The sequence below is a fragment of the Zosterops lateralis genome (genome assembly GCF_965231275.1).
Source record: "Zosterops lateralis genome assembly, chromosome: 2".
Classification (NCBI taxonomy): Eukaryota; Metazoa; Chordata; class Aves; order Passeriformes; family Zosteropidae; genus Zosterops; species Zosterops lateralis.
Window position 1 is genome coordinate 64,956,777 of NC_139763.1, and position 137,686 is coordinate 65,094,462.

Consider the following 137,686-nt stretch of genomic DNA (forward strand, 5'->3'; position numbering starts at 1 on the left):
TCAGTATTATCTCAGGAAGTTGTTAAGGTGGGGACTGATACCATCTAAATGCTGTTTCACTGTATTTTTCAAGCAAAGGTCAAATCAGTGCTCCTGTATAACTTGCTTCATACATGCAGAACACTCCCAGAAATGAAAAGACCAGAGTTAAAAAAAAAATTGCAGGAGGATACAATGCTTCTGTGTGAAGCACTCTCTGTTTACAAAGAACAAAAAAAGCGAGCACAATTGCATAGAATACACTGTGTCTGTTGCCAGTATGGCAGTTTACTGTGACTGTTTAGTGACTCACATCATGTAGATAGAATTCTTTCTAAATGTTGCCTAAATATAACAGTATTCGACAGAGTATATGAGAAACATCTGTTGTTTCAGCCAGGCTCAGCAGTTGTGTGTGTGTGGCATAATTCCCCCAAGTTTCACTTAGCATTGGACGGAGAATTTGAGGTGTGTCCTTAAATTGCAAAGATCTGGTCTGATCCACCCATTAGATGAGAACAGCAAAACTCTCACTGACTTCAAACCCAGGCTTTGTTGTGATTATCAAATGTTGACTAGATAGCAACTCTGGAAATGGGTGTATTGGGTATGGCTGAGCTCTGGCAGGGAGAAAGGAGAGCTTAAAACACATTCTGGAGTGAGAATCAAAGTAGTCTTTTCAGTGCAAATATCGAACTAGGCACAACTGTTGCAAAGTGACTGTTTCTGATCTTTCTGCATTCTTACTGTTTAATCCACAGTGTTTTGGGAAAGTCCAAGATTAGGATAATTCTTTTTTTCCACTAGAACTCTAATCTATTTATAAGTTACAAGGCCAGAAGAGACTAATTATCATCTTGCTTGACCTCTTGGGTAACAGAAACTGTAGGACTTCCCTTATTTAATTTGTGTTTGAGGTAGACTAGTCTTTAGGAACAACAAGAGATTGATTGCATCTTCTGGGAAACCCTACTGCAGCACTTGGCAGATTATTCCAGTGACTGTTACCTGTTGGAAAAATGATTTTGGTATACACAATCAGAATGTTTTTAGCTTTGTCTTCTAGCCACTAGACTTAATATTCAATAAGTGCTTTATGAAGCATGAGTTCCAGTCATGCCCAGTCTCCTGGAATATAACGGTTTGTTAAATATTGATCATTTTTGCCCACCTTGTTGTTCTTTTTTCCTACTCTTCCAAAGGCTTTCCATAGTTACCTAATAACCCCCACAAATTGTGAACACCAGCACTGGGCCAAGAAAAACTACAGTAAAAGTGTTAATTGCGAGGTACTTTGTTGCCCCCGTTTTTATACCCCCAGCTATGCCCACAGAGGGCATTCCTGCACTATCAAACACGTGCTTGAACCTGTGCTCCTGCTCAGTTCACTCCCCATGCACATACCTCAGACTTGTCAAAGTAAGGTGACATCATTCTCTACTCCAAACCTGTGGGCAGCAAAACAGATTCATGGATGTGACAGTGGGAACTCAAGATTAGCGAACAACTCAGTCTGATCTCCAGATCTTTGTAAAGTAACGACTCCCCAGGAGGGAGCCATGCATCCTACAAGTTCCATAGTCTGTGTTCCTAGAGGTGTCATTTTATGGGAGCTATATTAAAACAGGTATTGTTGGCTAAAGCCCTGCTTAATCTGAGACTGGTAAATTCTAAAGAGAAGTCACTATCACTGAACATTCTCCCAGTCTGTGTGTTACCTGAAAACTTGTGCACTGGTGATGTTACATCTGCAGAGACTCTTTTAGGTCTCTAATTTTTTTTTTTAAATTGCTAAAGCCTAATCTATGTTTAAATCTTTAGACTAATACATCCTGCATGAAAATTACACATTAAAAGGACATTTTGAATTCGATTGGTGAACACCTAATCCTTTTAAAGCATAATGTGCTAATTCTACACAAGCATCCTTCAGGATATATCAGGTCTTACCAATCCAAATATTCTATTAAATGTTAAGTATTACTACTTTATAGCATTACCTCCTTTGCTCACCAAACTTGTAAATTTATCTAAAATATATTTTCCACCAACTTCTGTCAAGTGGTATTGGTGATGCTACTCTCTCTTATTATTAGCTTTTCCATTCCTGTTTCTGAAATCAGAGCTGTTCTCTCTTTACAAAGCAACCAAATCAGTGAAAACCCACACATGATAATTCATCTGGTCTGAAATCTCCACAGTATCTCCAGAACAACTGATTAGGAAAATAGTATTAAAAACTGTTGGATTAAAGTTTATCCAGAGCTGCTGATTTTAAGTTATTTAACTGGAGCTGCTCTTATTTTACATTCTCAGGCTTGCATTGGGTACAGGAAGTATTTTATTACCAATCTGGAACATGGCTTTATTGTCTGTTTTTCACCCCAAAACAGAACAGAAATATTTATTGAACATCAGTGTTTCTTTTGCACTCCACTTGATTAGTCAAATTTTTCACATAGCAGTAGAATAGCAGCTATTTTTTTTTTCATATTTATACTAAAATTATACAAATCTTTATCACTCAGCATTGCTGACTGCAGACCTCATCTTCTTTTACATTCTTTACCAGCTTTATGATTCTGATTTCAAACTATTTGACAATTTTAGCACTTTTTTCCTACTTATTTTTTATATTTTTTATTAATTTAGATTCTTATTTTATTTGAATAAGAATATCATATTTAAATTTATTAAATTTATTTTTTTATTAAATTTAAATTATTTTAAGCCTTTGGTCATTAAATTATTCATATTCTTGTCAGTTCTTCAACTAAGACTACAGTGCAACCTATTTTTTTCTTTTTTTTCCTTTTTTTTTTTAGAAATTTTCTTGAACAATGAAGAGATATCATTTCCAAAAGGACATGTTTCAGTTTCTCACTTTTTGCATATTTTTAAATTTTCCTCCTAAACCCCCAAATATTTATATTACTGTTTTGGCCCTTACCTTGATTCTCTGTAACAGATGACTCTCTTGTATCCCAGCCAGCACTGTTTTGGGGGTTTCACAATTAAATCTCCATTGCCAGTGTGGATGAGGGAAACAGATTTCTCTCCTTGCCTGCTTATTATTGCTGCTCCTCCTAGGAATCATGAGGTCAATTAAATATCAGCAAGAGAAGGCTTTTAGCATGTTTTGCACAGATAGAAATCACACACAATGTCACATCTCTCCCCGCTACACAGAGCAGAGAGAGAATTTAGTAGCCAGCCATTCTGCTTTCACACCTGGTGGTCTCTGGACAATATGTGCTACTACATGATCTTGTTTTTATGCCAACATAAGAAAAAGACCTTTTCTTCCCAGCTCAACTGTGTCAGCAGTGGAGACAGAGCCAGAAACCAGCACACCACCTTATGCCCACTGAAAACCACCAACACAGCCAATCTGGTGATTGTTCCCTTTATGCAAGTGCCCTTAATCTGGTTTGGCAAAATCAAGCAGACCGGTTTCAGCTCCTGGCTGCAGTCAAGTTGGCTGCTCTGGGCTGGCTAAGCAGAGACAACTGCCCACAGCCTCCAGCACCACCCATCACCACACGTGCAAGTGATTTCTGCACAGCTGCCAGCAGCTGGAAAACATGTAGTCCCATTTTTACAGGCCATGAAGCTTTTTCCTGTCTGACCTTCCTGCCATGGCTGTCTTCAACATTTCAGCCACAGGAGCTGCCTCAGCCCAGCAGCTACCTGGGATCTGTGTGCAGGTGGGATCCGTCTGCGCTCCCCGCTCGCTTATCACACCGGCAGCTGGTGCTAGAGATCAGCAATTAAAGGTTACTCTCTCTTTGTATCCTTCAGTGTCCAACTTAATTTAGATCTCAATGTTTTGGTTGGGGGCTAAATGGGTACTCGTCTGCTCCCTTGTTCTCCTGTCCCTTCTGTTATTAGTTTCTCCCTCTCCAGGGAGACCAACTTTAATGGCAAGGATTTTATCCAGCGCTCACCAGATGCCTCAGAGACCAGCTCGTTGAAGTAGTCTAATGAAAAATATGTTCTGATGAAATTTAGATGGCATGTTAACAAAGACAGATCTTAGTCCTCAGCATCACAGCAGGTGTATTATGTGCAAACATAATCCACTGTGCTTCAAAGGGTTTAATAAAGTAGCCTGTCTATTTATCCTGTGCTCATCCTCCTGTTGTCTGGGGTCTTTACAATTTCTACCATACAATCACAGGGGCAACTTGTGATTTCTAATCACCACATTTTGGACTCTGTCCTCTTTTGGAAGTGTGGACACAAAGGCGATACAGGTCTGAAAGAAGGCACTGAAGGGGAGTGCAGTGATCTGAGCTGCTGTCTTGGCTTTGTTTCTGACTTTACAGTTTGAGCATAATCTCAGCAAATCAGTTTACGCTGGCAGAAAAAAAAATAAGGCAAAGCCTTTTTCATCAGCATAGGGAAACAAAAGATCAAAGATCACTTGTAACTCATAAAATACTGCAAGGCCATTGGATCAAAGGCACTATAATAAGTGCAAAATACTGTGATACAAGTAAAACATCTTGCCATGTGTTCCAGACTCTTTCCTGCTGCATGGATTTCTTTACTTTCTCCTCGGCATTACAACAGAGGAAAGATTAATTTTTTTTCCTAGTGATTAGATCTACAAAAGATTGTGCTCATGGTGGAAAAAAGCCTGGCAATAGATTCACCAATGTAAGATTTTTCAGATGTTAAATACAGGCAGCAAGTGAGACTGGAGTTTCAGTCTTGGACTTGAGCAGACGTTTCATTCACCTCACTCTTTTTCTTCTGTGAGCTTTTCCATCATCTGGAATCTACTTACAGAATTGTTTTCTTTATTACCATGTGTGATTTATTTCCTGTTTCATTCAAACCAGACCCAGTGCCACAGTGCATTCACTTGTGCCAGCTGGTACCTCCCATGATCAATGGGAAAGATGCTCCTGGCAAGACTGCACACCTCTGCACTTAGCACCTCTACAGTGGCACTGCCTGAAGCTGAGCTCTCGCTGCCAGAGTCACACACACCAGGACCAGACATGGACACAGGAAGCTCCTCAGCATTCAAAGGAAGCTCAATCTCACCACAAGACCTGTTACAGGTCATGTAGTTGCAAGTGTCTGGGGAAAAAGTGCAGCATCCTTCACTTATTAGACTGAATACACACTTGTCTCTATCCTCCAAAACATCAAACAAAATCCTACCTAAAATAAAAGATAGGCCAGTTAAAAAACCCTAATTGTACACACTTAAATTAAAACAAATAAGGAGAATATTTAGAATTTGAGTATTTAGACTATTTTAGAATTTTCAAAAGAAAATGTTTAAAAACAGCTCATAAAATCTTTATTACACACAAAAATTCTCTTTTTGCTGTCCAGAATACAGTCTGAGTTCCCTAGCAAGGGTTTATATTGCTCTCCCAAAGGCTTTGTCAGTACTCCAGATGGCAGTGTGCCTGTGAAGCATTAACCACCACAGACCCCAGCTAGCATACAGAAAAGGGGTTTAGCAGCAGGTTGATCACAGTCCAGCAACAGCAGTGGGCAACAACCCTAAGCAGCTGTTTGGTCTCAACACCCACTTGGGGCAGAGATACCCATGTTGTGTTTTACCCAAATTGTATTTTCTCAGTCATACAGATGATACAAGTAAACTAGGAGAGACCTTTCAGTCTGTTTTTAATTATGAACACCAAAAGCTGATGAATCCTTCCTCTTGGGCCTTTATGTCATGCCCACACTTACCATTAATGAATAAGGGAAAACAGGAAAATTCATTACATGTAACACTGATATAAATGCTCCTTAAAATCCCTTCCTATCATGGGCATGTCAGTATCCATCAGTTTGCAATTAAATCACAGTCTTCATGCCATGCAAATAAATTTAACAACTGATTGAGATAAAATAGTCTGTTGCATTAAAACAGTTTGAAAGGGCTTTCCTTAAAGAAGTCTCTGCACGAGTACAGTTTTATCATGTAACAATAGCCCCTGAACATTATCCAAGAGCACTGGACATGACATGACAAATACATGTGACCTTCAGCTGCAGGCGGGCACATCAGGGAGCTGGTGCTGCTCTTGGCTGTTTGCTGCTCTGTCTCCATTCCTGCCTCCTGCCCGCCCGCCGCTCTCTTCCTAAGTCATCATCCAGCCTGGCCCGACGTGCCAGCCCCTGCCCGGGCAGGCTGCCCTCACCAGCGCCCGGCGGGAGGGGAGTGAACTTAGGGAGTGCTGAGTTGGAGGAGACTTACAAGGATCACTGAGTCCCACTCCTGGCCCTGCACAGGGCCATCCCCAGGGGTCACACCATGTGCCTGAGGGCACTGTCCAAACGCTTCTTGCACTCGCTCAGGCTGGTGCTTTAACCACTGCCCTGGGGAGCTGTTCCAGCGCCCAAACACACTCTGGACGAAGAACTTTTTCCTGACATCCCACCCTGACACAACCTCAGCCCCTCCCCAGGGGTCCTATCAGACAGAAGAGACCAGTGTCTGCCCCTCTGCATCCCACCGTGAGCAGCTGCAGACTGCCATGAGCCTCCCCTCAGTCTCCAGGCTGAACAGACCAAGCGCTGCTCGCTCTCACGGCTGCCACACAAACCGCGGGCACCGTGCGGGGATCCCTCACCGGGGCAGCCCCACAGGGGTCGGGGCTCCCCCCAGGGCGGGCGTGTTGAGGGCGGCGCGGCGGGGCCGGGCAGGGCAGGGCTGGGCTGGGCAGGGCCGGGAGCGCCGCGCCGCCAGGGGCCGGGCTGCCCTCGCTCGGCCCCGCCGCACCCCGCGCCCGCTGACAGCCGCCCGCAGCCGCCATCGAGCCCTCCTGCCGCCGCCGGGCACCGAGAGCCCCTGCCCGCCCCGGGAAGCGCCGGCGGCGTCTCCTCCCCGGGCAGCCGCGCTCTGTCCCGACCCGCCGCCGTGCTGGAGGTGAGCGCGGGGCGGGCACGGGGGAGCCGAGCCGGCGGTGCCGGGGCCGGGCGGGTCCCGGGTGCCGAGGGATGGGGCGGGGATGGGGCGGGGATGGGGCTGCCCCGGGCTCGGGGCCGGGCGGGCAGAGCCGTCGGTCGGAGCGAGCGGCGGGATCGCGCCGGGATCGCGCCGGGATGGCCGCGACGCGCGGTCCTGGAGGGGTTTAAAACACCCGTGTGCCGGCAGGTCCCGGGCTTGCCCCTGCCCTGGTGTGCCCTGGGGTGGCTCTGTCCCGGAGGCAGCGGGGGAGCCCCGGGGCTCTCCCAGGGCCGGAGCGACTGCCCGGGCTCCTCACCCGGCTCCGCGATAGGTAGGAACGATTATAGTGCTTTTTGTGTGTTTGGGGATTTCTGCCTTATATCAGCCGCTAGACCAGTCGAAACCGTGTGAGCACACGGCGAACTCAGGGTAAAGCATAGGAGAAAGGTTACCAGTTCTCTTTTTAATACTGATACTTCATGGTGTCTTAGACCTGCTTCTCTAACAAACTTCTGATTGTATCAGCTGTGCCATGTATGTTCTCCATACGGTGATTTTCATTATAAACTCCACCAAAAGGGGAATCCCAGGAACAGTGGACAGTATACATATATATATATATATATAAAAAATTTTTATTTTTTTTTTGAAACTCTGAAGGGGGAAGAAGGAATGGATGACTGCATTCCTTCCCTTATGCCGTCAGCTCTCATCTAATGTATTTAATTCTTTGCATTCTTTATTTATTATTGCTCAAACACCTTCCCAAATCTCTTTATGCATAAAAAAATGTATATTCACTGTACATTTTCCAAAGTAAATATAATCCCCATACTCTGTCTATTATCAGCCCTTCGGTTTAGAAGGACAGATTTTGCTGGCCAGCTTGCTCTTGAATTGCTATGTTAATATCAAAAGGAGCTGAGAAATCCCAGGATTTTGTGAGATCTGATCCCAAATATTAATGAAATAGACTTTACCAGCTAATTATTGGGTTTTTTCTTGCACACAGAGGATCTGGTGCTGTCGGTTTCAGCCTAGTGAATTTAGATGTATAATTTCAATAAAGTCATTACCTGATAACAATATGAAATTGTCAGATGTGTAAATAAGAATGAAAGATGCCTTTGAGGATGTCAGCTCCAGCCCCCTGCTGTGGCAGACATCACATAGACACTTTCCTGGCTAAACTCAGTATCTTCCAAGAAGTGGCATGTTTTTGGCCCTGACCACTCTGGCTGGTCAGCAGTGATTAGATTTTGATAAAATGTGATGCATGTTTGAGGTGTTCTCTCTTTACTTTCAAAGTGGAGCGATTATATGGGTGGTTCTGAAATTCCCAGCAGGTGGTAACACTTCAATTGCTGCCTAATCCCATTGCAATAAGCGTACGATGGTTGAAAATAATTAATCTCTTTTCCAACATACAGATAAAATATGAAGAAATCCTTAAATCTGAGGAAATGCTGCAGATACACATTTATTTTTGCTGTTAGTGCTGCTTGTGAAATGTAGGGAGGATTTAGGGACTTTCAGGCTTTTCTGTCTGCAGCCTATTTTGCCATCAGCCTGTCATACATAGCCAGAACTGTGCAGATTTGGGGTTGCAAATACAACTGAAAAATGTTTACTAGTGTACAGCTATAATGGATTTTTTTTTTTTCTCCCTAATTCCAATAAATATCCAGACCCTGGCTGGTTGCTGGGTCTGTCAAGAGTGCCTGGGGTAGGTGCTGCTGCCTGGGGCAATGCTTGGGGCAGGGGCAGATTGTTTCCCAAAGGATCACTCCTCAGCCTGACACCAAACCACCCCCCCACACACTCACTCCTTCCCCAAGCCCTTCTCCCCCCTTGCTTTCACATGTGCCCTAATTCAGGGGGGGTTCTGTGCTATGGCTGGGGCCACCTTCACCTGCAGCTGTGGGGTTGGCAGGACAAGGAGAGAGCAGGGCTGTGCTGGGGCGAGATGAGCAAGAACAGGCCTGTTACTGAAGGAGGATGGGAGCTAGGGCAGGGCAGGGCTCAGCTCTTGGTGGGGATTTGCAAAGAAGAAGAGGACTGAGGGCACTTGTGAGTAGGCAAAATATGGGATCCATCAGTGCCACTTCCTTTGTGTGAATGAGGGTCCAGAGCACAGAGGTTTTGACTGTTATAGATTTGTGTTCTCATTAAACTCCACGCTTGGTCATGGAGTGTCTGATTATTTCCCTTTCTTAACTACAAGGCTTATTTACCTCTCATCTCCCAAATGAAGGGAGAGTAGGCACTGAATGCTGTGCTGTTGCAGTTGGTGAAGGTGATAACTGCTAAATCAGCAGGTGACAGCTCTCAGAAAAGGTGGCTGGTGTCTGAAATGTCGTGTCTGTGCTGCAGCCTTGGATACTGCTGCAAAAATACTAGGAGTCATAAATCCAGTTGGCCTGGAGTTTTTTGTTGGTTTGGTTTATTTCAGGGTTTTTTTGTAAAACCAAAATGATCCCAATATACTTCATGGTTTTAGTGATGTAGGGAAATAGGGACTTTTTAAAAATAGATTAATATATGTGATTTTTCTAGGCAGTATTACAGCCTATTCCGTTACTTATTTGCAGAAAATATTGTAAGTACGATTTCAAATTTCATATCCGGCTCTTCCATGGTTCGTGACACTGTGGTGCCTGCAAACCTTGCAGCTGATGAGGATTTATTCTTGTAGCCCCCATACCAGATAGTGAGATACCATCTCCAGAGGAGAGCTATGCTACAGGAAAACGAAGAGATGTGACCAAGATAGCACAGGAAATCTGCTGCAGAGCGGGGACTCGAAGTTTTCCCGTGTCATTTGTGTTGCACACAAGCCTCTTGGTCTTCGCTTCCAAAGCGCTTTATGGCTTATGCCCTCCTCATCTGTCATTTCAAATTCCCTTTGGAAAAGAAGTCTTCCACTTCCAATCAGCTCATTACACTGTCTCTTGGAAGAAGAAAGCATCTTTTTATGTTGCTGTGCTTCTGCTGCATTTCGCACAATAGAGCCTCAGTTCATGGTTGTCCACGAGAGCAATAAATTAAAAAAGCCAATTATTTGAAGTCTGATAGCCTTCTCCTTTCCATCATTTTTCATCTCATTAAGTTAATGAACTTGAGGTAGAAGATCTGAATAGGGTAGAAACCATTTAAATGGTCTGCTTCTAAAAGCAAAATTTTATATGAGTGTGAAAAGAGGAAAAATATTTGAGCAGGGGGAAAATATATGGAGAATTTAGAAGAAGAGCTGAAAATGAGAAGAAATCTAGAAAGAAATTGGCTTAAGAGAAGACAGAGAGGAGAGGGGGAAATTGTGAACTGAGCTTAGAGGTCAGTGTAAGGCCTGACCAAAACTGAGATGAGGCAAAAGGAAGGAAAAGTAAAGGAGGGGAAAGGAACAAACCTATGCTGAAAGAGAGAAGTACAGGGGCACAACTACACCAGAAATGGGTTGACAATCCTTGCATTTAGAGGTGCTATTGGAATCAGCTATCAAAGGTGCAAAAGCTCAGGGAGGCTTCATTGGGCACTTTAATTGGAGCTTTCTTCAAAGGTAGGGGTGTACTGCAGCCGGTAGCCTGAAGTAGCTGTATGTATGTGAGGTGGGAGCGCTCCTGCTGCAATCCAGTCGCTGCAGAGCGTGCAGAGGGTGAAGTAGCCCCGGGCTAGGCTTCCAGAGGTACCTGATCTCACTAATTGGAAGTTAGTTTTGGTACAGTTTCAAATACTCCAGTTCCAGCCTGGGTGTTACCCGCACTGCACGCCGCAATCTTTTCCCAAGCGAGCCAAGATAATGCAGAAGGAAGGGTGAGTGGGAAGGAGGTTTTGGTGTGACAAATGATTGGTGTTACCGAAACACCCAAGGGCTCTGGCGCTGGGCTCCATCCACAAGCTTGGTTAGAAAGAGTCTCTGTCCTGAAAAGTCTTTACTATAAATACAGAGCGTGAAAAATGGGGTGGAAAGGAGGGGAGCAGATTAGTGCTGCAGCTTGCTGACATTATGTCTGGCAGTGGCAGGAATAGGAACAGAAGTCAGGTCTGGTCCCTGTGCCTCCCGCTGGCGCCCTGTCTCATGAACCACGCTGGTTTTTCCTCGGTTGGGCTGATGTGCAAATTAAGATGTAAGGCAACTTCTTTGAGAGTGCTCTCCTACACAGGCTTTTTTCTTTTTTCCTGAACATTTATTCTCCCTTCCATAACTTCATTTCCTCTGTGCAGTGTGTCGCTCATTAGACTGAAATTAGGATTATTTGAATTTCATCTATCAGTGTATGACTTTCTGAAAGAAGTATTTGTAAAAGCCATTTGAAGAATCTGCAGCTAGGAAAGCTAGGAGTGGAAAGGACCCATTAAAGTCATCCAGCACAATCACGGTAGTGGCACACTAATCAATTTCCCCCCACTTTATTTCAGGGCAGTTTACAGCACTGCCACATATCTTCTGTTTTCTTTGAGCAGTTAACGCTAGAGGCCAACACATCTATCGCAATTATCTTTTTTTTAAATGAAGCTTGATTTTTCTTCTTTGGACGACTTTGATTCTTTGTTTCGATTAGCTGATTGGTGATCAATAACGGTCCAGGCAAGGCATGATGTTCCTGCTGTGATGCTGCCGGCGGCCGGGGGAGTTGGGGAGCGGCTGTCCCTGGAGGGGGCTGGCTCCCCGCCGCCCTCCCTCAGCCTCTCCTGAGGCACAAGGTTTGTCTTCCTGTAATTTACAGCGTATCAAGTCAAATTGAGGGTGGTGGCGGTATCGCTGTCCCTATCTAATGCTTTCTGGAGCCCTGTCAAGTTCCTGGGCCAGATGATGATTATTCCTTTCAGATATGTGCAGCTATTATTGTAATGGGCTTTTACTGAGCAAGGCTGTGCTGTTAGTCTCTTCTTAGAAATTATTCTCTCCAGCCACTTGGCACAGAGAGCAGTTCAAAAGGCTTTCAAGTAACACATCTGCTGCCTCTTAGTTCAGCAAGCCAAGCAGTGTAATTGTCGAAATATCTTATTTGTGATTCCTAAAGACATACATGATTTTTGCCATACCTGGTTCCTATGTTTTACCATTATCCTCTACAGTTTTGCTCATTCCTAACTTCTGCCTGCTCCAGTGCCAGATTTCTCTCATAAAATTAGGTTGTAAACTTAATGGATCAAGATCTTTCTTGTGTGTTTGTGGGAGGGTAAGCACAGTGACACTGACCTAGAGGTGCTCCTGTGAAACTTGGGAGAATAATTCTTATATTTTGAAACGGTCTCTAAGTATAATTTCTTTTTAGGTTCCCTCCTACTTATGTTTCTGAAGGAAACTGTTTGGTTTTGCTGCTATCATTGTGCTTCCATCCTATTTTATCTAATTGTTACGAGACTCATAAAGACTAGTTTAAATCACATGGACATAAAACTGGGAAACTTGCCAAAAGAAGTCTCTTTCTATTGGCTTAGCAAAGGCTGTAGCAAATGTAAACTTAAAAAATTACAGAGGAAAAAGTGGAAGTTAGCACCTTCTCCATCTGATCAGTCAGAATGACATAAAAGGCACTTACAGATCTTTTGTAAATCTAGTAAGATCACTAAGTGTATTACTAGACCTGAATAACAGAGGAGTTCGATGACCAAAAAAGTAGTTTGCTGCTGAGCTGCTTTCATACTTGAATGCTGTTGACAAGTTATATGAATTGTGTACCAGCAATAAATCTCCAGTATTGGTATGTGCTGAGCTCAGAGTTATATTTTGTATAAAATACTCATTATTTTGCTATTGTGAGCCTTGGTCATAATGTAAGGTATCCACAGCAGCAGTTCCTGCAGTGCAAAGATAAATTTGTTGTTATCTGTCTTTGTTGTTCTGGCTCCAGTAGCTGTATTTCAAGATGGAAAATTATTGTACAGTGAGTTGTAGCTGTGCTTATTCAGATGCATTTGATACAGTATTAGTAATTGTTAAGTAAATGAGAGAAATGTTAATTATTAGTTTATTAATTTTTAGACTTATTAATGCTATGTCTTTATTTTTTTATTTTGTTTTTACATATTAATGATATGTCTTGTATTTTATGAAGCAAAGTTGACACAGCTGTAATTTTTTAACTTTTAGGTGTTCTTGGAAAACGTGCTGGCACTTTAGAGCTGAAAAAGGACATGAGGAGTAAAAGGACCCAGGATCTCACTGGTCAGAATGAAACAGATGTTGAAAGATTTTTCAAATCTATTGTTAGTAGTGCTCTGTGACTATGGTGAGTATTAGAGCTGTCAAGGGAAAACTGTCATGTGCGTTCACAAGGTGGTTTTGAATGGTGATGTTTCCAGGTGGTCTGTGGAAATGAAATGCTACAGAAGCCACCACTGATAGGCACAGAATTTAGTCTAGATCTTATGCAATAGTTAGGTGGGAAATGCAGCTTGCATAAGGTACCCCTTTAGATCAGTGTCAGGACCCTTTCCTGGTATAAATTTGCTCAGAGAGATGAATGAGATAAATTAACAAATTTCCATGAGCATCAAGGAACTGTCTGTGCTAGAAGCAGTAACTGGAACACTGCTCTCTTGTAAGACTTGTATTTTATAATATTTAATAAACATTGTGGAAGATAGGCCTAGTTTAGGTATCCATAGTAGGATGGGTGGAAACGTGCACAAAACATTACTAGGAAAGGAACCTGGGTGGTTGGCTTGTATGTAAGCATGTACAGTACAGCCAACCTCCTGTGGCTGAGTGAGCCCCCATCTGATGGATCTAAGCTGCCCCCCAGAGAACTTCTGAGTACAACAGAGGTGTTCTTTCCTCTGATTGTATAAGAAGCCAAAGGATGATGTTCATACTCATTCAATCTTAGTCACATAAAATTAGGCAGGTAGAGACAATCAGTCTTGTTCAAGTAGTCCATGCACAAGTCCATACATATTGAAAACAGCTCTTACCTATCTGCAACTGAGATGTGTAGAATGAAAAAAGCACCTCCTTCTCACCATCAGCTGCTAAGGAGGGAAGTTAGGCATCCTAAGTTCAAGTCAGAAACCTGCAAGATGTCTACAAGCTGAGGGGCATCATATGTATGGTGACTTATCCTTTCCAAGAATGTACTAAGAAGGGAGTAGGTTTGCAAATTACTTTCTTATTGCAGAGTGAATTAGAAATTCTGAAAATGGGACTCTTAATTCCTAAGCAATTCATATATTTCAGGAAATTTCATTCCTAGTTTAAAAGCCAGCTTTGTTTTGACAGCTGCAGTACATTGTTAAACCATGCTGAAGGATTAAGCTGTGCACTGCAGAAATAAGTACAATGTGGAAAACATGGGAAAAGAAATGGTTAATCCCCACTTATGGAATGAGCTGTAGCAGGTAGTTCTTGCATCAAACAGCTGAAGATCTCTTACAAAAGAGAGAAACAGAGAAAAATGTATGCAGTTTGCTGTCCTTGCATAAGTGAGAAAAATCTGATTTTAAGTAATGACTGAATAGTAAGTATGCTGCTCATTCCTCTGTGCATCCTCCATCTCTGCTGCAGAGCAAGGGATCCCTAAAAAATGTAGAGAACCTAGAATTGCTGTCTTTTAGATGAACTTGCTTCTAGTAGAAGTAAAGACTCTTGTCTATGGCTTTTAGCACCATTTCTTCTTTTAATAAGACAGCTAACCAGCCCAGGTAGAAACACTGCACTGAGTGAGTAACACAGTGATGGGTAAGTATTAAATTCACTGAAGCCAAGATGTGAGATGAATGATTGAAATATCCACAGGTTCTTGGTGAGCCAGTCCTGTGGATGTTCACAACTGGTTGACTCAGGGGTAAAAGCTATTATTCATGAACTTTATAGGGCGTGGCATAGCAAGTAATTACAAGGTGCAGTTAATGAGCTAAATCTCTGCCGCAAACTTTAGGTGCATCAACTTTCACCTTATTTCCAATGAAAGGGCAGCCCATAATTCAGAAAATTGCTTTCAAACAGTTCTGCATATACATATATTTGAATATTACTATGTACATTGATTTTAGATAACAATTTCACTTACATAGTTCTCTGTTTTTTAAGACTATTTTTTAAGTGATCCAGTATGCTCTGGAAAATTACTGAAGTGCTATAAAAAGCACTAACATCCAACTAAACTGTATCCTCATTTCTTATCAGTTTTACGGATGTTTTTGTTCTACTTAGCTCTGTGTTACTGGTGGCTGACAAGCCAACAGCACAACCCAAGCTGGCTTAAAAACACTTAAATAACTATCTGAATAGCACCCTCAAGTATTTCTTCTTGCTCTTCAGTGAAAACAAGGACTTTTCTTTTAATATTTAAAGTGTAAATTCTTACAAAGACTCTTCTGGCAGGTTATTGGTACCACAGCCAGACTTCTTTCAATGGGAGACCATTGTAATGACAACAAAAATTATACAAATGCATTGAAAGATGTCCCTGACTGGCTGTTCAAATGACTGGGGCCAAGCTTTGGCACGTGGCAAAGTCATGGGCATGTAGTAGTAGGCTGGAGGGCAGCTGAAGGAGCTTGCAGTGGAAGCTTCCTCCTTCTGACTGGTGTCTTTCAGAGCATTGTGAATAACTGCTATGTGGCCTGGCCAAAAGTGCAAAGTTCTTATTTACCAGACTGAGGGAAAGGATGCTGTGAACTGGGGTACACCAGCCAGAGCTCTGCAGTGCTGTAACAGCATCCTCCAGTAATGCTCACTTTCTTCACTTCCTGAGTGATCTGCACTTAGGGTTGATGGACTGCTCCACAGCAGAGCCCTGCCCTCCCTCCTGTCCTTCCTCCCAACATACAGAGTGGTGTTGCTCCTCATCTCAGCCATTCCAAATAAAAAACAGTGCAAGAGGGTCAAGATAGTTGTAAAAGAGAGGAAGGACAATAAAGCAGTAGGTACAAACATCAGTACTTTTCACAGCTATCGCTTGAATGTTTTTGTTGTAAGTTTAAAGCTTAAAATTGAAATTTTTCATGCTGGGTTTTTGCCATGGTCTGATTTCCTTTAATGTTTCAGCTACATTGAATCTAGCTGATTCCCATGTAGAGAAATGCATCATTTTGCCCACTATCAAAGAAACAAAACCCTGGCAACTCACAGCCATTTCACTGGGAAACTCTAACACAGCTGTGGGGAACTTCATCTTTGTTAGAGTGCTCACAGTGGCCTGGGACATGCTTTCTGCTGTCCTTATAAAGAGTTGCCTAGATCTGGTTCAGACCAAATCCTTGCAGATGACTTAGTGATGAGATTCTCTAAAGGGTCAAATGTACCTCAACTCCCACTGGCTCCTCTTGCCAGCCCTGTACAACACTCTGCATGTTCCAGCACAGGGCAAGAATTCCCCAACATTACTGGAGACAGGAGTCAATTGTCTTGTGCTCCCTGATGGAATGCTAGCACTGAGCAAGGAAGGTGAGAATGTGCTGGAGTTAATTGCAGACCCAAGGAACAGCAGAAGATGAAAGAGCTATAAGATAAAGAGATGAGGGGAGGAGTTTGAAGAACTGTGGTAACAATAATGGATTTAGGCTAATACCCAAGAGATAGTGAAAGCAGATGGTGGTAGAAACAGGACTGTAAAATATGGGCAGGTACACGTGACAGAGCCAAAACATGAAGAGCAAGGAGCATGTGTTGCTGGACAGTTCAGAGAGACATTTTTCACACGTGTTTAGGATTTGTCTCTAACTCTCTGGGTGTCCAAGTTGAGATCAGGTTTGCTGTGATGCCATGTGCTCACCACAGCCACGGCAAAGAGGATCCCGCTTTGGATGTCTGAAGGACCATTGTATTTAAAATCAGGTTCTGGCTTTCACATGGCACCACAATTAGTTGATACTTGACCTTTTTTACCTTTGTGCCTGTGCCTTGGTTCTTAACACACTAAACAGGAATAGTGACCTCCTCTCATTTTTCAGGGATTTTAGAAGGATAAAGTCATTAATATTTCTAATGCACTAATACAGAAGAGCACAATAGAAGAGTCCATGGGGGAAATGAATAATTCTGTGTTATCAGGATAGATTTTGGATGGTGTGCAGTCAATAATACATAGGACCACCAACAGAAGAATGAGAACAAAAGAACACTCTGGTAATGAGCACCATCCATCTGCCAAATGAAGCAGTGTCTTGTGGAAATGCAAATGAAAGGCTTGAGTTACAGTACATACATGTAAAAGTATATGTATGATTTATATGTGTAAGGCTGTGTGTGCCACCTTTACTTGGACTTTATGTATGTGGTTGGAGCTGGTTATTTTAAGGACATGTTATAGCTGGTGGCAAGTAATAGGCTCTTTTTTTTCTAGTGCACACTGCACCCCGCCCAGATGTAAATGTCTGTACCCAGTCAGATGAATTTCTTCCTGAAAATTTTTCCTGCTGAGAAGAAAGTGAATCCAAGGTGACTAACTCAAATTGAAGCTTAGTGTAGTAGGCGTCTAATATTATGTGAGATGAGTCCTGCTACTCCTGACTGCTGAGTGCTTGCCTTGGCAGTTGCAGTGTTTTTCCAGCAAAGCTTTCTTTGAGGTAATCTTAAGACATGTGTAACAGATTTAACAAGTCAAAGTATTGTTAGTTGATACTACTTATGAAAGGATTGCTTTAACTGGAGTTTTACACTTCCATGGCACCTTCCATCTAAGACTCAGAAGCCTTTCCCCAGACAATTAATTAAATAAAGATGTCTCACAGCACATTCTGTATCTGGAATAGTAGATGTATGTAGTTCCCATTTTTTCAGATGATCTTTCCGTGTCTGAAATCCTTACGGTTCAAGCAACACAGAGAAGGTAGCTGAGCTAAGAACGGAAATGTGATCTTCCCAATTTATTGCTTTAGATATCATCACTAGTTACAGCATGTCTCAGGATAATTTGGTAACTTGCACAAACATGGTCATGCAAGAAGTGAATTTGAAAAGACTGCGCCATTTATAATGAAATGATGTCATTTAGACATGTTGCACCACATCTGAGACAGGAAAAGTGCTGCAGTCACCATCACTGTTATTTTCAGCCCTTTCACTCAAGTGTCTGCGATGCAAATGAACAAAATGAAAGATTCATAAGACAGAGCAAGAGAAAAGGCTTCAAAAAGCATCATGCAGACTTCCTATTCTGTTTAACTTGGGGGACATTTTTCATCTGTCTGTATAAGAAACCACTGTCCTTTTTTTGCTAAATTACGGCTGAAGCTGAAAAACAGCTGGCCTCTGTGGAGTTTAAAAATCTGTAAGTGAAAGAAGTTGAAAAGTTTGAGAATCTATTCTGATAAATTAAATTTTCTGTTAATCCTTTGGGTGGTCTGTGGTTTGCTTTAAAATACTTGTTTTTACCTTTCTATATGCATTACTGCAGTGGACTTTGAGCTGCTCCAAATCACATCCCTGCATGGAACAGAGCTGTTGAGCTCTAACTTCTATTGCTAGGACCTTTTCTTTTTTTGTGATCTGGTTCACTTGAAAAAGATTGAGAACCCCTTTTAATATCCATTTTTAAAATATTTGTTTTCTTCCCTAGGAATGATCACTTGTCTGTTTCTTAATACTGTTGTGGAACTTTTCCTTTCAGTTCTTGGTGAAGTGGAGAACCTCCTTTTGGAGCACCCAGATCATGTAGCCTTCAGCAATGACACAGTGTCTGTGGAATATCAGTACTACAGTGGTGGTAATGTGACAGCAGAGCATGTGTCCATCCTTTTACTGGATGCCAGCACCAGTGAGATAATTGGAAGAAAACAGCTTCCAGCAAATCAGTCCCAGGGGACGGTGGTATTTGAGTGTTTCCATTTCAAGAGTGCTGGTGATTTCTTGTTCAGAATGGTTTCTCCCAGTGACAACAGCAGTGCTGCCCAGTGGAGCAGAAGCAGCATGTCCACCCTCCGTGTAGAATGGCCTGTATTTCACATTGATCTGAACAGGAGTTCAGAGGTGCTTGGGAGCTCCCTTCAGGTTGGACTTTTTACAAATGAGCAGTTATGTGCCATGAACAAGACTGTGATTTCATTGGATGTGATATTCACCAGCACCCTTTACGAATTCAGAAGAGTAAGCTCTGATGAGACTCTGGGCATTAGAACTAGCAAAGAAATTCCCCTGTCTAGGTCCCAGTGGGTAGAGTTTGATTGCCCACCCGTTAGTGAAGAAATATACATCACTGTGTTACTGAAATCGTTAGAAACACATTCCATCATTGCCTCCATAGGACCTGTAGATCTCCTCCACAAATTTGGATACAGACTGGTTGTGGTAGCAGAAGACACATGCAAAACTTTGGTTCAGGTCTTCGTAATCTCTCCACCGTGCACTTCTATCAGTGGGAAAATTGTTGTTTATAAAGAGGCTCTCAAGCATTCAAGTCAAAGAACAACTTGGCTGTATGAAAACATCCTTCACCCAGGAGACAACAGGACAGAATTTAACTGCTCCTTGTTTGATGTGGGGAAGAACAAATACTGCTTTGACCTCCTCAATTTCTCAAACCGAAGCTATTTTCCAGCAAGAGTTAAGGAGTGTATGCTGATTCAAAGGAATATGGGTTTGTACTGATGTTTTTCCTCTTTTAGCCAAAATCAGCACTCTTCCCAGGCAATGTGGGTAATGATTTTGGGTTTGTTGCACCAGACAAAATAGTTGTAATGTCATACGCAGGTAGGACCAAGATAGACTTTTATGTAGAGAAATACACAACACATTTGGACATTTGATAACAAGTGCCACTGTGCTAGCTTAAGGCTGCACTAAGTTAATGTTGCTACTAACTAAAACCGCTTAGGGCATTTTGAATCATGTTCCTATGTAGTTGGGGTGAAAAATGAAACTTGTCCTTCTCAGTGAGGTAAGAAGCTACTGCAGTAGATCTGGCCCACTGGAGACTCTGAAGGTAGATTTAGTCTTACCTGCATCCGAGTGTCTAAAGGCCAGGGCCCAACATTAAATAGTTGTATAGTTGTATATTTTTGGTTGAGAGGCATCTTGCAAGGGTGATTCATGGGTGTTGAACATACAGGGGCTGAATCCTCACACAAGTGTCTTTTTCTGTACCCATTTGGAATAGAAGTTTAGAGCCCTACCTGTTAGATGCCCTGACTCTGGTGAGATGAGTCAGGATTTGGCTACAGTGAAAGGCACGGCAGTGTCACTCGGACAGCTGGTGGATTTTCTAAGCAACGTTTCAAGAAATGTGTCTGCTGCTTAGAACAGACTTGGGTGCATTTTCTGACCCATGAGGCTTTTTGGCAGATCATGGGCCATATTCATATAACCAAACCTTTCCTTATAGGAAAGATTAGAATAGTGCAATCTGCCAACTGGGAACAGTTGGTGGTCCATATAATGCTTTGGACCATGATCAGTCATGGTCTTGAGAGAGTGCTGGTTGGCAGCAGCCAAAACCATGTATATGTTATGCAGCTATAGCATTAGAAGTGGCAGTCCATGGTTTGACAGTCTACAAACCACAGTTGCATGGCAGAGGAAGCAGATGAGCCAAATACCCTTCTCATCACTCATTTGTGGAAGGCAGCCACAAAGAGGGATGGGCCGTATGTGCACGAGGGAATTGGGATTGGGTTGGGTTAGGTTGCATTGCTACACCCTGGAAGGTAAATATTCTTGTTTGAAGCAGGCTTGTGTCTATAGGTAAGGAATTAGTCTTTTCCAACTGCACACTTCAAAGAGTTTGGATTGAAGGGTTTAAGATGTGCATAATTTTCCTCACCTCCTAGCCTCGATTCCACTGAAAATAAACTGCAGGAACTCTAGCCAAAAAATGGCTGTTGTGCTTCATGGACAGGTATCTGAGAGGGATCATGAGGAGACCAGAAGTGTAAGACATGCTCCAGAGCACACAGTCCCAGACACAGCCTACCTTAATGAGGTTCCTAGCATCATGTGGTCTTACTTTGTGCTATTTCACAAATTCTAAAACTGTTAGCTATTTAATTAACTCTCTGTACTAAAAATGGCCTCTATTTTCAACACATTCCAAACCCAGTGCGTAGTTCTCTTCATCTTAACTTCCCATCTGCATTCTCTATTGGCACTCCCTCTCTTCCTTTGGCATAAGAAAGTCTACCTAAAAATGAAAGCATATTATTTTCTGAATGGAGGTAATTCTCAAGGAAAAAGGAAGACAGAATTTTAGTTTGTCATCTATACCTGGGTGGTATGTTACACTGATATGATCTAGATAATTACCCTGACAGATAAATCACTAGCATATGATATAGATATGATTCTGTGCCCAATATTTAACTGTTTTAATTGATGAGATCTACATTAAGCAATGGTTCCCTGCAGTCTGTTCTCTTTCCCTGGGCTCCTCAGTAGCCCCATCCTTACAACCACATTCAAAAGAATCAGGCTATGCCTCTTGAAGAGCAGAGGTAGGTCAATAGCTGCCAAGTTAAGAGTATCACATCTACAAAGCTGATGAAAGCGAAGCCACACCATGTAATCGTAAATAAAATGTCAACCTGAAATTAATTAGACTGCAGCACGTCTGACTTTGTGCCTGTATCTGTGAGACTTCAAAGCCTGCAGGCAGCGTTTGAAAGGAGCGGGGTGTTCTGGGAGGGGCACATCAGCCTGAAGCCACGACAGACAGAGCGAACCTGCACTGCCTGTGCTGGCCATCAGCCTCCTGACTCCTTTGGAAGTAATTCTCCTGAGCCCTTCCACGCTGCTGCAGGGCACTGTGAGGTGCCCTGCTTACAGCAGACCCTGATAGCTGATTGTGTACAGCATGCTTCAGGACTTCCTGAAGTTTAAGGCAAGGAGATGTGATAAATCTCTAGTTTGGGCTCCTGTGCAGTGTGGGCCATCATTTTTCATTCAGTTACCCTGGTGCTGAGCCCCACAGCTAGTCTTTGCATCTGACTGCCACTTACCCTCCAGAGAGTTATCCAGTCTTCTGCTGAAGACACCACAAAACAGACTTTTCTGGTAATTTCTCTCAATACTATGCTCTGATTTATTTGTTCTTTTGAAAAGGGAATCTTTGTGTGCTTCATAACTAAAGCTAATCTAGCTTCATCCTTTGAATGCTGCTGATAGCAGCAGTAGATAGCTGTTTCCTATCTACTGTCTTTGCTTCACAAAGACATTTGCACATCCAGGTCATCTCAATTCTACCAGAATTTCTCAGAGTTCTTTTTAATAAACTGAAAAGATTGAGTCTTTAATTGGAACTAATTTTCTTCAGGATTTGATTAATTCACTGATTCTGTTTGGTTCTCTTTTTGTTATTTTAAACACTCGTGTTTATTTGGCAACCAGGGTACCAGCTTTGTGTGCCGCATTCAGTCATCCATCTCACTGATGCTGCTTGATCAGTAGCACTCTCCCTGTCCCTGCCTCTGCTTTCATTCCACTGATTGTGTTATGCAATTTTCCTCAGCTTTTGCCCTATAAACTCCTCCTGAGCTATTTCAGTAGGGAGTCTACCATCCTGCAGGTACAATTTTCCTTCCTTCTTCCTACATTTTTCACTTTGCTGATTTAGGATCTATTTTCCTTTAATTATCCTAACTTACCAAGTACCCAATGTTGTTCCATATAACTGCACTATCTGCTTATGTCATTACAGGAGCAACATATTTTCTCAGTAATGGTTTATATTTGTTTTCATGTCAACTAGGGAACCACTGAGCCTTATACTAATCCCTTTGGAATCTCTCCAAATGCATTCTCACTCGGTGATGGTTTTCTGTTGACAGTTGCATATCCAATCTGTCACTCAGCCAGTTCTTACTTCATTTAGCATATGCTCTATTGTTATGAAGCAGAGATATTGTGTTGTAAAAGGTCAAAGTTCCTAAATCATTAAAATGATCTTCATCCAAACCACAGATGATGAGATAAAATTTGATTTTGCCACATATATTTTCCATAAATCAGACATGAGTTATATTCCTGATGCTTTGTTGATCCTGCTCTTTACTCCTCATTCAGGCCAAGTTTAGTACAGCCTTTTGGAACAGGAATCTGACTCGTGCTTGGAGTAGGAAGGAGAAAGCTCCCGGTGGCCCTGAGTGGGCCAGGTCAGCAGCTCTTCGAGCCCAGGCCATCAGCTTCAGATAAGTGTCACAAAAAACTTATGCTATCCAAGACTGTGAATATATCTATTCAAGGTGGGGAAGACATCCATTAATTGTGAGACAGCACTTGTGCAGTTTTCTGTAGACCCTAACTGGAGAATCTGTGAAAAAATTTAACAGTGAGATGTGAGTCACTTCATTCATCTTGATGGTCTCTTCACTGTTTCACAGGGGAATGTGCAGCTCATTTTTTCCCCAGCATTTGACTGGATTATTGGGATGTCTGAGGTAGGAAACTCTGTTGGATCATCTTATCCAGCAGCAGATGCATTGCAGGCTCATTCTTTTCTGTACTTAATCCTATGCTTTGTTCATCTGGGATTTAAGTGTTCCCAGCAGTGAGACTTCTGCTGTCTTTAGAAGGTTCTAACCATGTTCTAACCTGTATCCTGCTTGAAACATTCAGGTCAAGACTGATAATATTAATCAGTAATGTCAAAGCATAGAAAAAACCAAAAAGGTGGGTTTTTGTGTTGGTTGGGTTTTTTTTGGTGTTTTTTTTTTTTTTTTTTTTTTTTTTTTTTTTTTTTTTTTTGTTGTTGTTGTTGTTGTTGTTGTTGTTGTTGTTGTTGTTGTTGTTTTGTGTTTTTTTGTGTTTTTTTTTGTTTTGTTTTGTTTTGTTTTGTTTTGTTTTGTTTTGTTTTGTTTTGGGTTTTTTTTTTTTCTTTCTTTTTTTTTTTTTTTTTTCTGGTGTTAATTAACTTTCTCTTCCAGTTCTTAGTTACACTCCGGAGACCAATTTCAATTTTAGTGTGACTTACAGTGAAGTCACTTGCAGTTGCCTACAGCACAAATGAATTTTGTTCATCTGACTTTTGCTAGCTGTCAAAAAAAAGCTATTGGGATGTTGGCAGGCCATAAGAAAAACAGCTGTTGCCTGAAAAGGGAAAGAGGAAGGTATGGGAAGACCTTCTGAAGAGAAAAGTGGTCAGTAAGGGAGGAGAGGAGTAAATGGAGCATCTAGAGGTCAGGCAAGGATGTACAATTTCTGTCAATTTTTTGCTTCCTGAATAGGATTCTGTGAATCAGATCTGCTTGTTGGTAGGAAAGTCTGGGAACCAATTACCTCTGTTGCCTGAATCTGTACCTGGGTTGGGTGTTTGTTTAGAAACAGGGATATGCAGGGGATCTGGGTATGCCAGGGCTGGTTTGTACCCCATCCACTTTTCCTGTGTCAGTAAATGCTTCATCTTGACACATTAGGAATAGATGAGGTTTTACAGAGTCACTCACAGACTCAGCTTCTGGAAAAGAATTATTTTTAGGCTGTGCCTCCCCATTTCTTAACAATGCCTGTTTGTGGGGAAAAGACTCTAATTTTCCCAGAGTCTAGGATTTCTTTCTTCAAAGGGATCCTTGTCCTTTCATTGTCCAAATTAGTAACCTATTGGAACATGCCACCATTTCAGTGCACCCAGGCTTCATTTCCATGGAAGGGTGAGAGGTTGTTTGCCAAGGTCTTTTCTAAACACTGATACAATGTGTGTAAATACATTCTCAGGACCTAAAAACTGATCTCAGCTTCCAAAAATATCCTGCAATCCCCTAGGCTAGCATAGATATTTACATGAATATGTCAGTAATTCATGATTTTGTCCCACACCACTAGCCTGGCTGAAGTGTTCAGGACTGTCATGTGTGTCAGGCTGGAAGGATGATGCTGGGTGTCCCTTGCTGTCTGTGCTGATGGACAGCAATGCATGCACAAAATCTTGTGAACATGGAAATCTGAGGGGAGAAATTTATGCAGAGCAATAATTAACACAGTTAATTGCATTTATCTTTCATGTTGGCAGATCTGCCAACTGTCAGCTATTTCAAAATAACTCATCAGTTAGATGTCTTCACGTTGATAATTGATTCCTCAATTGTGTGTGAAGAAACCTCACGCTTATTAGAGCTAGTTTGCAGTGCATACCTTCTGGTTTTTCCCCTGGCACTTTCAATCTGTTTGTCTTAAATGAAGGTTAATCATTTCATTTCCTTGGGGGAGAATAAACTGTGCTTCATTTTCTTTTACATTCTGGTAACTGCAGAGGATTGCAGAGCAAGATGCAGGAGTTTAAATCTCCCATCTTTCATGGGAGCTGGAACATTTCTTGCTCTCCTGCTGTTTAAGGCACATTTCTTAGCCCCAAAGCTATGGATGCCAAGCGTTTTTGCTAAGGAACTCTATATCTTTATCCAAAGTCCAAGTCAGTGAAAAGTGTCCTGGAGCAATGGGCACATCTTAGGTTTGATGTCAGTGTTGGAAAATTACTCGTCATAAATGTTTTTGTGTGTTGAAACCCACAGACATCAATGTGGAGACTGTTGAGCACTCTCCACTATCACCAGTGTTAGCACTGGAGGCAACCAGAACCTTTCTGAGTCTGGCTCTGCTTCTGACTTTAATTAACAGAAGTTTAAATGAGCAGGAAATGTGGAGAGAGGGAAACAAGTTAGCTCACGCACTGGAAATTATGACAGGAACTCACCAAGCTGCTCACACAAAGAGTCTCTAGGTCTACAAGGAGGCAGCTCCTTCAACTAGTCCCTCTGCCAGTGGTGAGGATCACTGCTAAAGTTCTTCATGAACCTGATATGAAGAAAACTGTTGTGACATACTATGATATATATGATACTGTGACATCATGAAGTCTTTTTCAGAAGGTATCAATGAGCCCTTGACTGACTATTGATTATGAACATTTTTTCTTCCTGCTCTCAGTAATATCTTTGCTTGCTAACTGATGTGGTTTTGCAAACTGTCCATGGTCTGTACCTTTGTGGGGCTCCTTATCCCAACAAACTGCCTCAGTTACCTGCTTCTTGGCATCCTCTGATTCTCTTTTCCCTTGACACCATACAATTGCTCCATTTTGCACTTCACTAGGAATTGACATGGCTGCAAAGTGAAGGAGGAGTCTGAAAGCTCAGCCTGCCTTTGGGCTCTTCACCAGCTCCAGAGACAGAGGGGTGAAGGCAGAGAGGTCCATGAAGAACATGAAGTGAAATACAGCCTGGGATCCTGGATGTTGCAGTATTGAGGTGGAGATGGTGACAAACAGCTGGGGTGGTCACTTGATGTTGTATGGGCTTGGAACCACAGCAGCATCAGGGTGTCTTGCCATGCCCATCTCTCCTCTGCATTAGGCCAGGCAGATGTCCTGGGACATGCAGGCACACAGATGTGTGTGAGTGTGTGCCCACACACGCTCTGCAGCCGTGACTGGCAGCACACAAGTGTAAGCTCAAACTCTGAGGCCCCATCCTGCAGTGCAGGTGAGGACCTGCACTGGGAGGGCAGCCACTGGTCCTCTTAGAGTGCTCACATTAATGCTGACATGCTCACAAAACTGTGTAGGACAGAGCCCAAAGCAGTTACAATTTCATCTTTATTGAAACACAGCTGTATTTATTCTTTTTAGAGACATTTTAAAATAATAACACACTAGGAACAATACAGCAACCAATAAAACATGAAATCATAAAGCTATTTTCAGTCATGCAACACTCTAGTGCTTCGACATCATAACTTGGTTAAGGGCTCAGGGCATGCTAGCAGCAGTAAAAAAACTAAAAATCATGGCTTGTGTTGGCAGTATCAACACCATAAGTTATCTAAAAGAGCAAACTTTACCCTGGTCTACTTTTTAAAAAAAATCATTTAGGGGTTTTTCTACTTTATCTACGAGCAGTGAAATGGAGTTAAGTAGTCTGTTCTTCTTCTTTCTGTCAGAGTCATCTGACCCATAGGAGCATCCCCAGGGGATCTTTTAAGATTGTACCTGAACTCATGCATTAGTTTGGAATTTAAAGTTGTGGCCCTGCCTCGGTGTCACAGCTGTCAGATAGGGGCAGGAATGGTTCTATTTTCTCTCTCTGGGTTCCCACTGCTGTAAAGCTCTAATGTGGAGATCATAGGATGAGGATGTTGTCTAAGAAAAGGGAGATTTTATTACACGTTAAAAAATTATAATGTACCGTTAGAACCTGAGTCTGCCTCCACTTAAAATAAATAAATGAACATGCAAAATTTCATTGTGGGTTAATTGTCTAAACATAAGCAATAAAACAATAGGGACCTGTAAGCTATCAGATGAATAATTCAATAACACACTTGTGTGCTGAGAAGAAAATAAAGAGTAAACCAATGTTGCCATTTCATTAGGCCTTGTAGGCTTATCATCCTGTCACAGTCATCCAAATCAGCAGTAACTGTACTTCAGTCAATCAAGTTATCCTGCTGTAAAAGCACTGTTTGTCAGGCAGGAATTGGATTAATATATAAATTACCGCCCCACTTCAAAGATCTGTGGATTCATTTCCTTTTGTTGTTGTTCCAGGCAGAACCTGGAACTAGCCACTGTGTTGCAGGCTGACACTGGGGTGAGAAAAGGAAAACAAGTGGAAGCTTTGGCTCATCCCTGGATGCCACTTGCTTTTTTGATCTTGCTGTTTGCATTGTTTGGTTATTTATTGCTATTTTTCTCAAAAAGAGGACAAATGGCTGTGCCTTTAAAGGTAAAGAGGCAGACATGTTCCTCATTGCTGTGAGCTTGTGTATTTGTAGAAACGTGGAGCCGGTGGCAGCCCTGGAGCCCGTGCAGTGTCACCTGTGGGGATGGAATCCGGGAGCGCTTCCGAGAGTGCCTCACCTCCTCTCCAGCCAAACCCGGCTGCGCTGGATCGCCGAGGGAGACTTCCCTGTGCTCGCTGGAGGAGTGTGCCTGTAGGTAGCTCTGCTGTCCTCTTCCCTGGGTGGTGTGACCGCCCTGGCAAAAGCAAAGTGTAAAATGAAAACATCCCATCTCTCTTTCAGTCATACTCATTTGGGGGGACTGTCACATTCCTGGGGTTGATGGAGTAGGGCAGGAGCCTCTGTGCATTTGACTGTGGGACACTGGAGATAGGGCTCCAAGGTATAATATTTCTGAATGCCATGGGTGCAATGGAAGCAGTTTAAAATCTTCAGGATGGTCAGGGAGTGGAGAAGTTCTGAAAGAAAGATCTTGGGGCTATCAAAACATGTTCAGTAGTGAAAGTCAAAGACTCCAGTGGAAACCTATTAAACAGTTAAAGTCGGTTTAAAAAGGGTGCTGGTTCCAGCTGAGACCTGTGGTGTGAGGTTGCCATTCTGTGAGTTTTTTGAGGTGGCACTGCCAGGTCTCCCCCTGCTCCAGCTGCCACTGCTGCTGTCCTGTGACAGGGCAGGCTGGCTGTTACTGATAGGTAAGGCTTTATAAAGCCTTTATAAACCCTTACCTATTGGTAACAACTGGCCACTGCTGGCAAGTAGGTGCAGATGCAAGAGATCTGAGCCTTCTGTAAGATGATAGGTGGATTACAGCAGCCACACAGCCCCAGTGAGGCTGGATGAGGCTGTGCCAGCACCATAGTTGGATGCTGACAGCCACCATTGAGGGGCATGAGAAGTGCCCTCTTTTAGCAGGGTGCTGGTGGTCAGTCTCTGCAAAACTTTTGCTTCTTGCAAACTCCCTGCTGAAAAGGAGCATGTTGATGCCAAGGGACCACAGAGACCAGAAAGATGATCTGCAAGCTCCAGTATCTTTGTGTCCCACAGGTGCCACAGGTGAATTAGGGAAGGAAAGATGCCCAGGAACTGTGCAGGCTCCTAGGATCTCAGACTATAATTTAACAGATATTTTAAGCTATTACAAAGTGACCAGTGCCTTATTCCTTGCTTTGGCTGCTTGCAGGAACTTCTTTCTGCGTGCAAAAGTGGAGTGTGTAGAACTGGAATGGAGGCAGCTAAAGAATGGACAGTTTGGGGATGTGGGGAGTTGTTTAGCACATGGCCACTGTGGTGCTTGTGCCACTGAAAAGGAAAGGACAGCAGGGGGAGAAATGTGCAGCTGGAGCAGGAAGAGGGGAGGATTATGTTTTTAATGGAAGTGTTGACTTGAACCAGCTTCAAGGTGTCAGAGGATGAAGGCCACAGAAGTTTACAGGCAGGACTGAAATGTGTTGTGGAACACTGCAGGAAAGGGGTTATATTTAACAATAGTTTGGGTGAACGGAAACTACTAACTATATTCCATCAAGCCAGATATTGCATGTTGTCAGTGTTCATGAAGCACTGTTTAAACATTGGGAATGTTAAGCACTGTTAAGCACTGTTTTAAAACAGGGAATGTTTTAACAGGTCTAATATTTTTAATGACTTGAAAATGCTGGCCATGTAGGTTTGCTTATTTAGTAAAGCAGTGAGTGAAAGCAGAGAGGAACAACTCAGATGCTTTGGGCCCCCAGCTTAAACCAGCTCTGCTCTAGTTGTCTTCTCTATGCCAGACTCTGAGGCTGCTGTGGGCAATAATTCCACCACCAAAATGCCGTGGAGTTGATAGTGTTTTTCCAAAGCTGCTGTTGAGATGTGCTATCCCATGCCTCCTGTCTATCTGCTGGAGAGGTATGTCTGTAAGTATATAATTTGGTTTGGCTCCTTGCGAGCCAGTTTCACTCCCCACCTCAAGCTCAGAGAGCAGTCCTGGTGCAGGGAGCTCACTGGAGGGGTTCCCTCTAGAGCATGTGCTGGAAACACGATTTGTGTGTGGACCTTGCTTTGCTTGCATGGAGGTGACAGTCTGCTGGTGCTTCTGAGAGGGATCAGTCCTCCCGTGCAGGTGTGCAGCTGTAAAAGGTATATGATGGTTTCCAGCCATCCTGTGCATGCACTCTGCACACACCTGTGGCAGTCTGGTTGGACTCAGTAGGTCTGGACAATCCCCAGATTCCAGTGAAATCTCTGGGCTGATAAAGTGTGTTAATACATAGAGAGCACAGAGGCAAAGGAAGCCTGCATCTGCACCCATTGCTGTGGGATCATCTGGAGGAAATACCTCGCTTCTGTCTTGCACATGGTTTCTAATCCTCCTGCTCCCACATGGGGCAGCTTCCTTTACAGAATCACATACTTGATTTCATCCCATTGAATCTCAGTTTGCTCAAGAGGTGATTTGACACTGTGACTTTACAGTGTTCATCCACTGCCTGATCTCAAGCTGGGAGTGTCACTCTCACCCTTCCCACTCCGGCTGCCTGCAGCTTTTAGAAGCAGACAGGTTTTGTTTCCAGCGTAACTCTACAGTCCAGCAGATGGAGCAAATGGCTGAATGAGCAAGGCCAGCACGCGGTGCAGGGGCCAATGAGGTGCAGGGAGGAGCAAACCATAGGGACCTAGTCCTGTTTGGAAGCTTGCAGTTCCTTGCTGTTAGCTCTGTACCCCAAACAATGCAGCGCAGCGTGCATTACAGATAGAGAATGGAGTATTTGGAAGATATCCATAAGCAAACATGACTAAGAGGAGGATGAGAAATGAATGAATTCTCTGCTGCAATGGTGCTGAACAGAGCAAATGCTGCTTCCCTGAGGTCAACTTGTTCACTCCCTACTCAGGTGTCCAGAACAGCAGTGCTCCAGGCTCTGACACAGGAGCATTGGGGTGAATGCAAGTTTTAGAGGACTTGGGATTGTTAGGTAACCCTGAAGTAGGGAAGTGGATCTCCTTCCCAGCCCAGCACCCTGCATGTCTGTTCTGTAGCAGCCCGAGACATTCTGGCCTATGTTAATCAGTGCATTTGTGCATCCTGCCCACCTAACAGCTGCACTACCAGCTTGCTGTTGAGTGTGTGTTCTCCTGAATTATGGGAAGTACATGGTGTCCAGTTCTTGTTATTCTGCAGTCACATTTCCTATTCATGGCAAGTCACTGTGGCGCAGGCAGGAGCACCTGCCAAGTCTTACAGCTGGCTGTCTATCAGTCTGATGGAAGGCTTTGGGTTCTGGATAAAACTAGAGACTAGGGTAGGGTTGTTTGGTGGTTTCATCTGAGCTTAAAATTTCATGGCCAGCTCTTGCCAACTGCAGCTAACCAGTCCTGTCCTCCAGAAAAATCTTCATGGCTTTATGGAGCTGATGTCTGATGAGAAGAATTTGGGCAGTGCTAACAGATACTAAAATTAGCTACTGGACCAATTAATCCACTTTCAACCATGCTGTATTCTGCTCAAGATTGCCCAATTTGTCATTGGTTCAGCCATCTGTAATATGGTGGAATGGGCAAGTGACAGGTTTAAACAGTGCTCTGGACAGCTCTGAGATTGTCGCATTACAGGTTAGAATCATAGAATATCTCAAATTGGAAGTGGCCCATAAGGATCATTGAGTCCAACTCCTTGACCCCCAGGACTACTAAAGCTAAACCGTAAGACTGAGAGCATCGTTCAGACAGTCTGTGAATTCTGGCCATGATGACTTCCCTATGGTGCCTGTCCCAGTGGCTAATTATCCTCTTAGTGAAGAAAGGTTTGCAGAATATTCTTCCCTTTCTCAAGTCCCATCTCCAGTCCACAATAGAAGGGTGTCAATAGTAGAATGCTGGAGAAAGAGCAATGGAACTTTTGGTTGAAAGTTTTCTGTGGCATGGGAAGGTTTTGTCCTCTGGGACTATGGCACCAGATAGTGGTAGAAGCATCCTGAGACGACTGCTTAGAAGTTACATTGCCTCTCCTGACGCTGCCTTTCTCTTCAAACTCATTTCAATTCTCACACCCACTTAAGCTCTCCTTAAAATAGTTTTCAAGTGATACCTGAAGTACTAGCCTGGGTTGAATTATTTTTGCCCCCTTTATGTCACTTTTCAACAGGGAATATAAATGTATTTCATAAAGAAAGGCAAACAGAATTCCTCCTTTTTACAGATATTTAGGAATACTTTATGGAAATGGCAGAGCAGGAAAAAATAGTAATTACATTTAAAAGGTCTGTGGGAGCCTTGGTTTAAAGTAAATTGATGTTTGTGCCAGTTTGAAGGCATCATGTAGTAAGTCATCTCCAATGAGCAAATTTTAATGGCAGACAACTTCCTGTACTGTATTAATGGCTTACTTTCCTTGGTAGTGAAGTATCCATCCTCAAATACTGAAATACTGCCTCCAGTGCAACTCTGACAGAGGTGTGTGCTCTTTCTTACAGCTGTCCAGCCTCCCACCCCACCTTCTGTTCAGCCAGGAGAGGACCAGAAAGCAAATAATATAGTTACCATCACAGGTATCTCACTGTGCTTGTTCATCATCTTTGCCACTGTTCTTATCACCCTCTGGAGGAAGCTCTGCAGAGCTCAGAAATGCAGCACTGCTGTCCGACGGAACTCCGTCCATTCCCCTGGCTTCCGGAAAAACTCAGACGAGGAGAACATTTGCCAAGGCAACAAGCAACGGGACAGCTTTGCTGAAGGAGGGGATGCCCCTGTTAACATTCCCCTAACCTACAGGCGAAGCCTCCAATTTGCCCAAGAAGATGATGTCTCTGGAAGTGAAAACTTTCAGCCAAATGCCCAAAAAATAATCCCTCCAATTTTCAGCTACCGCCTGGCACAGCAGCAGCTGAAAGAGATGAAGAAGAAAGGCCTGACAGAGACCACTAAGGTGTACCATGTCTCTCAGAACCCTCTCACAGACACGGTTCTTGGTGCCACCACGATGCTTCCCATGAGTGGGGAGAACCAAGAGGAGGCAGGGGGAAACAAATTTCGGATCAAATCTCCATTTCTGGACCAGCCAACCAGTCAGCCCAAGTTCCTGGGAGAAGGCTCTCACCCTAGGCTGGATTTTCCATTCTCACAGGCTAATCCTGCAATGAGCCCTACCCAAACCTTGGTAAGAAGAGGTCATTTCAAGCACCAGGATAACAGGGTGGACTTGCCTGAGAGGGGCTGTCACAGAAACTCGCAGTTCAGAAGAACAGCCAGTTTCCATGAAACTAAAAAGGCCAGGCCTTTCAGAGAGAGAAGCATGTCCACTCTCACACCCCGACAGACTCCTCTCTACAGCTCCAGGACCAGGACATGGGACCAGGGTCTGGAGGAGAGGACACGGCCAAAATCAAGAAACACTAATCCAGGCTGTGAAAAGCTGGATCAGCCCCACAGCACTGTGCTGGGGAGTGAACTACAGGGCCATGGCACAAAGCCCCACCACAGGGCAGGTCCCCCGGTGAGGAAGCTGGACCCGATCATGGACCGCCAGCCTGCTGGTCAGGAGAAGGCAGCTGAGAAGCCTGAGCCCAGCCGAAGTAAGAGGGGCCCTTCACCTAATCCCAAAGGTGTGTGGCGGAAAGAAACAGGCTTAAATGGCAAAGATAATTCCCAGAGAGGCCTAAGTGTCAGCCCTGCCCAGTATCGAAGGGATAAATGCCAGAGCTTCCCCTTGGACCCTGAGTTCGCCTTTTATGACAATTCTACTTTTGGCTTAACAGAGGCAGAGCAGCAGATGATCGACCTCCCTGGGTATTTTGGCTCAAATGAAGAAGATGAAACGAGTACTCTGAGCATCGAGAAGCTGGTGATCTGAGTGACTCATTATGGCCCTGCAGGAGTGGTGTGCGTGGGAGAGGATCTGCGGGATCAGTTGGCTTCTGGTGGAAGAAAGAGCAGGAATCATGTTACTTTCACACATAGCAGGAGAGAATAATGCCCCAGGTCTGGCTTGTGGGAACATATTCCTTTCTAATTACTGAAAAATGCTTTCATATAATTATTTTTATGTATGTGTGCAGAAGACACACAAAGTACCCTGGGAAAGAACGTGTTAGTTTAGGTGTGGCGCAGGAATAGCCAATCGATTTTATTGTGTAAAGCAGTCATGTTTTGTGCATGAGTGCCACTGACATTTCCCACCTTGTGGGCTGTGTCCTGGTAGACTGAGATACTGATGCATCCACTGTCCAACACCCTCAGCCATCTGCCCCGATTCGTAAATCATTTCCCATAGAAAGCACAAAGCTCAAGCTGTGGGCAGTTTTCATAATTTTTTCTGATAGTCATCAGTGAACTGGGTTGATTCGTCATTGTTGCTCAAATAACTCATATGGTGGGGGGTTTTTAGCTGGTTGCATGAAAGTGCAAACAACTGATGCTGAATACTTGAGTGAATTTAAAATTGAGAAGGCATTTTCGTCATTCACTTTGGTATTTTCTTACTGTTAATATTTATATCAAGAGAACAATGTACAAATATTTGCAGGAAATTAGTACAGAAGGCATGCTACAGGGAAGGCAAAGAAAACAGATGATCAGATTTTAGTCCTCACAGAAATGTTATCGCAGCATGTTACCTGTAAAAAGCAGTGAGAGAACTGTTGAATTATGCATCCTTTCCATGGTCATCCTTTCCTTTATTAAAATTTTAAATGTAAATATATTGACAATAATACTACTATGGCAAGCTCAAAATAAATTATGAACAAAACCAGCAAACAGCAAGATTATTTGATTAATACCTGTTTTAGGAACAAAAATTAAAATGACTTGACAATATCTGGTGATTCACAGAGAATCTTATAGAATCATTTATGTTGGGAAAGACCTCTGAAATCACACCACTGTGTTCACCTCTAAACCATATTCCTTAACTGCCACATCCACACACCTTTTGAACACTCCCAGGGACAGTGATTCCACCACTTTCCCTGGGATGTCTGACCACTCTTTCAGTGAAGAGTTTTTCCCTTATATCAAATCTAAATCTCTCCTGGCACAACTTGAGGCCATTTCCTCTGGTCCTGTCACTTGTTACCTGGGAGAAGGGGCCAACCAACCCCACCTGGCTACAGCCTCCTTTCGGGGAATTGTAGAGAGCAGTAGCAGTGAACTACAGAAGCCATGATGGCCTTTTTTGTTGTGTTTTAAAACCAGACATCACAAATTTGCCATTGGATTCTGCTGTAAGTATTCAGAATTGGGTTGGAACCTCAATTAACAGCAGAAGCAGAGCTCAGGCCTTTGTGAATGACTTAAGACTTTTCTTGCCCTTTGTAAGGAAAACTGCCTCTCTGGGGACTTTGCAAAGGCCAGGGGAATGCTAGTGGGCAAAAACAAGAAAAGAGGAGATGCTGCCCATGGAGGTTGGTCTAAGAGAAGAAGGGTTTAGGCAGTGGACTATTAGTCTTAAATCAACTCTCCCCTAAGGAGCCCAACCCTACATGCCCTTTAACCTGCCTTGTGGGTGTGAAAGCAAAATTAGCATGTGCTCCAGTCTCAGGAAGTAGGCTGCTATCTTTCTCAAAACTGGCTTTCTGAGCAGAGAGATTTCCCAATCCCACACTTCTTCCTCCCCCGGTTCCCCCACAGGCCAACAGCAATTTTAAAGGAAGAACAGCATCTCTGTGTGTTAGCTGCCAGTTCCGATGGCACCCCACTGCAGTGTCCAAAGCTGGCACAGGTGGCCTGACAGGCACGCGGTGTTACCTGCTGTGACAACATAGGAGGAGCAAGCCTCAGCCTTTGGCCACCAGAGTTAAATCTGGCTGTTTGAATGGCCTTTTTGATGAGTAACATTTTGCAGCTGCTCCTGGAGTGAGGGATCCGATTCACAGGGTGACATGAGCTCCCTCTTTCCTGGGAGCCGTGCCAAGATGTCAATGTTCAGCCCTTGGCCCAGTGTGGTGTTGGTGCCAGTGATGTGTTCCTATAAACTGTCACCTTGAAAAGCTGTTTAAAGCGCTTAAGAACATGTTCACACTTGAAGAGTTATCCAAAGGCAATTAAATTTAATGAGTCTTTAAATTGACTTAAATGAGCTGGAAATGAGACCTCTGAAGCAATTGCTGTTCAGGTTACTTGCCCTGTCTGTACTAAGGTAAGGTTTGTGGTCTGAAGTACTTTGACCTAAAGCAGCGATCCATCATCATTGGAGCTGCAGGTTTACAGTAGCTGTTTAAGCTTTGTTGAGACTCTCAGCGTGGGAGAGAGAAGCTGGAGAAACGGGAGATCAAATGTGGAGTGCAGCAACATTCAGCAAGCATTCCCCTAGCCTTCAGTGGGAGTGATTTGAGCTTGGTGGTAGTCCTCACATCCAGTAAGTACTCAGCTAGTGGCATTCTACCCTGTTTACTAAGATTAAAGGTGGTTCTGAAGTGCTTCCTGGGGTTTGCTGTGGGATTTGCAGGCTCCTGCACAAAGCACTGTGACCCTTGCATCTCAGAGGGGATTTCCTTTGCCACAGGAGGGCAGAGAAGGGGAAACGTTGTTCTAAATGAGATGCTGCTTTCTGCAAAGTTGTCCCAGTGTTGGGCTGTCTTATGCATTAAATGTACTTGGGTACATTTTATATCAAAGAGAGCAGGGCGGAACCCTGCCCTGCCAGCTTGTCACACTTTGGCCCCCCTTTCTCTCTCAGAGACAGGAAAAAGCACCATAATATTGATGCTGGCTGAGGGCAGTCCAGCTGCAATGCCTGCTCCTCCATACTGACACACAGGGAAACAGGCCCCATAGTCTGGACTCTACTTTGCTCATTGCTCACTTACTGAGGAACTGGACTGGGTGCTGGTTGTCTGATTAGGCCCTGCTGATTTCATTTCCAGCTTGATATTCCATTATCAGATGAGTTGCCAGCTGCTTAATGAACTGCCAGACCACAAATGCTGTCCCCTAAGTCTGTAGTTTCCAGAGTCTTTACCCTACTTCCTTAGCTCTCTTAGCTCTCTAGTGAAGAATGGGATTGATCATCACCTGCCAGAAGGCATGAATTTATTTCACTCACATTTCTGTGTCTTCCACCTAGTCAAAAATTATCCTTTCTGCCCTCAGTGCTGCATCAGTGGCCACATAGTTATAATGTGTGCAAAGTCATTCCTTATGTCCCAACATGCAGTTACAACCTTGCACTAAGATTTTACTGTATCAAAATATGGAAGTAGTGATCTCCCTTTCGGACAGAAAAGAATAAGTGCTGCCTTTTTGCATGCCTTTCTTTACAAAGGTAATCTCATTTCAGACATGTAGGTGCAAATTTCATGAGCATGCTTGAGAAGAGGGCAGGGGAGCAGTCTGGCCAAGGGCTTTAGGAGTGCAGCTCCCTGGAGTGCTGCCCATTACACTGGGTTGTTCATGTTTGCAGTCACTGGGATGTCTAGGAAGCAGAGGAACCAAACCAAGTTTTAAACTGAACCTTCACCTCATGCCTCTGCATTGTCTCCAGGACAGCTTGAGCCATGAAAATTAAACTTACCTTGCAGACCCTTTCAATTACCCAGGAAGTGAAAAGTGAAAAAACGCTAACACTGAAAGAATACATTTCTCATATTATGAGCTTTCCAAGATTTTGATCCAGATTTCTGTTCCCGTTCCTATTGTTGAAAACTAGATAAAAATTATTAAGTCCTACTCAGATGGTTTTATTTCACTCTTTATCGATATATATACAAATTACAATAGGTATGATAAAAAAGCAAGTAAATGGAAAAAGAAATACCAGTTTAAGAAGTTATCATAAATCAGAAAAAAAGGAAAGAGGTTTATTCTACAGCATGGTAGTTAAATGATTTGCATCAAGCTGACACCACTGTTAATTTTTAACTGTTGTTATTAATAGCTGTAGAAAATAAATTTTCAGTATTCCATTTCTTTCAGTCATTTGTGTAACTCTTTCATTTCACTCCAGTGAGACAATGAAAGCAGTGTCCTTTGTGGTTCAACCACTTTCTGATTCCCATTCACTAATGTAAAGTCATCTTGGTAAATTACAGGAAAATGTACAAATGAATCGTGATTGGATTTTAGGAACTTCTAGGAATATCTGCAGTCACCCTAATTTTAGTAAAATCTGCCTAATTTCAATCTGGGGTTTAAATCTGGGGTTTAAATTGGCAGGACTGTCTTTGCTTTAATGTTTTGTGTTGTACTCTAGCAGTGGATCTGCAGAGGGAAGCTATTGGAATGGAACCCATACTGTCCCTTTTGTGGCTGTTTACTTTGAAGCAGCTTTAGTCTGGATGCACATTAGCAACTGGAGCATGTCCATCCACAAGTTTGATTTCACACACTCCAGGAGAACTTTGCAACTGAAGTGTGGCAATTAGAACCATAGGGAAAGTTGCTTAAAAACATTCTCCTGATTCAGGACAAAGCACTAACAAAGGCACACCAGATGAAGTCCAATTTCCCAGCCCCTTGTTCTTTCCATCCTGATGTTCTCATAACTGAAAACTGGTGGTTAAAATCAAGATGAGAAAAGTTTAGACCTTGAAAAGTATAGATTGATTAAAGGACATGCTTAATCCTTCGAAGTCCAGAGAACTTTCAATAAACATTCTCCAACAAAGTCTTGAAAACTGCTGAAAAAGAAACCTCTGGTTATCCTGTGACTGAGATACATATGTTTTTTCTTAAATTGTTGCCTGGCTGTGCTCAAACAACTTGTGCTGTTAGCTTCAGCTAGCAGAAGCAGGTGCAACTCCAGCTATCAAGTGCAGGTTTGGCGATTGGCAGCAGCAGAGCACTGGCTATCAGCTTACACCATTCTTTTCAGCCTGTGCTTTCTCTCTTTCCAAAGCAGCAGGTTTCACCTGCTCTGACTGTTCTCTCCATCTCCACTCTCGCTGTCGACAAAGAACGGAGCCCTTATTTTCATGGCTGAATATTTCAGTGAGTACCACGTCCCATGCCATGTAGACCAAACTAAGCCATCATCATGGGGTCCACTGTACTTCCCTTTTTTGTAGTATCGCCCATTGAGGTTTACAGCATGGCACCTTGGAACAATGCAGGAAAGACAAAAAGGTTTAGCATATTCAGCATGAGAAGATATTGCATCATTGCAGTGAAGTACCCTTCTCACACAACCTGTATTTAGATATATCAGGGCACGATGGACTAAATGGTTAATGCATTTAGTGGAACACAGAGGAATATGTGGGTCATGCTGGTCATACACTGGTCAGATAATTTAGCCTGTTGACTCCTCCAGGTGTATTAACTACGGACATTAGAACTACAGGCCTGAACAAAGGGTGTAGTGCCATTTGGTACACTCTAGCTCAAGTGTAGGCAGCTCCACATTGACACCTAAAAATGCAGATGTCTTTTCATCGAGGTAAATCTTATATTGATATACATGTTTGTAGGTCCACCAATTTCAATTGGCATGTGATGAGAATCTGGTCTAAGAGGCTCATCCTGCACTAAAGCAGAGAAAATTTGAGAGTGTTATATCCCTGTTTCCAGGGCTGTTAAACATGAGTCCTTATCCATTGAAGTGTGGCATATGCTCAAACAGCAAATATACCATCATAACTGTTACGGGGTAACTCTGCCCTTAGACATGTTCCACTCTAGGGAAATGTCCTTTATTGACATTTCACCTTACCATGGCTACAGTTGTTTTCTTCACTGGAGTATAACACAAAGCACTTTCAGGAATTTTAACTGGGCTCTTTTCCTTCCAGGTCATTGTCCCTTGTGCATTTGTTGTGACCCATTGTATTAAGTGAATTCAATTTACCTGCTTTGCTATAATAGAAGAAGTAAATTGTTTTTCTTTGAGGATCTGTAGGTGTGAACATTTGAGGTTTGGCTGTGCAAGGTTACAAGTGCACAGAGCAAGCTCCAGCTGCTGTAAGGCAGGCAAATCCTCTCAGCAGTACAGCCACCCACACCCTGTGCATCCGAGAGGAATCAGCTCTTTTCCATACCTGTTAAACCACCAGCCACCCTTGTTCTCTGATGCACAATTGCCTGTCAGGAATTGGTCATGATCCTTATCAGATGTGGTGAACTGCATCCCTCTGTGAGAGGCTGACCACTGATCTTCAAAACTGCTACCACCAGACAGAGCGTCGCCAGCATTACCAGAATAGGTACCAAACCATAACCTGTAATTGTCCTGCAAGAATATGTGAAACATTTATTTGACATCCATTCTTTCTGCCTTTCCTCCCATTTTTTGAGGTCAAATTAACTCTAGACATTTCATCCATTGTCAAAGGTATGACTGTTGAAGTCAAGGGTGACTTTTGTCTCCATGCTTTAATGATCCTAATGTAGATCAATGCAGGATTTAAACTTTCAGAAGAGATTGGTAATTACTGCTGCTGCTACAAAGGGCTTCAGGTTTATTGTCGTTCCACAACCATTTAATACACTTTACAGCAAGATGGAAAGCTCTTTCTAGCTGATCAAGAACAACTTAGCAGAAAACTGCCAAGTGTCAAGTAATTGCCTTCATAAACAGATCAGTTCTTCAGCTAGAAGAAATGTTTAGTCATTTTGCTCTTCCAAGGACTAGAAGCTATCTGATTTCTATAGTCTTGTCCTGGTAGGAATACTTAAAATAATAATTCCATTGTGCACAGCTAATAGAGATATTTGATATTAAGTGGATTATCATTTTTGTGTTGTGGGCTTTCTCCTGTCATCATTGTCCTCATTTCTTTATGAAAAATGGCAGTGAGGTATTAAAATGAAACTGTTCAAACTTCTTATAAGAAACCTCTAATTGCAAACTGAGCATAATGTGCACATTTCTGGAGCAGGGATGGAGTTGGAACTAGGGCTGGTCCATGCAGTATCCTTAGGTATTTAGGCTACTTACATTTGGTGTTCAGGAAGGCAAGTCTGCAAAGAACAGCACCTGTATGGAGCTGGACACTGTCTACAGCTAGAAAGCACAACATGAAAATTCTGGATGTGTCTGTCTCTGGGCTTTCTGTGTCTGTTGCAGTAGGTGTAGTGCTGCAGGTACCTCTCTTCAAGATAGGAACTTACAACTGCTCTTTCAAAGCTTTGATTAGAACTCTCTGTTTTATTTTAAAACAAAGTTGAGAGGATTTGCTCCAGCACTTGCCTTTTATGTGACAGCTTGAAACACTGTCTTAGGAAGCAGAACAGGGTTCCATTTAGTTGCAGATGTCCAGACCCTAAGGGTCCTCTCACTCACAGAAGACTCTTAATCATGAGGCCAGAGGCAAATGTATGTGGGAATCCCTGTACCCTGTGGCAGGGAACTGCCCTTTGTTCGGGAGCAAAGTTAGCAAGAGGGCACAAACACATGATCCTGTCACTCGCTGACCTGGGCACTCAGTTGTAAGGAAAAAGTCCCAGGTTTATGTCACTGATCTCAGGGCTGTTTGTCAGCCAGACAAACTAGGAGGCCCAGGAAATCAGAGCAGGAAAGTTTTGCAGAGCTGTAGATACAACCTTGATACTGGTCTGATGCTGCGTATGCAGCTGCCCCACCCTCACAGACCAAAGCAAGCAAATCACTGCTCTCTCCATTTCTTACCTCCTCACTTGCAAGCTGAAAATTTTCATAGATTGCATAACGTCTTTCCCCATGCCAGTCCATCAGGTCAATCTTTAATGAGTTCTCTCCTAAATATAAAATTGTGTCATGTTAGATGAACTACATAATGCAAATTGGAAAGAAATCTATGGAGAAAAAATACTTGGACCTCTGGCAAGCAGGTCATGGATGTGCTCATTGCCCAGCCAGTATTCATCATTCTTGCCCTGGAATTTCCCAAATCCCAATTTGTAATCATCCCATTTCCTGCAGAAAGATACAAATATCAATTTCATCATGAGAGAGGATTAGGTAGTTTAGACACTTCAGCATGGTAACAAGTAAAACTTCACCTGCATCCCTAGATACTGTTTCCTAAATTATCCAACTCATCTAGAAGGAAATACAACTCACAGCTTACTTTTTTCCCCTGCTAAAACTGTGCACACACATAAATGGGGATCAAACCTTCAAAGTGCAGATGCAGTGCTCACAGACTGATGTTTCCAGTTAAATGGAAAAGGAAAGCAGCAGCTGTCACATTGGTTTACAGCAAAACACCTGATATTGTTTTTCAGCAAGTCATAGTTCATATGATCTATGTACTACCTTTGATATTCTCATATACTTCCTTGAGCATCATCATTTCCAGTTTTAGTAACCCCGTGTTTATTCTCTCTCTCACATTGTTATTATGGATATTCATTCTGCCTGACCTACATACTAGTCAGTGCTCCTTTTCAGGATGTTTTTATTTCACCTGAATTACCATGGCCGGATAGCCACCACTCTCTGGGCAAGATGGCTTAAGAGTCAGTTGAGGTAGCTTTGCAATGCACTGCATAGACTTTAGGAGGCATTAGATATGCCCTGAAATTGTGCATGCTGTGATAGTGAATTAATGTTCATGGGACATTTCTTCTTAATTATGCTACCAGAGCATCTCTCCTCCTGTAAATTTTAGTGTGAAAGTCATCTCTCTGGGATTTTGCATAGGAAAAGGACAATCTGGTTTGGCATCTTTTAGAATTATGAATTATTATTTAGAAAATGTTACAACATGCTGAACATAATTCCTGATATGAGAACAGATCTGTTCAACAGGTCTCAGTCTGTGCACTGGTAGCAGATACCTGCCAATTTGGAGCCTTTGACAGTCTTCAACAATGATAAAATATGCATTCAAATGCAGAGAACCCACGGAAAAGAAGTTACAGATCCATTTTGAAAATGGCCCCCTGTTGCCAATAGGTCTCACCAGATTGTCCTAATCCTACATTATCATCACTAATATACAGTCTTGCATATCCTGCTTCTCAAGGGTGGGGTTTTTCCCGGCAGCCGGACAGGGGTAGGAGCTGGCAGAGTCCTGTTGATGGAAGAACAGTGGCCCACCTGTTGAAATTCTCCTTGCCGTTACTCCGCCGCTGGAGGACAGTCCAGCCCCCGCCATCGGACATGTCACAGAACGCCAGGAAAGGCTCTCGGTCCGCCCTGGGCCTGATCCGGTAGTAGCCACTGGTGGTGCTTTTCCGGTTAAACACTGCAGAGCAATCTGGGCACAAGGGCATCAGCTTGTTAAAGGGGCTGGGGGCAAAGCCAAGGGCTATGTGCCACCAAGAGAAGATGTCACTGAGAGGCTGTAGGGGACAAGGACACTTGGCCAGCCTGTGCATAGCTCTGTAAGGTCAAAGGAAATGGTGCAGCAATGTAGTAGCTATGCTGGTTTGCAAGCTGCCAGCCTGGCAAAGAGCTTTAAGGCCTGAGAGCCTTTCCAGCCATGCCCTCTGAGGGAATAATGCCCAAATCCTTGGGGAGATGCAGGACAGCTGCAGCTTAGCCTGAGGCTGTATCATGAAAGCTTGGGACTGAAACTTTATCTGTCAGCAAGATCATTTGCAGGGAAGCTAATTTCCATGTGGAAGGTAAGGTCCCCTCAGCTATACTTCTGATAAGATCAGAACAATATTTCTAAAATAATAAGCTAAGCTCCTGTGTCCAGCTCTACCAGGGCTGGATCAGGAGAGAGCCTTTCTGGATCTCAGTGCTTCCCACTTTCAATATAATGCCCAAAGGCTAAAATCTTATGACCATGTTCTCAAAGTAACACTAAGGAACAAAGTATGCATGCCTGTTCCTGTGCCACAGAAATAATGGGGGAGCTGAGGAACAGGGAGGTAGACCTGGCTCATCCAAACAAGTCTCAATGCCTGCAGGCACTCTGGGCTCCCCTAAGTCACTCAGGGAATATGGGCTCTTTGAGAGCAGGACCTATCTCTTCCTAAAGCAGATGCCTGATTTAAATCTGATGGAAACCATGAGAGGTGACTGTTCCTCTCTGCAGGTAAGAAGCCCAGATGAAGATGTCCATTTTGTGCCTGGGTAACAGCTGACTACAGCTGGGATAAGTTACTCTGGCCCTGAGGGATATCTTACAGCATCAGGCCAACCAGTCAGCTCTTCTCCTTCCAATGTATCTGTATTTTAAATCACAATCCACTTTAAAAAAAAAAAAAAAGAAAACTTTTAGCAGAAATAAAATATGACACATGGGACACTGCAGGGAGAAATAAACATTGTGGCACACTACTGCAAACTGTACCTTGGTCGTACACTATCAAATTTCCACTGGTTGTGGGTAACAGTGTCTCATGCTGCACGCTCCTGTTGCCTGAGAACAGTTCACTTCTCGTTCTGTGGTAAGTGTTCCCCAGTATGTCCTTCAGCTGCAAGTCATATAAGTAAAGCGAGTCTTGAAGATGTTTTAACCTTTGTCTTAATTTATTGTTGTCCAGGAGGCAGATATCTTTGTCCTGTGGAGAAAATAAAACATTCCCCCTCACACACACTTCAGTTGGTGGTAAGGAGAGACACAGAGAAAGGAGAATCTGCCTCCTCTTGATCCTAGCATGTCACACTGCCTATGTGGATCAGCATGATTTTCATGGTGATCTCTTCCTAAGGTGTCCAAATCTTGCACAGCGTGAGTTGTTGGATGGAATCCAGTGGAAAAGGGGTTTCTGCAATGACCTTGGCATTGATCAGAGCATGTCAGAATATGATCAGATGCACAAAAATTTACTTTGGACAAAAATAATTTGTCCTGACCCCTACTTGATGAACTCAAGGGGAAGGTTTGCAAACTATGAAAGTGCTCAGGTTGATAAGAGAGGGAAAAGTTGGCACTTGCAACTGTAGATGGGCGAAACCAGCAAGGTTCCAGAATTAGCTTTGTGTAAAACTGAAAAAGAGTTGATATTTTGTCTATAACAAAACACTTTTCAAAAAAGAGATTTTTGTTGTTTTTGTTGTTGTTTTGAATTCTTAGTAATGTCAGTTCAGTCTCCCAGACAGCTGCACAGCCCTTAATGCTATGAAAATCCTGTATTATCAGGACAGCATTCCTTTAGCTGCAGGCAGATGCCTTTTTGCTGTGCTCTTGCAAGTCTTCATCCCTCTTGTGGGGGAGTATCCATCTCTGCATGACTGGGAATGGTGAACCAGGGAGAGAGTGTACAGACATAGCTAAAAGATACACACCGAGAACCTGGGTGCAGGTGAACCAAAGCTGACCAGGAGAAGGAGCAGCAGCAAGCAATGCATCATCACACTCATTTCTTATCACCTGAAAAAAGGGATTGACAGGCTGTAATGGAAGCTTTTTAGTTCCTCTCACAACTTAATCGCCCCCTCACAGTTACGTTTAATTCCCCAGGAGATGCTGCAGGATTTGTTAAGGAGGTTGCTTGAAACTCCAGGCAGGACAAAATCAGGGTAAGATGTATATTAAGGAGAAGCTAAAGAAGTGCAGTATGCTGACAGGGATAAAAGCTCAGGCCTGCTCCTGATTCCCTGCAGAAATAAATACTCTGTGTGACTTTCCAGCAGCTTCTGTATCTCCTCCCAGGTATCCACACAGACAGGAAGTCGCTCAGCAATTGTCTCCTTGAGGACTTTTCATCAAAATCCCACAGGGTTTATTCAGTCCAAACTTCTCAAAGTGGAATTAAGAGGAATTTGCCTCCTGGTTAAGAGACATTGCCCCTCCTCAGTCCTTGGAGTGGTCTGTGAGGATGGGATCACCTTGGAGGCCAAGTCACATGTGTGACAGAGTGGACATAGGATAATTTTTCCTTGGATTTCAGGGGAAAAGATTTCTACTGCTAATCTGCCCTAAGACACAGATGTGGTTTTGATTGGAGAATCTTAGCTAGAAAATATGCTAAGTGACTGCCACTGGGAACATGCAGCTGAACGTGAGTGAACAGTACAAATTGTTCGTAGTGTGCTTGGATGGTGCTTTAAAAAAACAAAATAAGAAAGAAAAAAATCTGAAAAACAGGCTAAACACAACTCCCCTGCTTCACATCTGGAAGTGCTGCAGAAACTTGGCTCCCCAGCTCTGTACTGAGTGATGTGCTTTGCTTCATCTATGGCTCTATCACATCCCCACAGCAGTTGATGCTAGACTGCTTCCAAACCACCAAAGCTGCTGCAACAGAGGAGCCCTCTGCCAAGATGGGCAGGCAGGGCTCAAAGCAAGTTGAGGGAAGATCTCCACAGGAGTTGCCCATAAAAGATGACATGCAGGTAGGTGCCCCAGTCTGTGGCAATTTTTCAGCTCCTAGAGAGAAGGATTCAATATTGCAGCAGGGGAACCCTGTGAGCCCAGGACCACTGGTGCTGTTCACACCACCCCACAGTGGTGCCAGTGGCTGCAGCAGTGGTTCTGAGGTCACAGTCAAACCCCATGTGGTGCCCATGGGTGTTGGCAAAAAGCTACCAGGAAGGGTGGGATGAGTGACAGCTCCTGGGAAACAGACAGTGCAGAGCAGAGAGAAAAAAAGCAGCTCCATCCACACCTTTACCAAGACACATGAAACGCACCTACCTGTAACTTGCCTTTCTTCAGACCTCCTCCTGGAAAGATTATCTCCCTTACAAGTCAACTGCAAAAGAAAGTGATCATAAATCTGACTGTATTTCAAGAGGTTGATGAGATTTTCCTCTCCAGATGACCCACATCAAGGGCACAGAAGAAGAATGTTTCACAGCACTAGGGAGTTTCACAGAAAAGGTACTAGCAATTCCATGTATGAAGGAGTTACCTAAACCCCAAGTTTTCTGTTGTTGCCCAGTACTCCTCTTGCTGCTTCCCAGTGACAATAAACAACAGGAGGTTTCTATCAACAGTGCTCTCTAAAGGAGAGGGGAGAGGGGCTCTGCTGCTTGTGTACTATTACCTACCTTGACTAGGAAGACCAACCAAGACTGACTTCTTTGAGTGTTTATGTGAATCACTCAGACTAATACTCCCATGTGGGAGTTTTGGCTCATGTGTTTTAACACAGCCAGGGTCATTTCAGTAAGTCCTGCAAGGTGGAAATAACACAGCTTTCCCATTCAGCATTCCTTTTGCTGTTTAATCTGTTTTATAAGAGCACAGCTGTAATGCCAAAGAAACTGCAAATCTGAAGCAAGAACGAATGTGGGGGTATTAAGCAAGATTTGCTGTTAGACTGAAATCTCAGGAGGGTTGTGTAACTCTCCTGTGAGCTGGATGATTAGATTTTCTAGTTAACACAAATAAGGACATTTGTGGAAAAGAGAAAAAAAACACAAAACCAAACAGATGGGTGACTCCTTTTGCATTATGGCCAAGGAATTACAGATTTATTTTTTTTTTAACAGCAGGAATGTTCCATTTTACAAAGTGTTGATCAGAGGAGAGACCATGGGTACAAAAACAAGGCACATAAACCCATGGTAAATGTCTATGCTACTCTTCAGGAAAGCAGGACTGTCCAGCTACTACCAACTACAGCGATGCTGTTTATTCCTTAAAAACTGCATTCCTCTTCTCCCGCAAGAACCCTGATTCTTTCACTGCCAAAGGATTATGTAAGCAGTGCTTTTCTTCTCACTTGTTTTCTAGCCCCAGTTTAAGACTGGTTTTGACAGCTATGAAATTAAGTATGTGACATGTTTCCTCTTCTCCCTAGTGGGTACTTGGCCTTTTTTCTGCCCCAGGAACTGCAGCTGGCAAAAGGGTGCTCAGGTACCATGCACTGCAGCACAGGGAGGCTGTATATCATCCCCTGGACCTTTCACTTACAGCAGCAAGTCTTTCTCAGCTGGACCCATCCAGACAGTGCTCAAGATGCTGTGCAACAATTTATGCTCTTGTCTAGGTCACCAAAAATCTCACTGGCCTGTGAGCATCTCCTGATGCCAGGTGGGATCAGAGACAGGGCCGAGGCTGTGGTGTCAGTGTTGGAGTTGTGGTGTGAGTAGCACAGTCAATGCCTGCAGCTCTCTGCAGGGCTGTATGATTATGGAGCATCACAGCATTAAGTTCTGCTGGTCCCAGGGCAGAAGGGAGCAGCGAAACTGCAGTGCCAGTCAAACTCACATGTGTGCTTTGTCACTGCAGCTTTGCAGGAACAGGACTCAATCTCCAACCCTTGTTCAGTGGCTGCCAAAACATCTCTCAGAGCCAAGACATCTGGAGCACTCTCATGCTGCCTCTGGGCCTCCGCCAACGTTCACCTCAGCAACATCTGCATGTGAAAATCCCACTCAGCTGGAACATGGTTCTTGCAGACCTGTTTCATGATTAATTTATTTTCCCAGGCTAAAGAGAGCTTTAGGAATATCTGAAGCACAAGAAAGAGGTTGCCATGAGGTTGAGTTCACATGAAATGGGTCTAGCAGGAGAATGTCTTCAGGTACTGCTCCACTGGCTCAGAGCTAAAATAATCAAGTCATCATAAAGAATGAGGACACTGTGTGATCACCAGTGTTTCCTCACAGATGTTGAAATCCCTAGGCAATGTGACAATAAATGCCGGGTTGTCTTTTTCCTGGAATACATATGCTTCACAAATATTCTGGAATGCAAATTCCCTTTTAGTTACTTGGAAGGAGATTAGATTCCATTTTCTTAAGATATTCAGTGATCTTGTCAGCAAAAAATAATAGTCTCATTAACTAAAACCTTCTTACCCTGCTGTCCTCCACCTTCCTTCCACCAAGAGTATGTAGGTGCTGAATAGTAGTCACAAAAAACTATTATTCACACATTAAATGCAATACCAGCACATGCAAACTGGTGGATAAATGTAACTGAAGAGCATTGCTCTGGGGTAGCTCTTGATATTCCTACAGTTATGGGGGGAAAATGGCTTGGGATGAAGACAGGAACATGGCACTTGATGGATATTAACACCTTCAGAGCCCAAAGGAGCATCACTGCAGCTGGAAGACAGTAGTGACATCTCAAAACTCTTCTAAGATCAGTTTCTTGTTGATTGATTGTTCTTAAAGGGGAAAGGCAAGAAATGAGTCTGCTTCAGACTCCAAAGCAGGTAGAGAGACCTGAGGATTTCACAGCAAGAGTCTGACTACCTACCTGTAGTAGGAAAATACTAGGATAGTCTGGACCCAGCTCAAAACCAGATCACTTGCAGTGAATCCAGGCACTCTATGCATTTGCATTATTTTTATACTTTCCTATCACATCCCACCTTCCATGAATACCCTGCTCACTGGGAGAGGCTGCAGACCAGGCTCCTTTGCAGGCACTGCAGGTGTGGAGGTACCTACCAGGGGCCTGCAGGCCCTTGATGTTTGGGCTAGTGTACATGTCTGCAGGAATCTGGGCTGCCAGGTCTTTTAAAACAAAGTTAATATATGAGATCTGAAACAAGTATTTATTGTTTTTTTAATCTAATAATAAAGGGTTTCATCAAAAGTAAGATAAATTTAAAAGACCAGGATGACATCAGCCACCATAGTTTCAACCTACGAAATAACCGAAACCGGCATTTGCGCATGAAAAGTCTGTGGTTGGCAGGCAAGGAATAACCACAGAAATCTGTGTACAAAGAAGCAGCAATGGTGGCAGACCATGAAACATGCTAGATCTGAATATTTTGATAATGTTCAAAGAGCAAATACATAATTCAGTTTAACTAATGAGTCTGCATGCAGCCTAGGAGTATCTAATGGGTTGACACAACAAATGTAATTAGTTTGTAAGTTCCTGAGGGCAAGCACAGGTCCCAGCAATCCTGTGTCAGATACAGCTGTACCAAAGGGAATTAATCACAAGACCAGAGGGAGTATATGGATTCCATGATCTTCTACCTACTTCAGGTCAGAGAACTTCCCCAACCTAATTCACTCCCATTTGAACTGGAACATCTCTTTGAGAAAAAGACATTTTGTTGTAAAATATTTAGTGCAGAAGAACCAGCCACAAACCTTAGCATGTTCTTCCACTTTTTAATAACTGGCATTGTTTGTTGTTTTTTTTTGTTTGTTTGTTTGTTTTGTTTGTTTTGGTTTGTTTTGTTTTTTTGTTTTTTTTTCCTCGAGTCTGAATCTTCCAAGTCTCATCCTGCAGCCTTTTAATTTCATTATGCCTTTCTCTGAGAAGGGGAAGAGCCCTCTGCTGCCAAATGCCTTTTTCCCTGCTAAAGGCTAGGTCCACACACAGAAGCTGTATGCTTGCTCCTGGCTGGGAATCTAAACCTCCATTATCTGCTTTGGCTGTGGGTGTGTGTGCAGGAAACCCAGCAGGGTCATGGATCAAGGGGCTGCTTGGAGCTGTTCCGAGGCAGAGCTCAGGAACATGGCACAGGCACATCACACTCGTGAGCAGGGCTCTTGGCTGGCACAGAGAGGAAGGGCAGGAAAAAGTTCTGCTCCTGGAGAGATTTCATTCAGGGCAGTTTAATGTAGAACAAGTACATAGAGCTGAGAAGAGCTGTGGGTGGTGTATGACAGGGTGTGGTGGAGGTGGTCTCACTGGGCATGTTGAGGGGGCTCCAGGAACTGCAATACTCTGCCTAGATTTGGGAGCCTGATCTGCCATAGGCAGGGACAAGCAGCAGAGATATGTGATCAGGACGGAATCAGAACTGCAAGTTCTGAAGGAATCTCTGCAGCAAAACAGAGAGGCACTAAATCAATGTAACTGCCTCAAAGGTTAGGCAATTGCTGAACAAGTACCTTCCTAGACCTAAATGTTGATGGTGTAAGTCTGCTTACACCCCTTCTGGGGCACCTTGTCCTTTTTCCAGATCCAGCCCTCTCTGCCTGTGATTAAGTCACTCACATTAAGAGCCATATAAAGAGCTCAGGCAATATTTCCAAAATTTTTTCTGCTTGTTGATCCAAGGATCTCACTCCTTTTGTCACAGAGCTACATACCACAACCATCTGTCACTGGCTAATCCCTGCTGTTGTTCCAGGACTTTTAAGTGTTATCTGACTTCCTCTGCCACTGATGCTCCCAATCTGACCTGCATGGTGTTAGCCGGTGCAGCCAGGATGACTGTGATTCACAACACCTTAGAAGTTAGTCCAGAAATGCCTGCCAGCTTTTTGACATGTGCACACACAGGCCATGCAGGTGGCAGGTGCCTTGCTGGGAGTTAGAGGGACTGTAAGTAGACCTAGAAAGTTTTTAACACATGGTCCTTCAGGTACCAAATATCATCCTGAGGTCTTGTGTTCTGAGCCTGACTGTGGATGCAAGTTACAATTTTCTCAGTGCCAGGCAGTTCTTATTCTATCTGACCACAGCTACAACCTCCATGTCAGCTGCAAACTTCATCCCTCAGGATTTTATCCAGGCCATGGTTTAAAACAAAACAACACAACATTAAACAGTGTAAGACAACACCCAATCCCTGCAGAATCTCTCAGGAAAAGAATTGCTTAAGGATAGATTCTCTTTTAGTTATTTTAAGACTAGTGTGCTGCACTTACATCAATGTGAAATGGATTGATAGAACCTTTTTAAATCAAAGTTATTTTCTAGCCAGTCAGTTGCTTACAGAAGCAACAAAATACTTTTATTTTAGCAGTAAAACTTGCAATCTTGTTTTAGAAATGTATTTGACAAAATTATTTTCTGTAATCACATGTTGATTTACAATTACTACTAATATTATTATTATTGCTTCTACTATTAAGCTTCTTTAATATTTTATTAGTTGAAACCTTCTTTCTAATCTGCTCTCATTTCTCAGGGAGCAGAGCCAAGCTGACAAACTGTGACCATCAGGTCATCTGATTTACCTGTTTTTAATATTGGCAGAGAATTTTCATTTTTTTATCCACTTATTTTCATATTTCTGCTATCTCAAGACTTAATAAAAATGTAATTATTTTTCTTGTCTGTCTTAAAAGAATCTTAAAAGATATAGAAGAGCAATACCTAGCAAATTTAAAATCTGTCAAGTTAAGAGATTCTGTTTTCCACCTTCTCTGTTATTTTTGGAATGCAAAGTATGTCATCACCCCTCTGAGAAATGCATACTTAATCCTGCTCTTTAGCCAGTATGTAACTGGATTATTTACAAAATATTGAAATCTTTTTTGCATTTTTTTGACAATTCAGCTGTTTTACACTGATGAAAAATTGTCAAGGATCAGAACTGGATTCTTAAGGGTTATTAAATATCAGTATCATGACTCAACCAGCAAAATACAATGAAAAGTATTTACAAGTCTTGAATTTAAAAAAACCAGAACACTTTTAATGCTTCTTTTTTACTTTCGGCTTTACGAACCTTGGATCTTGTTCCTATACTTTTCTCTACCAGCTGAGAGATAGAAATTTAATTTTATTAGTAAAAAGTTGGTGGTTTTATTTCAGTCCAGAAGTTAGGGTCTTAATAGATCAACCACCAGGAAACTCATGATGATGCATGAGAGCTGGCAAATATTCTACAGCATCACCAATGCTGTAAGATTAGCAACAATGAAAGAAGCAGTCACAACAATCAGTATCACTGGCAACGGAGCATCTATCTATTTGATGAAAACTGGGAAGAGCTGTTCTTCCTTTTAAAGTGCACCTGCAACCTTAAGCTGGCCAGCTCTGCAATTCAGCCTGGATGCCAAACTGGAAGCCCCCCTACCTCCTTTGGCTGGTTTTTACAGGTTGTTCTGTGAGAAATCCAATACCTCAGTCGCCTCCACATCTTGGTGGTTCCAGAGCCCAGGGCAGGGGAAACTGGATTTTTTTATTTCTGCACTTTTCTGTGATGTGGGCCTCCCCCTGCCACTTCCACCAGAGAGGTGCTCCACAGGTGTGAACTCCTGCAGAGAGTAATTCACAGGATCCCCACCCGGTCCACGGGATCAAGTCTGTTCTAAGTAACCTTCACTGCAAGTACATGAAAGAAACACGGTCTCCAGTCACGGTATAACCAGAGACATTTATGAAAAGTGTACATAGCCTTTCTAATATTTTCACCATTGGGTTAGAAAAGCATGAGCCTGGATAGCCAATAGTATAATTATTAATAAGCTTGCTAACCAATAATATTTGTGATCAATTGCCTAATAGCAATATCAGACTTTTCTCTCAAAGATAAACACTTATATAATAGTTCTTTTTCTACAAACTACTGTGCACCTGCTACTTGTTACAATTTAAAAACTTTGTTACATCTTTCCTGCCTTGACTGAATAGTCTTTTCTTTCTAACTATATGCTCTTTGTTCTCTTAATTACAAGTTCCTTTTGTTTCCTTTTCCTACACTGCACATGTGATTTTTTTTTTTACAACTAAGAGAAATTTAATTGAATGTTTCTTCTCATCATCAGACTTAGTTTCCATCCTTGTTTAGCTGCTTCTCAAATACTGAGAATAATTATCTGAATGTACCAAATATACTTTGCACCAGCCTCATGAAGTTTAACAAGTTGTCAGAGTCTGTACAGGGGATGGGTCCTGGTCCATGGCAAGCTGAACATGAGGCAGCAGTGCCCTGGCAGCCAGGAGGGCCAACCCTGTCCTGGGGTGCACCAGGCACAGCATTGCCAGCCAGGCAAGGGAGGGGATTGTCCTGCTCTGCTCTGAGCTGGGGCAGCCTCACCTCGAGTCCTGTTTGCAGTTTTGGGTGCCACAATATAAACAAGACATTGAGCTCTTAGAGAGTGTTTAAAGCAGGGCAACGACGATGGTGAAGGGCCTTGAGGGGAAGCCATATCAGGAGTGGCTGAGGTCACTTGGTCTGTTCAGCCTGGAGGAGACTGAGGGGAGACCACAATGCTGCCTGCAGGTTCCTCATGAGGGGGAGAGGCAGGCACTGATGTCTGTGATGCCCAGTGATAGGATCTGAGGGAATGATCTGAAGGTGTCTGAGAAGGTCTAGGCTGGATGTTGGAAAATAGTTCTTCACCCAGAAGGTGGCTGGGCACTGGAACAGGCTCCCCAGGGAAGGGGTCACAGCACCAGCCTGACAGAGCTCAAGAAATGTGTGGACAACACTCTCAGGATTCTTGAAGTGTCAGGAATGAGATAGGAGCTAGACTTCGATGAGTACTGTAGATCCTTCCATCTCTGGATATTCTATGATTCTATGTTTCTGTTTCTTGCTACTACGGTCTCTACTAGATATTTATGTATGCACATATTGTATTTACATATGTATATACATATTTGAAGGGAAAAATTTCTCTTTAGTCTAGTGCTCAGAAGTGCTCCCTATTCTCAGCATTCACCTTAAGAATTTTATTTCCTTTGGACAGGGAACATCCCGGAAAGGCTCCTGCCATCGGTTACCGTATCCTTCCCCTGCCAAGCCCCAGCAGCCCTGGGAGCAGCTGCTAAAAGCTCGCTTTGGGCTCCCTCTGGTGTCGACCGTCCTGCAGAAAAATCGTCCTGCAACTCCGGCCTCAGCAGCTGCAGCAACACTGTTGTACCGTGGGGTGCCCAGGGACTGACCGCTCCTCACTGCTGGTTGGTAACGAGGCAGGCGTGAGCACAGACAGGGTAACACATCACACTCCGGAGGCTCCGACTCTGCGAAAATCTAAGTGCTCGATGCCGTGTGAAAACCCAAGTGCTCCCTGCGATGCTCTGTCCTGGATGATGGCAAAAGCTGCCACAGGCTGTGGGGGCCTGGCTGGCCTGCAGCTCCTGCCTGACCTGCACCGGCCCTGGATGGAGTGCAGCCCCTGAAAGCTGCCATGCCACGGGACAGGCATTGAGAGGCATCAAACCACAGCAGCAGAAAAGTTTACTAAAACTGAGAGGCTGTGACTTGGAAGCAGATGGTGGGGCTGGCTGGGGTCTGGTAGCTGGGGACAGTGTGGCTCCACACAGAACTAAAGAATCAATTAGGTTGGAAAATACTTCAGAAATCATCCAGCCCAATCTATGTCTGAACTTCCCCACGTCAATTAGACAATGGCACTAAGATGCCATGTCCAGTCTTTCCTTGAACACCTCCAGGGGCGGTGAATCCACCAGCTCCCTGGGCACTCTGTTCCAATGTCTAATTACTCCTAATGAATTATTTAAAAATTACGGATATTGATCTAATACCAATATCCAACTATGACGGGCAAAGACTCTCTAACAGTTTAAAGTTAGAAAGTGTATGTTTATTACGACGCCGGGCAGCGTGCGGGATCGTTCCCAAATACACACCTCAATTTACAGATCATCACAGGGTCTTTTATGTACAGGAGTATTGAATACTCAAAACACAAATGCATATTCATAACTCTGGTACATCCCATTCCCCGCTCCGTATGGTAATTAGCCCAAAAAGCCATTAACCATGCATAGTTTGTTCTTTGAAATGGGTCGGTGGTCTTTTTTATGGGGTGGGGTCTCAAAATGATGAAGTAAGATGGGTCTTCCTCTCTTTGACTTTTTAACCTTTGACAGCTGAATCCTGTTTTCCAGGACTGTTTGATTTATGATTGTATTGTATTCATGGGGTCTATTGATTATTCAGGATGCAAAAGCCTAGTTTGACAGCTTCCATGATTTGTCAGTTCCTTCCATGATTTATCAGTTCCTTCAGTCTGGCTTCTGTTAACAAAAAGGGAAGTTTTAGCTCCCTTACCTCAGCGATATTTATTTTAACTAAAGTCTTTAATTCTTCTAAATCAGTGCTTCACTTCTGTGAAGAAATTCTTCTGAAGGTCCAATCTAAACCTCCCAGCTTCAGACTATATCTTCTTGTCCTGTCACTATTTACTTGGTAGACGAGGCAGTCCCACCTGGCTCTACCCTTCTTTCAGGCAATTGTAGAGAGTGATGTCTCCCCCTGAGCCCCACCTCTTCAGGCTAAACAACCCCAGGTGCACTTAACTGCAGCTGTAGGATCCTTGTAGGATTTGTGCTCCAGGCCCATCACCACCCCTGTTGCCTTCTCTGGACACACTCCAGCACCTCGCTGTCCTTCCAGAATTAAGGGGCCCAGAACTGGACCCATTAGTGGAGGTGTGGCCTCACTGGAGCTGAACTCCCTGTCCTGCTGGCCGCACTATCGCTGCTCTAGCCCGGGGTGCCACTGCCCTTCTGGCCCACCTGGGCCGCGGCTCCCCTGCCCAGTACAGCCGCTATGGACCAGCCCGCCCGGGCTGTTTTCTGCCGGGCAGCTTTCCAGCCGCTCTGCCCCAGCCTTGGCGCTGCGTGTGGTGGTTGTGACCCAAGGGCAGGACCTGGAATTTGGCCTCGTTGACCCTCATGCTGTTGGGTCTCGGCCCTAGGGCCTGCCGAGCCCGCAGCAGACCGACACTCCGACCCACCCCGGTATCGCCCAGGGACCCCCCCCCGGGGCTGGGAGCCCGCGGTGTGTGCGGGGGCGGCGGGGCCGTGCCCAGGGCAGCGGATGGGCCCGCCCGGCCCGGCCCGGCCCAGGTGCGGGACATGGACCCGCGGCCCGGGGAGGCTGAGGCGGGTCCGTGCTCCGCGCCCCGGCCTGGGCTCGGCGGGTGAGGGGGGCCGGCGGCGGGAGGGAGGGAGGGAAGGAAGGAGCGCCGGGATAGGGCCCTCAGGAAGTTTAACACAACTTTCCGCTGAGTCCGCGGGCCGTGTCCGGCTCGACTTTGAGCCCGGAGGGGAGGCGGGGGAGGGCCCGGGGGGTCAGCGCCGGCGGATGCGGCTCCAAGCGCGGCCCTCCCGCCCGGGAAGCTGCTCCGTGCCCGGAGGCGCCTCCCGGAGCCGCTCCCGGCCCAGGTGCTGCCCGCGGCTCTGCCCGCCCCTCTGCCGGCCGGGGCTCCTCCGTGCTTCAGGGCTGGAAGGCACATTTCCCCCCAAATGCTCCATCCTGAGGTAAAGATGCTGTTATCTCTGCGGCGTGTTTGGTGTGGTCAAAAACCTTTCATCAGCGTGCTGAGCGCCTTGGCTCTCAGCAGTGTTATAGTGGGAAGACTGAGCTTTGTCAAGCAGAGGGGGAAATAGTTGGAAATGAAGCAGAAGCCTGGCTGCTGGGACATTAGGAGTGAGGCTACTGTAGGGTGCTGCTGTTCGCTGTTTCTTGTGCTGTCTCACTTTAACTCGGTGTGCTTCTCTTCAGGCCGGCAGGGCAACAACAGGCAAAATGACAGCGGTGAGGTACGAACAAGCCACCCAGCCGAGAGAATCATCGGGGTGAGTGAAGTGACCTGTGCCAGGGAGGGGGTTTGGGATTGAATATCTGGTGTGTGATCTTTAGGTCTTTAGGTTCTTAGTGCTTCAAATATAACAGAGGGACTAATGATGGAGTGTCTGAAGTTTATACAGCGTACAATCTTCTTATCTCCCCTCTCCCATTAGTGCTGCTGTCTGAGAGAAGGGATATCTTTGTTTTGATTCACTTCTTGTAAGTAGTTAGTAAGTGATTAATGAGTACCAGGTCTCTATCCCTGGTATAATAAGCCCATGGTATTAAAGTGTGCTCTTTTTTAGCATCCAGAGTGTCAAGGTCTCTTGCAAGATGCTCTTTCTCTGCTTGCTTTAGAAGTCTTGAGTCTGAAGTTGCCTTTAGCTATGAGCAGTCAGAAAAGCTTATGCTCTGTATGGAATGTGTGCGTGAAGGAAACTATTTCTTCTAATATGTCTTCCTTTTATTCTCTTCCACCCCTGTAGTGAAAGCCTAATTGTAGCAGCTTGTGGCTGAGAGCTTATTCTGCCTTGGACAACAAGTAGATGTAGAATGATCAGCAAAACAAACTCCCTCTGAGAAAAGCATTATCAGAACTGAATTTTTGTGTGGGAGCACTATGGAAACAGTGTACTTGGGCTTGACTTTTGTTTTATCTTTGTATTGAAGATTGTCTTCCTAACTGAAAGCACTTCTGTTTCTCATTCTTATTGTGGTATATTTTAATCACAGAAGAGGATAAGAAGGTGGCATTTGGTGCACTTCTTGTGTCTGCAAGTATAAGCAAGTGACCTGCAGCAAAATTGCTGCAGTAGTAGCAGGCTTTAATAAGTGAAGCATTTCTGCTGTTCAGTAAGTGTACTTCACCCGAGTGAATATTCTGTAAGAATAGCTGGGAAGCAAATCTGAATTCCTATCCATCACTAGAGCTTTGCTTCAGCTCTAGGAACAAAATGAGGACAATGGTTTCACTGGAAACACTGGAGTTGGGAAATAAGGCTTGAATGCTAAGATTGTTGCATCAGAATAATTCTTCTACTGAGCCTGATACTGATTGCAGTTGGTGAAGCATCAGTACTGGTTGCTGAAACTGTAGGAGAAGCATCATTAAACTTCTTGCTTAAAAGGTGGTTAGGCCAGACTGCAGAAGCAGTGCATGAGTCTATTACAGAGGATAAGGAATATTTAAATCCTCAGAATTATTACACTAATGCTTCAAACCTGCTAGGCTGCCTCAGAACAGCATGGAAACATCAATATTGAATATGTGTATGTAGCCGTTCCTGCCCACAAAGCAGGGAGACCATAAGCAGAGCCTCAGCAAACACCGTGGCTGTGCTATTATGCATCACAGTATTTCTGTGGAGCAGACTGAAGTAAAGACTCCTGGATTTTGATGCTACACTTTTTCTCTGAAATTGTCATGTGGCCTTCAAAAAAACCCCAAAAACTTGATCTGAAGAGACCCTTTTAAGGAAGTTATGGCAAGCAGCCACTACCCCAAAAAACTGCTGTTCTAGCACTAGGTCAGCTGCTGCTCTGGTCTTCCAGTTTCCGTTCTGGTATCCTGCTCTGCACAAAAACATCTCTATGCTGTGGCTCTTCCTGGTGAAAACATTAATTCTCTGTACAAGAAGGTCACTGTAACAGCATTAATGTCACTTGGACTCTCTGAAGCCATTTTGCATATCCATATTTCTGGTACTTCTAGAGCCTGGATTGCTGAGTCCTTAGTGGACTTGTGGATCCCCTCCTTCAAAGCCCTTTATCCTACTGCTGAACACATCTGTCTCCTTTGAGGGGGGGAAAGGGAACATTTTTGAGAAATGGGCTGCTAATAGAAAGTAGATCAGCACAAGCCAAGCTATGCCAACAGAACATGGGGGAAGTCTTTCTTCCCCTGGTACTGGGCCTGTGCTCTGGCTCAGGCTGTTGCTCACTTGACAGTTAATTCTTTTTTTTTGGAACAACAAAGCATAGCAATATACAGCGCTGACATCTCTATCAGTGTGTGACTTGTATTATTTCCTTGCCAGCTCTCCAACAGCTGAAGAGGCCACAGTAAAGATTGATAATGGTCGTGATGAGGGTAATGGACCAGACACCTGTACCAAGTAAGCTAATGATATACTAAATTTCTTTGCTTACCCCCAGAAGTGGGATCTAATGAGCGAAAATAAAGAAGGCAGGGGGCTTGTTGAAGTAGAGATAAGCCTAGTAAAATGCTTGATATTGACATTTCTTCCAGTATGTCTTTGTCCCTCTAGAGATAAAAACCCAACCCAAGAACACAAGTCCATCATGTTGTGGAGAACAGTTAGTCCAGACCATATTGCTTAAATTTTCCCAAAAGTATGAATTTGTGAGAGCACAGAAGAACAAGTGTTGCTGAGCAAGTGAGGTGAATGAGTGTCTGGGCATGACAATAAGCATCATGGCACTCATCAAGATTAAATTGTCTGAACTTGCTAGTAGGTAACTCTGTTCTTGAGACAGTTATTTCCTGAAAGTGTTTACCTCATGTTACTCTTACAGCAAACTTAGTCAAGTCAGTGGCAAGTCCTGCAGCTCAAGAACAGTAAGCTTAAGCCTTTTGTTTCAGTTACTTTATGTGACAGCATGTTTTTCTAGATTTCAGAAGTCAGAATTTACAAATGTATTTCACAAAAGCTCTAAGCTAATTATGTAATCAAATGTGTCATGTTTCCTTCAGCTGATTTAAGGTGCTGGCAGGCCAAATTGGAGTGGTGTGTGTATATATTTCGGTCTGGAGTGTCCGAAGACTGTGCATAGACTGTGCAAGCTGAAGTCTTGGTATCCCCACTACAGTTGTAGGATTGGCTGGACAGACATAGACCAGCAAACCATTAGTGTCACTATTGCAGTTTCCTTAGATATTTGGCATTCATAAATAGCAGGAAAACCTATATGTTAAGCTGCCTGCAGGACAAGACATGGTATTACATCCTTGACTTCTATAGGAAAAGTAAGTACTACAACCCGCATATGTCCTTCCAGCTTAAGAATGCAACTGTTTGCTGGTTAGACTTTGTACCTTAGTTTAGAGTAAGAAACTAATAATGAAAAGTGTGGGTTAATTCAGTAACCCCAACAAGATGCTGCTTCAGCACTTCAGAGGTATCTAGCCTTGTCTTAAACTGGATTATTGAAGTGCACCAAGTGAAATGCAATGCTTAAGTTGTCCTAGAGGAAACAAATATTTTGGACAGGATCACTGGGGCTGATAATGCTTAAAAAAAGGTGTTTTATTCTAAGTGTCTAAGACGACACTTAGTGTTGATGCATACAGTAGTTAGGTTATCTTGGGATTACTTAACAGACTGGCAGTCTGTTTTTCAAACTGTCAGCACTTGAGGTTTGCAGGTTCTATACCAAGAATTTCTGCCTTAGTTCTTGGTGTAATCTAAAGAGGCTTCCAGCCAAAAAGAGAGTTACATAAAAGCTTTGTTCTAAACCAAAGGGCTTAAAGCACACCAAGGAGGCAACAAAAGGTACTGTATTTGGAAACAAGAGCTGTGGCCCTGCCAGGACTGAAGATAATTCTCACAACTGGAAGAACTTGGCTTCAGAAACACTTTTTCTTAAAAGATATTTGGATTTTCAATCTGAAAGCCAAACTGGTGTTTCCTTTTTAAGGTAGAAGTGGGATTTATATTCCTCTATTCCAAAGGCACAGGAGCTGTCAACAAGTGCAATTCTTTTCAGGCCTGGGAAAAAATGGTCTGATACAATAAGCTAATATATGGAACAAAATATATTAAGCGATGTTGATCTTCCAATCTTCCTCTTGGCCAATAGCTGTTATACAAACTCACTGCTTATAGCTTACTAAGCCAGAGTTCAAGCATCACTGGAATTGTTACATGAAAAAATGTTATGGATAAGTACATACTGCTGTATTTCTAGGGCCTGGAAGCTGATAAATACTTTCTCTAACAAGTGATCAAAGCACTGTTTTGAAGTACTCTCTTAACCTATGTACTTCATGAATGCTACTCAGTAATCTCATCTTAGAGAAATCACTACTATACAAAATACTAAAACCAAAGGAATGTGAACAAAAGAATATAACAGTGCCCTTGTGGCTGGTACCTGCAGCAAAATGTCACTTGTCTTGATGTCAGTTCTCTTCTCTTGCAGTGCAACTAGGAGAAAAATTGCCCCGTTTGTGATGTCATTTGGATTCAGGTAAAATCTTAGCTCGTAATGATGTGGGAATGGTAAAAATAGTCCTCATTTCTCATGTAAGAACTTGGAGAGTTCCTTAAACATCGGTAACTTCAGCTTGCTTTGTCTGAAAGTACTGAATCCCTTGTCACTCCCAGGAAAGGCAACTTGAGAAAAGTATTAGAATTGAAAAATAAGACTTAAAAAGATATGACTGCATTCTCCAAGAAGAGCTGAGAGTCAGAACTGCAAGTGTCATTGGCTTGGATAAAACCTCTTTAATGGCTTATTCTTGGCTGGCAGTCTTTGAACAAACAGTTGTGTGTAGTCTAGGTGCTGGAACAAGGCAAACCATTAAAGACAGTTATTTTTGAGGGTCTGTGTTAAGTTATGAGAGGGAGGGAAGCTGAGTAAGGTGAAAGCAGCAATGGTACTTGTATGCCTTAAAGCATTCAGGCTTTTGGGTAGCTGTGAAATCATAAATTAATAACTACAGCTGTGTCTGAGGTAAATGTATGGTTCCACATAGATAGATGATGGTCTCTGTGCATATCACTTAAAAATTGGAAACCTTCAGCTTCTAATTAAGCAGGCTTCAATCTATGTAAGAGAACACACTGTTGCTGGAACAGCTTGGAAATCAGGGTTTGTGCTGTTCAGTTGATAAGTGTTCATTCCTGTCTCTCAAACTTACATGTATTTTTCTTTGCAGAGTATTTGGAGTTGTACTTATCATTGTGGACATTATAGTTGTGATTCTGGATCTGGCTATCAGTGAGAGAAGGAAGGGTACAGAGATTCCTGAACGTATTTCCCTGGCAATAGCACTCTTCTTTCTCATCGATGTTCTCCTGAGGGTGTTTGTTGAAGGGTAAGACATGGGCAAAAATGAAGTCCATATGGCAAGTCCTCAAGCTAGGAAGGAAGCAAAACTTCAAGCTTGAACTATGAACATAGCGTCCTGTAGGCTATTTTTTCTGATCATAGATAATGTGTCTTTTCTTGGCTGTGTATGTTGGTGGTTACCCTTCTATACAACAACCTGTATGTGTTTTCAGTATAAGTGAGCACTTGGAAACTAGATCAGCTTTGCCATAACTTGTGTGTAAATTAGGGGTAAGATTGTTTTCTTAGTGAGGCTTCAGTGCTTAGTGTTAAGAACAACTGCAGGAGAGCTTGTCTCCAGCAGTAGCTTTGTATAGATGGTTCTCTTCCTGAAGATATATTTCAGTCTTTGCTACCTATATTGGCATCTGTCTAAAACTCTCCAAACTCTCCTTGGTTTCAGCTTCAGGAACTACTTCCAGTCCAAACTGAATATTTTGGATGCATGTATAGTAGTGGGCACCCTGTTAATTAATTTGACATACTCCTTCGTAGATGTTGATGCAGCAAAGGAGATACCAAGGTAAGAGTGGTATGGCAGCTGGTAAGTGTGAGCTCTTTTCTTGATAATATTCTAAGAATTTTCTTGGGCACCTCTAAGCCAGGTGTGTGCATATGAGATCACAAATGTGACTGTGATAATGTCATGGTACAGACCAATGAAGGATAGACACACAGCTTTGGTCTGTGGTTGTGCTGTAGGCTGTCCCTGCCTCAAAGGCAGAAGGGATCTGAGTATACTAGTTACCAGAGGTAACTAAAAGTGTGGCCATCAAATGCTCTGACTCAAGCACTCTTTGGGGAAAGGTGTGCAGTAGCCCTAATAGAGTGGAGAGTCTGAGGAAGGTCAGAAAGAAGAGTTGGATTATCATAGCAAATGGAACAGACAACAAAAAGAGAATTTCCGTCTAAAGGATCTTGCAATAGAAAGAATTTCCGAACTGTCTTGTTTCCTTTGCTTTGCTTTCCCAAAAGCCTCATGGTAATATATGCTGGATTTTTCAGCCATGCTCTGGGGAGAGGAAAGATGCCGTTTATGTGCATAAACTGCTTTAAGTCCTGTTTCCTTCTGATTTCTGTATCTTGATAAAATGGTAACCTATGAGATGAATCCATTCCTGATGGAGACAGAACTACAACTTTAAGATTAGTTTATCTGCACTTGGTTTGACTTAGAGAAACTTTCTTGCATCAGCCAGGGAAAAGTCGAGCTCTTAAAAAAAAAAAAAAAAAAAGAAAAGAAAAAGTCACCCCATGCCCCAAATTCAGCTGACTAATGGACATAAGAGGGGAGCATTATTCCAGAAGAAAACAAAAAGTTTAGTTATTAAAGAATGCAGAGTTGGACAAGTATCTGTAAGTACTTATTTTCTTTTAAAGTACTTGCTAAACTTGGGTATCAAGAAATAAAACTGTCAAAGGAATAGCTTTTGTAGCCTAGTTTCCTCCTAGGTTGTCTTAAACATTCATTGGGATTTTTAATTATTACTTCCCATTTCTATGCCCGCATTTTTCTAAAGCAGCTTTTATCTTATAGCAACTCCCAGATAAAAGGAGGTTGAAAGAGCAGTGTGACAGGGTAATCTGCACTCTTATCTTTACTAGGCTATGCCAGTAGTAGGCCTGGTCCTACACTGACCCATTTGGCTGCAGATCTGTGTGTGCAAGTTCTTTGCATTCTGATTTGCTGAAGTTGATGGGAATCTAGAATAGGTTTTTGGGTCACATAAAGAGGACTTCACACTGCTGCTCCCAGAAGACACTTGACTGGTGCCTATCATCTTACTCATTCAATTTTTGAGGCCCTCTGTAAGGCATCTCTTGTTGAAGGCTCTAAAATTGTGTTTTAACCAAAATATTGCTACCTACGGTAGATGATACCTCAGATTTCACCAAATCCCAAATCTTGAGATAGTGGTCTTCCCATCTAAAACAGCAGTAGTGTCCACAAAATCCAATTCCCAGTGGCCTTATTGGGGCTTATTGCTTTTCTTTCCTGAGTCCTTCCTCAAGAAGCAAGCAGTAATCTTAAAGCATTTGATACATCTCAGAATAATTAGAATTTGAGCAGCTTTTATGTGGATGAAAGCTTTATGTGACAAGTGAAATTTCAATGACAGACAATAGAGGTAACATGCCCTGATGGAGGAGTATGGTTTCTCTTTCTAATCTGATGTAGCTGGGTGTGTGTAGGGATGAGTTAACTGTTTCCTTGCAGTCTGACCTATAAAAGGACTTTGAGGAATGAGAGCTGGATATCAGTCTGGGAGCTAATGCTTAACAGGCTGATTCCCTTAAGGGCAGAATGCAAACAGCTTTTATCTTGAAGAGCTGCTTCTCAGAGTTTTGGGGGGAGGGGTTATGGAGTTTTCACCTCAGTTTTGGTTCATCTCATTTTCTGCTACCTCCAAGGAAATTCTGTTTTGAAAACAGGAGGATGATTCTGAATTTAGAAGGAGCTCAGGGAAAAAATGAAACTTTCTTCCAGGTATCCAGGACAACCTTACCTTGCTGACTTTAAGCTCAATATCAGTGGGGAGTGGACTGTTCTACTGGAGTTTTGTCTCCTTTACTGTTGGTATTCACCAGCATTTTTACACAAATGTATCAAAACCTAGAATGTGTGTGTGCTGCTTAAAATATATGCTCACTCATCTCTTTAAGGAATGAATTGAATATTAGTTTGCCCTTGTCCCTGTGAGTGTGGGAAAACAGCTGCTCCTGTTCAGTTGTTTTGATAGAATCACTCACCTAAGCTTCTTTCCTGCTTCAAAGTTCAACAATAGTTCAAAGTTCCTCAAACCAAACCAAGTGTTCAGGTTACTGAATGATTAAACATAGGATATATACTGATCTGTTTTTAGGTTTCTTAATCAAGTCATGATGTACTTAGCCTGTCTAGCTTCTTTTCAGTTATTTTTCAGGTGGCTACGTACACTTGAATGTATAATAGAGAATAAGCTTCAAGGAACAAAAACTTGGTGATAATAACGTGGGTAATGTTAATGGAATTTGTTTTCTAGCCAGATGTGCCTTTGGAGGTCTGTTTGAGCAAGCAGGGGATTTCCTAGTTCTGTTAGCTGTTGAGAACATGTACTCAAAAAAAAGCCTTAACAATACACCCATGATATTGTATTTGTTCCAAAATCAGCCTGAGATGTCCTAGTTCAACGTATGAAACAAAGTTTTAAACTTTCCTTGACACAGCTTTTAAGCAGCTTTAGTCTTTGCCTGTAAGTTTATTTGTGTCCATTTTCTTTCATGGTGAATCTGTCATCTAGAATGGTTATTTTCTTCCGAGTTCTGAGAATTGTCATCTTGATAAGGATATTTCGTCTGGCTTCGCAAAAGCAGCAACTTGAAATGGTGACCAGGAGAATGGTAAGTTGGCCTCTTAACATATCTAGACTACTACTACTGTTTTCATCTCTTTCTTCAGGCAGCATCAGTAGTGAGTAGCAGGACTGACCATGGCCTACTGGTCTGCAATTGATAGTATTGCCCAAGCAGCACATCTGCTTGATGTCCCTGACAGGGCTCTGGAGCTTTGCCTCCACCTCCAGTAAGGCCTCGTCATTCTTGGCTTTGCTCAAATAAGCAGCAACTTGACCTGGAAGGCCAGCATATCAAAGTGATTGCAGCACCCTGTGTGTCTCAACTGACAATTTCTAGCTTGTGAGGTACATACCATTTTCCCTCACATGAGGGAAGGTGGGAGTTTAATGTGTCTGATGCTTTATTTTGGGTATAAACAAAGCAATCTAGCTGTTGAAGCCCTATCCACTGTGAAGGCCTCTTATGTTCATCAGGGGCATTCCAGTGGTACTTTAAGCTTCAAGTATGTCCTCTTGTTTAGGACTAAGCAGTCTTGGTTATAGTACTCTTAGCTTTATTCATTTCTCCCTCAGTCTCCAAACACTTAAATAACAATGACAGATTCATGCTGCAGTATTCATAGAATCTGCAGTGTTCTTTTCACTAGAATAAATGTTGATATTTAAGGGTAAAAAATTCTATACAGACCTTCTGCCTAGAAATTAATACAAGGCATTTGCTCTTGGATAATGTTGTAATGAAATGAGGCTCTGCTACTCAAGCTTAACTGGAGAGTCTAGATGGTTGAATTTTCCTAGTATCAGTTAACACTTGGTGATTGTTGGCATTCTTGTGGAAGATTAACTCTTACTTTTTTTTTGGTCAGGTCTCTGAGAACAAAAGACGTTATATGAAAGATGGCTTTGATCTGGATCTCACTTATATTACTGGTTTGTGGAAACAAATGTCACTTTGCAGCATGTTATGTCCTGTGAAGACTTGTTTTTCAGTTAATAAGAGCTTGTCATGAAATACAGACAATGCTTTAGACTCATGAAATTTAAGTATGAAGTCAAACCAGGCCAACTCCTTTTCTGTGGGATTTTGAAATACGGGTTTCTGACTGACACTATTCTCCAGAATTAGCCTTCTGGGAGGGTTTTACATGCTGAATGTAATGTTAGAAATTTATCTGAGGCCTGGGGAACCAGTGTTGGGAAACTATTTACTTAAAACTATTTACTTTTGCTTCTGATTCTGTGGAGACTGACATTTGATGGTGGCTGATTTGTCTTGCTCTAGCCATGCTAAATGTAGAAATTGGTAGATTGTTCTTATAATTAGGGTAAGAATAAGACATTTCATAAGGATGTTTCTCAGTCATGTAGTTCTTATGTGCAGGGGGACTTCCTGCTGTTACTTGTGATTGCTGTCTTCTCAACAGATCGAATTATTGCAATGTCATTTCCATCTTCTGGGAAGCAGTCTTTCTACAGGAATCCCATAAAGGTAAAAAATCTTACCTACCAAATGCTTTGTTTCTGAAACCTGTTTCTTTTATAAGTTCCCACTAATTTACATGTGGCCTAGATCATGTCAGTCCTAGTTCTGCTGCCTTTGCTGGTTGGAATGACTGATGATTTCCACTGTGCTGCACTGCTTATGTTGTAGTGTCTCAGCTAAACCTAGTGATTTGTATCTCATGGGGTGGACACACCAGTGCTTTGATGCCCCTGTTCTTTGGGAATGTTTTAGAGAATCAAGGTGTTTCTGTCCCAGGCTAATAATGGTGATAAGATCTATTCACATAAATAAAGTTGTTTTAAAGGTCTGTATATATAATGTCCTTTTCAGAGCTCTGCTTTTGGATATTATAGAAACGTATATAGGGCCAGGAAGATAGTTGCAGTAGTACTTTTATTCCGGATGAGAACCTGAGCTGTCAGGTTGGAAAGGCCTGCTTTCCAAGGGCTGTTCATGAATGCAGTTGTTGATCCCACCTGGAGGTGGGGGGTTGGGATGGCAGTGGAAATAATAAATTAGAGCACTAACTAGTCTGAACTCATTATTGCTTAGGAAGTTGCAAGATTTTTGGACACCAAACATCCAGACCACTATAAAGTCTACAATCTCTGCAGTAAGTATGTTTACCTGCTGACTATATTTGAGATGAAATTTAATGTATAAGTGAAAAGTATGAAATCAGAAGCTAAGCATGTGTGGCTTTAGTCAAGTTACCTCTGTTTTTTTTCATTTTTATCTGTCTGTTAACACTGCTGTATTTTAGACATTAATACATGTTCAGACCAGGTGTTGTGTGTTACAAACCACTTTGTTACTTCCTTTTCCCTTCCTGGTATAACTTCAGATCTTTTCCTGTAGGTGAAAAAGGCTATGACCCCAAGTACTTTCACTACAGGGTGGAAAGGATCTTCATTGATGACCACAATGTCCCAGCGCTACAGTGAGTGTTGTCAAGAAGTACATACATTATAATAGTTCTGTGTAGGCATTTGCCTTCATCCACTAACTTTCCTCTTGTTTAGGGACATGCTGAAATTCACTACCAGTGTCCGTGAATGGATGAGTCAAGATGAGAAAAACATCATAGCAATTCACTGTAAAGGAGGCAAAGGTAGGATTTCTCATGTGCAATCTGTGTATGCTACAAATCACACTTCTTTGTTATTGTAGCGTCTTTGATTAAAGTGTGACCTCAAACCATACTACGGGATGGGTTTACGGTGTAACTTGACAAATACTGCATATACTGTGATGACTAGCATGAGCATAGGACTCTGTGTTTAGTATTAGACTACCTAAAAATGGGGTTGTTTAAATTGGTTCTCAGTCTAAACTGTCATTATGTCTCTTAAAGTGTTCTTTAATAACTTTCTTGCAGCTGGGACAGCAGTCCCTCAGGAGAGAGTGGGGATAGGGGGGCTACCGAAACTGCTACTATTAAAAGTGTTAGGCTGCTGCTTTGGCTTCTGGTAGCCAGTCACCCATTCTGAATATTTTGCATTGTAATATAGCTCAAACTATCCATTGTTTAGGTTGGAAAAAGACCTTTAAGATCAAGTCCAGCTGATACTCCAGTACTACCAGATCCACACTAAACTATGCCTCTCAGTGCCACATCTGCACACCTCCAGGAATGGTGATTCAGCTGCTTGCCAGGGCAGCCTGTTCCAGTGCTTGATAACTGTGTTAGGGAAGAAATTTTTCTTAATGTCCAATCTAAATCTTCCCTGGGGCAACATGAGGCCATTTTCTTTCTTCTTACTGCTTTTTATTTGATGGAAGAGACCAACCCCACCTCACTATGACCTTTATAGCAAGAAGGTCTCCTCTGAGCCTCCTTTTCTCTAGGCTAAATACTCTCAGCTGCTCCTTGAAAACTTGTGCTCTAGACCCTTCTCCAGCTCTGTTGCCCTTCTCTGGACACACTCTAGCATCTCAATGTCTTTCTTGCAGTGAGGGGCCCAAAACGTAATGCAGGATTCAAGGTGCAGCCTCTCCAGTAACAAGCAGAGAGAGACAATCACTGCCTTGGTCCTGCTGGCCAGAATATTGCTGATACAGGCCAGGATGCCATTGGCCTTCCTGGCCACCTGGGCACACTCTGACTCATGTTCAACTGCTATCAACCAGAATGCTCAAGTCTTATTCCAGTAGGCTGCTTTTCAGCCAGTTTTCCCTGAGCCTATAGGACTCTGTGGGGTTGTTGAGACCCACGTGCAGGTTCCAGCCCTTCGCTTTACTGAACCTCACACCTTTGGCCTTGGCCCATCGATCCAGCCTGTCCAGATCCATCTGCAAAGCCTTCCTGCCCTCCAGCAGATCAACACTCCCACTCAACTTGGTGTTCTATTCAAACTAACTGAGGATGCACTCAACCCCCTCGTCCAGATTGCTGGTAAAGACATTAAACAGAACTGGCCTCAATTCTGTGCCCTGGGATCAGCACTGGTGACCAGCTGCCAGCTGAAAGTAACTCCATTCATCACGATTCTCTGGGCCTGACCATCCAGGCAGGTTTTTACCCAGTGAAGAGTGCACCTGTCCAAGCCACAAGCAGCCAGTTTCTCCAGAAGAAAGCTGTGGGAATTGGTGTCAAAGGCTTTACTAAAGCCCAAGTAGACAACATCCACAGCTTTTCCCTCATCCATTAAGTGGGTGACCATCTCACAGAAAAAGTTCATGTTGATCAAGCCAGACCTGCCCTTCATAAATACATGTTGGCTGGGCCTGATTCCTGGTTGTGCTGTATTTGTTGTGTGATACCACTCAAGATGATCTGCTCCTTAACTTTACCCCTCTAGAATGTTCCAGGTACTGCTTAAATCAAGATGCACATGATATTAGGTGATAGAGTACAATGAAGTCTTACGGAAACAAGAATAGTGAAAGCTATCAAAAATACAAGCTAACTGGCAGGTGCTATCTGAACCAACAGTGGTGTGGGAGCTGTTGAAATGCATAAATAACTGCAAGTAAGCCAAACTTCCCTGTAAATATCTGCCACATCTTTAGCTGCCTGCTGATACTACTGCAAATACTTGGCTTAAAGTAGGTGGTTACTTAACATTAAATAGTTGCCCCCAGGTGGAGCTCTGTCTTAAAAGGTTTTGCAAAACTGAATGTTGAAACTACCTGCAGGTCAAAACCAGCTTGAAGAACAAGTGTAGGGAGGGTGACTTGACCTCTGAGATTTTAAATTAAAAACTGAAACTATATAGGCATCTTCATGCTAGCAGACATGATGGCTTTGTGGTAGGGTTGCAGGGAAAACAGTTTGCGCAGAGAAATGACTCTTGACGCTTACAGCAGTGGGAAGTTTCAGTTTATAGCCTCATTTGGTAGAGTTCTTGACTCTACTTTCTGCTGGATGGAGTATGCAAATACTGACCAGCTGCCTAAGTGTCTCTAGTAATGAAAATGTGGGGACAAGGAACAAGCTGACAAACTGTAGTATCTTGTCTTTAACTCATTCTTATCAGAAATACTTGACTGTCACTTATAACTCCTGAAATAGATGAGATAACAGATGACTTCACCTTCATGAAAACAATCCCAAACACCTTTGAAATGCTGTAATTCAACTTGTATTGTGTATCTAATACAGGCAGGACTGGAACAATGGTCTGTACCTGGCTTATAGACAGTGACCAGTTTGAGAGTGCCAAGGTAAAAACTGCTGTGTATTTTTTTGATTTGCTTAGTATTCAAAATGTTCTAGTTTACTATCCATTTCTCAAGAAGGGGAATGGTGATGGGATGGATAGCTTAACCCTTGAAATTATCATCCTGTGTAGGAAAGTTTGGACTACTTTGGGGAGAGAAGAACTGATAGAAGCACAAGTACCAAGTTTCAAGGAGTTGAAACTCCCTCACAGGTAAGCTCGAGCAGATTCAGGAGCAGTAGTCAAATTATTACTAACCTTGTGAGTGTTTCTGCTACCCCACCTCTTCTGCCTTGTTTCAGAGATATAGGTTCCTATTACTTGCTTAACTCCTGAACTTCTGTATTCTTTCTGTGAGAGTTGGAAGATGAACAGCTGACAGGGTTGCCCTGCATCTTCCTCCTTCCCCTTATACCTTTCTCTGCATAATAATGTCAGATCTGAAGTATAGTATCTAGGATAACAACAGAATTCTTGAGTTTGGGAGAGCTTTCAGTCCAACCCCACTGTTCAAGCAGGGTGACCTGAACAGATGTGTCTGGTCAGGTCTAGAATATCTGCACAGATGCAGATTCCACATGTCTGGGCATCCTCACAGGAGCATGATACTGTAAGGCAATTGGGCTGTTTAACAAGGATGTACAGAAGCCTGCAGCCTAGCCTGGCATGGGGCCATGGTGCTGATTTGGCTTGGGTGGAGAAATGCATCTTCTGCAGACTACATTCACTGAGAAATACTACAAAGTTTTTGCTTCACACCACGGTTTTGCACATCTTGATTTACTGTTCTGTGTGGCACAGAGTTAAGAGGTGAATCTGGTGACAGGTACTTAAAATTGCTGGTATGAAGTAGAAGTATAGCTGTCCTTCAGTAAAATGAAAATACTTGTATGTTTAAACATTCAGCCTCTTAAGGCTACAATATAAAAGCCCCTCACTTCTTGCCGAACTAAAAAGTACAGAATTCCTCCTAAAACATGAAATTTAAATGCTGATTTAAAATGTTGATGTTGAATTTGTCTAGAAGATTGTTTCAGGTGGGAAGGGGAAGGAGAACAATTCTTTCTTCTTATCTTTGGACTTTGAAGAGCTAAAAACTTGGAGTAAAAGATCTATTTAAATCCTACTTCTGCCTAGAATTAATCTGTGTTAGGTACAGAAACTGCATAATGTGTCTGGGTTTTTTGCATTACAGAGTAGGTATGTTGGGTATTATGAGATCCTGAAAAACAAGTATAACTTGAAACTCCCACCAGAGAGACAACTCAAAATAAAAAACCTCAAAATCCACAGTATACATGGTAAGAACTCTTGTATTTGGGCATTTCTCTATCTGGTAATGGTTTCCTATTACAGGCGGCTGATAACTGTCTCTCTGGCTAAGCCCATTATAGGAATGTAGACTTACTGGATTTGAGAATTTAAATGACACAGGACACAATGAAGAGTATTTTGTAATCAGTTGCTCTGTGTTGTGTCACTTTCTAGATGTCTAACCAAATGATGGCTCACATACAACCTGCTCTTTTTTGGAAGGCGAATCACTTTTTAAGTGAGACCAACTCCCCACGTGGAACCAGATCCACTAATGTTTCTGAGCTTTAAATACATGCCTGTTACAGTACATGTGTACTGATAAACTTGATCAAAGGCTGCAAGTTCATCACTCCTTGCTCCAGGGGAGTTCAAACTGCTGTTACTGTTCAGTAAATGTAACTAGATTTTATATTAGCCTGTTCCCCTAGTGCAGGGAACTTCAAAATGCAGTTTTCAGCTACTGAATCCTGGCTTACCTTTAGCATTTGAGTTCTTTAGAGTCTTGAGCAAGGCATTCTAGAAAGAAAGCACTTTTGAATGGGATTGCACTTGGTTTTCCTGACTACTTATGTTTCTAGCTAATGTCTGTGCTTCTGGTATAATGCAACACTTTGTTCCTAGGAATTGGAAAAGGCAATGGAACTGATATGAAAGTGCAGATAATAACAAGGAAGCGAATTGTACTACAATGTGTATGTGCCAATCAAAAAAACTGCAAGGTGAGTACTATGAAGACACATGAGTTGAGTCACAGAAGCCAAAAGCTGATTTTTAGGTTGTGTTAGTTTTTTATGTCCAATATTCAATTTCTACATAGTCTAACTAAATGGGTAATGTAAATTCCAAGAGGATGAAAAAGCTAAATGTTGCTAAATCCTAGGAAATGGAGTGGTAAGATAGAGGAAGATTTCCCTGGGAGTCACTTAAATGCAAATAGTTCACTCTGTCCTGAGCAGCTTAAACTGTTGTCTGTTATTGTAGCACTGCTGTTGTATTTGTGTCCCATCAGTGAGGAGTTAGGTCTTGTCATGAACTGGTCCCTTGTCTTGCTGCAGAAACTTTCATAAAACAAATTCTTCTGTTATCCAGCTCTTCTTTGATTCTGAAAGTGGCTCTGTAGTCATTGGCTTGGAAGACTGCCCTGTTCTAAGTGGAGATGTGAAAGTCAGATTTGAATGCAATTCTGTAAGTATACCAGTGTGAAGACCTTCAGTTGGGTATGGGGAGGCTGCAGTGCAAACTGCACTGGGTCCTGCCTGGCTGGACAGCATGGGGCAGAATCTGTTCCTCCCCAGTGACTCCTGCTGTGTCTCACTGTGCAGTGAGGGATGAAGCAGGTGGTATGACATCAGCCTGGGCAAGAAAGGGAATCACCTGGCTGTTCAAATAGCAGTACAACCAAGGCATTTTAGTTGGGTACCTGCTGCTCCTAACCATGGGGGTCTCACCTGATTGTATTGAGTGACTTGGTACTGAAATAATTGCAGAGAAGATAGTGATCTGTGTATGGTATGGGGCTCTTCAAGTGTACTGATTCTGGCACTGTAGCTTTGTAAACCAAATTAGTGAATAAAAGTGGGTACCCTTCTCTACAAACAAAAGTTCTGTTGTGTAACACAGTCCTTAAACAAGGTGTTTTTGTTTAGGCTCTCCCAAAAGGTTATGATGACTGCCCATTCTTTTTCTGGTTCAACACTTCCTTTATTGAAAATAACAGGTAAGTGATCATAATGAATGCCTTCAGATCCTAACTTCTGGTGTCTGCATAGAGCTGAAAGATCATAAACATAGTGTTAAAAGCTGAGATAAGACAACAGGCCTGATCATCCAGCTAACTTCCATGTGGGTACTGGCCTTTGATCCTCAACTTGTAACTTGTGAGCATGCAGTTGCTTGCACTGTGACAAATATTTTAAACATATGGGAGCTTTCTATCTTAACTTAAACGATTGGATTATTTCCTTGGTCTTCCTAACCATTGTTAATGAATTTGAATTAAAAAATGTAATACTAACTATTCAAATCTGCCATCCTCTACAGTATGGCTGCCTGAGAAACAGGAACTGAGTTGCTTAGCAGGCAGACATTAAGACCACATTTAGAGGTACTGATGGTTGGGATCCTCATCAAAGGCCCTCTTATGGCTTCTCATGCTTTTGATAAAGTTAGAAATTACTGTGATTTTGCTTGCTGAGAACTTGCTTGCTGGAACTCCTGCAGAAGCTCCAGCTGGTGAAAATTGGACTTGTCTACCTTGCTTTGGGAGTGATGTAGAAATGCAGAGACAAGAGAGCCTTATGTTTGGTCTGCCTTGCTTGACAGATTTAGGTAGAGGAACAGTGAACTTGGCGTATGAGATATAATTACTGTGTTCTCCATGACTGGAATAGAAAGAAAACAGTTTTTACTTAACTGATCCTGTTAGAGCCAGGTAGAGGTAGAGAGGTAGCCATGAGTCTGTTTGTTTGTAACAGTTAACTTAATATGCTCACCCAGCAATGCACCTGCAGCCTCGGTGCAGACTAATTAGACCAAGCCAGTGGCAGGAGAAATGTATGCCAGCTGTCAGATGGCCCTGCAACATTGCCATCTTGAGGGTTTTGCTGAAGTGCTTTGTTTCCTCCAGAACTATAGAGGATGCCCCACTAGGCTACCTTTTCTCCCTTTCTGCCCAGACCTTCTGGTCAACTTGAAGTGGACTGGGTGGGATCAGAGGTGAAACAGCTGTTAAGGCAATACTTCTTTCTCTGTATCTCTAACTCAGACATGGCTGATGTGCAAGTGCTTTTAAAGTGATAACTAGATATGAATTTGGTAAACATGAAAATTGGAGAACATACCTGATGAGGTTGAGTACTGAATCAAATCCTTGCCTTTAGGAAGGTTGGTTATTAAATTCTTGGCACTTGCATCATATTAGAAGGCCTTGAGCTGAATGCAATATTAATTTCTCTCTGTCTTGCACTGCGGGGCTCTGGGAGGGTGATGGGGAGCCAACCCACAAACCCATCTGGTTGACTTTGTTTCTGAGACTATATAAGATGCAAAACACTGTGGGCATGGCTGATGTCTGTTTAAATGCAAGGTCTTGGGCTGTATTTAATGTTCTAGGGCTGAGCCAGAAGATCTTTCAGCTGGCTGAAAGGAAAAGCATGTCTTAGGCTGTAAGATATGCTACTGAATTTTGTCTTTCAGACTCTACCTTCCCAGGAATGAGCTGGATAACCCTCACAAGTCTAAAACATGGAAAGTTTATAGTGAGACATTTGCTGTGGAGGTGAACTTTATTGATCCATAAGGGAAATCTCAAAGAAGGGAAACATGTAAAATTCATCTCTTTCCTGGAGAATGTCTTGCTGTTTCAGTATAAAGTGAAGCAGTGCCATTTGGATGTACTTAATGTATTTCTGTGTAGATACAACTTCTCAAATAAAGGTACATGAAGTTCTGTTGTGCAGGGCAAAAATACTCTGAAGAGTTACTTAATGTCAGTTTACTGTCATATCATGGGCTGTTGGATCCTTGGAGCTTAGATATCTCTGCATACTGCTAATTCCTGTTTGAGCAATCTAAGACAATTTCATGTCTTTAAGCATGAGCATTAACACAGTGGTGGATGAAGACCAGCAGTCTGCATGAGATTGGGAAAACCTGACATGACTCCCTCAACACTGGGATTTTCCACAGATCAATAGAATATGGGAATTTTGAGGGAGAAATATTAATCTCCCTCTGTTGGACTGTTGCTTCTTGAGCAGAAGCCTTGGTATTGAACAGCTCTTCATCTGTAATCAGTGATGTAGAGCTTTGAGCAACACCTGGCCTGGGAGCTGCCTGTGCAGGTTGGAGCTGGTTTTCTACTGCTGAACATCCCCACAAAGGGCTGCAATGGCCACTTGCCCTAAGGCTTAAGTCTGGCTCTCATCAGCTCTTGAGTCTTCCAGCTGCCTAGGATCAGCTAGTGTGGCTGCCTTAATACCTGCATATGAGGGGTTTGATCTGTGCACCTGCTCATTTGAGCAATTAATGCAAATGCTTACTGTTTCCTCTTGAGTTGTACTAAGACATGTAATGCACAAACTTCCAGGATGCTTATTTTACTTCCAACTATTCTCAGTAGTGCAGCTTTTCTTATAGACTGTGCCTTCATTTGTGTGAAATGTGCTGTGTTAGCTTCTTGGTTCTGCTGCTTCATTAGTCTTTTTTTTGTGTGTGTTGGGAACCAAAAAGTGGAAGTAACATAGCTATCCAGTCAATGAAATAAGCAGAGAGGTCATATACCTTCCCTGTCCTTACTTGGAGGTAGTTATGTACTATGAAAGACACCATGTGTGGGCTCAACTTCTGCTATTGCTGTGTATTCACCTCAGTGTCCACGTGAATGTGGCGTGGGGCTAAAAAAGGATGCCCTTTTATTGCAGCTACAAGTGGCTGATGCCCAAATTAATTTTGGCTTAGCTCAGGCAATTGGATATCTCTATCCTAGGATGCCCTTTTGTATAGTTGACAGGGCACCTAAGGCGACCCATCTTCCTGCTTAGGGAGTAAGCCAGATTCCTCAGATAACAGCAGCAGAGGCTGTAACAGCAAGTCAGATTTTTCTAGCTGAAGCACATGCAGTTAAGTAAAAACTAATGTGTTAGCAGGAATGAAGAACAAAATAGCTGTACAAGGGAGATACTTTGTTTCTCTTGGGAGATCCAGGCACTGCTGCTTAGAAAGGGGTTTCTTAGAAAGAAACAATAGCCCCTGCCTCCCTATTGCACTAACCTTCATAGGGTAGTTGACATTCATCCCTTATATATGTGGAATTTAGGTGGCCTATGCTGGACTCCTGGCATTCTTCTGACAGAAAACCTTACAGCCTATATCATGGTAATCTAGAAGCTTGGAATTTGAGGTGAACCCTAATACTAGAACTGACTATGGTACCAACAAAGCAACAGGCCAAGTGCTGAACTATGGGTTTCATTTTCCACAGATGTAAAATCAGCAGCTGTTTCACAGCACCTTACTCTAGCTTCCCCTTTTCCCTCAGTTTTGAGGGCTTTATATGTTTATTGATTATATAAAATCTTTTTCTTTAATTCCAGAGAGGAGGGGATGCTGAATTCAACCTTTTTGTTTCTCAGCTAGATGAGCTTGCTAATTGGCGTAAACAATCATCAGGTACTCAGTTAATCAAATGAAACTTTATTTCTGTGAATTCCTATACCAACATTACAAAGTTTTTAGCTGAACAACTGATACACGTGTACAGCTTAAGCAGCTCTGAATGGAAAAATTACTGCTTACATCAACTTCACAAGGTAAACTCTCAAAAATGCCACCAGCTTTTTGCTGTAGGTTGTTTTAAATACCCTGCTTCTCTTGAAGCTTCAATTTTTGTATTAAAAACTGCAACCATGAGCTTTAAAAAATGAAAGCAAAGACAAATCTAAGAAATAGATTGAAGTATTCCACTGAGGTGGAGTCTGTCCTCACCTTTTCATAACTATTAGAAACATGTGCAAATATACTATTTCTCTTAGCTAGACAATTTTGAAAAGAAGGTGAAGTCTAACAACTCTTAAAGCCTTATCTTCCTACCTGAATCATTTAAACATTTGGTAAAAATTCCTTTTAAAGTACTGGCAATGCACAGCAGTGCTGCCCCTAGTGTACCAGTCAGTCAAGGTGTATTGGTGCTATTGGACGCTGAAGATTCTTCCGCCGTGTCCTGCTTGAACTGCCTTTTCTCATGGTGTATGAAAGGGAGATGAATTATTCTTTCTGCACTTGGACGCTGGAGGAACAAAACAATTTTGTGGAACTGCAGCAACCACCCTCTATGAAAGAGGCTGCAACAATGCAAGGAATGAGCCAATTTAAGTGCACCCTGGCTCCACTGCAAGAGGCAGCAGGTATTGAGGTGATTTCATCTATGCCTAAAGCGTGTTCCTGTATCTGGGATCTAAAAGGGAAGCTGTAACATGCAAAACTAGGTTGTTCCAGCTCTGACTGCTGTGGTTGTTGTGACAAGCTGCTACTCTCAATGTAACTGTGATTATCTCAGCAAGTTAAAGGGCTCTGTCTGTGGGCCCCACACTGGTGGGCTGCACTTCGAGCACCCAGGCAGCACCTCTGTACAACACCAGGACAAGTTTGTTCTGTTCTAAGACTTGTATGACATATTCCAGGATAAGGGAGTAGCTGCTTCTTACAAAGCAGAGCATGCTTGTATAAGGAACATTCTATTTCTAGAACAAAAGTGGCATCTGGAAAGTGCATTGTTTTGGGTAATACTAACTGCCGGTTTAATCAAGTAGCATGACCAAGCAGACCATGCCCTCCAGGCCTGAAGGTGATACAAGCCATCCAGTCATATGAACTTTTTCCACTCAGCTGAAGAGGCACAGCAAGTGGCAAGACTCCAGCCCCAGTAAGATTGCTATGTCAGAGACCATGGTGTCAGTTAACAACTCAGTTCTCACTTTCTGTTCCTCTCCAGTTCCTTGTCCTTCCAGCATGTGCCCTCATTCAAGCCAAGGTGAGCTACACTGAGCCTGCACAAAGTTACAGTTCTCTGCTCAGAGGCAGCAGCTATTTCCAGCAGTGTCTCTTATGTTAAGTGGTGCTTAGCACTTCCTGAAAGGATTTAGAAAACAATACAATGCAGCATCACCTCCTTCATGTTGCTACTGTGCTTCTTCTATCAAAAATGCAGGCATATCTTGGGCTCTAAGTCTCCTATAAGCTAGAGGGTGAATGTTTCCTACTTCTGTAAGCCCAATTCATTAGGACAGAGTATGTAAGTCAGAGACCCTCTGCCATAACTTTAGCCAGTCACAGAGCAGCAGAGTTGGAGGAGGACAGGGGTATAGCTGGAGAAGGAAAGATCTCCCTAGGTCAGGGGTATGTCCAAGTTATCTATACTCAGATTAGACAAGAACTGACATTATTTTGGGTCAGACATCAGCACAAAAGGTCACAACTGCAGCACAGTTTTAAAACCAGTGCTTTGCTGTAGACATATTACAACCTACTCTTGCATGTTACATTAAACCCCACAAGTCAATGTAAATATTTTTAGCACCATTACAGGTCAGGAAAGACATTTATGACATGCAGTGTACCTAGTGCAGAATCTTTAAGAGGGAGAATAGTTCTGCTTGTGCAATTCAAGCAACGTGTACACACCTCCATAAAATCACCTGATTTTAAAAGATTACAAATCTTAAACGAGTTGACTTCCTAAAATTAGGTCACTGATTTGGTTCTGCTCAGACCATCATGTGATCTATGTGGTTTTCATCATTTATTTAAATGACCCTTAAACAATCCCTTGTTCTTCATCTGCTAGATGGTTTCAGTAAGAATCAATTTGTTTCATCATAAGTTTCCGGCTGTACTCATAGGCAAGGAACAGTGCCCCGTTGGCCACAAATGCACGGATCATGGTTGGTGTTAGTCCAGAATACAAGGCAAGCACGCCTGGAAATGAAACCAGAGCCAGTTAGCAATTTATTAAAGTGGCTGTCTGTATCAACCACTATGCTTTTACCTGTGAAGGATACTGAAGCAATGCTTCTGCTTAGAGGAAGGTGAACACAGAGAGCTGAACTCGGCTGTAGCTACTGTTTGCAGTGGTAGTGGATATTGATACAAGAGTATCTAACATTGCAACAGTTTAGCCATTTAAGGGCTTATGCTAGATGCTTATTTCAGGTATGACAAGGTGAGATAACTTGACAGTGGCTGTACCACAGCTGGCAAGAGGGCAGCAGGAATGTGTTAGAGCTGTGCCCCAAGTCAGACTCCAGTTGTGATGAGTATCTTACCTAGCAATGGGACCAGCATTCCTAACTGCTGCCATGTCTATTCTTAGACCCTCTTCCAAAGTGCCTGACATGGGCTTTTTCCAGAGAGGAGATGCTGAGGTAGATGCCTCAAATTGCCAGGCTGGATAGGGCTGTTTGATAAATCAATTCTCCACCATATACTAACTTCTAGAGGTGAAGAAAACTTCTGCATGGAACTTACTGAGTTCCTTCAGTTTTCATGTAAAGGTTTGGTCACAGGTAATAGAGCCCATTTCTTTATCTGCTTTTAATGCATAGTAAGCTTCTGTTAGGTTTAAGTGAATCATCTCCTGAACTGAGAGGCAGGGAAGATGAAGCAGGTCTCAGTTTCTAGATCCCAAGCTTTCCACACTACATGAAGTAGATATTTGTTTGCTAGAAACAGTTATTGTCTGTCTCCAACACATTATCACTGGACTAGGTTTCTTAAATGATTTTTGGTACTGGAGGGTAGAGATTTCAGTCTGCTGCCCTATAGATTCAGTTGATCTGCTTGCATACTCACCTTCAGTTCTCACAACAGTTGCAAATGTTCCCATAAATCCTGCCTGTTTTCCAGCCATTGAAAGAACCTGAATTCTAGATTTGACACAGTCCACAGGATACACAGCAATCCACAGACAGCTGCCTCCAAAACCTCCACTTAGTAACAAAGGAATGGGACCTAAAAGTTAAGAAATATGCTTTTATACACCACAATATTTACCAACACAAATACAACATTATTTCATCTACGGGATTCAAAGGGAACAGAGGAACCTGCTTATGACAAAAGACCACTTTCTGTTCTCTCACTAACCTTTAAGTTAATTTCAAGCCACTGGTAAATTGCAAGTCTTAACTAGAAACTCAAAGATTATAAAGAGTGTCTCTTAGATTATTGGCTGTGCTAAAAAACTAGAAGCTGGAATTCAATTTTGACTGTATTAACTAACTTCACTTTTTTAACACTTGTAATCGCTTTCCAGGGTTGTGAAATGGTTTAGAGTAACATCATATAATGTTACTAATGACATATACAGAGATTTATTTGCTACAGTAGAGTTATTTTGTGATCAGTCATTTCTTTTATTATGTACCCTGATTTTCAGGTATTTCAGATCAGATGTTTGTAAATGTTCTGTTACAAGTCCAAAATCAGTGCAGCTGAAATCCTGACTCCAGGCAAGACAAAGTATTACTGGTTCAGTCTTTTAACAGGAGACAGGTAATCATTATTCTGGCATTAGAATGTTTTTTTTTTGTTTGTTTCTAATTTTCAGTCTCAGTGTTCTCTTATGATTATTGTAACTACATCTAATGGTCAGCATACAGTTCAGCATATACTTGAATACACTGTTCAGGAGAATGCAGCTAAATGCTTCAAAATTACTCTGAATAGCAGCTGAAATGAATAGTTCAGAGTTGTGTTACACTGTGGGGTCAGATATTTCAGCAGTTTTGTAGTGTTAGCTCACCGTATTAATTCTCTATTTATTATACAACCTGCTTCATTGGAAAATGGTCACTTCAATGATTTATTAGTATGTATACACAAGATGCAGCCCTCCATATTCAGTATTCCTCATTTCCTTCATTTTACATGTACTTTACAACATCATTAGTATATCTTCAGGGAAGATATGCCCCCCTTTATGTCCCCCATGACAGCATGCTGAAACCCACCTGTGAAAAAATGCACCATACCTAATTCATCTTTTGATCTCCCAGAGGCAAAGAATGTGCGGCTCAGTTCATACCCCCCAAAGAAGAAGAAATAGCCTGGGACTTCCCGTAGCAAAGTGCTTGACCAGCCACGATAAAATCCAAGGGGACCGTCCTTCTGGATAACACCCTTCACTACTGACCAAACTGTACTGAGAGAGATTGATCCAGTTAGTGATACTTATGAGCCAGATAATGAGAGGTTACAGAACAATAGGCAACTGCAGCAACAATTAATTGTGAGACTTATTGTGCAAACAATTGAATTCATGTAAGACTTGGAGCAAGATTCTGCTGGGAGCCCTTCACTGGCATCCAGCTTTACTATAACCCACAAAGTCTGCAGGCTCTGACCCTCCCAACCACAATTCTTCTCTGGTTAGCAGTGCACTATGAATGTGACACTGAGCCACTACAGGATTTGAAGAAATAATACACAAGAAAGTGTTTCAGAGATACTGAGCAGGGTGTATACTTACTTGTGTCCCTGGATTACCTTCCCTGACAACTGCATTTCATGCATGGCCTGTAGCCGGCACTTCACCAGCTCTGTGGGACAGAGGACAAGGGTGGCAAAAGCAGAGGCAAAGGAGCCTGCAGCAGCATTCTGTAGATCACTGCAAAAAAGAAACTGCAGAAGGTATTTGGGCACTGACCTTTAGTGCAGTGGAGCCACCACACCAGCAATCAGCTTCCTGGACCTGTACCCTAAATAGCATCATGAAAAACTGACAGTCTTGGGAGAAAGATTCTCAAAGGCAAAGGGCAGTTACTTGAAACAGAGGGAGGAAGAACACAGCTCATCCCATTTTCTTATACAACTGAAAGACACCCTTTTGACACCAAAGAGATCTAGTGCAACTTCTATTCTTTTTGCTATACTTCAGTGACTACAGCAGAATAAAAGCCAGGAAGGGAAGATTTGATAGCATTTGTGAAGATTTCCATGGAGTTGTTTTACTGGGCAACTTTAGGTTACTAATTACTTCCTCAAAGAGAATAGGAGCAATAATCACCTCATATAGATAAATGTCAGTATTTTCAAATTCACCTTACCAGTATCAATAAAGGCTTTCAGTGGAAGATGCTAGAAAACTGAAAGCAGGCACAATGGATCACTGTAATCTTTGTATGGATGTTCTGCTATGAATGCAACCATGTGAATCAGAGACAGCACAAACATAAACCACATCACCAAACAAGACAGCACTGTCATCTGCAGTGACTCAGTGTTCCAAAACTGGGGCTTATTTTGTGGTGATGTTACACACACCACAGATTCTGGGTTGCTAAACTGCCAGGACTCAAAAGGCTGGTACCCCAGGGCAACACTGCTTTATGATGCATTTTAAACAAGCTCCTACAGACACTGGTGTTTTGGACAGGAGCTGCATAATAGCATAGAAGCAGAGCTTCTATTTCAGAACCTGGGGAGTCAGCACAGCTGAGACTGATCTCACTGCAGCACAGAAATTCTTTACATCCAAGGGAGATGCTTGCCTTGTGCCCAGCAGTTTGATACATCTGTAATATCAGAGATTAAAGCTACAACGTTTCACCTTGAAGCATCACAAAACTCAAGTTGTGACATGAAGCAAAGCTTGTGACATTCAGATATGGCTGTAATGAGAACTTTCAAAGTGGAAGAAATCAGTAACTGCCTGCAGAGCAGCAAACAGAATTTAGGACTTCTCTTTCCATTTTGTTGTCTCACTTTAGACTTCAGCATGAAATGAAATCTGTTGGCTGAACTAAGCATATGTTAAAAGATAAACAGCATTTAGCATTTCTCTCTCCATTTCTTTTCTTTGTGACTTATGCATCAGTGACATGTATTCCTTTAACTGAAAAATGTTTTATAGTTTGTCCTTTTTTGAAGTTGTAACAGCACAGTAGCAATAGGTGGGGATGTCCTGGACAGACCACCTGTTCTCATCAGAGCCCTGCTGAAGACCATGCCAATGCAATTCTGTCTCACATGTACCTCATAAGGTGCCCCCACAATGATTCAGATGAAGAGAATAAGGAAACAACACCAAGGGACAATCTGTCAAGTAAACTTAAATTCTTTAATGTTTTGTCTTTTGAACCTTAAACAAAGAAATTTTTAAAAGCAAGACAATATTAGAAAAGTGCCCTTCCCCCTTAGTATGCCTCCTTGTAAGAAGAGCCACTACCTCTCCTGCAAAATCAGAACAACTTAGATATTAAGGGATACTAACTTTCAGGTGTTGAAATGCTCAATCCTATTGGTAAAAAATGTTCCTGGTCTTGAATACTCCAGTTAGGCTGTGATCATCTAAACCAGCCAGCTGCAGTGACTGGTTAGTAGAACACTCAGTTATATTAGATACTATATTGTCACCCTAAGGCCTGTATTCCAAAATTTACTACACTGTACCCCATCAGAGGACACACTTGCACCTGACAGTACAGTATTGGCAAATAGCAATTGCATGAAATTTTACATACTTATTTTAAAATACAAACCAGATATTTCTTACTAACCTGAGCTTTGTTTTCCTGTCTACTCCAACGATTCTTCTCACAATTTGTTGGCAAAATCCATAGCACATGAACAGAACGGAGTTCTCTGCAATGTTGGCTACAAGTGCTGGTGTGGTTCCCTTGTAGAAGCCTCGTAATCCCACTTGCTTATAGGTTTGGACAAAACAGTCAACAAGTCCTTTGTACATGCTGGGGAACGTCTGCATCTTCACCTTTGCAGTGTCAAAGGGCTGGCCAGTCGCCACACAGGCTGTCCCACCTAGGCAAGCAGTACAAGTTAACAGAGTGCCTGAAGGTTATCACAACTGCAACACTTATGCTGGAGCACCAGTATTAGGAAAATCACACAGCAAACAAAGATTAATTAATTCCCTGTAGGAAAAGACAAGTGCACTGATTTTAGCACAATGGCATCAATTGTCACTGGTGAATTTAGTTACATTGAGAAAAAAAATCAGGCAAAGGAGCAGTAACATCACGATTCTCATTAAACATTTCTTTATCTCATGAAAAGCATGCATCTTAATGAATCAGCTCACTTTTATAAACTTGTACTGAATTAGAGATATTGTTCTGCAATCAAATCACTTGTGTCAATGAGTTAAATAACATTTTCCTTTGCCCATTAATGCAAGGGTTCAGAAGGCATCTCTGATTTTACGGTCCAATAATAAAAACAAATCCCAACTCTGAAAGATTAGTAATCAAGTGATTCCTCCAGGACAAGAGGAACACTGCTGAGAGTGCTAAACTGATCATACATAATAAATTGATAGCCAAAGATTCAAACTCTTTACTTCAAAACTCCAGATGATTCTTAAGCACATTTCTTTCCAGAGACTGGAAAAAAGTGTCAAGTATAAGCTGAAAAAGGGCAAAAGGACAAAGTTTCTCAACATGTTATCTTTTCCAAACTGAACTGCAAGGTCAATACCCTGAAAACTTGTGTGATATTTCCATCAATGTCATCAATAACCATTTTGCTCACAGTGCAGTGTTTTTCTGCAAGATCTAACTCAATTCTGTGGTCTGCAGGAAGAGCTGATGTTACACTTTTTCAGTAAGAAACAGTGTAGAGCAATAGCAATCTCTTAGAAGCAGATACCTGACAGCACATGATAGGCGTACCTTATATAGGGTTCATGGTTTTGTTTTTTAGCAGGAGAGAACTGTACTAAAACAGAAGCTGATCTTTAACCAAAGCACAACTGACATGCACATACCTTAAATTATCTATAAATGCAGATAGCAAAGTAACTGATATGGAAACAAATTTATGCATCCAATTAAGATTAGTTATTTGCCTTTTAAGTGGGGAGAAGAGTAAGCGCTTGTTTAACTAGTGTTATTTGCAATCCATTTTACTCTTTGCAAACACATTTGTATAACATTCTTGCTTCTCTGCAAAGAGGTACTTCAGGCCTTTGAAGCTCAGGATCTAGCTGACATGAAACCCCACCAGATGGATCATTAAAAGCTTCAGAGCAAATCATGCAAGGAAGCATGAAGAGTTTCCTGCTCTGGAAGGATAACCAAGGAGAAAAGTAGCTGGCTCAGACCAGTAGCACCCATGTAAGCTTCAAATGCAAAGCAGAGCTGGAAAGGCTCAGCCAGTGTTATTTGCAGGGAATTCAGGTAGATATTAATCTACAGAACAAATGCTAGGTTCTTGTTATAAAATAATGGCTGTTGGAAGATGTCCAAGGAAACCAGGAATGTAAAGCTGAAAAATTGGGAGTTGACAGAATGGCTGTTCCAAAAAGGCTGTTACTAGAGCTGGCTCAAAAAGCCTAGTAAATTGCAGCAATGAACTTTGTAAACCTCAATATAAAGACCAAGAGTCCTAGTTATTATCTAAAATAGTAAGAAAAAAATAATTCTTCCAGCTAGCAGTAAAAGGTCATAAAAAACCCAACCCAACTACAAAATTAAACCAGAAAGACAAAAAGTCAAATCTGTTTCAATATTCAGACAAGTGTGGTCCTAATAATAACATAGCAGTGGTGAGGAAAAGAGTCCTACTGAATCAAAGAAGGGATGAGAGGCTGCTAAGATAGATCCTAGGCAAGGGACTGTGACCACAGACAGTCAAATGACTTATTTATTCTTGTCCAGGATTTGCTTGCCTCAATGTGTCATTACTTATCACGTAGTCAAGACAGTATCTGGAGAGGAAGGTAAAACCAGGTTATGCATTTTCTGGAGGAGCAAACTGTTTGCTTACTTAATTACATTTTCTAAAGAGTGCAGAGACTGCCACACCGGATTTGTGCTGTTAGCCCTTGCTTTCTCACTGCACTGTTAATCTCCACTCTGATAAATGACCTCAAATAACTACCATTGAATGCACTTAACACCATTAATACTGTCATATTCACAGCATTAACGCTGTCATAAAAGAACTGACTGTAATATTTACTGTATGGGAAAGAAAAAAGATTAGTAAAATTGTCTAACTAGTTACAAAAGTAAATTAGACAAATCTTCCACCTTTTCCATATAACCACTGTCAGCTCAGAAGTGTCAAAAAGACCCCTTTTCCCTGGCAGAGTTCAAAACTGCATCCCTGAGCCACGGACATTAACAACATGGCAATATCAGTGAGACAGTGCAACCACTTCCAAACAACTGGTCCAGCAAAATTCTACAGCACAGACTAGACTGAAGCGGAAGTCAGTTACGCAAATTCATCATCAGTTCTACTACTGAGCTTCACAGGTTTTGGAGATTTGCACCAGGATGTTGTCCCTTTCAGTTAGGGACGGTTCCTGTGACAAAAGCAGCACCTCAATCACTCACATTGACTTCCTTGCAAACTCTACTGATACTCTGACTGAATTTTAAACTCATGTAAGCAGAACTTAAACCTCCTTATAGAAAATGATTAGTCCAAGTGAGGTGTTATGTCTTCTTCACTGTGTGGCAGGGGTTTCACCAGGGAGGAGCAACAGTGATCTAGTTACAACACTGGCTGAGGTCACTGCTTCTCCTCATACCCTTAAAACACTGAAGGTGAGGCTTTTTATAGCAACTGGAAACTGCTTTTATATTTGTCAAAGGCATTAAAACTGTCTCAGAAGTTTTGTGCAATGAAGAATTACCTGCAGCACCTGCTGTGAGGTCAATAGCAGCCTGAACAGCAGAGTTGATCCTCATGCTTCACACTTGTTTATCAGTTATTTCAGAGCAAAGTCTCCCGTTTCCTGGTAGATATTAAAATAACTTGTCTCCTGAGGGAAGAGAAAGATGAAACACACACAATTTACAATAACTTGACAGGTGAAAACATTACAGAAATGCTTTCAGATCCATGTTTCCATTTAGGGACAGAAAATGGTTGTGCTCAGGAATGAGACTTAGCATATCTATATTTTGACTGATTTTGCTGCATTGGGCAGGTCTCCTGGAGTTTCACTGCCTAGCTTCAGCTTACTTGGGCTTTAGAGCTTCTTACCTCCCTGGATCTCTCAAATGAAAGCAAAAGAGTACATCCAGAAAACAGTGCTGAGAGTTACTTTTATGTTGGTTATAGAGGCATAGTCTTCCCTCAGGCGTCAGAGGCTGGAGTATTTCATGCTTGTCTCAGCTCCTCACCTATAAAGCAAAACCAAATCTGCTCTCCTTGTGGTGAAGAGCAGCTAAAAAAACTCTATTCATGTTGATGCAGGTACATTGGATGGCTTTCAGAAGAGGAGTAGAAAGGGAATGAACATGAACATCTTGAATTGTGTCTGGCTGTCATGTTCCTAGTGCAAGTCCCCCCCCACACCAGCATATTATAAATAAGAGTTACACCTCGTTTCTCAGGAAGGCAGCTGGAAAGCAGAAATACAAATGTGACACTTGGAAATAAAACATTCAAATTAATTCAGTTCTCAAGTTTGCAGCAAGATACTTCCACTTGGAAAGCAGTTAAACCAAGCTTATTTATCTGGGGTAAAATAACTCAGCCAGAGAGCTCCCACTGTTTCAGAACCGTGCTGCTGAGCGAAACGCTTCTCTGGCAGTGCTGTCAAAAAGCTGCATGAGTCTTAAAACCCACACAAATACACATGTGAATTAGTGCCTCGCTGGCTTTTAAGCATATCTTCAAGTACAGTACATCAGTAAACAGAACAATTTTCACTCCTCTACCTACTGTAATGCTTCTTTTGAAGCCTGTTACCTCCCAAAATATATTTTGGCATAATATGAATGGGAAACATAATTCCCAGTAGGCTATGTTGAAAGAATTGTAAAAAGACAAATTGTATAAACCACATCTCTTGTACAAGAGACATAGACACTTGAATACAACCAAAGCTTTAAGAAAGCCTGTCTCTAAACAGATATATTATTCTTGAACATTAAAAATATACACCAGTAGGCCAAATACTGTCACTCAATGATTTTACCCATCCAATCTGTTACACAAATCTAAACGAGTTCAAAACAAAATAAAACATTGCTCTTGCAATAAATGGCACTAACACATGTAATTTCACACAGATTTGAACTGTTTTGTTACTGACAGCACAGCACACGAGGTGTTACTTCAAAGCAGAGGCTCTGAGGCCAAATTACGCTTTGTTGTCCTATGTATCTCATTAGTGTTCACACTGCACTCCGAGTTTTGCTCCGCATTTAGGGGAGAAGAAAACAAATCATTGAGACAGACTTTGAATGAAAGGAATTACTAGAGAGCAACAATTGCCTGTGTTCAGTAAAATGTACACTGCTTTCATCGCGCTGAGTGCTTATCCACTTGTGCCAGTCCCCAAAGGGAGCACATGCCAGATCACCCGCAGAAAACCTGGCAGCAGAAGGAACAAAGTATATGCCTATAAAAATATCGACCTTTTAAGAGACAAGGAAGTTCAGTTGTCTGATCCATATCAGCACAATGCCACTTTCAGAAGACTTAAGTCTTAATCAAAACTAAATTAGTATTATATCAGTACATACCTTTTTTATTACAACAGTAATTGTAATAAAACTATTGTATTAAAAGTTGCATGGAGGTAGCACGAGGCAGCAACTGTTCTGTGACTTCCGAAGCAAATCCAAACCTCAAACCTGGAAATATAGAAGCATTACTTAGTGTAATGCTCAGTCCTCTGCGAGCAGATGTTATTTCAGCCCCAGATGTTTCTCTCTGCCGGTGCACTCTCCAAAGGCCGAGATGGCCTGGGAAGGCAGCGCTGTTCGTGGCGGTAGCCGGGTGGGCAGGCCGTGGCTCGGCTCCCCAAGGTCAGGGCAGGCGGGCTCCCGCCGGGGTGTCTGTCACACGTGCTGGCCCCGGGGGCGCGCACCCCGCTCCGGCCGCGCCGCCAGCTCAGCCTTCCTCCGGGAGGAGGGATCGCTGCTCCCGTCCCGCCAACACCCGCCCGTTCCGAGCAGGAAGCCCCGGCCTGCGTTCGGCGGGGCCCCGCGGTGCCCTGCCCGCCCGACCCCGGCCCGGTGCAGCTCCCGCGGGGCCGCGCATCGCCGGGGCCGCGCCCGCCGCGCATCCCGGGCCTGTGCGCCTTCCCCGGGGCCGCGGGAACCCTCCGCCACCGCCCCCCCAGCCCGGAGCCCCCGCTCGGAGCCCCCGCCCGGAGCCCCCGCTCACCGGAGCCGCCGCCGCCCGCCCGAGCGGCCCCGCCGCCGCCTCTGCCCCGAATAGGCGGCGATGGAGGCGGCGCGGCCCCGGGAAAGGCGCGGGCCCGGCGGGCGGGGGGGGCCGGGGCCGGGCTCGGCTTAAGCTGGGGCTGGGCTGGTTGCAACCGAATTTATTAATGAAAACCACTTAAAAAATAAAATCGTGGTGGTTTTTTTTTTTGTGGGTTTTTTTTTTTTTTTTTTTTTTTTTTTTTTTTTTTTTTTTTTTTAAGATGGGTGATTTTTTTCTAGTTGGGTGATTTTTGTTGTTGGGGTGGTTTTTTGTTTTAAAGGATTTGTTTAGAAATTGTGTACGCTGAAATGGCAAGTTGGTGTATACAGAGGAACTGCCCTAAGGCCCGAGACACTCTCCTAGGCGGTCACTGTCGTGGTCCTGGCTTTTCGGGACTTTAGGGTGGCACACAGTGACGTAAACCACTATGGAGGACTAACACTGCTTTTCTCAGCTGAAACTACACAACACTTTTTTTTTTTTTTTTTTTTTTTTTTTTTTTTTTTTTTTTTTTTTCTCTTTTTTTTTTTCTCCTTTTGATTTGCAGTTACCTGAAGTGCTTGCAATAAAAGGCTCATCAGGAGGAATGTCTGGTTGAAAGCAGTAGGAGGACTGCTCTCTGTACAGTCTGTGGCAAGGTAAATGAAGAGCAGCCCTAATCAGTGATCAGTCATATTTGAGATACTCTGCCAGGCCAGGCAGTGTTTCTGGGAAGCACTGTATGCCCTGTAATCCCTGTTGAGCTGCACGTGTGTTTGTGTGGGTTGAGACATGCAGACCTACATATTTCGTCTTAGATGCATTGTGTTTTCCACCAAATAAAACCGATGGCTCCTACTTTCACAGCTCAAACCAAGGAAAAAACATCATACACAAAATTGTTATAAATGCAAAGGCAAATTTCAGGTTAATAAATGACAATTTATTAATAACAGAATATCGAGCACCTGAAAAAGAGAAAAACCACAATAATAGGAAATTGTCAGCGCGCGCTGGGTGGATAGAGGTCTGCACCGATGTACCAGACGCCCTAGTCCACGCCAGTGCAGCTCTCAGTCCACCGTTTTATAGGAATTTTCTGCCCTTAGGCAGTCCAGGTGTCCAAGGTGGGTTGAATAGTCCGGATTTCTTTTCGATGGCCCTCCCGGACCTCATTAAGTCTAGTTGTCTCATTCCGGGAAGGCTCCTTTCTTATGTCAATTCCAAAAGTCCGTCTTATGTTGATTTCATTCCGCTTGTGGCACCAGAAGGTTGGTGAAATTGGCATCGTTGTCAGGAAGGAATTTCTCCTTGCCTTGGTGAGGAAGTGATTCTTATCAGGGTTGGCCAGTGTCTTTTGTCTAAGTTGATGACCTTCGTCCTGTCTTTTCAACTGAGATTAGCAGACTGAGAGAGAACGGTTACCCTTCTATTGGATTTTACAATTTTACTTTAGCTTTGTTTCATTATACATTGAATTATTATTTTATACACGAATTTTTACCCTATTTTTATCACAAAATTGTAAACGTAAATGTATCTCTTTTTTTTCCCCCATCACTTTTAATTAATTGCAGAGTTCAGGTGTTACTTTCTTATATGTTTATGTAACATATTGGTTGGAAGGCAGCTTAAAGACCACCTAGTTCTGAACCCTCTGCCATGGGCAGGGACACCTTTCACTAGACTGAGTTGCTCAGTTTCATCCAACCCACCCTTGAACACTTCCAGGGATGGGGCATCCACAGCTTCTCTGGTAACCTTTTTCAGTGCCTCACCACCCCCACAGCGACGAGTTTCTTTCTAACAACAAATCTAAACCTACTCTCAGTTTGAAGCCACTCTCCAGTTTTCTTGTTGGCTCCCTTCAGGTACTGAAAGGCTGCATTTTTGGTTACCCTGAAGCCTTCCCTTTTCCAGGCTGAACAGTCCCAATTCCCTCAGCTTTTCCTTGTAGGGGAGATGCTCCAGCCCTTTAATCAACTCAGTGTTCCTCCTCTGGACTTGCTCCAACAGGTCAATGCCCTTCCTGTGCTCATGACCCCAGAGCTGGACGCAGTACTCCAGGTGTGGCAATTGTTAGGGAAGAACAGCCTAGGTTATAAATAGTGTTAGAAATTGAATTGTAATTTCTTTAATGTAAAAAAAAAAAATTGCTGAGTCTATTGTAATTAGTGATTTTGAGTTAATTGTGCATCCCAAACAACCAGCAATACTTAGACATTGCTGTTTCATTGCAAAGAATTTTGACCCCTATGCTGACTTCTTGTTTAGCAGGACTGCAGCACTGTTGGAAGATCCAGTTGGTGAAAGCCATGTAAACTCCTAATGCAGCGAAGGTTGCCATTAAGATGCCATTAAACCACATGCTGCCTGCCATAATCAGTTTGCCAGCTGAAACATAAGGCCATGAGCACGAAGGGTGCTCCGTCATAGACAGCCACGTTCCTTGGGCCTTCCACCAGGCCTGATCCGCTCTTAATCTTGTGATAAGTGTGACATTGGGGTAAAAATTTGTGATGAAAAATATAGAAATATATGTTAGATTGGTGTTAATATAAAAATGTGAAAAGGTATAGTCTGTTTTAAAAAATTCCTCTCGAGCCAGTCAGCTGCCGCTTCCCAGCCTGAGACAAAGAACAGGACAGGAGCCATCAGGATGGACAAAGACACTGGCCGACCAAAATAAGGATTGGCATCGTACCCAGATGGAGAAATTCCTCCTTGAACAAAGAGGAATCCTTTGCCGGAGACTACGCATCGGAATAATCATGGACCAGCGGGGCCCATCCGGAATACAATTTGCAAAGTTCGGCAAATCTGGGAAACCCATCCAAAGATGGATTTGGACTATTTGCTGGACTATTCCCCACACCTGTTTCGCCTCGGGACACGAAAACCCCTATAAAACCCCGGGCTGCGATCCGCTCCGGGTGGATTTGGGAAATCTGTACCTTAGGGTGCGGACCCCTGTCCACCCAGCGCTGCGCTGCACGTCCTATTTGTGGTTTCTCTCTTTATCGGTGATTTGGATTGTTTTTCTAATAAATTGTTTCTTTATTAATCCGATTTTTGCCGTTGCATTTGTAACAATCTGGTCCCTGTAGAAAAGATGGGGACGGCGGCCGCACTGGAAACATTGTTGGGGAGTTTTCATGGCCCTGGGATGCGGCACTGCCACAGCGCCACCGCGTGGCCTTTTGTGCTGCTGCACCCGCGGCGGCTCAGCCAAGGCACTTTTGTCCTGTTTCGTGTGTTTCAAAGGAGAATTCATGTAGGAATTGCATACCCTGAAGTTACAACACTTGCTGTGTGTAGGGAGACCGTGGAAGAGCTGCCATAACTCCTGAGAGACTCTCCTAAGATGAGGTATTGATTTGTTTGGAGTTTAACCTCAAGCTTTCCCTCAGAGGATTTAGGCGTGACAAAAATGGGACGTGTGTGCTCTCATCTTAACTCGTGAGAGCTTTGCAGGAATGTGGAAGTGCTTTCTGGCATTCCAGGGGTCTGGCTTGGGGTATGTGACATTGGCTTTGGGACCGATGGCCCACTGTGTGGCAGAGTGGCACAACTCCTCTTCAATAGAGTATTTTGGCAGTGGAGGGATGTGTAACCTCTGGGAGACGGAAAGCTGACAGGGTGGTGCCATGGAAACTTTCCTGATGTGGGAGAGGAAAGGTTCCCTTATAGGATGTGTGTCTGTTCATTCTGCAGGGTACCGGCAGTCCAAGGCTGTCTCTTGGGCCCTGCACCGTCTCCAGCCAACCACAGGCAAACCATTTGTTCCCTGTGGGGCAGTTTGCATTTCCTAACTCATATGGAAATCCTCATTGTCCGGGAACACGAATGGCAAGTATTGTCCCAGAATATCAGCCAGAGGTGCAGACACATCAGAACTCCCCCAGCACCTTGTGGTGGACGCTGTTGAGGCTGTTGGCAGAGGAGGGTGGAGCAGGGAAAGGTGAGACGCTGCTGCAGGTGAGGCCTTGCCCAGGTGAGGATGGCTTGTGTTCTGATGTCTTGCAGCAACTGCAAGAGATGGGACAGCGCTGGCCTTTCCACGGTAGATTGCACTAATAAAGTGAAGGCTTGGGGACAATTTTGAAGCACATTGCAGAAAGATGTGAACCTTAACCTGATGTCTCTGTTGCACAGAGGACACAGCACTCCGGATGTGGCCTCAGGAGGGCTGAGCAGAGCAGGATCAATTCCCTCGACCTGCCGGCAGTGCTCTCCCAACACCCCAACTCCTGGCGCCGAGCAGCCAAGCTTCCAGGGCCCGCCCCGTCCGGGGTGTCTTTCCCCGGGCCCGCCCCGTCCGGGGTGGCCTTGCCCGGGGGCGGCTGCGGGCGGGGCCGGGCGGAACGGTGCTGCGCGGAACCCCCGTGCGCGGCCCGTGTTGCCGGCCGGCGGCGCCGGGGAGCGCGGGCCGCGATGTGGGGCGGCGTGCGGGGCGGCGGCGGCCTGGCGGCGCGGTGGCTGCTCGGCACGGCCCGCAGCAATGCCCGCAGGTACCGGCCTCCCCTGCACCCTCACCTGGCCGACGGGGCCGGCGCCGGCCCGGCATTACCGTGAGCCGAGGCGCGGCCTTCAGGGGGACGGGGCTCACCCGGCCTAGCGGGGCTGGGCGGCGGTGACACCGGAGGGCAGAGGGGAATGGAGTCGGGTAGAGGGGAGTGGCGTGGGCTGTGTTTCTCGTATTGCTTTCCTTGCCGTCCTTCCCATCCTGGGGCGGTGTGAATGATGCCCATGTGTGACCGGACCGTATTTTTGCACCCTCTGTCAGCGGAGCGGCGCGGCCTGTTGGGCACTGGTGTACCTGCCCAAAGGAGGCACTAAGAGCAGTGTTTGGGAGCTCTTTTTCGTTTTTGCTAAAAGATTTTAAGCTAGCTTAATGACAGCTCAGTTGTGCCTGAGTTATTTTTTTATTTCAAATCTCCTCGGTATGTTTGAAGGAGCACCGATGCTGTGGTGTGCAAACAGCTCGGGCTCTTTGGAGCTGTGTTTGCTCTCCGGGGCCAGGCTCCCCAGCAGAAGGCAAACTAGATGGAATACAGGGATCAAACTGCAGTGTGCTGCCGGCTTTAAGTGCTTGGGGCTTTCAGCCTTGCTTTTCTGATATTGTAGGCAAAGATCGGGCTGAGAAGGCTGGAGCTGTTCAGCCTGGAGAAGAGAAGGTTGTATGGAGACCTCATAGCAACCTTCCAGCTTCTGTAGGGGGCTCACAGGGAAGCTGGAGAGAGACTCTTCGTCAGGAATATGGGTACAAATGACATCAGGAGTAAGGGGTATGAACGGAAAAGGGAAATTTAGGCTTGATATTACAAAGAAATGCGTTTGTTTGAAGGTTGTGAGGTGTCTCAGCCCTGGCAGTGTTCAAGGCCTTGAGTGGCCCAGTCTAGTGGGAGGTTTCCTTGCCTATGGCAGGGAATGTTAGAGCCAGGTGATCTTTAAGGTCCCTTCCAACCCTTTAACATTCTATGATTCTGTGATTTCTGCGTGGTTATGTGGTTTTAAGGAGCATGCAGCCTGAATTAATTGTCAGGGATCTGTGGAGAACAGTGCAGTGTAAAACAGCCAGGCTCCTACCATCTTCCCAGTAATGAGGTTCTGAAGCTTTCCTTAAATTTTCCTGTTGCTTCTTAGCATTGAAATTTAGGGTTTAATGCTGACAATTTATCAAGTGCAGAGTGACCAAAGTGTGATGCAGTGCCTGCTGAAACTGGCAGAGTTTCCTTTTTTTAGCCGAGGAGAGATGTGTGTGAGCAGGAGAGGTATGACACAATTCCTTGAGATTTGTGGAAGTGTTTTAAGATCTATTGAAGTTGTTTTTTTTTGTTGTTGTTGTTTTTTGGTTGCTTTTTTTTTTTAAATCAAATATTTATTTTTTTTATTTCTATAACTTGAGGGTGATTTAAAGTAAATAGGTGTGAACATAAAGGTGTAAACACTGCATTTTAGAATGTTATAGAGAACAGCTCTTTGAATTTTACAGTAGTTATCCTAGAAAATGCAGCTGTGCCTGTGCTGCAGAATCTCCTGAGCAGCTCCTTACCGTCCCTGGCATCACATCCTCAGCTGCACTGTGTTAGTTTCAGCTTCTTTGCAGTGATGTGCTGCACTAAGCAGAGGAGCTGTAACCCACAGAGCTTCCCTGTTTGTTACTGGGTTAACTTGCAGCAGAGTCCATGTTCCAGAGTAGGGGAATGTGATCCATTGTGGTGCCACAAGTGTGAAAACATGTGAAGTTAAGTGTGTGTGTGTGTGTGTGTGTGTGTGTGTGTACAGTCTTCTTTCAGATGGCTGGGAGCAATCTCTTTATTGACTCATATTAAGAGTTTCAGTGGTTTTCTATAGTACCAATGAATTTCAGTATCAGGTACCAGTAAATTCAAACTCTCTCTGCTACCTAATGCAGAAGTACTTTAAAAGTTCTAAGTTCTTGTATTACTTTCTCCACAAATAAATGGTGTGTAAAGTTGTTTACTTTGTATTTGTGATGAAGAAACCATGATTAATCAAGAGTTTGAAATGGTGTCCCAGCCCTTCTCAAAAGTTAAAAGGTACATGTTTGACATGTACTAAACATGCTCAGGCTGCACTCAGTTGGGCCTGGGCAGTTGTAACTGTTGTTTTGGGGGTTTTGGTAGGTTTCAAAATTCAGCCTTGAACTCTGTTTTTAACTTCTGTTTCCTGGCTTTGTATGTCATCCAGCAAACAGGAGCTCTTCAGCACCAGTAGTGTGCTTTCCAAAGAGAAGGATAAATCTGCTGCTTCCAAAGACAGCTCACCTGAAGGGGCAGCAAAGAGGCAGGAGGATGGAGCAGAAACACCAAAGCAGAAGCTGTTAGATGTTATTGGTGGTATGAAAGTGGAAGTGAGCTACAGGAAGAAACTCCAACAATTAAAAGCCAGTGAGAACAAGAAGCAAGCCATGAACAAGCTGGAAGGCCCAGACAGTGAAGGTTCTGTGCCTCAGGGAATTACAGAACGGTAAAGTAAAAGCAAACTTTTTTTAGCCTGTTTTATCCTTACTTCAACTTTCTTTTTCATAATTTAGGACAAAATAAACCATTTCTAGCAGTGGAAAAGAATCCTGTAAGGGACTGTGGTGCACAGTTGTAGACTGGAGTAAATCACAGGGGAGAATCTGGGCAAAAGGTGCTGTATGCTGTCAACCATATGCTGCCTTTTTCTATAGGTATTGTGGAAAGGCATTTCTACAGAGATTGTGGAAAGGTAGCATTAGCACCTGTCTGTGGTGCTAATTTTAATTAGCACCACATTTTAATAGGAGAGGGGAAATACTGTTCAGATAAAATAGAGCGAAACTGAGGAAAAAGAAAAAAAAATTAAGAATGGCATCATGATTGCCAAGCCTTTGTAGCTGCTCCTGTCCACAGTGTGTTACATGCTATTTATCACCCACAGGCCTGTGCTGCCAGTGGTGTCCAAGCTGGATGTCCAAGGGGCTGCCATTTCCCCAGGCTGGGGAACGAGGGCTTGTCAGGGTCCTTCAGCATTTGATAATTAGGGCTGTATAGGGCAAACCCGCCTGTCCCACTGGCCACCCCCATTTGGGAAAATACCTGACTAGCTTCTGAGTTATTAAGATATAAAATGGCAGTACAGAAATGACTATTTAAATATATTAATTTTTTTTGTTTGTTTCTGTATCTGTTGTGTGTCTGTTTACAGAGGCAAGCCTTTAAATCCAGAACTGGTGAAGGCTGCTTCTGCAGTTGCATCTTCCCTTCCACGCGACAAGAAGCAGACAGAATCAGAGCTCCTTGCACAACTAAGAAAACATGAAGAAACCACAGATAAACAGAAGAAGGGGAGAACTATTAACATACGGTCTGTGTACTGATTATTTTTCTCAATTATGTTAGAAATTCTGATTTTCAATGTCATCCTGAAGGTGACTGCCTTCTGTGTTGGAAAGGTGGCATTAAAAGATACCTTTGGACAGTTTATCCTTAGGATTAATGAATATTAGTAACATTATTGATCTGGTTATACCAAACTCTCTAAATTTTGCCATCATCTTTCTAAAGTGGTTTTGCAGAAACAGAATGGCTTTCATGCCCAGGATCATTGCTTTCTTGGACAAGCTAGCAAAATAACAGCTCTTTCTTTCAGTTTGGAGGGGTTTTTTTTGCCACAAGCTTCCAAAATTCTCACACAATGGATGGATTTGTAGACATTTCAGACGTTCTGTCTGGACTGGTGAATTTTCATGACAGCTCTGCAGAACTGAACTAGAGCAGCTCTGTTTATAGCCCCACCCTTCCTTTCAAAACTTTCCAGTCAACGCATGAAACTCATCTCTTGGCTTAACTCTGTTTCCAGTGTGGCTTTCAAACAGATGAGAAACATTTGTTTGGAAACTCAAACAGTTGTTCATACAGCTCTTTTGGATGATGGTTAAAGACAAATTTTTTTTCTATTTTTTTTTTCAGCTAGGATTCAAATAACTACTCAGAAAATAAGGCATTAAATCCAGGTGAAATGCTGAACCAAACAGAAAAATGGATCTTTACCAAAATATGGGTGTGAAATCTTTCTTTATGCCTGTTTGCAGTGCGAACTGCAGGCTGCTTATCTTAGTTTTATTCTGTGAAAATGATTTGTCCCAGCCGAGAACCTAAGCTTGACCCATCTATTATCACTTTTAGATTACATGTATTTCTACTTGTAGGTATCAGTAAAGGATCTGTTGGAATGATTATCAGTGTTCTGCAAACATAGCTAGTGGTGTCTGTGGCTGTTGTCTGCCTGAGTGGAAATTTATTTTCAGAAAGAGACAGATGCTTGCAAACAGGTTGAGTTAGATGATTGCACAGACTGGGGTGTACAATGCTCCGTGAATAGCAAAGTTAAGCAAAATATCTTTTCTTCAGATGTAAGGACTGTTTATATAGAGCATATGTTCATTAAACTGTTAATTACCAGGGAGCTTGTTCCCTCTCTGTCACTGGGCTCTTTAGAAGAGCAGAGTACATGGATGTGTTAATAGTGGTGTGGGCTGTGGGTGACCACATTAGTTGTAATTCAAACCTCCTTGGGTACCCAAGATGTTGGAGGACCACAGAGATACTGAGTGTGCCTACACATGCAGTGCCCAACCTGGAATGTGCCAGTGTCCCTTCTTTGCTGGGTGCTCTTGTTTAGATGTGGTTTCTCTGCCTGTTGCCATCACAGGCTCTCTCTCATTGCCTGTGGCACTTTCCCTCAAGCACTGACCCAGCTCTGGCTACAGTGGAAGAAAGACGGTGACTAAGGAAGTCGTTGTCAAAGCAGAAATGTTTTTATTCTCCTGAAAGAAGTTTAAGTTGTTCAGAAATTTAAAACCTGCAGCTATATGGTGCCTCTATATTTTTGATTGGTGGGTTAAGATGTGATGTTACAATATTTTACAATGTGCTTGTGGATGAAGCAGTATCGTTAGAAAAATGTATTTTCTTCAACCAGAACCAGCCTTTTTAGAATGTCATGGCTGGCTTGCTGTGCTCTGAGTTGGCAAGTTCTATTCCCTGAGGCAGCTTTGTGACCTAGCTTGTTTCTCCCAGCAAATACACTCCTCCTCCTGCCGCCATTTGCTGAAAAGTTTTAGTTTTCTTCCTTAAGAGTTAGGTAACAGAAACTCTTTATCAATGGGTGAATTTTTAAGAAGAACCAACAATTTATGCTTAGTTTCATGACAAATAACTCGGTTATACTAGCCTTTTAGAGTTAGTACTGACCTCTTAGTTCTTTGAGATAAATGCAGTACTTTCAGATTTCTGACTAGTGTTTAAAAATGTTGATTTTACAAAGCCCAGCAGTGGTCAGATTTGATTTTGTGTGATTTATGCTCCATGATACCTCAATCCACACAATGCATGAAGATGTTTTTAATATATTAGAAAGCAATCACTTTTGTTCGTGCATGATTATTTTATGTTGAGTTTTATTTGGCAGTAAGAGAATACATGCAATTTAACTTTCTTTTTTTTTTTCTGTAAAGGTTTTGCTTTCAATGTACTGACACATTTTAAAAGCCAATATGTATTCCTCAGTTATTTACAATATTTAAAAGCAAGATACTTTCACAAGCAGTAGGGCCCCATAGTGCTGAACTACAAAAAACTGAATACTGCCAATTGATTTATAATATATTGTGAGTTATATATTGTCCAGATCTGTACAATTTATTTTTACCAGGATTTTGGCAAGACCTCCAGAGGTCACTGTTGCATGCAGTCATCTCATCACCATGTAGAAAGCACAGAGACAGGGCATTCACTGGGAGGGGAAAATAATAACGATACAGGAATTTATTTTCCTCAGTGCGAGCTGAAGTCTCACTCAATGGAAATCACAACAGCACTGCACCAGAATGAAATCTGCTGCCCTACGATTTCAGCTCCTGTTTTGGGTGAACAGGAAAAGTAATTCAGAGCTTTGGCAGGAATAAATCCAAAGCTCCTTGGGTCTCTGTTTTAAATACTATAATTATTGGCTGATAATCAGTAAAGAGAGAGTCTGTGGTTGTTACAAAAGTCCTACCACTTCCTATCTCTGAAGGTGTATGTAGTAACTTTGGTTTTTAATGTTGTGTTGGAACATGAGGTAATATATAATATCTAACTACTGTGGGTACACTGAGGTTGGAGTGTGACTTTTTAAACCAATTTTTTTGTTTTGTTTTGTTTCAAAAGGCGTTAAAAAAGTCTTTGTAGTTCTACTTTTGTTAGTACAGGTGCACTTTTCTTGATGGAGTGATGAATGTTGCTGCCAGAAATGTTCATATACCAATGGTGGGGTGACATTAGGATTTCCTAGCAAGGCACTGATACCACTGACTGTGTGCTCTGATAGCTCAGTAATGTAGTCTTTCCACATCTACAGAGCAAAACCGCAAGTAAGTCAGGGAAGGGAGCTTCTCTGAGCAATCCTAAGTCCCCTGAAGCACGGGATCATACCAGTCTTTTAGGTCACAGCTGAGTCAAGCTGTTGGGCTGGGCTATGTGTGGCTGACCTTAGGAATTATGTCCCTTTGACCCTCATAAGTGTGTCAAGCCTCTGGCTCAGCACCAGCTCACTAATGCCGGTAGCCACTTCACAGAGTAATTTCTAATGTGAGATATGCAGCTAATCTGAGATTGCTTTTTATTTAAAATTGAATTATTTCAAACTTGTTTTCAGATGCCTTTATTTCAGAGTAGGTACTGGAAGAGCTGTGCTATTCTTGTTCTGCCATTTGAAACCACATCTAAGACTGAAGAGAAATCATGCTGTGTTTCTGTGGCAATTAGCTTTTACAATTTTCCAGAAGTATTTCTTTCTTGTCAGTTAAAATCTCTTTTGACTTAAGCTGCCAAAGGCATAGTTTGAATTTCATTCAGATTTTCATAAAATGGATAATGCAATATTTGTGACTTGGCCTATTTTTTATTTTTTGAGACCATATTTATGTCTTAAAACTTGAACTCTGCAATTTGGGATGACTGTGTGTGACTGGAAGTGGTTGGGTGGAGAGGAGGCTGTGAGGAAGAGTTCGCAGCCTGGCCTTTCCCAGCCACTGGAGTTGCCAGTGAAGGGAGCTCAGGGGCAGGGCCAGAAAGGGGCTGTGATTTGCCCTTTGTGATCAGAATGAGCTGCTCACGGTGCTGGAGGAGATCAGAGCATTTGCTCTTCATGTATGATTTTCACTTCAGAACGATGAAGGAAGATGTGGTCTGTTAATGCTGTAATATGATTATGCAATGCAACAGATTGCAGTGGATCAGGAAAGGTGACCTACTTATTAGGGTGGCATGATTGGCCCATGTCAGCTGATGTGTGAAGGCAAACTTCCTTTTGGTCTGCAGCAGCACAGCTTTGTCCTTAGGCACTGTTGGTTCCTGTCCAAAAAAATGGTGATTTTTACCTCCCTATTTCAACCTACTCCTTATATCCAGAGAAATTGCCCAGTTGCTTAAGCAAAATATGCCTAGTCAATCTGTGAATATTGGTGTACAGATATATGGCTTTTTTTAGTTGAAAACTAAGTAATTTAAAGCATTAATTGTAGATTTTATAGGCTGAAGTAGCACTTTTCATATGCAGAATGTAACAAATGGTTTAAAACAACAGCCTTGAATGTTTGGTGGGTTAAAGACGGGTGTATTTTCTGAGGAATGCATAATTCTGTCTCATAGAAGCTTATGAAACCAATTGAGAATAGTTTCTAGTTAATACATATGACAAGCTTCCTTGCTTTGTCAATCTGTTGAGTTTTTATGTTTCATGTTTTTCATTTCAGCAACGTTATTTCAGAAATGACAATTAAGAGGCAGTCCCCAGCCCAGAGGGGTGTGAGGATATCCGGGCGCATTTCCTTGCAGTTGGATGAGGATGGTCAAAGAATAAGGCGTGAAAGATCATCGGCTCAGTCTATGGACTCCAGAAGGTATTTTTGCTGTGTTCACTTCCAATACAAGGAGCATGCAGTTACTAGTGGATAATATTTTAAATTTACTTGTACATATTAATATTGTAGTACTTCAGAGCTTAAAGCAATTATTTAAATATTTTTCAAGAAAAGTACTGTTAGTATTGAAATAAATTGTGAGAACAAGGTCATAAATGGCGACCAGCTAACAATAATGTGCATTTTTTAATATTGCATTTTGGATAATTAAACATACTTGGTGCTGAAATGTAATTGTGCTTGTTTTAACTAGTTTAAATTATTTTCACTTCTGCATAATATAATTTTATGTCACTTTCTTAACTTCTTTGGAAATGGAGGTTTTGAAAACTTGCTTTCCTCCTCTACAAGACTTGATAATATTCTGTGTTTAGAAAAGTTTCATCCATTCTGTTGGGATTTCAAAGAGATATTAAAGTTTGTTTGTTTGTTTATTATCACCTCATTCTGTAATCAATTTCTTTATTATCTGTGATGTTATAATTGTCTGTGAAATTAACTTTATAATTTACATGTGATTTCAGGGTATTCCTTAAGTTTATTTTGCTGCTGTATTATGTGGCCACTCTATTTTTAGTGAATTAAGGAATGCTGTTACATTTTTGGTTTACTCCTGTAAGCTGTGCTTTTCTTGCCTATAGTCTTTGGATTTTCCCATGACAGCTCATGGTTGCATTCCTTCTCAATGAATGAATTCTTTAGCAGTTTTTAGTAAGATTAACTTCTCTTGTAATTAGTTTACTTTGCAAATTAATCCCTGTTTTTGGGAGGTAGGGCCTGAAAGTTGAGGGAATCATTTGTGTTTAGATAGATCATGGTGAAGACAGAATTTGGGTAACAAAGAAAAAGAAAAGCATGAATTCATGGGTGAGTAGGTGTACAGTATTCTGTGTGTGGTAAAACTGTGCTTGGTATAGAACTTTAGAAACAGCACGTTAAAATAGATTTTAAAATCCACGTAATGAGTAAACTGTCTCCGGTTTCAGGCCTAAGTCTCCCCTGCATACCTGAAAAATCTAATGATTTGCTTATCAACTGATAGTAGGGAAAGAATGGGTTAAGAAGAATGCATAGATTTAAGTCATTAGTTAGTACATTGCAATGAAATGAATGATGTTGCTTTATAGTAATTCAAACTTGTAGTTTTAAAATAAATGGTCCTCCAAGACATGCATGTATCTTTGGCCAATGTCATTGGGAGTTACACACAGATAGGAAAATATAATCCTGAATCAACATTCTTTTAAGGCTCTGTAACTAGATTGTTCTGTGCTGAAATAGATCCAGGGTAGTTTCATCACTGAAAAGTAATATGACAAGAGCAGGTTTGCAGAAGTAGTTGAGGCCATTAGAAATCTCCAGTAAATCCAGAAGGGTAGAATCTTGAGGTCAGAAAGGGTAAATCTTGATTGGGTAACAGTGGATATGTAATAACAAAATGAAGGAACTGTTACAATTTCAGTGGAAACCTGGAAGATAATATGATTAAAAACATAGTTGATTCTAAAGACATTGGTTTTTTTTTTTTTTTTTTGTTTTATTTATAAGAATTTGATTACTTGTTGAACTCTTGGAATTTTTTTTTTTTGTTGTTGTTTTTTGTAGTATAAGCTTACAGTAATAATAAATGTGATTGAAAATAGATGGTCAGAGTGAAATATTCTTATATTCAGGAGAGTGAGTATCAGAGTGATGCTATTGAAAATATATTATATGGATATACTCTGACTCTTTGCCGTATGGCAGAGAAGATGGCTGTGTAATCATCCAAAAGGGCTATTTATGTCATAAAGCAGGAATTATTTGATTTAGCTGTTGCCTTTTCTATTCCTGAGTTGTGCAATATTTTTTTTTACAGGGAAAAAAATCCAAGTCTTCAGATAGTCGCAACTTTGTAAAATCACTTAAGTACTGTGGTTTGATACTGTTTACCTTTGTTCAGATTCCTAAATATTCCATTTAAAATTGACTGCAAATATAGTGCTTGATTTATGCTCATTCTTTCACATGGAAATGTTTTGAGAAGCTCTGTTGCAGACAAATAGTTAAGCCATAAACACTCTGATTAGAAGCCTGAAGATTTAGTGAGAGTCACTATTTTATTTTTTTTTTTTTTGTCTCCAGAGATCTGTTAGTTCATGAAAATATTTTGTGCTTTTTAATTTGTTATCTGGCAATGTTGTAAGGTGTTGTGAAATACTAAATATCGGTTTTCTTTTTTTGTTTATAGAAGTCTCAAAGTAGGAAAGAGGCTTAATATATTCACTAAGGCTTCTACAGAACCAGAGCACGCACTGAAAACAGGTTAGTGGAAATTCAGTAATGAAAAATGCAGTGAGGCTAAGTTCTGCATTTTTAGAATATCAAGAGATTTGTTTTTGTGAGGAGACATGACCTGCTCACTTTCTGCATTCAGCCTGATAAAAGAAATGACTGCTTTGATGTAGCTCTGATTTTTACTGAGTGAACCTTCCTTGTAGTGTAATGAAATGTTTTCTGTGCTAATCAGGGCACTCTGTTAGTGAACGTGAAGGGTATAACTGCCTTTTGGTGACAAAGGTCAGTCTTATTGCTGTGAGTGTAAAGCCAGTCTGGAGGATGGGTGTGTTGGCTCCAGCTTATTTGGTCAAGTTGCAAGGAAACGTGAGGCTGTGAGCCCAAGGAAATAAGCATGCTCTGCTGGTGGCTAAGCATAAGCAGGGTAGTAGGAACCCAAGACTACTTGGCTGGTGTTCCAGATGGACCTGGAAAGATCCCCTTGGCAGCTGACAAACAACACCTTTCGTCACCTATTGTGAAGTTCTTCATATATATTTAGAATCATAGAAAGTTTGGGTTGGAAGGGATCTTTAGAGGTAATCTGGTTCCAACCTCCCCCTACAGTGAACAGCTACCTCTTCCACTAGATCATCAGGTTGCTCAGAGCCCCACCCAACCTGACCTTGAATGTTTACAGAGATGGGGCATCTACCACTCCTCTGGGCAACCTGTTCCAGTATGTTGCTACCCTCATTTGAAAAAAAATTATTCCTTTTGTCTAGTCTGAATCTGCCCTCTTCTGTTTTGAAACCACTTGTCCTCTTGCAGTGGGCCTTACAAAAAATTCTGTCTTCATCTTTCTTACAAGCTCTCCTTAAGTGTTGTAAAGATTGAATAAAGTCAGCCTGGAGCCTTCTGTTCTCCACGAGGAACAACCCCAGCTCTCTCTTAGGGGCGATGCTCCCTCTTATCATCTTCATGGCCTTCCTCTGGACATGCTCCAAGAGGTCCATGTCCCTCCTGTGCTGAGGACCCCAGAGCTGTTTGCAGCATTCCAGGTGGGGTCTCATGAGGGCAGAAGGAAAGAATCTCCTCTCTCAGCCTGTAGGTCAAGCTTCATTTTATGATTCTAGTTGGCTTTCTGGGCTGTGAATGCACATTGCTGGCTCATGTCCAGCTTTTTATCCACCAGTATCCCTGAATCCTTCTGTCCATTCATCCCCCAGCCTGTGTAGATACTGGAGGTTGCCCCAAGCCAGGTGCAGCACCTTGCACTTGGCCTTGTTGAACCTCGTGAGGTTCCCATGAGGCCACTTCCTTGAGTTTGTCCAGGTCCCTCTGGATGGCATCCTGACCTTCACATGTGTCATTGCACCACTCAGCTTGGTGTCACCTGCAAATGTGCTGAGGGTGCACTCAGCCCCGCTGTCTGTGGTGTTGATGAAGACGCTGAACAATATTGGTCTAAAATGGATTCCTGAGCAGCTCTGCTTTGTCACTGATCTCTGTCCAGACATTGAGCTCTTGACCATTGAATGCATAGTCTGGACAGAGCCTTGAAATGGTCCATGAGCCCTGGACCATCTGGATGTGACCACTCAACCAATTCCTTATCCACTAAATATACATGCCAAAACTCATGTGAGATGAAGGATACCAAAACTAAAGTCAAAACAGGTGTGACCCACCTTCATAGTCACTGAATGGCACAGCTCTGTGGGAACAGTCTTAATGCTGCCTAACAGGGATCCCTGTCACTCATTAAGACTTGGCTTTAGTACAGGCTGGGTTTGGCCAAGAGAATGTGGCCAAGTCATGTAAAGAACTCTGCCCCTCACTTTTCTTTGTAAACAGTGAGACTGCATTGTTAGCATTGATCTTTAATATGCTGTTTTCCCTCAGCTATTGTGAGGCCCTTTTCAAAGACAGACTTTATCCCAGTGTAGTGACTTAGAACTTTATGTAAAGCTAGCAGCAGCAGAAGAAATAGTACTCCTCTCTAAAATCTTATAAAATTATGAGTATTTGTTTCTGTTTCAAAAGTAGAACTGTAAGTTTTTGCCAGATTCTAGCTGAGTAGTTTTTTTTTTCTTTTTTTTTTACACTTGAAACTGCAGGGAGATATCGATTTGATTACTTAATTTTTTTAGTAAAATGTCAAATAGCGCCATTTGCATATTTTCAAGCAGCTGTGAACTTTCTGAATACAGCCACCTCTATGAAAGTTGTTGATTAGAATGGGATTCGGTTTGTTGTTGTTTTTAAGACTGCCAATGTGCTTAAAATCAGTCCATTTTATGTGTAAAAACCATAATGAATGATGTAGTGTTTGTTTATAGCTGTCTTAACAAAAGCAGTGTTCAAGAGAATGGATTTTGAGTTGAATCAGATTTACTCAGGTAAAATGGTGAGAATATAGGATTTCTTTTTTGCATGAACAGAACGCAGACACAAGGGCTTATAGCAGTCACCCCAGGTAAAAGCTGAGATGCACTTTTGTTTTTAAACACAAAATTGGAATGTGTACAAATTGTTCAAGAGAGCAAGTGGACTTCATTGTATTTGTAATTAGATGTTAAGAAATTAGCTTCTTTCAGCTTTTTGTGTGGTATTTCCTTGTTTGATTCCAGGTAGCCTTGAGGAAATCTAGAGCATATTCTAGACCAGGAAGCTGATCACTTGCCTTACTGACTAAGCCTGATGACAAACCATTTTTTGGGCGTTAATCTCGGGAAATACCAGTGTGATACTTGATACCTTGATTCACTGGTTTTCAGTGTCTTGGTTCATATTAAAGGAGATAATGGGTTAAATTTTGTTTATATGTAACAGAAAAGCAAGTTTTGTTTTAAGAATTGAGTATTGACTTTGAAAACTTGAATGTTAACTGGGAAGGCAATTGCCATCCTGGAAATACTCTTCCATAACTGTTAATGTAAAATGTCAGTATTATTTTCTGTTTCATGAAGGGAAATTATAATCTTTATCAGCTCTACTGCAAGCTTGACAAATGAGGTTCTGCTTTCCTCTATTAGAGGATTTATTAGTTTCTTTATGATGTGGACAATAATTTCATTCTGGTATGGTTTCTCATGTTGTCTTATAGCTGTATTTTATTCCTGCCTCCAGCCCTCAAATCAAAGTAGTCACCCTGGTAATATAGTTCTGGAAATTTCCTCTAAAGGAATAATTTGAATAATTATTTTCTGATTTAACCCAAAAAAAAAAACCCCGAAAACACTCTTCTGTATGTAGAAATACTGTTTGCCCTTTCATTGTGTCTTGCCTTAAAGAAGGCAGGAGGAAATTATTCTTTTTTTTTAATTCAGTTGAGTTGTAAGCCACTGAGCCAAAGACAAAATTATATCTTGGTCTCAAGAACTTATACTCAGGAGTAGTAGAATAATAGGTTATTGGCTATGATCCACTCCAAGTGGACTGTAACATTTGAATTCAGATGAAGATCTGTGTTCTTAGGATGAATTGATAGCAGAGGGAGGCAGGAAAACAAAGGGGAATGCAGCTTAGGCCAGCATTCGACAGCAGCCCAGGGCACTCCCAGAGGTCCCTCCCTGTCCTGTGGTAACAACTTGTTCCCTTCAGTTCAGCGAAGCGGTTCAGTCTGGGCTCGTGACCAGTTCTCCTGGGTGGAGGGACAGGAACTCCTTAAGAACAGTATCTGCTGCAATATGAGCGCACTTTGATTTTAAAAAAGAAAAAAAAAAAAAAGCATCAGGAAAGATACATCCCTAAAGGAACTGTTTAGCTTTGTGGAAAGAGTCAGAAATCATGGTTTCTCAGCCCAAGAGACCAAAACTGGGACACTTGAGAGCACTGGGGAAGGAATTGCCATCCCTTGTAGATTTGAGTTGTTTCCCTGAAGGAGAACGTAGTTGTGAAGAACCTAAAAACTCCTGTAGAAGTAAGGTTCCTTTAGCACAGTGCACCAGTCAAGTTCAGAATTTGTTGTATCCACATATTTTGAAAGACAAAACTGAAGAAAGATTATGGAAAAATTAAATTGCTGCTTTATGTGAAAGACATAAAAATAAATATTCTCCTAGGAATTCCGAATAGCTTTTCATCAGACATTTGAGAACTTAATGAACTTTCATGTCAACAGAGAATTCTCATTTGAGGAAGGTGATGCTGTATCTAAGGTAGAAAAATGTGCACAGCTGAAAGTATTAGTCTCTGTAAAGATTGAGGTTAAAGGACTTTGTCTTAGCTAGTGAGAAGTCTTTGGTTGCTGACAGATCTTTACAAAATTTCTTTTTTAGTATCTTCACCAACAATTTGGGATCTGGAGTTTGCAAAGGAAGTTGCAGCAGTAACTGCACAGCCTCCCCGAAATGGTTTTGAGGAGATGATCCAGTGGACAAAAGAAGGAATACTGTGGGAGTTCCCAATTGACAATGAAGTTGGTATGTGCACAGTGAGCTTTTATTTTCTGTCTCACTTTATCTTTTCTGAAAATTAGAGCATGTTTGACCTTTGACTGTTTTAACATCGTGTTTCAGCTGTGAGTCATGCTTTTGATAGTAAACAAATATAACTTCCCAACTGTCCCAGATCAGAGATGCTTCAGGTGAACTCATTCTGGCACTCTTCAGGTAAAGTCTTACGGGTGGTTTGGCTGATCTGAGGACTGGCTGCTGCCAGAAGGAGAGGACTCCCTCTCTCTCCCCATGATGTGTTTAACACCAAAAGGCTGTTCAAGTCTCTTACATAATACCTTTTACTCTGCAACTTCTTTAAATTAAGCTCCTAGCAGAAACTGAGGAATCTTAGAAGTTGCTGTGCATGTTTTATAATGCTGATTCTGTTCTTTGGTGTGGCTTTTGGACCAAGTGTCTCACCAGATTCCAACCAGCTATCTGCCAGTTCTGTATCTGGGCAGGCCAAGTGTTAAACAGTTGTTTGCTCCCTTTGTTCTGTCTGTTTCATAAGAATAAACAGTCACAATATTCACGCACCCTGGGCATCTATGTTAATTAGGCATCTTTGTGCACAGGATTTTCTTTTATTACCATAAAAAAAAAAAAAAAAGCTCCGTGTGAAGTTATGCCAGCAGAGAGAGTGAATGTTAAGGAAGTGAAGAGCTACTACACAAAGTATGCAGTATAGGAAAGGGGACTTCATAACTTCAGGGAGAGCTTAGCTGTGGGTTTTGGGTTTTTTTAAAAGACTTTAAAGACATCAAACAGAACTGCTGTGTAATGATTCAGTCACTGAGAGCAAAACAGGTTAGTATCTGAAGCTGGGAGTCTTTGAAAATCTGTCTTGTACTGAGTTGCAAATTGAATAATGTGCTTCATTGTTTCTTAATGTTTATTCTCATCTTATTTGGCAGTTTCTTCACAGAATTTAATCACTGCTCCCAGAATTGATCTGTTCCATCATGTAAAAATCCAAGTATACCCTAGTCATGTTTTTGCAAGCTCAAAACCACGGTGGCCAATGGTTTTTGTGTTGTTGTAATGTGGCTGGAACCCTGCTGTCTGGGGCCGTCAGTTGACAAAGTGTCTTTGGCGGGCCATGGTTTCCCTGTTGCAGCCGTGCGGCTGGAACCGCGCTGTCTGGGATGGGGCGGGCAGCGGACAAAGAGTCTTTACATATAGTTACAACAAGAATCTTTATTGATTTGTCCACAAAGACTAGTCATGTGGAAAATTCCAGTGGAGCCTTCCAAAACCTGTCACCTCTCAGGTTGAAATACCAAGTCAATAAGTTCCGTCCTATCACACTGCCAGCCACAGGCTGTTGGTCACCTCAGGTGTCTCAAAGCACAGTTAAAAGCTGGAGAACCTCACTCCAAATATATCAACATGCTGTGAGTTCAGTTTTTCTGCAAAAGAACGATGCCCCTTTCTGCTGTTAATTTTGCAGTTTTATAACAGCAATTTCCCTCAATAAGAGGAGATTACTTCAGCTTGTTCTGTATCCAGAAATGTGTGATTATTTTTCTATGCCAAAAACATGTGGCTTTAAAAATGTAAGTGCAATTAAATTTTCTGTTGAGGAAGCACATATACTCAACTTCTAGCATTATGAAAGCCTTTAAAGTTTTAAACCAAATACAAAAAAAAGAGAGACAACCTCTTATAACTCTTTTTCTTGGCTCCAGAGCATCTCTGGTGTTCTCGTTAGAGTGCTTCACCAAGGCACTGTGCTGTGCTTTGTGGCACCAGGGCGAGGTCATGATTTTTGAAATGATTTTGGTGAGAACATCTGAAGATGTGGCTAGACATACTGGCTTGCTACAGTGGCCAGCAGCAGTCCTCCCCCCACACACCTTACTGCCCTGTTGTTTGCTCTTACCTGCATGCCCTTTCCCTTGTCCAATGCAGTTGAAGTCACTGTTAGGCAGAAAATTACCTTTTTTTTCCTCTCCATCTCTCCAGCCTCTGATTAATTTTTACCAGTTTAGCAAACCATTAGAATAGCTTGCATAACACTGTTCTCACTCCTTCTTTCTGCTTGCCTCTCCTGATTCTAGGTAGCTTTAATGCTGCTTCATGATTGCCATGGCAAAAAGTTGGGAAAGACATTTATTTGTGCCTCATTTATTATTTCTGTGTATTTATGCCATAATGACTTAAAAAGCTAAAAAGGACAGAGCAGATTATAGTTGCAAATTTGCCTTAGGCACCTCATTCCAAGGAGCAAATGCTTTTGGGGGGCCAGAGATTGTTACTGCACAAGTGATAGGAAGGTCTAAGAAAATTTATTTCTCAGGTGCCTCTGATGGCTTCTGCAGGCAAAAGTTCACCAAGCCCTGTTCTAGTTGCTGGTTAGCTGGGCTGCTGTTCCCAGCAGAGAAGTATTGGATCATCTTGCCAAGGATCATCTTGCAGAGTTACACAACCATTGTGTTGGGGTTTCTTTACCAAATCTGGGTCTGTTCTAGGGACCTACTGAAGAGCACAATTGATGTAATTCTAAAAATCCTAAAAGGACAGAATACTTTGTGTTGAAAGGGACCTTTAAAGATCATTTAGTCCAAACCCTCTGCCATGGACAGGCACATTTTTTCACTACATCTGAATACTCAGTCATCTTTATAGCATGTCATCAACACTCGTTATAAGGGATGAACATCTGTGTTTGGATTGACATATTTAAGACAAGGGTGGTCATGTCTTGGAAGGATCAGTGTTTTAGCTGGAGAAATTTCCTAGACTTTCTGTTTTGTAGCATGTGGGGGGTTGGAAATAGAATATGAGAGTAGGTGTCTTGTTGTTTTGATTCTCTACTTTAGCCTTCTGCCATGCATGTGCTTTCAAATTACATTTCTTGAGAACTATGCAAGAGTGGATGAGGGACAGGCTTGCAGCAGGAGTCAGGACTTGCTGGGAGTGAGAGGAGTCATCTCATCTCATCTGTTCCCACCAGAGGCTTCAGCCTGTGATGCTTTGGACAGTTGTGGTCGTCTTTTCTGTGATGCACACTTTACTTTTTTGAGGACTGAAATACGTGGTCTAACTGAAATATTTGGCCTTAACACTTCATCCCCAAACCGTGTAGTCTTTGACAAACAAGAGAGGAGAATACGTAATGTAATACTTCTTTCTGACCTGCATCTTTGTGAGACTCTAAATTGCTTATTTTGGGTTAAAGATGAAAATTGGTGAAATTATTTATTAGACACAATCTCTCCAGATACCCTGTATCTGTCCCCAGAAGAAGAGCATCCAGAAGGCCAAATTTTACTATCAGCATTATTTGGATTCTTTCAATAGTGAATTTGTTTAGTTTAGTTCTCTTGGATTTTTGAGACCACCAAAAGTATGGAAGTCTGGAAAGGTTGTTAATTGGAAAAATCAACCAGTAGCATCCAGGTACAGTAAGATACTACCTCCTCTTGGTGTGGGAAAGCCAGCATGGGTGGCATAGTGAAAGGATCACCACTGCTTCTGTCCGTGGACATAGTTTTCCAAGAACCCACATTTTCTGAAGCTGACATTACCTGTTTTTTTTTTATTTTATTTGAACTTGCAACATAAAGGAGCAAGGAGGGTGCATCTGAAAAAGGAAATGTGCTTCCTTTTTTCAAGAACAGTGGGATAAATGTGGTGTGCAACTGTGGTTGATGCACTCACTGATTTCTAGGAAAAATATAGGTATTTCTCAGCTCCTTCAGATACTGCAGTAGCTTAAGTTCAAAGCAGGAAAAAATGCAAACTTAACAAACACAGTTTGAGTGACTTCTCCATCCCAGAGATGTGCATCATTTCTTCTGAAACTGTAAAAGCTCTACCTAAGAGGGAAGCCTAGAACTTATATGGCTTAATTACCTCAGTTTTAGTACTCCTAATTTAATTTTATCAAATAATATAGAAAAACATAACTAGCTAGCTTAGAAAAACATTTATACCATACTCGTGTATGGTATAAGCTTCTCATTTTTGTCATCTCGAAGTGGTGCAATTTTTTTCTCTAATAACAGATTTTATGTAAGGGTGCAAGCAAATCGGGATCAAATAAAAATTTTTATGTATATCTAACTGAAGAAAAATCTTTCATTACAAACTCCAGATTGCCTTTTTTTTTTTTCTCCTCTAGAATCAGGAATGGCAAAAGTAGCCTTTTTTCTGTTTGTAGGAATTTGTGTTCTGAGTCTTTATCTCTGCCATCATAGTATGAACAACAGCAAAAACACCCACAGCACAAGGAACAAAAGTTTACCCTATCTCCAATAATCCCTTGTCCTATGTCCTTTGGAAGCTTTTGAATACATCATCTTTGGTGATGGCCGTGATTTAAAAGCAGCTGGTGAGATACATAATACTTTTACATCGTCATGCACTCACAGATTCAGAAAATGTCAGAAAAACAAATTTCTGTGCCCATTTGATAGCAGTAGGATGTTAAAAGCATGACTTGGAATGGACACCTGTTTGTTTGCTGTTCAGCACTTGATACTTTATGAGGTTGCCTTTTTTGTGCAAGACTAGTTTGTATTCTTTAATCCTCTGCAGAATTTAGGCAGTGTTCTCTTTAAAAATTTATGAAGAAAGTGCCTGCAATCTAAAAGGTGGTACCAATGATGAATCAAAATTTTCAAGGTTTGAACAAACTGAATTTCAACAAGAAGATTGATTTATGGTTATAATTATTCCTCCTACTTGCACCCCAGCATCAGGCTTTTATCAAGATTTCAAGCCAGAAAGTAGATTTAAATATTACATATTCTTAGAAATGTGAGCAGAGCCATTAATTTTACTAATTTAAGATTATTTTCAAACTATATTATTTTTTACTTTGTTAAACTTGCCATTATACTATGATAACAACTTTGTCTTTTTTTGCTTTGTCTTTCTGTTAGGGATGGAGGATGATGCTGAATTTCATGAACATATTTTTCTGGACAAACACCTTGAAAGCTTTCCCAAGGAAGGACCTATCCGCCACTTCATGGAACTAGTCATCTGTGGGCTTTCAAAAAACCCATACCTCAGTGTCAAGCAGAAGGTTGAACATATTGAGTGGTTTCAGAATTATTTTGAGGAAAAGAAGGAACTTCTTCAAGAGATCTGAGATTTGGGAAAGTATTTACCCTTGAAATGAAGAATTGTTGTCAAGGGGGATGATTTCTTGTGGATGGAAATTCTGTCAGTGCATAGTGATCACGTGGCCTGAAAGTTGTATTTGAAACAATAAACTGAAAGGTCATCTTTTCTTACACCTGTGTCTGTGTGTGTGTAGATACTTTTGACAGCAAAAGAAGGAACTGAAGAGTATTGCTTTTGTAGAATGAGCATTTAAAGTTTAGTTTATTGGAACTACTGTCTTTTAAATTTGAAACTAGTCTGTCGACAATACAAAATCCTGAGTCTAATTCCGTTTCCTACCCTTCACAGTTAGACTGTATCTTGACAGGTCGGATTGTCTTTCCTGTTCTGGAAAACTTGCAATGCTTTCATTTTGCTAATTCATGAACCACACTGGTATTCAGATGGTATTAATCCTTCCCCCCCTTCACTAATTATATTTATTGGTTCATTTTAAAGTTTTTGGTAATGACAAAGTGATTTGAATGGTATGCTTTTTGGTTCATGTGCTCAGTGAAAGGCTGTTATATTCCTGAGATACGTGCACAGCATAACACTGGTGAGTTACAGAAAATTACAAGGGGAGTGATGTTCCCTAAGGTTTGCTGTTGGGACTGGTACCACCAACAATGGCTTTAAACTGTAGGAGGGATGGTTGACATTAGATGTTAGGAAGAAATTCTTTGCCTTGAGAGTGGTGAGGCTCTGGCACAGGTTTCCCAGAGAGGCTGTGGATGCCCCATCCCTGGAAGTGTTCAAGGCCTAGACTGGGTGGGGTTTGGAGCAGCCTGTTCTGGTGAAAGATGTCCCTGCCCATGGAAGAGGCATTGGATGGAACTAGATAATCTCTAAGGTCTCCTCCAACCCAAGCCATTCTATGATTCTAAAGTCTCTCCTGCCATCCATACATCCATTCTGAAGCTTTTGACTAACTTCCCATCAGTATTGCTTAAAAAAAGGTGTGAGTGTTAAATAATCCATAAAATGCTGTTTCACTAGAGTGAGTAGTTTTTTGATGGCTTGGAGCTGAGACCTTATCTCCTGCATCTGCAGGGCTAGAAAGAGGACTGGACATTCCTGACAAGGAGAGTTGTTGCCTACAGATTGTGATGTTCACTGCCATTTTCTATCTAGTCCTGTGATGCTGCTGAAGCAGCTTCCTATTTTCTAGATAATCCTTTATTCCAATGAAATGTGTATGGTCCTTCTTATCTATTGAACTATTGCAATGTATTTTACTTCAGTTATCTTTTGCTAAATTTTCATCCAGAACTGCTCACTCATAATTCAGGATTCTGAATGACCCATCTTGCTGCTTAAATTTACAGAGCATTTCCAGCCCTGCATATTGTGTTCTTCCTTGTTCTCCCCAACCACGTTAGCAACTATTAGCCCTATAAATACACTCCTGTCTGTTTCTCACATTTCCTTGTAACTCAAGCAGGAAGGAGGATGAATATAGAATTCGTTATAGATTGAGGGTAAAACACGGGCTTTGTATGCAAATTGATGTTTAAAGTGAGAGATACACGAAAGAGAATGAAAAATGAAGAGTTGGCCTTTTTCCATGAGTTGGAATATTGTTGCTATGTTCTGTTCATCTTCAGGGTGTGAGTTTGCCCTTCTGGCAAAGGGAAAAGCTCAGGCTATGCAAAGGAAAAGCAACTTTTTGACTTTCTGACTGTAAGAACAGCAAGATTCAAGTTTTGCAGAAATTTTTAGAGGCTTCCTGGCTTTGGAGTGGGGAGAGTGAGAATTATATCAAAATATCTCCATTTGGTACTATGATAGTTTTAATTTTTGGTTCAATGCCCAGAAATGTTTTGCTTTAAAAATACCGTTCTTCCCAAATTTTTACCAAACTGTAGCGCACAGCCTGAGTCCTGCTGTTTTCAAGCCTGTTCTAAAACAAGGTACGAGGACTTTGAAGTCAGTGCAGGATTTTAGAAATAGCTCCTCTTGTGTATTTGCCTGTAGTCTGTGTTTTGATATGAAAGACAGGACACTCACAAGCTCGGCTCTTGCTGAAAGAGGTTCAGGAGTGCATGAAAGTACTGAATTTCACCGCAGTGGGAACGAGGTGAATGTTATCGTTTAAACAGATTCATTAGGAGGTCAGTATTTGGGTAAGCTCTTAACAAGAGCTCTTGATGCTTAGGATCTTTGGAAAGCTGTAGTAATTCCTACTTAGGTGCTTAAATATAGATTTGAGAGTTAATACTAGGCAACAGGATTTGAATAATCAGACCTAGCTGCACATATGTATGGATGCTTCTGGGACTGCTCAAAGCAAATTATGAGAGCCCAAGTGGCAGGACTTATTTGTGGGGAGTTTTGGGAATCCCCAAAAAATCTGCTGGGTAGTGGCCTTTGCTATATTTTCAAGCATTGCTTACAGATTAGTCACTTTCAAGCATGAAAATGCCCCCATTTCTTTTGAATCACAAAGGATAAAAGCTGTCTGCTGTTCAGAGTGGAGCCAGTGCTGCAGCTAGTGATTCCCACTCTGAAGTCATTTGGGCTTAAGGTGGTTGGTTTTCCCCCTCTTGTAACTGGTTAGGTGGTACTATATGATAACTTAATGTGCTCAGCATTAGCATCTGTCCCAGGTAAAGTAGCATTTGTTACATTCTGCACTCTTCCATTTCTGTCTTTATGAATGAAGTCTTGTAATGTGCTGCTAATGCCATGCCTCCCTGGAAAGTTGTCTGGCTTCGACAGGGGGCTGGGGTTGATACTGCCCTGAGAAGAGCAAGAAGATGGAGCAGACTGGCCCAGAGGTATAATTGTGGGGAACATTGTCCATGTGCAATTTTGGGGTGAGAGTTCTTCCCCTGAGGCGACTACAATGGGTGCATAGCAGAAGGAGGATTTCTTGTTGAGTGGAGATGGCTGAGTTACTGGGAAGTTGCAGGCAAAGGCTTAAGGGGTTCATTGCTGGAGACACTGGTGGCTGTTGTTAGCATTGTGAACGGTGGTCATGGCTTCTCCAGCCTGGATGGTACACTGTGAAGAAGTCTTTTCCTCCACTTTCTGTTGTGACCAAATAGTCTCCATTTTCCACTTGTCTGGTGCTACCCCAGCAATTCCAGACGGTCTCTGGCCATCTTGGAGGGGATGGAGCATTTGCTCCCTAGATGGTAGTAAGAAAAAGCTGGAGGAACAATTGTATGCTTGGATTGTGAGATTGTCTGTGCTGGGATTCCAGCTCTTGGTGTTAACCCTTGCTAGCAGCATTACTGTGGGCTGTGCCTAACAGGAGGCTTGTATTCCTTGAACACTTATCCAAGCATTGGAAGAAAGTAGGCAGTAGCTTAATTTAACCCTTTGGACTTGGCAAGAGGGGCTAAAATGAATGGGGTGAATATGGAGGAAAATCTTGCACAGGTTCACACACTGCAGGCAGTTTTTGCTTAACCCATATATTTTTGATGAAGAGGAGCATTAAAGGAGTCCTTGGGTGCTACTTAGGTCCATTTTTTTTTCAGCACTTACAGAGATAATAGAATTTCAGCATGAAAGTAAGTCCTCATCAGAAGCTTGTGCTTTGAGAAGCCTGAAGCAGCAGTTATGTAAGAATGGCCACAGAATTGCTTTCAGTGAGGATTTAAGAGTAAATAGTCTTGGTTTAGTTGGGCTTGTGAGGATCACTTCAAATTATGTTTGTGGACTGAGAACAATGACTTCTTAGGCTGCAGGATCTGGTTTTCACTGCAGGCACAGCTGCAGTTGCTTTGGAAAGTCCAGCTGCCTTTGTGCTGATGTCCAGCAGGACAGGGACAGGCAAGGGTGTAAATCCCACCCTCCCCACTGGCTGTGGCATTTTGGTCTCAGGATCTCCACAAGATGTCAGTGTAGATTTATTGGATTAGATATAAAAATCCTCGTGCTGTTCCCTTCAGTAGATTAAAGCAAAAACTGTTCTAAAGCTGCGCAATAGGTTTGATTGTGCTCTGGAACGTGTTGCCTGTGGAAGATGGAAGTGGCGAGCGCTGGCTCCCTCGAGGGAGGAGAGTGAGTGTCACCCTGAAATGGGAGCAGAGCTCTTGGATGAAACTGGCAATGCTTTGCTCAGATCGGGGTGCCCTTATTCCCTTGGCGACAAGCTGCAGGAGCACTCGTGCAACAAAGTGCTCTGTATTTTACTCAAAGAAGAGATGGAAGCCTGAAAAAAAACCTAGAAGGGCCATCCTGGGTGGCAGGAAGGGTGTGAGGATGGTTGATCAAGTCATGTGCTGGAGAAGTGTAACTGCTGGCTGTGTGCTATCCAAAACTCACTCGGTTTCTTTCCATACGAAAAGCGGACTTGCAGTGTCCAGTGACCTGTGATCCTGCAAAGACTGGGACACAGCATCCAGCCCAAGGGAGTTCCCCTTGACCTTTTACCTCTTCGGCACAGCGGTCCCAGGGGTGTCTGAGAGCCAGCCAGCTCTCCTCTCTCCTCCCTTCTCCCTCCTCCCTTGCAGTGCCTGGCATTTTATCCCCATTTTCCCAATAAAAGCCAAATGCGATGAGCCCCCCCGCCTCTCCCTGCAGCTGGGGCTGCGGTGTCCCGGCGTGGGAGGCGCGGGAGCCGCCGGGCGCTGGGTGATTCATTGCGGTCCCGGCGCTGCGCCCTGTCACCCGCCAGGGAGGGAGCCAGAGGTGACGGGGTTTGTCAGCGGTGGCAGAAATAGCCGCGTTTCAGATTTCATTGGGGAAGTGGGGAGGCAGAGAGGGAGAGCAGAGCGCCTCGGAGCCAGGTGGTGGGGACAGCAGTGCCTCATCTTCTGTGCGGGAAAGCTTTCGCCCACCTAAATCTGAGGGGATGCCACTCATGGCGTTTGCATTGTGCAGATCAGGTAGGGATGGGGATACAACTCTCCCCTTCCTTGGTGTGTCCTCTCAGCTCACCCTGGGGACAGCTGAGATGTCATTCTGGGATCAGGGGATTCCCAAAGAGGCACTTGTGATTTCTTGCCCTCTATGCTACAGCACCCACTTGACCCTTGGCCTCACTGGAGAATTATTCTTATTTTCTTAATGGCTAAGGAATTTTGCCTGCTCAAGGGCTGGACTCTGGCCACTGCTTGCTCCTGGCTGGGATGGGCTGCTGGGCTGCCCAGGATGCTCTGCAAAGCTGGGCAGTTTTCAAAGATGGGATAATCTTATCTTCTGAGATAATTTTTAAAATAGAATGGATCCTGTTGCTCAGCACCACAGCAGTCACATTGGATAAGGGAAAAGGTGTGAATAAAACAGTCACTGAGATTTAAGGGCTGAGCTGTGATCTTATTCCTCAGGTCGGTGATTACCCCCTGAAATCAAGGGAATTGCTCAAGCAAGTTGCCATTTTAAACCTCTCAAGGCTTTGCTCTGAACTCACCCTAAGCCCATCTGGTGAGGAGATATTTGTTTAGTGCTTTCCAGTGGGAAGAATGGAACTGGAGACACACACCAACAGCTGCTTCTAAAAACCTCCCAGTCTCTTAGGCCAGGGCTTATTCCATTATATATATATTACATATGGTAGCAGCAGGTGCAAAATTATTTTATAAAGCTGGATTTAAAAACCCACAAGTTATAAGAAGAAAAATGGGAAAACAAGGAAAAGGTGGAAAATAAAATATAAGGTATTTTTCAATTTTAGCCTAATTTTAAGTTGAAAATGAACATTTCTTAAGTGTTGCTATCAGTGTGATCTGCTCAAAAGGCCCTGTTATCACAGAGCTTAATACCCTGGGAAACATTGTTCTAATGAAATTATTTGAAGTTGCTTTTCCCCCCTCTCTCTCCTGAAAGCAACTTAATATTTCTATTTTTTGAGAAAGGTTGTTTTAGGACAGTCACAAGATATCCAGGCCTCAGTGTGGCAGTGCTATAACAGATTGGCAGCGATAGTGAGCTGCGATATCCAGACAGGGATTGTGCCGGTGTCATGAGGGTGTAAATCCGAGTTTCCGATGGATTCAAAATCAGGAGCAGCTGCCAGGCATGTGAGAGGTTGCTTGCCTGAATTCAGAGCTGCAGTCAAACTGGCTCCTCTGTTACTGCAGCCCATGGGACTCACAGAGTGGCAGAGAGGGATGGAGGCTGCCTAAAGCCACTCAAGGCACCCCCGTGGCTGCTGGGGCTTCCACGGGTCCTGCCAGGATACAGCAGGGAGAGAGGGACTTCCTGATGCTCTGCAGTGGTCAACTGTCCTCTTCCCTCTCTTCCAGGCCTGGAACATGTCCTGCTCCTTGGTAAGTGCCTTCTGCAGGTACTTTAAAAGCCACTGTTAAGTTTCTCAGCTTCTATTCTCCTCCTCTACAGAGAAAGGATCCTAATCTGATGGGTGTTTGCAAATGTAAAAAAGGAAGCTGAATCTCCTTCCCCTGCGTAATAATTTTTAGAGTTTGGTGAAACAAGCTTGGCTGTTCCCCTAGGTTCCTGCTGTGCCTCTTCTGCTTTGCCCAGAGTGCAGGGCTGCTGATTATACCTCCCTCACAGGAGCCACAGAGCCTGACCCTGTGTGCTGGCTGCCACAGGAGCTGTGCTGTTGATGTTACTGATTCCAGCACCAATTCCCATGCAAGACAAGGCCAGTACTCTTCTTTGGAAAGTCAGGCTGGGGCCGCCCTGCAGGCTGGTCCCCACTGGAGGAGACTGTGGCTGTGCATCTGACGAGGAGAGATGTTGGAGGGGATGTGCCTCCTCCCAGGCTGCACTGAGTGCCTGGGTACGTGTGTACCGTGAAATCTGTGGGTTTGATGTGAACCTAACCGACACCCCAGGCAGTTTTTCTGCAACATGATGATAATAGGACTGTCCAAAACTGTAACTCAAACACCCAACTCTGACATTTTGCTTATGAACCAAGGGGCTGGGAATGGCTTTCCAAAGCCTTGGCCTGTGCTGTGTTGCACAGTGGGTCATTTTCAACACGGAAAAGTGATGGATAAGAGGGGAGGGATCAGGCTTTTGAAGGGGCTCATTTCAGTTTGGCATCAGATATCCAGGGAGGTGGGCTTGGTTGGGGTGCTTGGCCCACAGCCCCCTCATCCCTGAATATGCCCAGCTCCACTCTCACAGGCTCAGGGTTGAAGTTCCTGCAGCTCCTTGTGCCCCAAATTTCCAATAATTTTAAAAGAAACGGGTTTCTGTCTTGACAGCAGTATTATTTAGAGTTTGAATGAGGCCATGCAAGGCTCATTCCCAATTCTCCATGGACGTTGGCAATAACTTGTTCTTTGTCTCTTTTTCTGCAGCACATCCTCCAAATGGGCGTTTAATCAGAAACCAAGGTAGGAAGCAGACAGGTTTCACCTATTTAATCATCACCACTGAAGTATTTCCACCATACTGCAGTGCAGGAGGGGGATTATTTATCCCTCTTGGAGCCATCCCCACATTTCCTTCTGTTGCCAAAGCAGGAGCAGCAGACTTGGGCGTGGCCAAAGAGGCCAAACCTGGAGCTATTACCCGGTCAGGAGGCCAAGGGGCACATCCCTGCTCTTCTCCAGGATACCCAGTGCCTTGAGACCCATCAGCATCATCTCTGGCCAGCAACTAGAGCTGAGGGGTGAATGCTGCAGTTTTCCCTCTCACCCAGCCAAGAAAAAAGCACTGAGACCAGTAAATCAGATCTTCTCCCTCCTCTCACCAGGTGGAAATGAGGAAGGAAAAACCTTGATCCCTCCTCTCCTGGACATGATGGGAAAGAGAAGCTGTCTTTACCTTCCACTGCCTTGTAGCTGAAAGGAGGAGGAGAAAAGAGAATGTGGAAGGGGAGAAAGGAGAGGTTTGGGGCACAGAGATCTCCCTCAGTTACCACACTGGAGTCTGCTGTAAGCTGAAATGGGCACACTGGGTGGGCAGTCTGCAGTGTGGCACCCCTGCTTGCAGAGAAAGCTTTTCCTGAGTCATACAGTAACAGTACAGGGCAAACTGGGAAGGCGACCCAGAGAAAAATCTGTCCCACCTGTGGTTGTGTCAGGGGTGTTGCTGGACGTTATTTATAACATTTAATTATTATTTTTTTTTACTTGTCCCAGTTCTTCCCAGGCAGAAAAGGTCACTCCAGCCATTGCTCAGGAAAGAAGATGGTGTTAAACTGGTAAAAAAGAGCGAAATTCTTGTGGGTTTATTTTTTGTTTGTTTTATTTTTTTCATGGTTTTGCTGTTCTCACTTTGGTGAGCACTCCTACATACCTCACACAAGCGAGAGTTGAGCATGGCATTTAAAAAGACTAGAAAGGGTGGAGCAGCACAGAAATATGGAGGTGAGCCTGTGCTAAAGCTTGGCAAACAAAAACCCAAACATTAAAACAATTTCTTGGCAAAAAGCACCAGGGGCATGTGCCAGCGTGGTGGGCAGAGGGGGCAGGCAGCTCGGCAAGGGAGAAGCTGGCAGAGGGAATGCAGCCCCTGCCTGTTTTTGTGTGACGCCTGGTGTGGGGTGAGAGTCTTTTGCAGAAGGAAAATCAGCCCTTCCTTCCAGGGCACCATGCTGGTCCTGGAAAGGATCACTTGTGGCAGCAGCTCCAGGGTTATAGCCATGGCTTGTCTCTGCAGTGTGTGGGAATGGTCAGGGGGACTGAAAGAGAACCACACCTATGTCCTGTCCATGGCCTGAGGTTGTCACCACCATGTACCCAAGCTGGGAAGAGTTTTTACTGCTGTGAAAGGATGCAGAATCAGGCATAAAATGAGAAGAAATTATAATCCTGTGGAAAGTCTCCCCTGCTTGTTTTGTTCTCTCTATAGTTAAAAAGAAGAAGTTGAGGGTCTTGGGGCCTTCCACAAGTGTTCACCTCAGGCTGTGGGTTCAAAACCTGCCCTATTTAGTGTGTTATCTCTTTACTTTGCTGTGGTCTGGTATAACTGTGGTGTGGGATGAACACACTCCTCTGCCCTGGCAGCATGACCCTGCCCAGGAGTAAATGACTGTGGTGGCTGTCAAGCAAATACAATAAAAAATTAAATGTAGCTGTTAACCCACCTCTCCTTGCTTTCACTCTTATAATTAGGTCAGATAAAGCAGCTACTAATTTGAGTAGTTTCTGTGGCTTCCCTCAGACAGCCTTTTTAGCAGCAGTCCCTGATTTTTAATTGGGCTATGGAAATATATTACCCTTTCCTGAACCATTTTCTAGACCTGCTCACCTCCACAGACAGTGACACATGATTTTTACTGCACAGAAGCCAAAACCAACAAATCAACAAATAACTCGTGGTCTCTGATAATCCAGGTGACGTAGGTGGTTAATTGCTGAGACACTTACAGGAAGACACTCGCATGCTGAGTTTTTGGTCGTGACAAATGAGCTGTGGGTGCATGCTCTGGCTTTTCACAGCAATGGAGATAAAGATTTGAATCCAGGACATCCAGAGCTAGGTCAGTTCAAAGGTCCCTGACAAGGGTTCGTCTCTGGGATGAATGTATGTCCCTTCCCATCAAAATGGTCCAACACAGAGATAGCTGTGTTGCACCAAGGTGCTTGCAGGGGAGTAAGGCTATCTGTGCCATCCCATGACACCCTAGAGCTCCTGAATCTCCCAGGTGAGCAACACCCATGATTCATACATCATGAAGTCAAAGGGAGGCAACATAACTCTCTAATCTGATATATGTGTAGTGCAAGCTGGGTGGCTTATTAATGTCAACTAGAGCATTTTTTCCCCTTTTTCCTTCTTTCAGAAAAAAAAATTAAGTAAACAAGCCAAAAGTTTGTGACTTAATGGTTTCCAGTGATGGAGAGTCCACAGCATGACTAAGTAAAGTGTTGCGGTGCTTAATTGTTCTAATGAAGTCAATGGAGTTACCGTAAACTGAAGTTATACTGATGTGACTGAATAAAAAATTTGGCCTAGTTACCTGAAAGGAGCAGCACTTGAAAGTCTCTGTATGTCTTTAAATAAAATTATTATCCAGCAGAAGACGTGGAAATGCAAGACTTTTCTTCTAAAGCATACTACAGCAGTCAATCGGTCTCCAGCATACTACTGGAATATTAATGCCAAATCCAAGTTGCACCCATGTTTAAGACAGTTAATTTGACTTATTTCATGCATCAGGCTGTCTGCTGTCGTTAGGACTATATTGCTGCTGGCTGTGATAACATTTTTATCTGTTAACTTCCAAGCTGCTACGAGTAACACCAGCTACTCACGAAATGAGTCAGCTAACTTTCCTTTTAACTGTTTCTTCTGCTCCCTGAAGGTGTTATGAATGTTGTGGTATGACAAGCTGGTCGACACTCATTCCTTTAAAGCTTATGTATCAATTTTATTGTCACAGTAGGCTTTCTAAAAAATGGGTTCAGAGTTTGCAGCAGCTGGGCAAGATATATTTGCCAGTTCAGTGCAAAGACATGAGTGAAAACAATTGTTTTGATTTATTTAAAAAGCATCTCATGATGGAAATTGGTGTTACAATATCCAGGCTTTTACTCCCACAGGAACAATTCTTACGGGCTATCTGAATTATCCAGAAAGTGGCAAGGCAGATTTATACTTAAACTGGATTATAAGGAAATACAGTGCAAATCACCGCAACAAATCACTACTAATCACAATCAATCGGAGTGATTAAAGCTCTGGAATCTCTCCCGAAGTTGCGTTAATGGATGTGAAATTGCATGCAAATGGCACTGCAGTTCCCGGTAGCAGCCCAATGCTGTGCCTCATCCCCCTCTCACCCAGCACGTTGCAAGGTTTTCCCTTGAACCAATGTCCTGACAAATGACTTTTCCATCTTGGATGATATTTTCACAGGAGGACTGAAGACCTTTATTTCAGAGAAAGAAGGAACGCTGTAAATTTTTACACCCTAAAAAGATTTTAGCCCCTATAGATTGGTCACACCCTTACTCAGGTAAAATGCAGACTAGTTAACTTTTCACAAGAAAAATGTCTGTGGTATTCTTCTTCACTTCCTGTGCTTAACTGCTGGGGCTATGGTTGCTGCACACGTCAAGGAGCTACAGCCCAAATGTGAATAGGGAGCTCCAGTTTAATGTTTTTTTACATACATTACAGAAATATTTTGAAGTTTAAGAAGTCCCTTGGACTATGTTTTTTCAGTCTTTCAATAACCTCCCCTGAAAATACTCACAAAGGATAATTCTTTTTTCTAGTCCACAATATTTTCCTTATTCCTTGACTCAATGTTTGCTTCATGCTGATTATAAGGGCCATAACTCTGTGGCACTCAAATGCATCATTTGCAGAGGCCATTTGCTCTCCTTGTTGGGAGAAAACAAGGAATCATATCCCAGAGGATGCTTCCCAGCTAGAGGGTGGAGATGACAATCCCGAGACTGCAGAGGGGGGTGACAAGATGTGGCTGTGCCAAAAGCCCACTGTCACCATCACTGTCTGGGAGCAGAGGGTGAGGAAGTCCCTGAGTAGGTTGCTGACAGCACTTGAGGAAGGCCCCTAAAATGTAATCCTTAATCTGTCTCCTCAGTAGCCCAGAAAGGCTGGTGTAGTTGGTGGGGTATAAGAGAAATGGAGCACTTCAAAGCCAGAACAGGACATCTTCCATGCCCACTGCACTGGTGTGACTTGGCCTGCACAAGAGAAGCCTTTTATAATGTCCCTATATTTTACCCTCATCACAACCCACCAAAAGAGAAAAAAATGAAGTCCCAGATGCCCCATCAGCCACCTGTCCATGCACTCTGGGAGACAGATGTGATATATCTCCCACCTGCTCTGGGTGGGAGGCAGAAGATGTGCCCACGGACATCAGCACGGCGCTGAGGAGAGAAGATGTAATTGCTGAGTAGTGAATACCTGTTTGTCGTGTTCTGGAATCCTCCCCCACCTACACCCACTTTATGTGCCTCTTTCCTGTTTGGAGGGGAGATTATCTCGCCCTGAACACCCCGGTAGCACCACAGCTTTGTGGGCTCTCCCCATGTGGCACAGATGATGATGAGGATAATGCCTATTGTAAGGAGAGCTGCTCACCACGGGAGCTGCCAGATGCCCTTTTGAAGTCATCTCCAGCTCCTGTGCTGCAATAAAGGGCATACACACACTGTCTCCTGTGCTGAGAGCACCACCAGCTCGGGTGGGGTTTGCAGCCGCTGAAAGAGACTCTGAAGAGGTGCCAACAGCTGTTGCTTTAGGATGTTCCTGTATCCCAGCACAGCAGGGATGTACCTCACAGGCCAGGGGAGGTGACCCAGATCCGGTGCACCATATCTCCCCAAAGGGTGTTGCTGCAAAGCAAAGAGGCACTTCTTGATGCAATTGCTCCTTTGTGACAGGAATTAGGGAGGTGTGCTTTAATGAAGAGTGGCTTTAGCTTCCTCCTGAGTCCCTGTGTGGGAGGATTGCTCTACTGTGGGCCAGCACTGTGGGTGGGCTCACCCTGCTCCTCCACACAGCCAGTGGCTCCAGGCATTACAAGACCATCCCTCTGGCTCTGGCCAAAAGTCACCTGAAATCACTCCTTGCTAGTGAAGGAGGCAGTGATGATCTGGACTGTTGTTGTGTCTTCTATAGAACAATAGCTAAGCAAACATTTGAAAAGGAAGAAAGTAGTGAGGGGAGAAAAAAAAAAAAATCCCCTGTATTTCTGTCCTCTTTTTTAATGGTGATTTCTCATGGTATCAGGATACTTGGGCTGACAGGCCAATACGAGCTGCAGCTGATTCAAGACAGAAGATTTTAACAGGGCAAAAGGGTCAGCTGGCCACCAAGGCTGTTCCTCTTCCTCCTATTTTAAGTCCCTGGGATGGCTCCCTAGTAGGTCTGCTTGGATTTAATACTACCCTAAAGCAATTGGGACTGCCTCCACAAGCACTTAACGTGCTTAATGTTTCTGGAGCCTACAGTCCATCCCTACAAATGTGCACAAGGTTATGCATGTGCCAGAGTTACAGCTCATGGGGTATCACAGGGAGTCTTCTGTTTCATTTTTTCCCATAGTTTTTGTAAGTATTCCCCCATTTTTACCCTCAGTTGGCACTTATTAATTTGCAGAGGATGCTCATCCCTGGCTTTCATCTCAGGTTACCTGGATGGCTGCCTGAGAGCCTTCAGGTTTGTTCTTACCTTCACAAGCCCTTGTCCCAGCATATCCCTTCCCTGGGAGAAACCTGGTGTGTGACCCTAGCACTGCTCCTATGTTCCTGTGACCATTTCCATGGTTTGCATGTTCAAGGCTATATTCTGCCTTTCTACCAAATAACTCACTGCTGGAATGAGATACTGTGTTCAGCAAAAGTAGGTCTGTTCTTCAAGTCCTTTCATGCTGCCTCTCGGTGAAACATCACTTTCCAAATAAGTGTCTCACTTCTAATGGTGAAGGGTCCCATTCCTAGTCAAGGTGATGTTTGTGGCACTGGACATAGCTGTCTTCTGAAAAATCTCTCCTGCTCCTGTGTATTTATCTTACTGTGCAGGTTGTACATGCTCTGCTTCTCAGTAAGTACTAGAAGTCCTGGTCTAAAGACTCTTGTGAAAATGTTTTGTTTCTGTAAAGCAGAACAGATCTTTGGAGAGTCAAACACTGATATTATGTGTGTCTTTCCATGCCTTTGACAGACTTCCATGCTGTTGTCTCTAAGTTCATCCTTGATGCTTCTTGCTGGTGTCTCTCTGGACTCAGTTTGTATCCCCTTTCTGCTCACATTTCCTTAAAGTAGTTCTTCCTACTTTCATGTAAAGACAAAAAGTCCTCTCACATTCCCAAGGCTCTTCAACACCCTGGAATCCCCGGTTCCTGAGACAAGGTAGGATGCGGATCTGTTGGAGTGAGTCCAGAGGCAGGCTATGAAGGTGATTAGAGCAGAGGCATCTCTCCTAAGAAGACAGGCTGGGAGTGAGGGCTGTTCAGCCTGGAGAAGAGAAGACTTCAGGGAGACCTTCCAGTACCTGAAGGGGGCTACAGGAGAGCTAGAAAGGGACACTGAACAAGGGCATGGAGTGGTAGGGGAAGAGGCAATGAAATGAAAGGGGGTAGATCTGGATTGGGTATTAGGAAGAAATTTGTCACTGTGAAGGTGGTGAGGCACTGAAACAGGTTGTCCAGAGAAGCTGTGAATGCTCCATCCCTGGAAGTGTGTTCAAGACCAGGTTGGATGGGATTTAGAGCAATCTGGTCTAGTGGAAGGTGTCCCTGCCCACAGCAGGGGGGGTTGGAACTAGATGACATCTAATGTCATGATCAGCCCAGACAATTCCATGATTCTGTGAAGTCAAAACAGAAGACCATTTAGCTCTCATGTCTCTCAGGCCAGGCTTTGGATAAATGAATTTTCTCTGCCTGTTTTTCTTCCTCAACTACAAATGGAGGTAAAGGTGATTGGCAAGGACTAAAACTCAAGTTTTAGATGCTTGAGTCATGGCAGGTGAGTCTTACCCACTGCTAAATAAAGCCACACACAGCTTCTTAAACACCCATCTTCCCAGAAGCCTTGTACAGCAGAAAAACGACTTGAAAGTCGTTCTTCCACCTTATGACTGGGAAGATTGCAGGTACTTTCCCCTTTGCCTGGAGATATTGTTAGAAGGCAGCAGAGGGCCATTTTAATGCCATAAAACATTAGTTACCTCCATTTTCCCTCCAACTTAGCTGAGGAAAGGTTTTATGTAAGCCACATGCACTATACTGAGAAACAGGGTTTCTCTCCCACGTTCTCGCTGTGCCCGCAGTGATACGGCTAGCAAAAGCTGTTGTCTTCTCAAAAGGAAAATCATACATCTGAATTGTTTCCAATGGCCTGGGTTGCTCTTTTGGTTTTTAGCTAAACACACTGCATTAGAAGAAATTCCTGTCACGAATTGCCTGCTTCCCCTACCAAGCCCTTGTGAATCATCCACAAGGGAACAACACGGCACCGCTACCGTGCTGAGCGTAGCAGCTGCCAGGCTGCTCTCCTCGTCTGCTGCAAGAGGATGCCCAGAGTGAGCATTCAACAGCTCTTGTGTGTCAAAAATATGAAATCATATTCAAAATTTTTGACCTATTTTTCACCCCAGTTGATTCAAATGAGATATGCCACCATGGTGGTGCAGAAGAGGTTTCCAGAAAGTTTCTCACAGCAGGGCTGCCTATGACAAGAAGTGTAAAATGTCTCTGCAAATCAGGGAACTTATTCTGTGGTGCAATCTGTGTAGGAAAAAGTTCACTCACCACTTTTTGCTTGGCTCTGCCAGTGCAGATTCAACATCTCGCAGCTTCGATTCCCGCAAAGCACTCTCAAAATATTTGTCACAGTCTGCTTTTGCTTGAAACCTACAGAGCAGAGCAAGCTGTGCAGCACAGCATGCCAGCATGCTTGTGAAAAATCCCTTCTGGATGCCTGTCACTGCTCTGCTTAGCACTTTACACTCTGTCTCTAGCCATTTTCTTGACCTTGTGTTTACCTCCATGGCACTTACCCACTTCCTCGCTCAGCTGCAGCTCTCGTTGGCTGGCTCAGGCACTGCTGCACAAACAACAATCTGCCAGCTAGGCCATAACCCAGCCGAGGAGGAGATGCGCTGATTTCATCTGACATTGGCACACGAGCTGGATTAAAATATCAAAGAAAGGATCTAGTGGTGTAGGTGTTTCTGTAGACCCGCTTGCATGACTTCACAGATGTTGCTCAAATAGATTTTTTTTCCTGACCACTGTAAGAAAATCTTGATCATGGAGGAGGAGTACTACCCATGGTGTAACAGTGGTGTGTGGGATGAGGAGTTGTGTAACCAATGTGCCGGTGATCCCCAGCTCATGCTTTGCAAACCACCCATCTGGCCACTGAACTACTCTGAGCTACTCTGGTTGCTGATTTCACACCACCAGCAACCACTGAGTGTCCTTTCTCACGTGTAGCTGGATCAAGCTGAAGATAAAGAGTGGATGAAAATGATCTGCAGACTCCTTTTGCAGAAGCTTTCTTCTGGACTATGTTGGGCCACAGAATACTGTCCTGTCCTTGGAGAAACAAGAGTTGAAATGAAAGGTTATAATGCAAATCTGTAATGCTGCAAAACTGCAGGAGGACCAGGACACATTCCTGAAGACCTGTCAGTAAAGCAAATAAAACAAAGACTGATTTTGGTGAGTCAGAAATATTTGTTCATCACTGTCTTCAAACTACGACTGACTGATAACCAGTCAGCTACAGAGAAATTCAGTGTACTCAGTGGTGAGTTTTACAGTCCCCCTGCTCCTGATTTTGGTAGCTTTTTAGGAACATGATGACATTGTTTTGGGCTACTTTGCCATTGTCCTCTCTCCTTCTTGTCTTCCTTTTTTGTCCTTGCCACCCTTCACAGAGACCTCTACAAGATGACAGAAAACCACCTTCACTCTTTCTCCACCTCTTCAAGCTGCCAGCTGTTCAGCACTGGTTGAAATTGGTGCCCTGGAGAGGTCTGGATGATGTACCATAATAGAAGAGGTGTAAAACACAGTTATTGTTCATCCGTCAGGATGAAAAGCCTGGAGACTGTTGGTGACAATCCAAGTCATCTCCCAGCCTTGAGCTTCTGCTTCTGCAGCTTTCTTCTCCACAGCTTTGGGGCTCTGGAGAAGGTAAGTCCTTTCCTTTCCTCTGTGCTTTTCAGAATGCTGAGGCTTGGAATCCTGCTGGTTTGGGGAACTGACTTTGAATGAGTTACACACTGCTGGGCAGGATTTTGGGTGTTTCTCTGGAGTAGGCTGGACATCTGCTTTGTGACCTGGGTGCCCCTCTGCTAACAGGGCTTGGGGAGGAAGGGTCTAGACACAGTCAGACTGGTGCCTGTGTTTGCACTCCTGATTTAGTTCCAGTGTCAAAAAACCCCCACTCATTAGATTCACATGATGGAGCAGCAAAGAAAGTGTCTTTTTATGGAGGCTGAGGAAAATCCACAGAGATGTGGGTTGCAGTTATTTGTCTGAATGGCGCCTCCTGACATCACGAGTGGCTGGAAAGTCTTGCTCAGGAACAACAGAGAAGGCAGCTCTGGCTGGCTCTGTTAAAGCCTAAACACTTTCAGCATCTAGAATTGCATTTCTTGTTTTTCATTATAGAAGTCTGATTTTGCAGGAAGTTTGATGTGTAGAGAGGGTAATGCTTTTTGAGGCTTGTGAGCAAAGTGTCCTTCTTGTTCGCTTGCAAAGTGACTGCACCACAGATATTTTACAGAGAGTAAGATGAGGTGTGCAAGTAGAAAAAATGAAAAAAGTTTTACTTGAATATATACATACATATATACATATATATATATATATATATATATGAAGATATCAGCTGAAAGCAAAACACATCTGACAAGTCTGGGAAGTAAAAAAGGAGTCCTGCTTTGCTGCACTCAGTTTCCTGTAATGTAAAAGTTCAGTTGTACAACAGAACTATGAAAGGCTCAAGTTTTTAACAAACCCACAGATGTTAAGGAATTCTTTAACATTCAGTTTCATCCCTTGTTTATTTTATTTTGACTCTTGAGTTCTTCTTCAAGTGTGTGTCCATATTCAGTGGCCATCTCTGCTGGGTCCTTCTGGGTAGATAGCTTGCAAGAATTGTTGAGGTTGCCTTGGCATTTATTCAGGTGGGTCAAGGAGGGAGCAGCTGGCTGCCTGATACAACACTTCATCAAGAGCTGTCAGTCCCTGAGCCCCTTCAAGTTGATGAGCTGTGCCTTATGCCCAGGATGGAGCATCTCTGTGCAAGGACTCCTTTGTCAACTCCAGATCTTGCCTCTTCTTGCAGCACTGCCTGACTTTTCTGGGACACCACAGGGAATCATAGCCTGGGGGTGCTCACTCCAGACTTATGAGTGCTGCAGGGTGATGGCAGCCATGCCCCAGAATTAAACAGAACGGAAATGCTGACTGACTCTTGCATGGCAGAAAACAAGGCAAGACCAGCTTCCTAGCACACTTTCAACCATGTCAACTTCACTGCAGTGTAGACTTTGGAAAAGCAAAATTACTTCTGACTGCACCAAGGGCAAAAGCTCTGGTTCCATTTGCCCACTGGACCACAATGCACAGTGTGTTGGGGACATGAAAGTGGCCGGGGTGAGCCCTCTGGGGGACACCCATGCAGACCTGCCCTGGACACCTGAGGAGGTTGCCTATTGTCCCTTGGAGCTCTGGAATGACAGCCCTTCAGTGTCTTTTAAGTATTTTTGTGGGTTTTTTGTTTTGCAAAAGTTTCAATTTGTGGTGCTCTGATACACATCATCTTTCTTTGTACAATGGACATTTCTCTCCTTGTTCCATGCTCATTTTCCTCCTTTCTATTTTTTTTCTTTTATTTTTTGATAATTTTTCCCTCATTGTGACTTATTTTTGTGATTTTCTTATCTTCCCCCCACCCTTTCCTTCTTCCCTTTTTTCCTCTGTTCTCACTCTTTCCCTTCATTATATTTCCCATTTTCCAGTGGCTCTGGTACCCATTGGAGGGGAAAGCATATCCCTTGTGAATGCCTCAGTGAAGAGATCCCCACTCCAGCAAAGTGATACTAGAGAGTCCAGTTTCTGTATTAGATTCATTTTTTGTTCGCTTATGTCTTTTTTTTTTTTTTTTTTTTTTTTTAGGTTTTGGATGGATTTTTTGTTGCAAGATGCTTCATCAGCCAGCAAGGTTCATAGCCACAATGAGAGTGAAGAGTGAAACTGGGTGGTTCTCAGGGAGCCACTGCAGAGTTCTTTGCAGCTGGAGCAGCATTTCTGTAATGTGTGGGTAGATGGATCTGAATAGCCCCACCATTTTCTCCTTTGCACCCCACGCCTTTCTCTGTCTCAATCCCCTTCCTAAATCTCACTGGAGATCCCCGTCTCCTTTAGGGATAAAAAGAGAAGCCACCGAACTGCTGCCCAGCATTTGCCTTCCCATTAATGATCTTGTGGCAGGAGCTTGTCTGGTCGTGGTTGAGGTTCACTCTTTGGGGCTTGGCAGATGTAGTTGTAAAATTGAAACTCCTGGTTGCTCTCCTTATCTGTTTGCAGGCCGGTGCGTGGTGTGCCTCTGCCTCTAGGCTGAACCTGCCGCTGGGACCGCGCTGGTTTCGGTTTCATCAGGATATTCTTCTCCCTCACAGGCCAGGCACAAGCAAGGGTTGTGTTTGCAGCACCAGATCTCAAACCACATAGTTAACCATCAGGGGTGCAATGGGTAGACATTTTTTATACCCATTTTATGGGGTAGTGGAAGAGTGAAGCTGCCTGGGGTTGCTGTCCATGGGCTGTGGGTATTTACCTTATGGGCAGGATTTGCTCACTACAGACCTTACCCACTGAGTGTCCTGCCCCAGATTTGCCTTCTGTGGTGTGCTTGTCACCAGCAGCGTAGGAACATATGCATAAGTGTCAAAATACTGTCTTACTGTTATTGTCTAGGCAAGTTTGCATCTATATAAATCTAGCATAAAATGCATATAATGTTATCATGCATATGTATTTGTGTAGCATATACATAATCACCTCTTTGTATGCAAATACAGTTATATCCATAAGTAAATACGCTTTTCAAGCATGAATTCAACAATGGAAAAATATTTGATTTTAAAAGTAAGCCTTTATTATGCCTTCATGCTGATGCTGCCTGTGAATTATTTTTCTTGTTGATAACAGGTAGCTATCAGTTTTCCAGGGAAACAAAGGAAAAGAAGATGAAACAGTTGTCAAGCATTGCATTGTACCATGCCATGAATTTTCCTTCCTATGAGCTGAAAAGAAACCACTGAATTATATCATAACTGTCAAGCATCCTGTTCTTAGTTTGTTGCTCAAACACAAAAAATTATTTAATATACAAAAGCTATCATGTGGAGCCAGTCAGTCTTTCCTTCAGCAATATATAGAGGAAAACAAGGAATGAGAAATGCACCTGAAAATTGTGAAACATTGACAGTAGAATGTTGGAGAATATTGTAATAGATCATATTTATGACAAAACAGAAACTCAACACCCTGGAAAACACACAGAGCACTTGAACTGTGTTTACTTACGGGCACATTGGCCTTTGCATAGGGGTGGGCCGGGTGATTCAGCTGAATCTGAAACCTGATAAACTCTTGCCTTCTGTTTTTACATCACAGCCAGTGATTGCACATGACACATTAGGAGCAGATACCGCTATGCAGACACTACCTTTGGTATTTATTGTATTGATCCTGGTCAGGATCATTCCTTGGTCATGCTGCACTTCAGTCTTTCACTTATGGGTGTGTGTATGTAGGTGACAGAAGATATATGTTTAAACGGGGGGTCTTGAGCCTTGATTGTGAGTTGAGAGAAGAGCTTGTGTGAAATATTTTCTGCTGCTGAGCTTCTGTTTACAAACTGTGACAGCAGACCCTGGTTCCCAGTAACTTATGCCTCATTTGAGCTCATTCAGCAAATATGCTTTTGTCCAAATATTAAGAATCATGCTTAGTAAGAATTTGAGCTGCATTAATTGTACCAACCAGTAAAGTTGTTTTATTATTTCTTTTCTTTGATTGGAAAAGCATGCAAGTACTTCTGGCATAAGCACTGGCATGAAAGAATTTAAAATTAAATTCTGATTCCTTATAAAATTGCCACTTAAAAGTGGTTCCATGAAACCTTGCCCTCAAATCTTTATTGTTTACATTTTTGCAGATATTGAGAACAAATGAGGTATGAACAACACCAAAGGAAACTGTTCAAAACCACATAGTAAATATTTTTGCTATCTATTTTTAGGAAAAAATGTTTTTTAATACTAAAAAAAAAAAATCTGTAACTAAATATTTATTGCGGCACTTCTTTTAAGCCAGGGCGGTCCAACGTCAGCGGCCTTTAAGTCTGCACCAAGATTTTGGTAGCCCAACACCCAGCAGCTCCATCTCCCAGCCTGGGAAGAACAACTCCACTTTTGTCCCACTTGACAAGTGCTTTTCACCCTTCCTCCTGGCAGCAGTGCCTGGCAAGCCCTCTGGCCACTCTTTGCCATCAGAGCTGCTACAGAGAAACTGGGGGAGGAGGAAGGAGTTGGCTGCGGGTTGTCCCTGTCTGGTTTGAAGACTCACTGTCAATTGCTGGTGGGGAAGAAGAGGAAGAGGAGAAGGAGAGGAAGGAGAGTGAGGAGAAGAAGGAGGATAGGGCCACAGTTGAGTGAACCCCAGTCACAGCAGCCCAGCTCCCTGCAGCAGTCTGTGGGGAGATGAAGGGAGAGGCATTTGGCTGTTTGGGCAGCTCTGCCATCTCCAACCACAGTGCCCCATCTCCTCTGAAAAGAAGGGGTGGGCTGCCTGAAGGCTGTCTGGAGGCTGGAGTTGCACCACATTGTGCAAAGGTCTGTCAGTTCTCAACTCTGAAATATGTCCAGTGAGGTGGGCAACCAGTGCAGCCAGGACATGGTCCCAGTTCCAGCCATATGGATGTAAATCCAGAAGGGCCTTACTGCTTCTATGGGATCGTTCAGGATTTTTCCCTGTGTGTAGGAGATGAACCTAAACCAAGATGACTTCAAGCCCCTCACCAGCAAGTACCCTGACAACTCTGTGGTGACATGATTTTTTTTATTTTAAGGACCTGGGCCAAAGTTGGTCCCTGCCTATGCATCCTCTGTGAGATCCTCTGCACATCATGTAAATTCACAGTGGGTAGCTTTCCCCCCTGCAAAGCAGGACAAGCCATTTTGCCATTGTTTTGCCACCTCTCTGCAGCACTCTGTTAGCCTGTAAGCCTTTGTGTGCACAGCCTTTTTCTCATTGTTGATGCAATGGCAGAGGGGTCAGAGATTGTGCATTTTCCATGCACTATCAAGTGGGATGAGTGGGATTTCCTGGCCTAAAGTCAGCTGGCTGAAAGTGACTGTGAACCACCTGGAGTAAGAGCCTGGCACTTCCATGTCCAATCAGCTCCACTATCTGGGGTGGTGAATCAGCCATGGGAAGAACATATTTCTCTCCACTGACCACGTAGTGACCCTAAATGTGACATCCACCTCTCCCTGGGCCAGGCAGACCCTGACCTGCCTGTGGATGCTGCTTTTTGAGGCAGGGGGCAAAGGGCAGGTGGAAAGGGAACGGTCTCAGCAAGTTGTGGTGAGGGATCAGCAGATCTTTAAATTCCATCTGTGGTTTGTGCGGTCGGTGGGGAAAGATGCGCAGCCCCAGGAGGTAACGCACAGCAGTGAAGCTCCTGCTCTAAAATGCCCTGCAAGAGGGACTGCCTTTCTCCAGTGGCTCCGTAAGAAGCCTCAGATGGGTTGAGAGAGCACCAGACCCTTTGAAGTCCCTTGGCAGGGCAGTGTAAATGCCTTGTTCAGGCAGGACATGTCCAAACCCTTCTGTGTGGGGCTACCCTGGGCTGGAGGGGGACTGAGGTGCCATGTCAGCCTTCCGGTAGCTTAGGCTGCTCAGAAATATGCACTGGAAATCATGTCCTCTCTGAGGTTCGAGGGAGGAAATTGGGGGTGCTGAACTACCTCATACTTCCTCAGGAAATAGGATTTCTCCCAGCTCTGAGGATACCAGACACAAGTCAGTATTTCGTTGTTGCTTTTTATGCTGTAAAATCATTTCTACTCTCTCCCTATGCACATATGTGTAGAAAAAAAAGCGCTGTACATAGAGTATGAATGCTTTCAACTTCATGTAATCTCCTGCTGAATTTGATCAAAACCTCAGAACGTGAAATATACAGACAGTAGTAAAAAGACAGCACAGATCCTTTATTTTGGCTGCTTCGAACCCAGAATACGAATAGAAGGCTGTGCTTTATTTCAGTGACGATAAAAGGCAATCTTCTGGTCTTAAATTTGAAAAAAAAATACAAGTTGATGCTAAGGTTGATAGGAGATATATTGTAGAGGAGTAGAAAATGGGAGCAGGAGTAGGAGTAGAGAAATGAAAAGGTGGAGTGTAGGAGGAGGAGGGTGGGAGTAGAAAATGAATTGTGGTGCATCCATCAGCATTTCAGCATTGTGGGAGACGAGATAAACCTAATGCTGTCATTTGTAGAAGCAGTAAAATTTCTTGTACTGAGCCATCACTGTGCTAAGCTGTTTTAGGAGCAGGGAGCTCCCCTCAGCAGCTGAATGGGTGGGTTTGTTCATATAGCATTGCCTAAGGGTGGTCAGCAGCGTTGGAGTGCACTAGGAGAGCAGTACAGACAGGGTTAGACACTTTTATTGTGGATGGCCTGTGTTGCTTTGACTCTAAAATCTGTTGATTCAATCCCCAAATTCTTGATGGGGAAAAGAAATTCTAAAAAGAAAATACGGCAGATCACATACCTGTGGACTGGGGCCCTACAGAAGAACTTGCTCACCTGGGTGGTTCTGCCAAAGTCAGAGCAAACTACCAGGATTACTCATTCCAGGAAAGTGCACAGCATTGTCTGTGCACAGGGCCTTCATCCCTCCTCCAACTCTCAGCAGACCTGGTCCCAGATGTTGGCATGCAATAGCCAAAATCTCTGCAGCTCAGCTCTGCCTGTTGCATTGTGAGTCATGGGGCCCCACTTGCTGAGCAAATGCAGCATTTGGAAAGTTCTGGGTTTATCTTCTCCACCTCCATGTCCCTCACATCTCATTGCAAACTGCAGTCTGCACTCTCTGTATTCATAGCTAACTTTTGAGCTGCAAGAACATCAGTGACATGGGGCACAAAGGTGGCAGAGCTCTGCCAAGAAGATGAAGGGAGTGACAGCAATGTCATGTAGGGCCAAGAAAGGGGAATACAATCTCTATCCTGCAGAATGACCTGGGCTGAACTACAAATGCACCAGGGCTTCCTAAAATCCCCCAACAGTAGCTTTCTTCCCAGTTTTCACAGTTGGCATCTGAGAAAGGAAAGCTAGTTTTTTTTCCAACATCTGCATATACCAGTAGAGTTCTGGGAATAGCATCTCTACTTTGGACAAAATAGGACTTGCAAGGACTGCAAGATTTAAAAAAAAACTCCTTAGAAGAAAGCCTGGGTAATAAATCCACTTCCTTTAGCAGGATGGATGCCAGTCTGGCTCTTAGACCCTTTTTTTTTTTTTTTTTTTCCCAGACACCAAGGAAAGAAAAAGAAAATGTTTCTGTGTTCTCAAGCTCTTCTTTTGTTTTGGCTCCCATTTAAACACATCCATTTGCTGCGCGTCCCTGGCTGCTTCTCACCATTATATAACCTCTGCTTCTCCAAGGCAGGGTGCTCTCCCTTAGTGCAGGGCAACTACTGCAGCCGAGTTGTGTAACACTGCCACATAAAGCTGTTCCAAGCTGAGACGTGGCATGAAAGTTATTAGGCTGAACTGGGACTACTGTGCTTTCTTTTCTTTTCGGTTTTTTTTCTTAAACTGAAAAAAAAAAACCCACCCCGAAAAAAGGTGTTTTCTAAAATCCGTGGGCTAAACAGTATAAATTTGTGGGTTGAATCCTTTAAAGGATTTACAAAACATAGATATGACTTAAAGGCAAAGTAACTCTGAAATCTGATGAGCAGCCAACCTATAATAAGGTATAATCACCTTTGGCATTTGGTAAATAAACATC

At 43.0% G+C, this 137,686-nt stretch overlaps 5 protein-coding genes across 10 annotated transcripts; 3 read left to right on the top strand and 2 right to left on the bottom strand.

The window, feature by feature from the left end:
- Positions 1-7,039: 7,039 nt before the first annotated feature.
- THSD1 (thrombospondin type 1 domain containing 1) lies at positions 7,040-34,420 on the top strand. Of its 3 annotated transcripts, XM_083855947.1 has the most exons (5): positions 7,040-7,232; positions 12,996-13,134; positions 18,457-19,422; positions 27,540-27,698; positions 31,961-34,420. In XM_083855947.1, the coding sequence occupies exons 2-5, from the start codon at positions 13,077-13,079 to the stop codon at positions 33,334-33,336; spliced, it is 2,559 nt and encodes an 852-aa protein (XP_083712073.1). In that variant the 5' UTR covers positions 7,040-7,232; positions 12,996-13,076; the 3' UTR covers positions 33,337-34,420. The 3 variants fall into 3 exon arrangements, with proteins under 3 accessions (XP_083712073.1, XP_083712072.1, XP_083712074.1); XM_083855946.1 differs by lacking the exon at positions 7,040-7,232 and having other exon boundaries at positions 12,798-13,134; XM_083855948.1 differs by lacking the exons at positions 7,040-7,232; positions 27,540-27,698 and having other exon boundaries at positions 12,798-13,134.
- A 35-nt stretch (positions 34,421-34,455) lies between these two features.
- LOC310906127 (fibrinogen-like protein 1) lies at positions 34,456-46,473 on the bottom strand. The gene is made up of 9 exons (XM_083855174.1): positions 46,294-46,473; positions 45,938-45,995; positions 44,587-44,671; positions 43,649-43,859; positions 42,442-42,601; positions 41,216-41,313; positions 41,047-41,135; positions 39,458-39,648; positions 34,456-38,518 (listed from the first exon to the last, which is right to left on the bottom strand). Exons 3-9 carry the CDS (start codon positions 44,659-44,661, stop codon positions 38,329-38,331), a joined length of 1,014 nt encoding a protein of 337 aa, XP_083711300.1. The 5' UTR covers positions 44,662-44,671; positions 45,938-45,995; positions 46,294-46,473; the 3' UTR covers positions 34,456-38,328.
- Positions 46,474-55,524: 9,051 nt separating this feature from the next.
- LOC310905900 (phosphatidylinositol 3,4,5-trisphosphate 3-phosphatase TPTE2-like) lies at positions 55,525-74,810 on the top strand. Of its 3 annotated transcripts, none has more exons than XM_083854719.1 (19): positions 55,525-55,618; positions 56,385-56,458; positions 58,487-58,564; positions 60,612-60,659; positions 61,351-61,509; positions 61,927-62,046; positions 64,805-64,904; positions 65,725-65,788; positions 66,283-66,347; positions 66,915-66,975; positions 67,221-67,302; positions 67,385-67,473; positions 69,967-70,028; positions 70,157-70,237; positions 71,220-71,325; positions 71,963-72,060; positions 72,431-72,526; positions 72,988-73,058; positions 74,537-74,810. In XM_083854719.1, the coding sequence occupies exons 1-19, from the start codon at positions 55,553-55,555 to the stop codon at positions 74,637-74,639; spliced, it is 1,623 nt and encodes a 540-aa protein (XP_083710845.1). In that variant the 5' UTR covers positions 55,525-55,552; the 3' UTR covers positions 74,640-74,810. The 3 variants fall into 3 exon arrangements, with proteins under 3 accessions (XP_083710845.1, XP_083710847.1, XP_083710846.1); XM_083854721.1 differs by lacking the exon at positions 55,525-55,618 and adding an exon at positions 55,640-55,658; XM_083854720.1 differs by lacking the exon at positions 55,525-55,618 and adding an exon at positions 56,007-56,140.
- Positions 74,811-76,437: 1,627 nt separating this feature from the next.
- On the bottom strand, positions 76,438-89,478 carry SLC25A15 (solute carrier family 25 member 15). 2 transcript variants are annotated; one of them, XM_083854722.1, is made up of 8 exons: positions 88,985-89,478; positions 88,339-88,449; positions 86,496-86,624; positions 83,395-83,653; positions 81,366-81,503; positions 80,869-81,038; positions 79,688-79,846; positions 76,438-78,814 (listed from the first exon to the last, which is right to left on the bottom strand). In XM_083854722.1, the coding sequence occupies exons 3-8, from the start codon at positions 86,548-86,550 to the stop codon at positions 78,690-78,692; spliced, it is 906 nt and encodes a 301-aa protein (XP_083710848.1). In that variant the 5' UTR covers positions 86,551-86,624; positions 88,339-88,449; positions 88,985-89,478; the 3' UTR covers positions 76,438-78,689. The 2 variants fall into 2 exon arrangements, with proteins under 2 accessions (XP_083710848.1, XP_083710849.1); XM_083854723.1 differs by lacking the exons at positions 88,339-88,449; positions 88,985-89,478 and adding an exon at positions 88,450-88,522.
- A 6,256-nt stretch (positions 89,479-95,734) lies between these two features.
- Positions 95,735-113,406, top strand: MRPS31 (mitochondrial ribosomal protein S31). Its single transcript, XM_083854842.1, has 6 exons — positions 95,735-95,998; positions 96,704-96,862; positions 101,295-101,441; positions 103,693-103,766; positions 108,002-108,145; positions 113,050-113,406. Exons 1-6 carry the CDS (start codon positions 95,871-95,873, stop codon positions 113,259-113,261), a joined length of 864 nt encoding a protein of 287 aa, XP_083710968.1. The 5' UTR covers positions 95,735-95,870; the 3' UTR covers positions 113,262-113,406.
- The last annotated feature ends 24,280 nt before the right edge of the window (positions 113,407-137,686 follow it).

Bases quoted from the DNA above. Each gene is read 5' to 3' on its own strand.
- THSD1 (XM_083855947.1), top strand. From the start codon at position 13,077: ATGAAACAGATGTTGAAAGATTTTTCAAATCTATTGTTAGTAGTGCTC. The intron at 19,423-27,539 runs GTTTGTACTGAT...GTGTATTTGTAG, and splicing joins GCTGATTCAAAGGAATATGG to AAACGTGGAGCCGGTGGCAG. The intron at 27,699-31,960 runs GTAGGTAGCTCT...TCTTTCTTACAG, and splicing joins CTCGCTGGAGGAGTGTGCCT to CTGTCCAGCCTCCCACCCCA.
- SLC25A15 (XM_083854722.1), bottom strand. From the start codon at position 86,550: ATGAGGATCAACTCTGCTGTTCAGGCTGCTATTGACCTCACAGCAGGT. The intron at 81,504-83,394 runs GTTAGTAAGAAA...TCTTTTTTGCAG, and splicing joins GACAGGAAAACAAAGCTCAG to TGATCTACAGAATGCTGCTG. The intron at 78,815-79,687 runs GTGAGTATGCAA...TTTCATTTCCAG, and splicing joins AACTGTTGTGAGAACTGAAG to GCGTGCTTGCCTTGTATTCT.
- LOC310906127 (XM_083855174.1), bottom strand. From the start codon at position 44,661: ATGAGTGTGATGATGCATTGCTTGCTGCTGCTCCTTCTCCTGGTCAGC. The intron at 41,314-42,441 runs GTGGGCCACTGT...ATCTTTCTGCAG, and splicing joins GGCAAGGAGAATTTCAACAG to GAAATGGGATGATTACAAAT. The intron at 41,136-41,215 runs GTCCAAGTATTT...TTTTATATTTAG, and splicing joins CCATGACCTGCTTGCCAGAG to GAGAGAACTCATTAAAGATT.
- MRPS31 (XM_083854842.1), top strand. From the start codon at position 95,871: ATGAAAGTGGAAGTGAGCTACAGGAAGAAACTCCAACAATTAAAAGCC. The intron at 101,442-103,692 runs GTATTTTTGCTG...TTTTGTTTATAG, and splicing joins CAGTCTATGGACTCCAGAAG to AAGTCTCAAAGTAGGAAAGA. The intron at 108,146-113,049 runs GTATGTGCACAG...TCTTTCTGTTAG, and splicing joins CCCAATTGACAATGAAGTTG to GGATGGAGGATGATGCTGAA.
- LOC310905900 (XM_083854719.1), top strand. From the start codon at position 55,553: ATGCTGTTGGGTCTCGGCCCTAGGGCCTGCCGAGCCCGCAGCAGACCG. The intron at 55,619-56,384 runs GTATCGCCCAGG...GCTTCTCTTCAG, and splicing joins CGACACTCCGACCCACCCCG to GCCGGCAGGGCAACAACAGG. The intron at 66,348-66,914 runs GTAAAAAATCTT...ATTATTGCTTAG, and splicing joins TCTACAGGAATCCCATAAAG to GAAGTTGCAAGATTTTTGGA.